At 44.8% G+C, this 142919-nt stretch overlaps 4 protein-coding genes across 16 annotated transcripts; all 4 read right to left on the reverse strand.

Moving 5' to 3' along the window:
- Nucleotides 1–2404: 2404 nt before the first annotated feature.
- On the reverse strand, nt 2405–29136 carry mctp2b (multiple C2 domains, transmembrane 2b). 8 transcript variants are annotated; one of them, XM_040160250.2, is made up of 23 exons: nt 28944–29136; nt 23606–24170; nt 21527–21577; nt 20637–20754; nt 18550–18692; nt 18407–18483; nt 17849–17963; nt 17680–17712; nt 16257–16427; nt 15120–15250; nt 14734–14920; nt 13044–13137; nt 12839–12941; nt 12590–12692; nt 12301–12402; nt 12121–12195; nt 10668–10787; nt 7969–8082; nt 6627–6668; nt 4690–4799; nt 4424–4533; nt 4004–4101; nt 2405–3222 (listed from the first exon to the last, which is right to left on the reverse strand). In XM_040160250.2, the coding sequence occupies exons 2-23, from the start codon at nt 24116–24118 to the stop codon at nt 3175–3177; spliced, it is 2658 nt and encodes an 885-aa protein (XP_040016184.2). In that variant the 5' UTR covers nt 24119–24170; nt 28944–29136; the 3' UTR covers nt 2405–3174. The 8 variants fall into 8 exon arrangements, with proteins under 8 accessions (XP_040016184.2, XP_077941021.1, XP_077941022.1 ...); XM_078084895.1 differs by lacking the exon at nt 28944–29136 and adding an exon at nt 28797–28887; XM_078084896.1 differs by lacking the exon at nt 28944–29136 and adding an exon at nt 27935–28801.
- Nucleotides 29137–30462: 1326 nt separating this feature from the next.
- Nucleotides 30463–59876, reverse strand: LOC120810682 (myocyte-specific enhancer factor 2A). Of its 5 annotated transcripts, none has more exons than XM_078084901.1 (12): nt 59515–59876; nt 56315–56431; nt 52720–52781; nt 48069–48248; nt 44623–44826; nt 39201–39335; nt 38633–38858; nt 38169–38222; nt 36537–36700; nt 33114–33234; nt 32860–32959; nt 30463–31995 (listed from the first exon to the last, which is right to left on the reverse strand). In XM_078084901.1, the coding sequence occupies exons 4-12, from the start codon at nt 48120–48122 to the stop codon at nt 31689–31691; spliced, it is 1365 nt and encodes a 454-aa protein (XP_077941027.1). In that variant the 5' UTR covers nt 48123–48248; nt 52720–52781; nt 56315–56431; nt 59515–59876; the 3' UTR covers nt 30463–31688. The 5 variants fall into 5 exon arrangements, with proteins under 5 accessions (XP_077941027.1, XP_040021391.2, XP_040021410.2 ...); XM_040165457.2 differs by having other exon boundaries at nt 59418–59542; XM_040165476.2 differs by lacking the exons at nt 56315–56431; nt 59515–59876 and adding an exon at nt 52899–53005.
- Nucleotides 59877–79093: 19217 nt separating this feature from the next.
- LOC120812034 (ATP-binding cassette sub-family C member 12) lies at nt 79094–104689 on the reverse strand. 2 transcript variants are annotated; one of them, XM_078084902.1, is made up of 31 exons: nt 104627–104689; nt 102504–102554; nt 102069–102262; nt 101796–101942; nt 101445–101592; nt 100976–101212; nt 100260–100433; nt 98747–98894; nt 90767–90915; nt 90572–90679; nt 90055–90261; nt 89908–89979; nt 88596–88720; nt 87736–87808; nt 87272–87475; nt 86799–86933; nt 86450–86543; nt 86114–86164; nt 85731–85823; nt 85526–85629; nt 84066–84251; nt 83401–83627; nt 83053–83190; nt 82294–82483; nt 82102–82191; nt 81779–81968; nt 81255–81414; nt 81098–81176; nt 80468–80581; nt 79587–79751; nt 79094–79515 (listed from the first exon to the last, which is right to left on the reverse strand). In XM_078084902.1, the coding sequence occupies exons 2-31, from the start codon at nt 102546–102548 to the stop codon at nt 79384–79386; spliced, it is 4179 nt and encodes a 1392-aa protein (XP_077941028.1). In that variant the 5' UTR covers nt 102549–102554; nt 104627–104689; the 3' UTR covers nt 79094–79383. The 2 variants fall into 2 exon arrangements, with proteins under 2 accessions (XP_077941028.1, XP_077941029.1); XM_078084903.1 differs by lacking the exon at nt 104627–104689 and adding an exon at nt 103608–103746.
- Nucleotides 104690–120935: 16246 nt separating this feature from the next.
- On the reverse strand, nt 120936–136291 carry LOC144385290 (ATP-binding cassette sub-family C member 12-like). The gene is made up of 28 exons (XM_078084904.1): nt 136154–136291; nt 135773–135920; nt 135224–135460; nt 134353–134526; nt 132864–133011; nt 132555–132703; nt 132335–132442; nt 131762–131968; nt 131615–131686; nt 130309–130433; nt 130106–130178; nt 129632–129835; nt 129166–129300; nt 128798–128891; nt 128462–128512; nt 128074–128166; nt 127869–127972; nt 125973–126158; nt 125283–125509; nt 124917–125054; nt 124157–124346; nt 123965–124054; nt 123642–123831; nt 123118–123277; nt 122961–123039; nt 122335–122448; nt 121460–121624; nt 120936–121388 (listed from the first exon to the last, which is right to left on the reverse strand). The coding sequence occupies exons 1-28, from the start codon at nt 136231–136233 to the stop codon at nt 121257–121259; spliced, it is 3873 nt and encodes a 1290-aa protein (XP_077941030.1). The 5' UTR covers nt 136234–136291; the 3' UTR covers nt 120936–121256.
- Nucleotides 136292–142919: the final 6628 nt, after the last annotated feature.

A 142919-nucleotide genomic window follows, 5' to 3' on the forward strand; every position in this document is an offset into this window, starting at 1 on the left:
ACAGATAAATATTCCCAGTTTTAAGCAATGTAGCAATTTAAGCAATTTACACAAAATAGCAGTGTGTTGGATTTAGTGACACCTAGTGGTGAGGTTGCAGATTGCGTCCGAGTGAATTACCCTCCACTGCCCCCCCCCCCTCCCCCTCAAAGCATGTCAGAGGGCTGAAGTGACATTCGGATAACGTAATGCTGACATGGAGTGAGTCTTCGTCCTGTTGTTCTGTGATACAATAAAAACATGGCGGTGCAACATGGCGGCCTACGTGAGGAGGGAGAAAAAATCGTTATAAATATTATATTAAATCTCTACCAATAAACCCTTTTAAGTCCTACAAACTGTTCCTTTAGGATATTGTCTATTTGTTCATCATGCTTTTCATGATTACGCCCTGCCACTGTGCAATTCATAATTATAGTGGGAAGATTGTTGATAAAAACGAGTAATTGTCAAGAGGGCTCTGGCAAAAAGTCAAACAAAACACAGATATTTCTCTCATAAAATCACTTTGCATCTGCTCTGTCAATCAGAGCTGAGGGCTGTTGGTTGCCTCGGGCTCTTCTGGATCAAGGGCTTTGATATTGGCCCCGCTCCGGGAAAACACAGTCGCCCCACGGCTTCTGGGCAGAGGCCCAGCGAGGACACTCTGTGCCGGTGATTTACCTGCACTCAGACTCCCTGAAGGCGACGGGGAGTGGTGGGCTGCATGTGAGGCTTTTCACACCAAGCTCATTACTGAGCGTAATGACTGGTTAACAGAGAAAATGGAAACCTATAATAAAATTGTTGATTACAGAGAAGCTGAAACAACTCCAGGACATTTAGTGTGTGTATGCGTTTACAGTTAATACAACAGGATAAAACAACATTTGGGAAATGTTCTCATGTGATTTTGAACTCCATAGTAGACTGAAAACCCCTAATTTCTGAAATCATTAGTAGGTTAACAGTTGCTAACGCGATATCACCAGCAATGAGGCAACGATACCACACCCTAAACACTTTCATGATGAGCGAAGACGCTTTGAAACGTCCCAGGACGAATAAACACATATGATTCTGTAACATTTTAGTGCCATCCATATATGTGATTTAATGCCATGGCTCTTATACCCTCATTTCACAACAATTACTCAGTATTGAAGACCGATGCAGATGCACCAGCAGTCAGAGTTAGAGGCTCTTAGAGACAGTGTGATGAAAGCGCTGCCTGCTGCTCTGCAGTTTGCTCACAAGTAGCGTTTTATGCTGGTAACACGATGTTGCCCATTAGACATCTTCATGACACACACACACACACACACACACACACACACACACACACACACATAGACCCAGCTGAGCATTCTCAGCGCGGATATTGAGTTATAACAAGTCTTTTGAGACCGATCAGCCGCTGTATTTGTGGCTCATCAGAATGCATGTGCCAGATCACGTTAGTCCCCACGTGTGAACCGTGATTTTACTTGGTAATTCTGAGGCGTCTCGCTGCCTATACATATTCATGTTGAGCCTATAGGTGTCAGATTGAGACGTCCTTCCTGTGTCCTTGACAGTGGGTTATTAATATTGAATACTTAAGTCAACATAACGAGATGAAGAGATGCACAGGTCATCTTCTACCACATTCCCCAAACTCTCTGTGTCCAACATACAGACAAATAATCCTTTATACGGTTTACACACCGTGCAGGGTGTTATCTGTATATGGCATTGACCAGTTATGAGACGTCTATTTCTCTGGAGGTAATTTCAAGAATTTCTCAAGCAATCCAGCGTTAATAGACATCCACTCCAAACGCAGAGATCAATCCTCCCATACTCTGCATTGCTTTCGGATAGCATTTGACACAACAGTTATGGGATTCTGCATTTTACTTCATGAGAGCAGTTTTCCTCTAATTTCACTCATTTCTCATTTAGGGGGCTGCTGACAGAGCCCACGCGCTGCGACTCTGAAGCCATAAATCCCAGGGTATTACTCTAAACGCCGACATCTTAACTATTCCTATTCTCCAATCCCTAAATTGGTATAGATGTTGTTGCTCGTGGCTGGTTTTAAAATCTTTCCTCCTGCTCCGGGGCGGCGTGTGCAGCCCGGTACCAGAGGTTCGCCCGGCTGTTGTGCTTGATAGGATGCTGGCTGCAGGCGTCTCGTCACTGCAGCTGAGAGCAGGTCGCCGGGGTCCTCCTGCTCGTGGCGACGCCCAAGGGCCATCAACACAGCGGGGAGCCCGGGTGCCGGTGAGGTCTCCCATAGCCTCGCTTCATGAAACTCTAATGAAGAGAGGGGGCTGCTAGACGCCCACAATCCTGCAGCACGGGGAGGAGCAACACAATGTGCACGGGGGATTCAAAGAGGCGCATTACAGAGCTGAGACATGGAGGCAGGCGGCGTAGGAAATTGTGGTTGTTTGTATTTATTGCCATTAGAAATGAGAGTGATTGTTATGAATAAATAAAGCAGTGTATAGATTAGGTCACATCCCACTTGCCAGCAAAGAATCAAATATAACAGCGAGATACAGACCCCACGCAGGATGAATGAAGATGAGAAAATTAATGTCGGCACCCATCTTTGTCCATAAGTAGGAAATATAGTGAGAAATAACAGGATGTGAGGCATACTATTGTCTACCAACAATAAGTGTTACCTCGTTTCATCATAACATTTAAAACTGCAAAGACATTGTACTTTAAAATGCGTTTTTTGTATGAAAACGCTGCATGAAATAATATAAACCCATAATAGAATTCATTTTCATCTTAGCAACAACTGCTATTTTCTTTTTGCAGGGAGAATAATATTATACAAATCAGTTAAAAATATACACCCAAATCTTCCATACATTCATTAAAATACAATCTGATATTTCAGCTGGCTTAAGAGGATGCAACCAGGAACTATAAAATAAAGCAGCTTCCCATTGTTTGGCTTGAAGAGTAAACTGTACAAACAACACAACATCCTCCATCCTTAGCAATAATATCACAAACTCCTCTTGCGTAATGTCTGTGCGGCCCTCGTCGTGGACGTCTTTGGATGAAAAGTCTTCAGGTGCTGGTTGATATGACCGATGCCGAGCTGTGCATCGCCAAAACAAATTGAGATTCAGAGCTGCCACGCAACGGGAGACGGGCGGGTTCTCTGCAAACTGTTTTTGAGTAGAAAGCCTACGAGAGTTTCTTCTTCCTGCTGCCTCTCACCTCACTGTAGTGAACCTGTAAGAAATAACAGGAAACAGTCATCACCAATGAGGCATTACTTTATGTTCAACTAGGAGTGCTTTTATCTAATAACTACTTCAAAACAACGTTTTCCCAGAGGAAGCGCATGGACACAGTGCTGCTGAGCAGGAAGACCACAGTCATCGCACAGACAGAATAACCGTGGTCCTCTGAGTAGCTGGAGAGCCACACTCACCAAACCCAGAGGCCCAAGGGCATCCGGGGAGGAGAGGGAGGAGGCAAATGGGGTCAAACAGCTTAGAGAGGGAGAGAGGGTGAGGAGGAGGAGGAGGAGGAGGAGAGACGACAACGGGTAAAGAGGGAAGAAACCGAGAGGAAATTAAAGAAAGAAGAGAGGAAACGCAAAGAAAAAGAAAATACAATCTTCAAAAAAAAGAGAAAAAATAGTCTAAAATATTCTAGAAAATCAGCTCGAACTTGTTTTGTGTATTTTTGGTGCTGTAGGAGCTGTAGGGTGCGGACGGATGGGTGTGGGGGTGGTGGGGGGGGTGAGTTCATACAGGAGACAGCAGCAGCGTCTCCTGTCCCGGCCTGGGAACAGCCTGCCCTGCCAGGCAGCTAAGCAGCAGACCTCCACCAGGGATGTATCGGGACCCAAACACAACAGAAATTATACGGGGCTACATAATTATAAAGATGGAGCTAATTATACAGACACGAGTGATGGATGCCTGGGAGTTGTTTAAGCAAAATGCAGAGCTAGCGGGCTCTGGGATTTGGGGCTTCCTGGGCCGGCGGATCCAGCGGGGCTTACCTTCTGCACATCTGAAGGCACCCTTGTCAGGAAATCAAACACCTCATTGTTGTCAATGCTGTACGGGTTCCGTAATTTCTTGGTGAATTTATTGATGCCTAAAACAGAAATTCACACCAACATATCATTAGCACAAGTCTCTTGTGGCTGCGCGCTTTGTTTCCACACAAACAAATACCTGCCGAGGAGACTCGTGCTGTCCAAGAAATGTGGCGCTGAGTGCTACGGCCTGTGCCCATATCTTTATTTCTTCTAATAATAATAATAATATCATCTTATCCAGTTAAGATTTAACACAATAAATGCTTACATTCAAACATAAACATAATAAAGAGATCATGGGATGATGCACTCAGGTCAAATGAAGACAAACACACGCATCCGTAAAAAAGCGGATGACGTAATAAAAATAAGACTCACCCCAGATTAAAACTATGTAGCGGACGGGGATGTAGTATGTGAGGATCGTTGCAATCCCAAAGATAAGGAAAGCCAGACTGGACAGGAATGGCACCGACCAGTTGAAAGTGCTGAGGAAGAAAGTTTGTCCCAATTTAATATACTAAAAGTACATGAAAGACAGCAAAGGGTCATCAAAAAATGAGATTTGGAACATTTGACAGATTTCAAACACTTTAAAGGCGTCCAGCTGAAATACAAATAACAACGGTGAGCTGTATTTATACTTTTTAATCCTCTCCCCAAAACAGGCCATCTGGTCCAGCAGGGTTTGAAGGGTGATGATTGTGTCTTGGACCATGTGGATTTTCTCCAACAAGCCTCTTCTCTCCGACTCCTGCATCAAAAAACAAAACCAAAGGGTCCAGAAAGCTCGGGAAGGTTTTTTAACTTGTCCCATCTCAGTATATAATGATGGGGAATATCATTGAGCAGAGAATAGATCATTTTCTGCTGCTAATTGTTAAAACTTCAACAAAAGTACACATTTAAAAAAATAAAAGAGTGGGCCTTTATGACTAATAAAGGCTTATGCTCGTAAAAAAAAAAAAACTGGTGACAGACTGTCAGACACTCGCTCATTTAATTACTCTTGAGTACTATCAGTACCAAATAACACAGATTAGGGAGGTAAAAAGTACAAACCACTTAAAAAAAATAAAGTTGTACTTCTGTACTTTTACATCAATGTAATTGTAAAACAAAGAACATTTGGTCTTAGCAACTTTCACAAACAGAACCAAAAATAAATAAACCCTTGTGAAATAAAAAGGTTAAAGTATTATTTACTGAATAAATGGAACTATTCTGCAGGAGATCAAATACGATTCTCATAAATATCTTCATTTTAATCGGTTTGTAGTCATTTTAAACAACAAAGCTTTATCTGGTCAGCGAAAGACATTCCCAAGGCCACAGATTGACACCAGACTTAAAAATAGTAATAATTATACTAATACAAAATGTCTGACAGTGAAAGACTTTTAAAATGCCGCTTAGGATAAGAGAGTCTGCTAAATGTCAATGGAACGGCAGATAGTTCAACAGAAAATGCACAAATGGCTTTTTCAAGTGAACGCTCTTCAGAAGGGGACTGGAATCGCCATCATGAAGGAGGCGAGTTGCCGTTCTCAGGCCAGTGCAGATCCCAGGAGGGACGAACGGCTTTAAAGTAAATGGAGGAGACCAGACTCTCCCGAGGTCTCTGGAGGGAGAGACAGACGATGAGACGGAGACGCGGCCTCGCGTCCACATCAAACGCAGGGAGGCTTTGGGGGGGTGAGAGGAGTGAAGGGAGGCGCTGGGGTCGGTGGGGGTGCCGGTTATCGAGGGATTGTTTACTGGCCAAAGCCATGGTCTTTGTCACTTATGTGATCTCTGTGATGAATGTCTTCGGGGGATTGCTGACCCGATGCCATCCAGACGTCGGAGAGGAGCATGGGAAAGGAGCCGGAGAGGGGGCCCAAACCTGGGATGTTCCACATGCACGGGGACTACCCGTCTCAAAAAACACACGTAAGACCATTTAGTTTCACCTCAGTCAAAAACCCATCAAACGTCCTCATTGCCCTCAACCGGTTGAGCCGTTTCAGGGTCACGTTCCCACTGAAACCAGTATGAGAACCACAGTGCATTAGGACGATGCAGGCCATTCCAAATGTCTACAATAAACTGCTGTCATTCTGAGGGAATATTTCATGTCCTAAAAGCATTGTCACACTTCAACGCCAACTTTTTTAAAATGAGCTTTGGAGCAGCATGTCTAAGTGGCGTCATTAGTTCCATATTGATGGTATTATATGGCGTGTTAAGCTCAGGGACTTCCCCAAATGCAGCAGAACCTTCCCCCCGCCCCTCTATTAGCATATGAATGTGTTGTGACATGTGGAAACGGGCGGTTGAGGGCTTCATTAAGCCCGAACGTCTTTTGGTAAGTTAAAAAAAGAAAATACAACTCGTGGCTGGCAGGAACCACAATGCTGCGGAGGATTTAGCGCAGAATAAAGAGCTTAGTAAGATGAAATCATAGATCATAGGCAGACACCTTTGTCAACATCTCCAAATAAAGAAAAAATATTTTCTATTCATTCATCGGCATATAGAAATGCAGATGCTTGGCCAAGAAATAAGAAAAAAAAATCAATCCAAAAGCCTTTATACATACCTTCTCATCGTCGTCATCTTCGTCGCCCGCATCCACGTTGTCCTGCGGCGAGAAGAAGTTGAGATTATCTACACTGTAAACACTCTCTCATTCTGACTGCATGCATCAACGCCAGCGTGCTCACGGGGTCGTCATCTGACTGCGGGGATCAGCGGCGACCTCGGGGTCGGCCCCCGAATAACATTCAGCAGTGCGGCTCAGCTGACCGAAGAGACGCGTTGGCAACTGGAGGACAGCTCGCGCCGCTGTACCAGAATTCTCTGAAGCGGCGGGAATCAATCTTTTAAAATTAGCGGCGGATCACGCGATTACTTGTGCGTGGAACAGAGTGATGAAGGCCACGAGGAATCATCCTCCGACTCTCGTCCGCTCTGCTGAGCTTTATCGTCGCCAAGCTCCATCTCTCTTTCACCTCGCGTGTTCCCATTATCGGACGTCCATGCACAATTATTTCAGCGTCTCATGAAGGATTTGGATGTTGTGGTAAATGGTTTATTATTCTGTTGAAAGGAATATACGCTAAAGGAACTTGAAATGTTTTTTTAGATCACTACATTGGGGTCAAAGAACTGGTGGTCGGCAATTTTCTGGCTTTTAATAGAATTCAGTAATTAATGGAAGGAAATAACAAGCGGATTAAACTGATGATGGAAATAATGATTATAGTTGTAGCCCTACATGGTTGTAAACCAGCACACATTTCACTGACTTCACGACACAATAAAGCACATTGTTGTCTGAACAGTGTGCTGTGTATGTAATTTGCTATAACCTATAGTCTGTGTCTAACCGTGTACAGTAAATACAGCTGCCACTCCACACTGGGACCAGATGCAACATCCTATTTTTTTCCCGGTGAAAAGGAGAGCGATCTCAATGGGGGTAAAAACCGAGGTGTGAATGGTGATCTTTCAAAGCAGAGTGCTTAAAACTGTGTCTTATTTGACCAGTCACAACGACACGAGGGCAACAGACCAATTATGGCGAGGAAGAAGAAGAAAAAGAAGGAGAAGAAGGAGTCAGGACATGAACTAGAAGCAGACTTTAACATAAAAAGGAAGGAAGCGGCATTGTTAGTGAGGGACGAACGAGGCAAATTAGCAGAGTCTATAATGATATTTTGCATTAGTCTATTCAGTCAGTTTTCTATGCGTATGCATTATATGTATTGGTTTATTATGTAGCAAGGCATGTTGCTATGGAAACAAACCAGCATTAATTAAGAGAACAAAATGCGCTGGAGGTAAAATAAAAGAAAAAGGAGCCTGAGCAGGAACCCGCAGGTCACTTTGCAAAACGAGAGGAAGATGGACGAGGCTGACGAAAGCGGCTCCCGACTCACCAAGTCCTGACTGACCCGACCGGTCTGGATCTGGAAGTAGTTCCACGAGATGAGCAGCACCAGGAAGAGGGGCAGCATGTAAAACTCCCAGTGCCACACCGTAACCAGGAACACCTGCAGGCGGAGGGGCACAGGGGTCAGATATTAGTGAGGTCGGACACACGGAGGGGGTGGGAGTATGAAACAGCCTGCTCTTTATCAAGTCCCATCCAAAGACACTTTCAATAGTTCCAGAGTCCCCCGCTAGCTAAAGGTTGATCCAATCTTCTATTGAATTAATTAGCGGTGGTCAAGATGATGAAGGCTACCCTGCCACTATCAAAGCCTCGCTTCCTACGTACATTTGCTCTTGTTTTGCATAAGCTGTGCAGGGGCCGCCACTTTGCTCAGCTGGACCGAGTCCCGCTGCACCCCCCGTATATGCATTGACATTAACCACATACGTCTAATTGATCTGCCTCTCTCATCTTGTGTACATTAAAGCCGACCACGCGATTGACTGCAGCCACGGGGGGGAGGGGGGTGTCTGTGTGCGGATATGACATTAGCATCCGTAATGGCACTTGTGATGGACATGACACCGGTGTGTGGCTCAGGTAAAATGGATGGCGGTGAAGGGAAAGTGGCGCGTGATGCTCCGTGGCACGGCTAAATGGAACGATACGATAATCCTGTCAGAGAGGCAGCACCGGCCAAAATGGCAGCGCTCCAGAAGGCGTGGGGAGGGGGTTTTGTAGGTTTTTATATGCTAATAAAAAGGAGTTAACATCTGCTAAAGACATTGCACTCCTCTGGAGGCACCGATTGACATAAAAAGACGGCGGATCGCAACCTTGTAACCTCCTCGCCACCGCCGCCAACATCAGCTTTAGCGTGTGAGAAGCCATGCATGCTCTTGTCTGTGTTATCACATGCCAAAACGGGGCCTGGGAGAGGAGATGAAACTAATTCCTCACTGAAAGGGTTCTGTTTTATTGGAAAGGACTTTGTGATGACTGGGAGCGCCGGGACAGAGGCAAAGCAAAGTCACGCTTTGGTTGAAATGTATACCCAGCCCATAAAGACTGCGATAAGTGCAGCCCATTTCAGCTTGAGAGGCATTAGAAAGTCTGCCACGGCAAAGAGAGATCTGGAAATACAATCCAGATCAGAGACGGGGGGGAAACAGGGAAAACAGGAAAAGAAAAAACCTGGTGCTACTGAACTGCAGGGTAACGCATTCTCAGAATGCAGCGGGATTTCCACGCTTGTGCTCAGGCAAGAGTTTGCACGGCACGGCCGTAATCCAAGAGCACAGAAATCACTGATATTATTCAGCACATTCATTGATTTAAAGTAGGCTTTGGTCAGCAGCTTCGGATTATAATGGATAATTATGGCTTTATGCTAAAAGTGAAGAGTCATAAAGTCAGTGAACCATAATGACTACCCAAACATCCTGAAATATATAGTGATTGTGATGACATCACATGTCTATGCATAACTAATGACACATTTCAAATTAAAAGCTGCAAAAAGGGAAAAGAGGCCTGCATGTTTCCAGGCCTCTCCGTGGGATAACCCCGCTCATCTAAAGCACACCGCACTGACTACAACGTGCCGCACCGACGCGCTTGACAATCGGCAGATGCTGCAGGTATCCTGTCATGTAGAGGGACGCTTTGCTTCAGCGCGCTCATGTGGAGATATTAAGCAGCCACTTATTTCTTCTCACCGAGGCTTGAAATGGCAGCGTGCGTTAGTGTGAAAACACGAGTACAGATGGTACTGTCTCTCAAACACTGAGATGCAGTGGGAGGACGTGTGTGCACATTGTGCGCCTGTTCATGCTTGTACGACTTGTACGCTAGTGGGTGTGTGCATGTGGGGGAGGGGGGGGAAACACATACTTACAATACAAAAAGGGGGGGATTTCTGTGCATTAACTAGTATTTCTAGGTGCAGTAGCTCTGCAGTAGCTGTACAGCAGCTCCCAAATGACAAAACTCAATGCGCGATGCAAAGCTCAAGTGTGGGTTCTGTTCAGAAAGCAGCAAATTGAGCAAACTGTACTATTAGCTGGCGTACAGTATCTCTTCACAAGTCTTTCCAAAACTTCAGTGCCATCTACAGGACGCAAGTCGCAAAAACAAAAAGAACTTTCCATGACCTTAATTTCCTGCATAGTTAATGGCCAACTCGCTGTGTGCCGTGTCAATCGAGCTACGATCTGTGAGAGAACGACGTCTGAAGATCGGCACCCACTCCACTTTACAGTTTGAAGACGAGAGGCTGAGAGGCTTCTCCTCGCCGTCCGTGAACACTTGTATTCAACAATGGCAGGACGGAGAATGAGCCTTATCTCTGAAGAGGCTTTTAATTGGACTTCTGTCCGCATAATGGTGCCTGAATCAAACCGCGCGCAGATTGGACGGGAGGGTTAATGAGTTGTCAGGGAAGTGGAACAAAAATAGACCATCTCGACTCCACCGGGACTCTACTCTCTCCAGCTGAGGCTTAACTCGGTATCCACTAGACACACAAACACCGAAAGCGTCCACTCCACCGCGGAGCCGGGGCCCAGCCTGCGTTTCTGCTGAGCCCATGCCGCATTGATTAATAATCTCGCTGGGAGGGTTCAAGCAGGGGATAGCCGAGCTGCAGCGCGCGGGGGGGGGGTTATGCAGATTGCGTGTCGATAAGCAGTTGAGGCACTTCACCAGGAAGGCTAGCAGGCTCCTCTGAACGCTCTCCCACTGGAAGCAGCTTTTGATGTACTGCAGAGTCGACACGATGGCCCTGTACAGCGCCTGAACGCGCAGCACGTTCCTGGCCAGCACCTGAAAGGAACACATCAGAAACGTGACACACGTATTGCAGCAGTTGGGTTTAAAGCGTGTACGGGAGTGCTTAAAGCAACGCTGTCGTCGCGCGTAGGGGGATTTTCTTTCATGGCGTTCATTCCTGCCAAACAGGAGAAGTCCAGTCAGCTTGTGTAATAGTCAAGTAGCCGGTGGTCAGGGGGGCAAAAAATGTCAGTAATCTGACCTGATTTAGCAAACCACGACTTTCAACATGAAAACAGAAGGGAACCCTTCACGTTTCGTTTCGGGTGCTCGCTGTGTAAGCCAATTTAGCGAGCAATGTATTGTCTGACAACAATGAGTCTTTGTGGGAAGTACAGACAGTCAGGCACCCTGTCTCGCACCCTGTCTTGCCCACTGTATATCAAACTAATGTAGCAGAACAGTGGAGACAAACTCAGTCACAGTTGGGGTCATTTAAAGCTTCATTCAACTAATTCAGGCAAATTGCAGGCGTCTGGTTTTCAGAGAGAGGAGAAGTTAAAACCCTCAACGTGGTCATTAAACTTCCTTTTTTTCAGTTCATAGAGCCAATTTATAAAAAACAAGGACCACAAAATGTCCTCTAGCGTTTTCTCTCTCATAGCGGCTTTTTTTTTTTTTTTAACTATCCAAGCATCACATGATTACTGTCAAAAGTGCAGTGACCTTTGACCCTCACTCACTTCACTGTTGGTTGCTTGTAACATTCAAGGCTGTGGAGTTTAAAGCTGAAAACACTAATTTAGCAGAGGAAACCTTCCGCTAATACTTTTGTTCAATAAATAATTCATTGTTTGTTCGGTAAAACAGTGAGTTTAGTTGAAACGTAGAACTTGTACGCCGCGGTGTTCAAATCAGTGGCGGCAGGCCAATAGAGGGCAAAGGGGGTCGCCCCACCCGGAGCGTCCCTCCTTGAGATAATATTCAAATTATAAAAAATGTCTGTTTTTGAAATATGAACTCTACCCAGTAATACTTCTTAAAATATGAAATTAGCGCGAATGACATGCCTTGCCTTCACGTCCCTGCTGCCTCACACACGGCCCGCCTCAATGTGTGCGCCAGATTGCCTGGAGAAGGCGGGTCTAAGAAGCACTTTAGCCAATTGATGATTTAGTAAAAAAATGTTTAGCCAATGTTAATTAGTATTGCGTTTTGATACCTTGACAGTTTTGCATTGAATGATTCTGGTCTGTTTGCTGAAGTTGATTTGATAGATCTACATAGAACATTTTTCACCAGTCGCCACCAGTTCAAATGTATTTTTTTGTCTGACTAGCAAAGCAATTATTCCCCAATGCAGTTTTACACAGACAATTGATCATACCTTTTTGGAAAATTTGGGATTATCCTCCATGAATCTTCTCTCCATTGGCTTGAAGGTCCTTATACCTGCTCTGACCTGAGAAAAAAGGAAAGAAATCGGGAGCAATGAGAAGCAGACAGAATGGGGGCCCATCTTTCATCTCACTCTCATGTCCTCATTGCAGGCAGAACTTTTACTCACAGGGTTAAAAATAACCTTCAGCTCCAGAGTGATGCTCCCCTTCGACAGCCCACCTAAGTCTTCTTTTTTCAGCGGGAAGGCGATCTGCTGTCCCCTGCGGATCTGCGGGACAGAGAGGGCGTCAGGTGCTGACCTCATCCATGAACCTGACCATCAGTCATGCTGCATTACATCTTAGCGAGTCTTCAAAGCGCTGGAGTGTTATCGCCCTCTTCACTTTAATTTAGACGCAGAGTGTAAATAGATTAGTCTGTTGTCCACGACGGACTCTTAGTGAGGCAGCGAGTACCGAGAGCAGGGGAATGGCAACTTTTCCCAGGAAGTCTGGCGCCTTGTCTCCATCCTCGTCAAAGACGGTCACCACCAGAACGTCATGAATGTCTTTGACAGGGCTGCAGACACAAACAGAGACACCAGATACTCCTCACAAACAAGCACACCTGATGGCCACAGTGTTGGTTTATTACAACGTTGTTATCACACTGAATACAACGTTGTATTAATGGGAACAAGAAAAAGGGGGGAGACTCAAACTGACAATGTGAAGACGGTTTTCCACTCTGGGTTGAGGCTCTTGTAGACTGTGTGGGTCTGCAGCCGGTCGTTCCCCAGCTCCAACACGCAGAAGGGATCGCTCTTGCCTGCGGAACACAACAACAACAAAAACACTTTCACACTTGGCTCCCTCCGTCGTGTTTAGTGTAACAAAAGAACAAAGAAACAAATCCAAATGTGTGACATACCGTTTAGATCAGCAGCCAGCAAATCCGCAGCCCTGATAACTTTGATTTGCAGGAAACCAACATCAGGGAGATTTTTCAGGGACCTTTTCAAACTCTATGGGGAACAGACAGGAGGCACGGGGGTTCGGATATATTAACACAACACAGAACACATCAGAGGCCTGCAAAATCCCAACAACAAATCCTAGGATACATGAGCCAGACCGTGTTTTCATTGAACTGCTGTAGTGAAGGAAAAATAGAAAATGTTCAAACCATCTCACAATGTCAGGGAACCCTTAAAAAAAGAAATCTGTGATACAAAACCAGGATCAAGAGATTTGCTTCAAAAACAGACAAAGCTTTTTGGCCTAGCTTTCCATTAGACTTAATATTCACAAATAGGTTGAATCACAAAATAAAGAAAGTATTTTAACAGTGTCTGTATCTGTATTAATTAGCCTCGTAATCATTAGAAAATAAATCCACAGCATTAACAAAATGCAGAGATTTCCCACATTGGTGCCAAAAAGACTGCGCACTTTGCTAATCTAAACTAAATAAATGAGCTGAAAGAAGTCACGGTGAATGCTGTGGGGCACCGATATGTTTTTGTGAAGCTGTGCCACCTCCGATTAGAAAGGCAGTCAACAAAAAGCGCTGCAGTGTCCATGCTAGATGATGTTTTTCAAACAAACAAAAGAGAAAACCGTTTTTTGGTCCATAGACCAGATACTTCACAAAGTGATTCAGGGCATTTTTTCATTCTGCAGGAGGGAGATTTGTATTCAGCGGCTGACCTGGAGATCTCAAGTCAGTATTTAACTTGAATACCCAAACAAAACATTATCTCAAAAAAGTCCTTGATCCTATTTGCCATGATTGATTACCAAGGACATTTATTTTCGACGTGCTTTTGGCATGAACTCAAACGGCGGCTGCAAGACAGGCATGATATAATATGAGATGTTAGTTATATCTGTTATTTTTTGGGAAGAATGATTAACGGTAAAAGGCATGATAAGATAACAGACTAAAACATAGAAAACACAGCTCTAGATAACCGCAGCAGCTGTAAGGGCAGATCGTGATGGGCTGGCTGTTCAGCACCAGGCAGGTTTGGACACACGTTCCCGTTGAACGAGAATCACTGGTGCTGCACATTGTGAGGTACAGTTTGCCAGAGGGCAAAAAGTTGGACATGTTTTCTTTGTGAATGTGTAATATACTTCATCAAGACAACACATCAGCACATTGCTGATGTCAAAACCTTCCGCCTGACATTGACATCTGTTGTTGCTGACTCTCAGCACATTGCCGGTCAGATACTGCCATCTCATGGCCTTTCAACACGGAAAGAACTGCAAGAATCCCAGTGGCAGTTTAGACATAAATGTTAAATCAAAGCACCAGACTATAGATAAATATATGTTTGGACTCAATATTTACATATGGGTTAACCATCACTTATCTCCCACTGCTCTGGGCTTTCCTTTGCTTTAGTTAAGCATCTTTGGACTCAACCGTAGTCTAAATAGAGCAAAGGACATTTTACTGATGACTACACACCATTTTGTGGAGGGATCACCTAAATCCAGCCAGGGGCCTAGAGTGAGGGGGCCATTTTCCCAGACGCACGGACACTTCAACTGGGACATGTGGGGCAACCACATCGTACAGATAAAATATATACACCAGTGCAGGTACTGACATAGTTGTCCAGCTGTTTCTGTTGTTCATGAGGTTCATCGAGCGGCGCCGCAGAGAGGTCCGCGATGGAGGCGCCGCTGCACGGGTTCAGTGTGATCAGGAGGACAAGGCGTCCTCTCCCCTGGTCCAGGGTCTGTGTGAACAGCGCCGTCTGGTTGAACGGTATCCCGGACAGGTCGACCTCACTTCTGTACACACAAACACACGCACGCAGACAGAGACGCATTCATGCAAATGTCAAAAAGGCACATGCATGGTGGACAGACATGGGGACACACATGCACATGTGCAGACAGCTCCGTACACAAGACAAGCACACTTAATCCTCACAGCACCACATTTACAGCGTTTATCTCAGAGGCCCCCGGGTTCCGAGGGCAGACTCACGTTTCCAAACACTCCTCGTTCCTTCGTCCTTCCTTGGACCAGAGCTCCACCTCCAGGTTTTCTGGTCTGTCCCCAAACTGGTTGAAGGTGAACCTCTCTCTCCACTGAGGGTTGGACACTTTGCAGTGATTCTGAATCATAAATTAGGTCAAAACATATAGAGACAGGAATATATATTAAACATTGAGAGTAGCCATTCAAATACAGACGAGAGTCAGAAAATGTTCATTCGCTATTTCCCCTGTTATATTACTCAAATGCATTTCGAACCTATTATTTAGAAATAAACAGTATGGCCAGATGTAGTGTACTGAATTATATTCAACAGATTGGTGTGTGAATGATTTGTTCCCAAGCACAGTCAGAAATCATTATGAGAACTTCCAATTGCACATGAAGGCATAAAAAGTAATTACTGTCATCCTGAACTTGCATAGAAGAAAAGAGAGGAGCGGTGCGGCTCATTAGCTGGTCGCTTTGATGTGTAATGCCTGATGTTGCAGAATAGCAGGGCAATCAGCAGTGACAGTAGCCAGAGCGCCAGACAGGGACCATCAATGCTAGACATCATCAAGCTGCCAGGATGAGGACTGATGAAAGCTTTTATGTCTCACACACACACACACACAAATTAATTTTTATCTTACTACACTGCTCTCTCTCATAGGTGATCTGTGACCGGTCACAGATTATACGGGCATTGAAAGCGTTTGGCCCTTTGAAAGGTTTATTCTACTGCTGTATTAATTATCGATCTGGACAGTTTGTGAATGCAAAATTAAATACATAGCATATACTGCATGAAATACATTGTAATACACAATTACAATATCAAGGCGAGTATACAACTAACTACTAACACATACATTTATTAAACATGTCGGGTTTCATTCATTTGAATTGTCACAACCACTTTGCATGACCAGATAAACGTGAATATACATTTGGTTAAGGAGATAGGGAAATAATTAGAAGGAGAAGGTTTAAAGGTTAAATAAAAAGAGGCGTCTAGGATTGGAGGAGAGGAGGGAGAGTCTAAGGAGAAGAAAGAGACTAGGGGGAGGGGAGGAGCGGAGAGGGTTTAAGTGCAACTCGAGAGGAGGAGGAGATGAAAAGCAGTAGTCCTGCTTCCAGTACCTTGCTTCTGTGCCTCAGCTCCCCGAGTCTGAAGCGTACGAAGAACTGACCCCCCTGAGTGTCCAGCGGCAGATCCTGACCCTCGACCAGAGTCACGGACACAACAGAAGTCCAAAGCTGACTCTTCCTCAGTGTCTCCAACTGGCGAAAGCCCAGAGAAGAGCCTCCTGGCTGGGATTTGAAGCCCAGGAAAAAGAGGGGGGGATTCAGATTTAAAATAGACAATTCCTATGTAACACCAGAATATATATTCACAAAACCATAAGTCTTCCTGTTTTCTTTTATGAGAAAGCATGCAACATCGTGCAGAGAGAGGAACAGCAGGACACAAAACACTAACCGCTGCAGTAAATAAAATAGTGATTCTACTTAAGACATTTTCACTTCTAAAACACAAAGCTTTTATCGTACAGCAACGCCGATCCGAATGGAGATACAGCTGAATGAAACAGCAGTATCTTTTTTTGTCCCGGGAAAAGACAAGTGAGTTGTCCCCTCAGTTCACTGAGGGATTAGGTAAATCCTGCAGTAGCTACAATGCAGAGCGGCGTCTTTCGTCCACATATCTCAGAATGTGGCTTCCTATTATAATTAGCCGAAAGCTTACATGAAGACGCGCCACTGCAGGGAGATATTTAACTCGGATTCAATTAATGCAGATCAAGCTGACAATGATGTTGCTCTGCCGAATGCACTCGTGTTTACTTGGTTGGCGACACATTTTGGAATAAGAGGCGTGGGCCAGCTGAGAATAATCAACGCTCCCAGAAACAGAATGCGATGCCGGATTGAGAGACTGCTGCGTGAAATAATAAACAAAAATAGCTGAGAAGGATTTAGAAAAAGTTATATTAAAAGGTGCATTTAGAAAAGAAAAAATGCAAGCGTTCACGTATATAATGTAATGTATAAAAAATACATAATATATACTTGAAAGTATCTACCTCAGTATGCAGCGTGTCAGTATCCGAATAGCTTTTAGATTTGACTGCACTAATTACTCCGCTGATAGTTGTTATTCTTTTAAAAAGGCAAATTAATTTCCTTTTAAAGTATTTGCGGCAGTAGTTGTTGTTGTGTAGAGCGGCTACTTTCAAGCACACGACAAATGTGATCTGTACTCAGTATTTTATATGCTAAATGTACAGCAGCTATCATCGATAGAATGACTCTCAGTGTTTAATCTTATTAATTACTAAAAATGTTTGTCAGATTTGTCTTTGTAAAATAGACATATACTTTCTTTAACAACAACATGGTCATTTGCTGCCCTCTGGTGCAAAGACACAAAAGGACCAACTACAGCTATAAAATGTTGGTATCTCTTTTACATCAGGCAAATATCTGCAGATTGCTGATCAAACCAACAACAAACAAACTGGATGTCACTTCCTGTGTGTCTCATGCGTTCCCTCCTTCATACCGGAGTACTTGGTTTTCTTTTTTGGGGCCACCGCTGCAGACAGGAGCATGCATGTTAGCAACAAAACAAAACAACATTGTGGTTAGTGTTACGCAGCAAGAGACCGTTAAAAAGCATACATGTGCAATAAATACAATGCATAGCAAGGGTCCTCTGGATTATGTATTACACTGCCTCTTTTGCTGTTGCCATCTCTGAGTGACAGCCTCATGTCCACCAGCACCTCCCCCATGTCCTCCTCCAGGCTGTTTGGGTCGTCCAAGCGCAAAGTCATCTCATTGTGCCTGAAAATAAGAGAAAATGTCATCTTAAATATACTTAGGGTAACCCAACATGTACACTTCAAATTTAAGTTCAACAGATCTATTTCAGAGAAGGATGATTTACAGGATAAAAAAAGCACAAAAACACATTTCTGAAAAAAAATATTTGCTTTTTGCTTATAAAATAAAGCTTAATAAATCTTGACAAAATAACACTGATCTGAATCTTATATTGAAATGGCCAACAATTGTCTGACTAAAATGAAGATCTTTCATGCTTCTTGACAACCGGCCGGTCGACATTACACTAAAGAATATTCATAAAAACAACTAAACACTGATACATTATCAGCAGATTTAATCCGAATCCTCAAGAACCCACTATCGGTTTACAAGCTACACGACGCGCCTTCCGACCGCCCCCAACACCGAGTTCACCACCGTGCCCTCACTGACACACTCACTTGTCAATCACCAGGTCGTGCAGTCTGACGATGGCGGTGCCCATGAAGTCATCGGTGGTCAGATCACGGTCGTACACCTGCGTCAAAGAGAGCGTTAATGCAGGGAGACCATACTCGTAACACAACCGGGGCCTTTTACTCACCTTGATGTACAGGTTCTGGTTCAGATCCTTCACAGGTAGCGTGAAGGTCTCATTCCACGCCGGGTTGAGGTTTTTGTAAACCACTTTGCTTTTGTAGAAGGTTTTCCCCTCCAGCTTGAATTTCACGTACGGGTCGCTGGTACCTGACCACAATTTATGAAATACAAAACCATGCAGCTCACGTTATTCACTGAACTGTCCTGCTGAAGCAGAAAACATTGACCAACTGACGACACTGCAGCTGTTAATTCAACTTCAACAATAATAACAACCATAATGCTCATAGATTTCATTAGCAGAATAAAATCAGACCCAAACAAAGCGAGAAAGCGTGACAGAATTTACTTTCTCCCTGTGTTCCAAAAGCAAGGTTTACTTTACGTTTTCACAAAAGGTCACACATACAGACGAAATGAGCCTGCTTCTAATTTCAAACTGAGGTTTCTCAACTAAGTAAATGTACAGGTTTCCAGTAAAAGGGAGGACCAGCCCACATAAAGAGTCATCTCTAATCCCTGTGTGAAGGATGTGGTTTCTTTCCTCTGCAGCCAATGGGACCACAGCTTCCTGACTCAACAGCCAATCATAAGTGGGCTTCCAGTGTGAAAAGTGACAGCAGCTAAAAACCTTTGTTTTGTGGCTTATGAATCCTGCATGATTCACCTGGGTGGCCACTGTACCGGGATTCATAAAGCAGCCATTTCTTCAAGAAAGTGTTTCTCTATTTTTTACATCTCACATTTGTTGAGGCCGTGTCCAATCAAATCATTTTCACTGTGAGGTGAGCGTTTACAATCTATTCTGCCAATCGACCAGCTGAGGGCAGCAGACCACCAAACACAGTTTATGGACCATCAGGAACCAGAAGAAGAGATTCTCTAAGAGATGAATGTAAAGAGAAAAAGACATCGCATAAGCTGTAAACCAGGACAGCAAAGCTGGCCGGGGTGAGTGGAGACCAGCTGCAAACAGCTGTCGGTGTGTGCTGCGCATGCACATTATATAATCTGTTCAGATAATAAAAGTGTTGTCAATTCACCGCTTTTAAAAGGAATACGGTCTTAACAATAATGTAGGGGAAACCAAATCCCCCTGCGCCTTGATCCCCCATCAATCATTTCCTGCATTATCTTTCCACACACAGCACGGTTTGGTGAATACAAAGCCACGCGAGGCAGGAAATATAATATCCAAATACATGCCTGCAGAGAAAGGCCTGTGAAATGAATGCAGGGCGCGGCTATGACAGGTTCTAATACGCCGCGTGGAATCCTGCCCAGGCTGTTATTGCAGCTTCACAGCGTTACCGACAACCGGCCGTCTCGGGTGTCGGTGACGCTGTGTATTTCTGGCCATCGTCAACAAGTCGAGGCCAAACACACAAACTGAGGACAATGCCAGCAAAAACACTGATAGCTTCACAGTTCAGAAAACCCCTGATGGGGACCGATGATCTTAAACGTCTGGTAGATTCAGGAAAACACACCGCAATGAGGAAAGAGGAGTATCTGAACACCTTTACAATGATGTCTTTGTTGTGTCAGATGTTATACAGGTCACACCAATTTGGATATGACAGGGAGTGCAAAGAGGGAGACATCCAAGCACCGGTTTTAAAATGAGTGTGAGACCGCAAAAGGGTAGAATCGATGAATAACAGCTGTGGCTCTTACTCACTGGGACAGAAAAGTGCATGATCACAGAGGTGACAAACTGTAAAAAGTAAATAAAATAAAACCACGGGTCACAATGAACAAGAATGTAAGAATTAGACCAATGTGAAAGAGTTCATTGACTCTTAGGGAAGTTAAATTGATACTTGCATCTATTTTCTAGAAGGTAAGGTGATCCATGAATGTGATTATTAATCCTATACTACACTTCTCATATTTGTGTTTCCTACCGTTTCATCTCGTATCGACGCTTCGTGGTTCAGCGATGTTGATTTAGGGATGTTTGAATACAGATTACGTGCATGAATACACAAAGAAGGTTCTGCTGTATGCATTCTTTGTAAAAGGATCCAGGGATGCCATTTGAGTGTGATGGTGTTAATGTCGGTGCGGTTGGTGAGATGAGGCTCTTACCACAGCGGTCCCTGATGACCAGGTTTCGTCCTTCCTTCAGGTTGATGGTGAGCAGGAAGGATCTGAGAGGGTCCCGTAGGCTCTCCGGCACGTTCAGGGACTCGTTCCCCATCTCAGACTACACACAAATCCATTCATTCTCATGAGTAGTTTCATTAAGACTAGCAGTACATCGGGTAAAACCTTGATTACTCAAAAAGTCCACCTGAGTTTCACTGCAAAGCATGCTCACATCTAACCCTCAATAGAAAAACAAAACCTACTCAACTTCAACAGTATCCCATCAAACAATTTGCAGAAGGTCGCTGGCTTTCAGTATTAGACAGCTTTTGACAGTTACCACACACACACACACACACACACACTCATTTTCATAGGTTTTGTCTTCATTCTTTGCGTTATTAAACTCTCATCTTCCCATGCAACAGTAAACTCACAGATAGCCGTCACTACAGCAGTGAAAGAGTTTTCCTTTTGTGCTCGTTCATGATAACAACAATGTCAAATCATCGGTTGTTCGCCACACAATCCGCTCTGGTAAAACTAAAGCTGTCCGGGGCTTTTATTCACAACATTGTGACAACTGTCGCTCTGTTTTCCTCCCATTTAAAAGATTTTGAAGTCAAAGTTAATGTTCCTCACATACCAGAATGCACCTTTTTAATACTTTGACACAAGTGTGTGTCTGCCGAAGCGCAACGTCACCTTCTGACCAACGGGAAACAAAACCTCTTCCCCAAAAACACGATTGCACCACCCGACAGAAAGTCTACGGCAGAGCCCTTTTAGCCCCAGAGATAAATCAGTAGAAGCCACTAAAGTCATTACAATCAAAATGACTTCACTTCAGCAACACAGAATCCCCGATCAAAGTGAAGAGATGCACTTACATTTTGGCTGTCCCCGTCTTTCAACCCATGATCGCTGATATGATCATCATACTGCGGAGACAAAGACAAACACGTTTCACCGATCGATCACGCGATGAATGACGAGTACGTGTGGTAAAAACTCCCGGCTGACGAAAGAGGAAAGTGTCCGTGTGATGATCACGTAAAAGCTTCAAGAACTGAACTCTGGCATTTCTACCATCGGCACAAATCCTCTGAATATTTAATAAAAGGTTTCTGTATCCTGGGGACTGGAAAGCATCTCCCCGGGGAACACCGTGATGAACCAAGAAGGGAACTGGCTTTTATGCAATGATGTTCAGTTTAAAGCTACTCCAACTCTGAGCCGGTGACTTCCTGTAAACCACGAGGAGCGGCCCTCAATTTATAATTAAATGAAGTAGTATTGAAAAAGAATGAATACGTTAAAGGATTTCCTTGTTACATGAACAGCAAATGTATTTGTTGCAACACCAATGCTTGTATTGAATTGTTAAAACACAATGTTAGCATTTCATGCCAACATGCAGATCTGGTGATGTTTACAATGATCAGCCCTCTAGTTGGTTGGTTTAGCATCATAAGCACCAAACACAATGTAAAGCTGGTGTTAATGAGAATATTTATTTAAAAAACAAAAAGAATCCATTGCGGTCAGCACAATGACGAGCCGAGGGGGTAATCAAAAGGGATTATAAAATAATAAAAGTGTACCCAAATTCCATAGGCTGTTAATGCAAATGTAAAGAATATATCACAACTAACGAAACATACGGTACAGGGATTTATTTAAAGAAGAATATACAATTTCTTATATTTTCATATTATTGTAGTTCATTGCATTTTTATCAATTTAATCTTTATTATTTTGTTTATCCACCTTAGAGGGTATTCTTGTTTCTTGTCTGCAATGTGTGCACATTTCAATACTTTTCAAATAAAGATTACACAAAGGGGTTACAATTCACAAGGGGAACGTGAACATCTCTATAATCGCGTGGCAGCATGTCATGTGTACTTAAAAGCTAACTGGATGTGATGCCGTGTCATCACAAGTCGAGTCAAAAGACAACGTTCACTATTTACTGTCACTGATCCGCAACACAAGACTGCAAGGGAATAAAACATCATTCCCTACATTCATCTATTGAAAACAAAGAATGAATGTAGTTCATTGAAAAGGCTCAGGTGTCATGTTAGAGCTAGTGACAGACATGCAGTTTGGGCTTTTAGCCCCACTTGGGCCAAAGAGTAACTGATCCATTCATGAGTTCAGTTACTGCTCACTCACCACACATGCTGCCTGATGTCCATGAGCAGGCAACGTGTCGTCTACAACCCATCCAGGTAGAGAGACAACACTTAATGCTAAAGCGCCTCAAATGCCGTTCAAAGACTTTTTTATTTCATCTCTCGTCTTAAACAAGGAAATATGCACATGTATATCTAAGAGAAAAAACTTGGGAAATGTTTCTGAGGCCATTTCAGAGCATCACCGTATGTTCATTCCTTCATCAACGAACGTCATTTAGTCTGCGATGATCAATGGTGGTGGATCACAACACCGTGAAACGTTGACCGTGGATGTTGTCACAAGGGATATTCCGGATACGGCCTCTTAGAAATGTCAGATTATATGCAATTTGTTCTTTCTCGGCCATTAATAGACTAAGACGTGATAAATGTGAGCAAATCCGTTTGGGGACAATGATGTGGGAATATGCACTGGTGACATGAAAACACACAGAGTTCTGCCAGTGCTGCTGGAGACTATTGATTTTGGAGGGACCTGGAACCTGATCATCTCTTTACCTGCCTCCTCCAAGTTAAACGTTGTGGGAGTCCAGTGTAAATACATCCAACACCCACCAAAGTACACAGAGCAGCCAGTACTTTATCCATGTACCTGCACGTCACAGTGCACGAATACTACACAGGCTTATCCTACGGTGTATTGCTCCCCGTTAATGATTCTACAAAAGTGAAAAGGTGAGAAAAAAAAAAAAGCTTTAACCTTAATTAGATGCTTCTGTGGGACTGAGCGGTTTTTTAACACTGATTCAAATGCAGAATCCGTACCTGTGCGCTGTCCTGGGACACCTCCTCAGAGGGGGGTCCTGGGCTGTACACGGTCATCATCTCCGGCAGGGCCAGCTCCTCGGGCTCCATGCCCCCGGCAGGTCTGTGGTGTGTCTCCAGCTTCTTCTCCTCCAGGCAGAGACTGCCGAATGACTCCTGGGAGGAAGCCCAGTCCGTGCAGTCTGCACGCACCTTCCTCCCGGCTCCTCCGAGAGCGGCTCGCATCACCAGGCCACTCCCACTCCCGCCCCCGGGGCTTCGAGCTGGCTTGAGGAGCGGCGTGGAGGGGCTGCTGGAGCTGGGAGAGGTGTACCGTTGGACCTGCGCGCCGGCGGGGACGTGAGCGTGCTGCTGCCTCACGTCACGCATGTCGGGAACGGAAGAGCTCATCCGGTGGTCCATGGTGGGTTCCAGATGAACCAGATGTTTGGTCGGGCTCGTCTTGCCTCGCCGGAGGTGTGGCAGCATCCTCTGGCGAAGCTGCTGCAGCTTGCCCGGCTTCTTGGGGTCCATGACGGGAAGGGAGGCTCGGTCGGCTTCTAAGACGTGGACATGACCGGCAGCTCTAATGCAAAACACAGAGAGTCACATGTACAGCGCCGTCTGATGTACACAGCCAGCAGCTGGCTGCCGGAGGCTGGCATGGAGACAGGAAACAGCTGGGCCTGCTCTGTCCAAAGGGTCACGGGCAGCTGCCCCTAAAGTTCATGAATAAACAAGTTGCATCTCGTTTACTGGACTATTTCGACTGGTCGCCTGTCTATGCAACAGGCCCGAAATACATCAAGGACCCAGAATGAAACCACTAGGTGTCATGTTTCCTCGTTTCATTCAACTCCGGTCATGAAAGGAAGCAGGAGCACTTTCCAAAACGTCACTATTCCTTCAAGTACTCTAAATGTTTGTGCGTCGTTCCTGAGACGTATGGTCATCACACAAGATGCCTCCAGAGTCACCATCACAAAGTGGTGACCTTTACACCAAAGCCCTAAGCCATCAGCAGACAACAGAACAAAGTCTGCTGTGTTGCTACCATCAGACTCAGAGATCTCTGCATATCAACAGCGGTGGGAATAAAAAAGGGTAGAAAAGAGGGAATTGCAAGAATGGAATTGCATGTAAACTGCAAAACAGTTATTGTTGTCAGAGTATTTTTCAAAGCAAACATTTTGACAATTAGGAAAAGCACAAGAGTTACTAATTATTCTGTAGCATTCAAGTGTTCAGGTAATTGCAGTAATAGAGAGCGGGCGAAATAATCATTTGCGCCGGTGCTGTTTCAACTGTGAATTGTTAAATGTCTTCGTTTAAAGGACACATGACTGCAAAACGCTTCCTGGCAAATGAGCAGCAGAGAACAGTGCAATGTTCGGTGAGGAGGGGGAAGCACGCTCCGGGTTGTAGAGAGGACGTTTTTCAACAGTGGGGATTCTCTTAGAGTCATAGGACAGACCATAATCAGGATTATATCAAGAACAGATATGCATGGACTACTTTCCCTTTGTAAAGCAAATAAAGTCCAATGATTGTCATCAGTTTGTTTTCACACGTGCAGCAGGTGCTTTACTAGGGTCCTCTAAGGTTACAGAGCAGGTTAAGAGATACATATATTGGAGGATATATTTGACTATATTACCTCTGAATTAGAGTGACGGAGGAAGTACTTCATAAAATGGAAAGTATTTTGTCCAAAAGCGGCATTAGATAACATAACAGTAGAAGAATAGCGGGACTGATCCACTACGACGTCCTTTAGAACTCTATTTTCTTGAGAGACGCCCAAACAGGCCGCAGCACGGAGCAGCCGCCCCATAAGCTTCATACTGGCCTCATTCTTTGTATCGTCATTAGCTGCAGCCACGTTATCAGCTGGAATTAGGAAGTGGAGGAAGGGGAAGGCGGCAGATCACCGAACGAGACATGAGCCACTGTTTACAAAACACGCAGATCATTGAAAGATGTGAGTAAGTGTAGCGTGTGTCCAAGAATGTTGCTAAAATTGCCACCTGATTTCAGACAGCGATAGCAAAGTACAGCATGATCAGCTGGGAGTCCAGGTCTCCACCCACGGGGAGTTAGAGGCGAGCCGTCCACCACGACCAAATCAGCAATATGAGGACTTTGACATCCAAAATCATAGTTTTCTAGCTATTCCAAAATACAGCGGTTAGACGGTATACAATCTATACCTTTGCCCAAATGTCCGGTCTCAATTGCGTACATTAAAAACGTATCTGCGTTGTGTCTTTTACAGGGTGAGAGACAGCAAGCAGAGGAAAAAGGATGATGGCCACTGAGAGCATCGGCCGAGAGGTACTTGCATCTATATGTCCACATGTGTTGGGACACAGTTACAACACGTCGAGGGTTGAGGAAACTCAAGCTGCAAAGCAACAGTGAAATGGAACGTCTTTTTTTTTGTATGTTTACATATATGCCGTTTTTGAGCAATATATAAATCTATTTTTTCATGACTCGTCATGAATTCAGGTTCATTTGTAAACTCGCTGGAGCTCGCAGGCGGCAGAGCGATCCATCAGTGGGAGGAAAGACATTTTCCAAAGATGGTTCCTTCTGATCCGCAACACCGGGGAAGGAGGTGCGTTCAAAGTCCTGTGACAATAAAAGTCTTGAATCGCAAGAGGCCATCGGTCAACGTCTTTATTGATACTACGGCAATAAAAGCAGCATCACTAAACAACAATGTTTTAGGGGAAAGTGGCTGCTCGCAGTGAAAAAAAAAAATGTTACAACGTAAACAAAAGACTGCGTGATTAGATCAGCCCACTTCCGCGGTGATTCAGAAAAGGAGCCCGGACGGGAGAACCTGTCCGTCACTGCAGTGTAAAAACAAAAAAACCCCGTCCGTCCGGGACAAACCAGTTAACTCTGTTGACCGTCATGCAGGTGAACAGTCTGCGTTCGTCCCCGTCGCTGCATCGTGTTCGTTACAATCAACTCGTGTTATACTAGAATCAACAGAAAAGAGGTCAAGGGAAGTATAACAGATATACTTACGACCCCAGAAATACCACGTTAAAGTCCAGAAGCGAAGCAAAGTGGAGAATTTGGAGCAACGGTTTTATTAAGTTCTTGTCCGCATCTTCATTACATATCAAGGGACGGAGACCGCGGCGCTTAATAACCCGTACGCTGCAGTAAAGACGCCCCCACATCAATAAATCTCCAACGTCCTTCACAGCCCGGTTATGAACTTTCACACCAGCTGGATGGATGAAAATGGCTTCAGTAACCGTGTGCACACTACTACTGTAGTTAGCTAGAAGATGATCAACGCCTCAAAGTGTGTACCGAGGGTGTGGTCCTAAAAAAAAAAGATTAGCAGTCCACTCCTGATGAAGCGGGGAGCCGGTGTGGGTGTATAACGGAGACGTAAACATCTGAGCGGGGCGTGATATTCATTTGAACTGCAAGTCAGGCCAGAGGGGGGGTCAGCCAGCCGTAACCCGGACCAAGCAAAGAGTCCCCAGCTTAGTCTTAGGCCTGCATTCCAATTTGTTAATGGAGATAACTGCTTCCATCAAAACCAGATTTAGATCATGGGATTTTTTACTTCCAGAGCAACACCCCCCCCCCCCCCCCCAACCTTCCCCTGTCCCAATCTGTGGACATGTGAAGGCTATGATGCAGAAAAGGCCGGCTGAGGTCGAGGTGACCAAACATCCGCCGTTCCTGCAGGCAACCTTGTCCAGAAAGCCCGTCTCACTGACCTCCATCGCACCACATGTCAGTCGTTTATCTGACTCTCTTGCATCAAGGAAAATACAGCCAGATGGAAAAAGGAGTTATGGAGAAATAACTAGATCCATCTCTTAGATCAGGCTGAACGAGCCACCAGAGGTGAAGGAGCTTAACAAACATGGCTTTGAACGGAACCAGATAGTGGATGAAACAACTTGTGAAGGAAAACACTGAATGACGACGACTTGTGCTCTGGAGAAGAGCGTGTTTTTTTTAAAAGTACGCACACAAACAGCATCTGCTGATTGCAGAAAGTGGCAGTAAGATGTGACTCAAAAGTAAGATACTTTTGTTAAACAAAGTTTAACAAAAGTATACAGTTCCAGTCAAAAGTTTACACACACTTGTCATTCAAATTCAATGAGAAAGTGTGTCCAACACTTTGACTGGTCCTGGATATTAATGCGTGCATCCTTTCAGAACACGGATTCCTGGGCTACTGGAACATAAACTGAAAGTACATCAATTGGGGATGTGACCACCTATTAAGAGTGTGAAATGGAGGAGTTTCTGCAGCTTATTACACACACGGGAGCAGGCTGACACATGCACCGACTGTCTACTTGCCACAGGAGGTCACCGACATCCGAGTGAAGAAAGACACCGATTTTCACTGCAGGGCTGATAAGCCATCGGAGGCTTGTAAAGTGATGCCGGGTTAATCAGTCCAAACACAAAGGCTCTTTGGCAGACCGGATTCTCAGACAGTTTTTTATCTGCATGTGTTGCCTTGAGATGACCTCCTGGTGAATTCTCATTCCGATGGGAAATTATAGATATTTGAAAAAATGATTTACTTCTCCCCTCAAATGGTTGGGACGAGTTGAGCAACTTCACAGCTTTGCCTCGACAGAACGTGACGAGTTATTTCCTGAAACAGCACGCCGTCTCCACACGTGACTGTGCACGGCTGACGAGAATAGAGAATAAAACTCGCTCTTCAAGGAACCATCCGGAGTTGCAGTGGATTCCAAACATGCGTTTGTCTCTTTAGTGGTTCCATGTGTTTGCGCGCTGCATAAACAAGACAGGGTGCACGAGATGCCGGAATTTCTGCTGGAACAGAAGCTTTGCAGAGGTTCACGTCTGCATCCTCACGCATTGAAAGTGGTCGAGTGTTGACGGAACCTGAAGAAGGCACAACAGCGTGCACGCAGGTGCCTTCAAAAATACACATAAATGACCATGCCGATCAGAAAAGATCAATAAGGTCGCAACTTAAATTTGGCGTGCAAAACATGAAATATATGATGTCATCAAACGTCTGCGTGTCCGCGGCCTGCGCAGTCTATTCAAGAGTAACTATTCAAACAGGTTTAGTTTGGTTGATATCAGCGCAAAATGGAAAAAATAACAAAGAAACAAACGTAAGCAGGAGAAACGCGATACTACCGCGAAGTTTTCAACAGTAGGAGCTGAGGCTCCTTACCTGTCCGCGGGGAGGAACGGCTTCCGGGCAGGAAGGAGGCTCACCTGGACGAGCCCCACGTCAAACAACCGCCCTACAGGTGAGACTCCACCCGGTACTTTCCGACTTCCCCCAAGAAAACAAAGGCAGTGCTGGTGGAAGTTGTACCTTTATTCCGCAGTTTGGCGCCTCTGACGTCTGTTTCTCATCCACCTCATGGCTGCTGGACGGCAGCCGCTCCTCCGAACATCAGCGCCGATCCGCCGCCCCGCCAGACTTCCGCCTCCCCGGGGAGGAGCGGCCACGGGCGGGGACTTTCAAAGTAAAACCACCGCCCACGAGAACAGAAACAAACAAGATGCGGCAACTATAAATATATGAGCGATACGAGCAGGCTTTAAATTATTGTAAGGATATTCAGCACATTATTAAAATCTATATTTAATTTATCCCTCCAGAAAGGTGGAAGTTGCCCATTGCATTGGTGGTCATGTCGCCTCTACGTCAAATAAAAGGTCAGATGCATTTACTTTTCTGTGAGGTTGCTTGGACCAAGATGTGTCCCCGTAAAGCTGAATCACAAGTCCATTAGTCCCATTGATATGTCGACAGTGAATAGAAAGAAATTAATCCTTGTTTTTATTTTAACTTATTTCCACCGCACTCATTTGTGGCTCACACAAACCTGGTCCTTTGGCTCTCATCATTCCCATTGACCTTGCTGGATTCAACCCTTCCACTTTTCCATTTCAGTGTAATAAGTGAATGACGCCTTGGCCTGCATGTTTTTTTCATTATCTCAACTAGTATAATCCAGTGGCTGTTGGCATCAAAGTGCGTGCTTTGCTGTGGAAATATCAAATAATATCTTGTCGGCATTGAATCCATCTTTGCTGCTTAGCGAGTTTCTTTTTTCTCAAAGACTAACCATTTATCTGTATACCCACTAATAGAGTGGATCATCATTATACAGTGAAATAAGCCATAATGCCACCAGGCCGAGGGGTTCTGCATCCTCCCCTTCTAACAGGAGTCACCTCTGGACGGTCACATATACGTAGGACGTGTATGTATTCCATTAAATGAAGAAATGCGTCCAAACTTTTGACTGGTACACATTGACATGCATGGACACACGTGGCTAGATGGGGGTGTGATTTACACAGATTATATCAGAGTATCAAACATCCTCATTGATCTACATAGTTCCTGTATTTCGGCAGCAGGACGTTGTAGCCTAACAAGCATGACAAACAAATCTAGTATACTAATGCAAACTCTTGCTTACTGTGTCTAAACGGCCAAGGTGACACTTAAAGGCTGGTACCACCAAAGGCCCCATTGCTTATGAAATGACATTACCTTTCTCTCTGTAATAGTTTATAAAGCCGAGAAAACGCTCTGCTCTCTTTGACTCTTTCACTTTAAGCTGTGGTTAGTTGCAGCGTTTGCACTCCTCACCACATGCGCTGCATCATACTTACCCACGTTCCATTTCCTCACAAACTGTTAGGTCACACAACTGCTCAGTAAATTCCCATCTCAAAGAACCCTTAGGTCATTTTATTTCTCCAACCTAACCCTTTGCTCTTCTACATTGGTCTTTATATTTATTATAAAAAACATGCATCGAAGGCAAAAAAGGATAATCGCATCACAACCCTGTAAATACTCATATGGACTTCTGTTCAAATGCTTTTTAGTTTAGTTTAATATATTCATTGCACCTTTACATACAGTACACATTAGAGGAATTGCGTTCACGTACAAACGTACATTACATAAGTGCAACTTTTCACTCGCGTGTTTCACTGTCGTGAAAGCGACATGAGATTCCTCTTGTAATTACGTAATAAAGCAGATTTCTCCTCATCCCATGAGCTCATGGATCCCCTTTTAACTTCATCAATTGTCCCAAATTCAGACCTGCAGTGGCTGTAAGACAAAAATCTGGCAGTTTTACCACTTTTTATTGCTACCTTTTTTTTTATAGTAAAACAATATCTGAAGACCTACATTTGTTTTTGACCGTTACAAAATATTTTCTAGAGTGCAAGTCCCTTTCGTTTATTTCACAATAGAGGTGAAACATCAAGAAACACTTGAAAAGAAAAGAAAGGACCAATAACTTGTTGGAATCAACATAAATATACCTTTGTAAAATCTGTTGGAGGTGTCATATTTGAACCAGGCCGATGCAACAGGCAGACCAACAATATATAGTTACACCAAAAGTGATATATATTAAAGAGAGTATGTACAAAACAATAACAACATATTTGGATAGCACATACAGAACAAGCATCCGTGGCGTTCCGTTGATCTGAATCTGAATTATTGTCTTATTTTGTGCACAATATAAAAACACAAACAAACAAGCACAGCATACTGCTTTGGCTGATATAAATATATGGTTCTATAAAGAGAAGGTGGTGATGGCGAGGGAGTATTGCTTTCACGTTAGACTTGTTCAATGTTTCAAACCCTGAGAAGATCAGAAATAAATCGGGTGACACCCGGTGGGAGACATCCAGAAGCCCTTCACTACATTACCATCACTGACAACACTAATCTCACCTTTCTTCATTGTTCTGTTTGCAGCACTGCATTCCACTGGATGGTCACAACAAAATGACAGATTGTACTGCAAGTGGAACCACAATAAAAGTCTGTGATGGTTTATGTCAGAAAAGGACGTCATGTTATGTGTTCAGTAAGATTTTTCTGAAAGATGGGGTGAGATGATTTGGACGGATTCAGAATTTTTAAGCAGATTTTTGCTCAAACCTTCTGAAAAAAAAGCCAAAAAAAAGAGAACTAAATAGAAATAACAGAACACATCAATCCACACACATCAATTTTGCATTAACAGCGCCCGTCCTGTGTTTTCCCCGGCCATGTGTCGGCATGCGTCTACGACACCCAGCTGTCCATCCGCATTCGTTTGACCGTCGGACTCTCACTGCCCTCCGACCGACTCATGGGGAGCGTGAGGAAGTCCAGCCGCTGCTGCTCCTCCCGGTCGCTGCCGCCCTCGTGGGAGCTGCAGGAGGAGCTGACGCTGTCTGCGGGAGACCTTCCCATCTCCGCTCTGGTGGACGAGAGGGGATGGGGAGGGGCGTGAGCGTGGGTCATGTACCCCGACCCTTGGCTGAGGTGGTCGCGGGGCGGTGAGATCGGCTCGGCTTTGATGTGGAGGTGGTGGTTGGTGCTTCCAGACCTTTAGAGAAGGAGGAACAGAGGGAGAGGATGCTTGTAGGCGGTGAACGGGGGGGTGATGGTGCCACCTGCTGGTCCAACTAACAGGCCCGTTATCTGGTTGGCTAGTATGCACACTTCTCCAGTGGTGGAATATTTTCTACAGTACACATTTGAGGTACTTGTACTTATTTTCTGTATTTCTATTTCACAATTTAAGCTTCACTACTATCAAAATAAATGTTTATTAGATAAGAGGCGCTTTGGTTAAGAAAATATTTCCCAAATAAAACATCAGTCACGTCCAAAGCCGCTTGTCTTTCATACGGGGTCGCGGTCGGGTTGAAGTCAATCGCGCAGAGACACGGGGAGAACATGCAGACTCCACACAGAGACGGACCGAGGACCTTCTTGCTGCAGGGGGCTACGCTAACCGCCGCACCACCGTGCGTGTATGAAGCATGTGAATAAGATATTATTGTATTTAATAAATTCAACAACCGAATTGTCAGTGAATCAATATATTAGACTGTGCTCAAACTTATACCTGCATAACTACTGCCACATTAATGCATTCAAAAAGATTTGCTTTTTAAAATTTGTTATAGAGCTTCTTTACAGTGTCACATTGCTACTTTAATTTAAGTCATGGATCTGAATACATACTCCACCACTGAACTTGTCAGCGTAAAGTAGCCAATCACTTGTCCTGCATAACAAAAAGTCTGAACCCTCACATCTCCGTTGTCTCATGTACTTTATCCGTTTTGTGCCCTTTATGTCTCAAGCAATTTTGCTTTTGTGGCAATAGACAGGGTTGACCTGTGAATCCGTAAACACGTTATCCGTAATGAGGGGAGAAAGGCTGACCGTGTCTGGTACTTACCCCAGTGAGCCCAGCTGGTGCTGCCAGGCTGTCATGGAGCCCATAGAGTGACCTGCAGGGGAGCCGAAGCCCGGCGGCTCCGCACTGCTCAACGCGTAATCTATGAGGCGACATGTGAGCACAAAGGGGTTGAGAATAGCTCTTCAAACCTTTCCATTAAATGTGTGAATAATACATGAAGTAAAACAGTAACACTGCAATGTCTTGGGGACAATGTGTAAGCAGCACACATTCCAATAATCATCATCGGGCACCGTTGTTGTAGGCGGAGCTGATGCCGCAGTACACCAGACTCTGGTGAGGCAGGCTGGGTGTGTTGACGGAGACCACCGGGGTGGACAGAGACTGACTGGACGGACTCTGCCTCTGGCTACCCTGGAAATACAAAAGAACACACACACACAGAAAGGCTATTCGTTGGAGTCTCTGTTGTGTGTTTCCAGTCTGTGTTTAGATCCCCGCTGTGTTGTACAGCGATGGCATGCAGCAGAACCAGTTGTGCGATGCCCCACTTCAACCACAAGGTGTCAGCAGAACGTGACTTTTCAAGGGAGTCTTTCTAAAGCAAGGGAGAAGCACTTCACCTTCAAATAAAAACGAAATATCGCTTCGGTGACAACGAAATGTCACCGTGCCGTGGGCATGATCTAAAATGTGCTTTCACTCTGTGTTCAACTGCAACATCAAATTATTCTGGAAGTATTTATTTGATTAATTTCCCAGAATGCCCCCCCAACTGGTGTCCCGGGACCTGCTGGTCACAGTCTCAAGCTCTTGTGAACAGGCAGACCGCTGCATCCTGTGCGCCAATTTGCTTGATTGAGTGTTAGAAATTATTAGAAAACCCCCCCCACCAAATACCAGCGGGCAATTCATCCTTAATCAGTCAGTCTCAAATTAAACTCCAACCCATTTTGGTTTGGCATACTTCATGCTGGTATGGCTGCTCTTTAACTTGACACATGTCTAACGCTCATTGGAAGTTTTGTGTTCCGTTCCAGCCCGATAATGTCAGCAATGACATCACCCAGTATGAGGTCATTCGTTGCTGCGCACACGCCTACACGCACAGATAGTGGGTTAACTAACTGAAACATACTGAAAACAAACACGCCTGAAAAAAAAAAAAAGTAAACCCAATAGGACTGCCTGGCACTTTACATCTGCTTGCTTCACATCTGTGGTATGCGACCACTGTGAGTGACAGACAGAGTAGCATAGAATCCAAGTTTGAGCCTTATACTGTTAGATAGTTGAAAAGAGTTGTTCTATCCTGTTTGTGCAAACATAGAAACAGTTCACACTTACATGCACACACATCACGGAGGAGGAAGTCAAAGGCGGTTTCAAAACCATCAAACAGATGAGTTGCTATCTGACCACAACTCGACATCTTCGACAGAACTGAATGAAAAGCAGAAACAATCAAGTGTGATCATCTGAGCAGCTACCGCCTCTTCTGTCGGTTTGAACCTTGTGGAAATATTAGCATGTTGTTGTTTACGGTACCGTTGCATTTTCCAACTGCACGCCACGTGTCAACACTTAAAAAGCTGGTATTTAACAGAGTTGCACAAGACTGCTACCCGATGCTGAAAACCGAATGGCTATTCATTATTTGTCATCCAGTGAGTCAGTCATCATCTCAGAGAGAGGTTGCGATACTATGATGCGTAACAAATATGTAATCATATTTTGACTTAATTCTGTAGGGACGGTGTTAATACTTTGCATGGAAGGGTGTGTATTCATTTATAACCATCACCTAAAATTAAGTCATATCCATGCAAAAAACGGTGTTAAAGTCCTTTTTTATATACCAACAAGAGGAGAAATAACAACGTCTGTCCTTTTATTGAAGGATCACTGCAAAATGTAGAAACCGTACGGTTACAATAGTAAAAAGAAGAAAAAAAGGAAATTCTTCTTTTCCATTGTTTGCTAATCGTTACATCATGCTTGAGCACAGTGTGGGAGGGAAGGGCAACAGTAAGGGAGTTAAGGGCAAATCAATAACTTCAATAGCTCAGCTCAGCTGCTGAATGCACAGGCTGCTTCTACACTGCGGGGCAGGGAGTCACTTCCCACGCCAGTTTTAGGGGTCTATTAGTGACACAAAGAAGAGAGTACCAGCATATTATTTCTACATTTGAGTTTGTCTGGTCCTGTTTCTTTACCTGGCTTGAGCCTCTACAGAAACTCTGCCCTCTCTTAAAATGGATGAGCTGGCAGTCTGCTTGAAATATCATCGTCGATTACTGTAAATGACAACAATCCAACATGTATCACTTTACCCTAAAAATGTTCTTTCGGATGGAAACAATTCAATCTGGCAAAAGAACGAGGGGAGCTGTCAGTCTGCACGAACAGTCAGCGGTGCCCCGTTGTGTGTAAAGAAATAAAAACACACACACACAAAACGAACAAACTGATTCTTGTGGATCTTTCTGCAAACAGGCTACAGAGATCAAGGCACCGCCAGAATATGAAAACGAGACGTGCCAGAGATTTTCTCCGTTAGTGGTGGTAAAGCGCTGTAAAGTGTAGCAATTCACCCATAAAAAAGGAGAAGAACACTGAAAGCCGATATAAAGAATACACCCAAAATAAGGCGGATTCATTAAGTATTAACAGGCGGCAACCTGCAGGTCTGAGAAGTGGAGCCAACGCTTAAGGGCCTTGAAGTTGACGTCTAGTGGCCATCAGGGGGCGTCAAAAAGAATTCTGATTGGAGTCTATTTACTACCTCAGTAAAAACTCTATATAATGGTAATTTAGCAAATGATGGTTACAACTAATAGTTGATAAGCCAGGGTAAGCTTTAGGGCGGGTCTACCTTATGATTGACAGGTCACTATCACCACGTTGTTCATGTCTGGGAGTTGTCTGTGTTTTTGTCTTAGAACATTTACCCTTCGAACGGTGTTTTTTCAGTTGGTGAAGGATGATTGTAACATTCTGACAAATGTCTTATTTAGCTTTAATTGTACTTAGCTCCGACCACTCATGTCAACTGTGGCTGTAAAAGATAAAAAGATGCCGGCAGCCAAAACGTAGAACAGTCCACAAACCAGTGGGTGGCGTCATGGTCAGAAGTTCTTTCATAAAGTCTTTGGGTATGAAACACATCCAATATGATCGTACATAATGATGCACCCAACGAGGAAAACAGCTGACATTGAAAGGAAATGTAGCTCGTGAGAAGACTTCCTGGTTGTAGCATTGTTTTTTATCCAAAAAGCAATTATTTGACAATACTGATGCGTGGAACTAGTCTTTTTTGAGAAAACAGTGGCTTCCTCTGCACACAAAACAATATTCTGGTCCAGATGGTGTCCAAATAATAAAAAGTTGCAGAGCAACTCTAACATCTATTAAGCCCTTTCTTGTTCATCCAAAAACTGGTTCCTGATAAAACTGTGTTTATTCTACCAAATATGTTGACTTATTTCCGCGATTGGCTGCCCTCTAGTGGCCACCCATCAAATGATGCAGCTTTACGTGCGATTGTAACAACAACAACAACCCTAAATATTAGTTTACTTTTTAGTTTACAAAGTTTACAGAGTTTTGAAAAAATATTGACCATCACTCCCATTAGGACTTAAGTGTTAAGATCTTGAACACACACACACACACACACACACACACACACACACACACACACACACACTTACCAATGATTGCATCAGCCCTTTGGACTGAGGGATGACCACTCGGAGGTCTGTCTTGTGGCTGGCGGGGACCAGGTTGTTCCCCAGATGTGGAAGAGGAGAAGGAGATTTGGGCGAGATGAGTTTCACCAAGCTGCCTCCACCAGGCGAGCCCACGAAACCGTTCACTGAACACAGAAACATAGAAATACAAGGAGGTTTAATGATGGTGAGGAAATACCGACAAGTCGACAGACTGATTGAGGGGAAGATATGAGCTCCTCTATATGTATCAGGAGCCTCCGTGCACCTACATTTAGAAATATTTGGAGCTTCAGAATGTACGTTAAAACCCAGAAGGAGCCTACAGTCTCAAGTGTTAGATCCATTATCTCACCCTGTCCACTACCAGGCTGAGTGGAGAATGAAGAAAGTACAGCTATATATTATACAGGAGATAATGATGAATCATTTATATTTTCTGGCTTCTGACATTACATAATGGCAGCGTTCCTTTGAGACATGCTGTACTGGGAGGGACACCACAAAGATGACAGGCCGGGTAGTCTGCAAGGAGGTTTGTGGCGATGGTTCAATTTCCAACAGAAAAGATAAATACATCTGACGTAAACCAGTAACAAATGACACAGGAGCCTTGGGACTTGCAAAATAACAAAGAGGCCTCCGCTGGGATTCAAGCTGAAAGCGTCGCCACAGGACGGCCTCTGGATTTCTTGCTCAAGTGTTTGGTTTATTATGATGCATTCACCGGTCATCTGAGCTGCAGATGGCAAAGAGTGAGTGTGACTCTTTGCTTCTTCGGAGGATACATATACAGATGGTCTTCTCTATTTGATAACATGGAGAGGTCCTGATAAAAGAAAGTGAGATAAGCCATCTCTTCTTTTCTTATAAGACAAGAAGACCGCAGTGGCTTTTTGTGATCATTCCAACTCTAATTATATTTCCTCAAAGGCCAGTTTAACCACTCCAATGGCAATCTAGTTTTTTTTAATTAGTACTATTAGTACTAAATGCTCCTTTTTATGTCTTTGGTTTGATTTACAGGTTTTGTCATGATTCTCTTCTGCAAGATGATCACAGATAGACAGTCTTTAAAGTTTACAGCACTAATATAATAAAAGAGTACACTGTAAAACAATATAATGTAATACTTTGAATAGGAAACATTTCTATCATTGTCAGGCAAGATTATTTATGGTCAAAGAAAACAGGGTACTACAACCGTATACTGGCAGCCACAAAGAGATGGAGAGAGAGAGAGAGAGAGAGAGAGAGAGAGAGGTCATAGCAGGTAAACCCCCCATCAGGGAAGCTGCTGAGTACAGAGCGTGTGACGAGAGGAGATCCTACACGACAGCGTTCTGAGACAAAACAACAGTGAGAAGGTTAAAGGTCAGATTGACCAAGTCAGCTGCTGTGCCCATAGAGCCATTGTGACAGATTTCTTAACCACTGTAGAAGGTGTGTCACTGTTCGGATCTGCCTCTGACCTTTTCTCTGAATAACTGTGTAACGATTAGAACCTCCTTGGTCCACAATAAGTCAAACTAAATCTTCTGATGGTGATGAAGCGGTTCGGGGGTAAAGTTCTTGTGTCACGGTGGCTTTGCAGGACTCCTGTGAAATACGTACCAACTGGTCCAGACCCGTTCTGCTGAGCCATATCAGAACTGCTCTGCAGGCCACCTGAGGATAAACACACACAGAAACACACGCTGGCTGTTATTTGACATCTTTGTGCTCTCGAACCACTGATGAGTATCCCAAGTAACTGGTTTTGCTGGCTGTCAGAATGAGTTTGCTGGTCTTTGCTTTCTCCCAATAATCATCATCTGTTGTCTTTTATATCGTTGCACATGAACTAAATTAGCCAAATAAGCTGGAGGGAACAATATTCACATAAAAGACCCTTCAGGACAGAGATGTTGTAATAGCTTTCCCTAGTCGTTACTACTGCAGCCTCAACTCCCCGCCGTGGTTTTGGGTCACAGTTGTTGCTCCTCCTATGATCCTCGCTCCCCTCCAGACCAAAAATGGACACACACACACACTCTCACACACACACACACACACACAACACACACTCACACACGCACCTGTGTTCCCAGTGCTGGGAGGTCTGTGTGGGGGGTTCATGTTTCTCTGGAGGTGTGTGTGAGGCGAGGAGAGGATTCCACTGTCGGCCAGAGCTGCTGTGGCTGCAGCTAAAGCATGGGAGGTCTCTCCTCCTCCTCCTCCTCTTCCTCCTCCTCCTCCTCCTCCTCCCCCGGGGCTGTACGACATGCTGCCATGCATGAAGTTCTGCTGTGGAGGGCCCGGGGTCTGGAATGGAAGTGCCGGATAGAGACATGTCATCATGAGCTCGATCAACACAGAGGCACAGTTTAAATTAGCCAGAATCTATTTATATGTCTGTGTTAGTTTGAACAGGTATCTACGTGATCAACTACTGACCGACATAAATGTAACGTTTTATGATAGAAACTAAAATAACAGGGAGAAGAATCCCAATCGTAACCAACAGGCATTCAGATCCAGTGGGGAAGATGGCGACGGGTTAAAGTCCCTTAACAGACGTCCAGCATTAATAATCAAAAGGCTCTGCGTCTGCAGAGGTGCTTAGTGGCATACTGGGTGTACGCAATAAACTACGGCGTGACTCACTATTTTATGGCTCTTCATCATGTTGTCGAACTCTTCATTGATCTTCTTGTATTTCTCCTCGGTGTGCGGCGTGAGGACGTAGGAGGCGTCGGCATCGGGGCTATCGCAGCCTCTGTGCTCCTTCTTGTTCAGGGCCTGCGGGTGAAATGTACACGTAGTGATTAAACGCGACGGTGAAGTAGTTGCGATGTCACAAACATCGATAGCGGTTTGGCACAGCTCACAGTGGCCTATAGTTGACATTCATTATAAAACCACATTTTCCCCAGAGAGCGGTGAGCTTACTACTGAGAGCAGAGAGCACTTCAGAAATCACCATAAACCAGATTGTTAATGTGATTCACATGTCCATGAAATCTTTATAAATTCCTCATGATGGAAAGGAATTAGAATGTACCTTAGACCCACAGCTTTTAAACACAAAGGACCAGTGTTTTTCCACATAAAGTCTCTCTTAAAATATAATTCCTGTCCTGGGTTTGTGGTCGATGCAAGAGGGGGCATTTATACAAACAATATGGTGGTTGAAGATTGCAAACTGTTATTATTATTATTATTTGTTTTTACAAAAAAATATGTTTTTTTACTAATCCAAAAATGTCTAAATCCGATGTCCAATTGGTTCCGACATTGAGGAAACATTTTGCATGTACAGTAGCTGAGCAGCTGCATCGGTGCTTTATCCAAATAGCATCTATATGCTTGACTATCACACCCATAAGGAGCACATGTTCTTCCTGTGGACACAACATCATCAATGTTAACAGCAGCCTTTTCAGACAGAATGACTGCAGTGAGCAGATCTTCTTTACAGCAAAACTGAATCAACTTTGGGCTTGTTTGGGTGTTTATATTTGTGTAGGGCGGATAGACAGGGAATAAAAGGCAAAAACGTTGGGTGTTAATGTGCCCCTGATCACCAGAGAGGAAAAGCCCTCAGATCCGGTTCATCAGCACAAACAAATCTGTACAGGATCAAATTACTGTCCACGCCGCCACACCGCCGCAGTCCTGGTGATGACTAGAATCAGCGCCTCGCCTCGTCGTCTGCCTCATCACTTCATCCAAGCAGCATATTCATTCTTAACAACATTCCAATTTAAATCGTTTTTAGGGCAGAGCCGAGCTGGTTGCTATGGAAATGCAGGGAAGCCAGATAGAACGCACACCAACAAATGACACACTTATATTTTCATCACGGGCTACACGTCCATTTCACTATTTGGCTCCTTACTTACGTTGTTGGTACGTTGCAACGTTAAAAGGCTTGGACATTGTGATGGCAAAGTTAAGGGCAAAAAATGTGAAATAACCCCCGACCCCCCCCCCCCCCCCCCCCAATAACACGGTGGTGATTGAAATTGTGAAACGCATCTCATTACAAGAAAGATCTGCTATTCCCATTGAAGACTAAATCAAGCCGTTCAGGTGGTTTAGAAAGATTAGGCTTCGACAACTGGTTTAGAACACGGGCGAGTTGATGGATGTAAATTTAAAGCACCTGGAATTCGGTACAAGAGGCCATCAAATCATACTGACATCACTTCTCTCGTATCCGGCATCCTCATTACATTAGACGTCACAGCGTGGAAAGGACAGACGGACGCGGCAGCGGGCCGACCGCGACATGTCCGGCGCATTCCCAGACACCGGGGGTGCATCGGAGCTTTAGAGCGCACGCTTGCGAGTCTATTTTAAAACTACATTTAAACAACAGGTGATCACGTAGAGAAGTCACACGCTCAATTCTACGGCTGGATATCAGTCCACACCCCCGTAAACATGAAGGTGGCCGGTTTAAATGGGGACACGCACACGGTGTTTGTTCAGCTTGTTCAAACGCTCCCTGAAGCTGCAGCGAGGAGCGAGTTCCTGGTCGCTGCGCTGGAATTATTTGCTGCTGCGCAAAACAACAGTACCAAAGGAAACAACATGAATTCTGGAAATCACAAACAGTTCTACACACTGTATTTTGAAAAAGGAAATCAGAGCTTAAATCAAAGTTTATTACAGGTAAGTTCCGTGACAGATTACCTGTATTCTAAATACACGTCACACAATAGTCAAATGTGTATCTGTCGTGTGAAAATAAGCGGTAACCAATCACTTTGCAACAGGAAAACATGCGGCAGCGATCGCCATCTGGCTGATTGCAATCACAAACCCTGCAAGAATACTGTAAACAATACAGTAAGTCAGCACAGCTGAGGTATTCAACGCCTAATGACTCACATTCCTGATGTGTGGCGAAATTAGCCAGTTTATGACAGGGACATCTTTGGTTTGCTCAGCATCAGGGCTTCATGAACATCCTCCAAGCGTGAACTCCGCTCGACCTTTCAACCAAAAGGGAGGGGAGAGGACGGCTGTTAGCGGTCATGTGACCACTCCTGTGTCTATAAATGTCTCACACAGTTCTCAGGCAGCTTAAACGTTTGCCTTTGAACAGCAGTTGTCTCTTTAGAGAAGTGACAGCGGGACGGCGAGAGGGGCCGCAGAGCACTCCCGGGGGGGGGGAGGGTGCGTCGGTCCCAGCGGGCCATACGCGGCCCGAACCACTGCGTCATGTCTGGGCACCGGCGGCTATCTCTGAGTGTCTGCTAGAGGATCTGAGGGGCGCTCGGCTCCTTATCATCTCCGATGTCAGAGGGGGCTTTAGGGGCTCTGCGCCGGCATGTGGACCATCGGCCACCACGAGGCACCAGCTGAGATGTTGAGAATCTTAACATGTGAGGGTGATGTCTTGTTGCTGTTGGGGCCGCATCAAAGATAAAATACCCCCCCGCCCCCCTACCACACACACACACACACACACACACACACACACCATTTCCCTGGAGAGAGTCTTTTCCAGTCAGGCGATTGTCCTGTGGGCTAAAAACAGAAAAGGCCAGGTTGTGTTTGAGATGCCATTCAACACATCTTCGGCAGATAGTCTTCCCCGCTTCCAAACTCCACGTCCAAGCAGTCTTTGCAGATTGTTTTTTTTTTTATTTAAATGAAGGATCCTATCATATTTGGCTTGTACAAGAGCCGCTGTGTGCCAGAGTCAGGCTTCAGTGTTCATAGTTTTCTCTTTCTGTTATGGTTCTCATTTATCTCGGGGCTCCGCGGGCCGAGATGACTGCACTGCATACCTTGGCCGGCTGCTCTGTTGTTCCTGAAACTCTGCTGCCACGCAGACCCGTCTTATTATTATGACAAAAGTAATCCCTCAGTGGGGTTGGCTGACCAGTTCTTTCAGCTGGCAGACCATCAGCGTTCAAAACCATTTTAAAAATAAGTTGTCCTGGCATCTGCTTTCGTTTGAGGGTGGCACTATTCCTCGGTATCGCCTCCTCTGTTTTGTTAATTAAATCGTTAAATACGAATACTCGTGAGCCCCAGAAAGAAAAAATAATACACAATCGTCGAGTTAAATCATCAGAACAAAATCAAAGGTGTCGTGGGTTTTCTGCACAAACAGTTGGGATTAAGAAGGTGACTTTATGTGAAGTGACGCGTTTCTCTGGTCAGTGACGAAGCCGGACAGCTGCGTTAAGAGGCGGCTCGCTGTCGTAGACTCTCAGACGTCAGTCAGCCGGTGCCGTGGGAAAGGTCCAACCCACGAGGTGACAGAACGCGCTGGAAACTGCCTGTGTGTGCGACTGCAGTACTAGTGGGCTGTTTGCGTGGCTGCAGCAGAGAGATAGTCATCAGCAAACATCGCGTCCGATCCAACAACGACAATGATTCCAAAGAAGCTTTCTGCCGCTCCTCCAGGACATGAGGGCGGCTTATTACTTGACACATAGTCAAATTTCAGTCTTGAATGTCGCAAATGGGCCGACCGATATGCAAAAGAGCGAGCTCTCACTTTCCAGACTTTGTTTTAACCAGCCTGTCCGTATGTTGTATGTGTAGAGAAAAAAAACAAAAAAAACAAATGAGGCTTAAAGCAGGCAAATCCAGCCGGGTTATTGACCTACAGAGCCGACACAGGTGTCTGCTTGTGGTCTATTAAAGCAGGAGGACACACACCACTATGCCATTTACAATCATTATGGGCGATTTATTTTAATGGTCCATGTTACCAACCTCTACAAATCAGTACATTTAGGAGGGTGAATTCAGTATTTAACGGTCGTTGTCTGACTGTTTCGCATGCGTGCTCCTGTTCATCATGAACTCCTTTTCTCAGTAATACAGCAGTCGTATTCCCCTGAGAAACAACGTTAGATCTAAACGTGAGAGGACGAGAATGTAGAAAGAAGTTGGTAGAACATGCCGGCATCCTTCAAAAATAAACCTGAACACTGAAGGGGGAAGAGGCCTTTTTAAAATAAACAGTTTGGGAAGTTTAGATTTTTTTTTACATCTGACAGTTTGTGTTTTATGTGTCTGTGTGTAAAAGCAGCGTATGAAGGCTCTCAGCAAGGCAAACACGCATTGGAAGCTCAGGTAAACGCCACAATCTGAGTCACGATGGTCGGCCATTATTAATGGCGGCTGCAAAGAGTAAGTCTGTGAGAAAAAAAGGGAAGGGACCACAATGCAACCAAACGGCTAGATGGTATCGCTGAAAGCATCGATGTCTGGCGCGTGTTAATGCAACAACAAACAGCCTCACAAATGATTTGAATAACCCAAAGTTGGAGGACCAACCTAGTGTTTAACCCAAGTCTTGCAAATTCATGACGTTATGTCCATTCTGGGCTTGATTCTGGCATAAACCATGATGAGGATTTATTTGGTCAATATTGACCATTTTAAATTGACACAACACAAAGCAGCTTCTAGTACGATTTTTTCCCTTTTACAAGCTTGCTAAATCTAGTCAAACAACTAAAGAGAATAATATTTATATTTGTTGTAGTATTATGCGGGTGTTTTAATCCCTCGTGTATTGGCATGCACGTTGAGTTGAACAAGTTCCCCGTTTATGTGCTGACTCAAAGAAAAAAGATAACATTTTATATATCTTTCAAAATGTGTTTGAAATTTGAAAAATAGTCACACAGCACTGAAGGTGCTGCTTAACGTTACCGAGTCCTCTGCGGTTGCACTTTTGAGATAAGCATCCTTCTACCAATCGTTAATGGATAAACCTGAAAAGCAAAAGGTCTACGGCCTCCTAACGATCCCCATGGCATCAGTGCGCTCTTCAAATGAGAGGAACTATTAAACATCATGTATTTTCTTGCATTTTTCAAGAGTTAAGGAAAGATAGCTTGTCGATTGCAATGTAAATTAGCTCTCAGCCAGTATGCACCCAGTGCAAAAGCATAGCAGGTCTCATTAGACCACCGACCAAAAGAGGAAAAAGAAAGTTCACATTTTCTCTCCAGCACAGACGTGGTAGCATATTGTGTCAGATCAAAGCTTTCCCAACAACCACAAGTGATGCAGAAGACCACTCGACCTGCAGTTAGGGGCCACTCACCTCCACAATGTCAGAGTTGGTCCTGCTCTCGTGGGGTTCGTTGTACTCGGTGTATTTCAGCAGCACTTTGTCCATGTCGGTGCTGGCATACTGGAACAGCTTGTTGGAGCTGTTGAAGATGATGAGGGCGATTTCACAGTCGCACAGAACGCTCAACTCGTACGCCTTCTTCATCAGACCAAACTTCCTCTTCATGAAAGTCACCTAGAAAGACGGAAACCAAGGATTTGTTTTGTTTTCTTCAAATACATTTCAGTTTTATACAACTTAGTCCAAAAAAGAAATAGTTCACATCCAAGGAGAGCAACATAGATGAGGGGAAAAAAACTAGAAAAAGTGATTGCTTTTTAAAAGTCTTCTGAAGCCAGAATCCGGCTATGGGGATATGCTCATCTGCATATTCTTCCCATCTTATTCTCTTCATTTTATTTGATCTAAAGCAAATTCTGTACTGTCCTTGACCCAAGAAGACACCCTTATTTTAACATTGATGACATAATGGTTGAAGACACAATAACAATTGTAAATGGAGGTAGAAGCTAGCGGGTCCTTTCAGGTACTCATTGACTTTTGAAATTTGCATGACAGGCTTTTTATATCATATATATTTTATAAATAAAAGAAAATACATTTCATTTAATAAATTAAATCAAAGGCCTTTGGCTGCTGCGGTTTTTACCCAGAACCACTGACCATGAGCCAATAAATACAGAGGAAACACAAGTTACCGACACGAAATCAACTGACCCTGTGACACACAGCCAGTTGCTGACTGAACCTTGAAGGAGGAGGGAGGACGCGGAAGAATGCCACTAATCTAGTTGGTGGAAACCAACTGAGTAACGTTCCCCCTCTATCAATGATTACGATCAGCATTGATCATAATTATATTTGTTGAAGGTCCACATACAGTCAGTAAATTATATAGTCAATATTTCTATTTAGTGTGCAGTATTGTATCGCATTGTGACATCTAAAATGATACAAACCACACTGGCACCGAAACAAACTAAAGAACAAACAAAAGACTAAATGAAAGTGAAATAAATGAAAGTGTTCAGGTTCACAGATGTATTTTTCCTGTGTGCAGTCATCTGTGTATGTGTTCCTTCCATCATGGCCTCTGCGATGCTGACTCATTTCGTCACGTATGTAGCAGCAGCTGCCTTCACACCTTCTCACGCCACCGTCAAGACGCCCAGTGATGCAGTGAGCGATCACTGTGTTGGTCCTCTCTACTTTTGGCTGCATGGTGGTTACTCAGGCATTTGCTCAAAGCTCAGGTGGGTGAACTGGAGCTTAATATGAAAATTGAACATGAAATATAAACACCAATTAAGGGTGTTGCGTCCCCCACGTAACAAAGGGCTACAATTCCTTCCCTGAAAACTATTTTGTGAAAATGTTCCTCCCACATGAAGGCAGAGAACAGGAAGTTTGGTTTAAGGAAAATACTCTTTTTGTTCTACTTTTTCAAAAGGTTTATGTTATGCTGAAATTATTCTACAATCATTACCCATAACGTGAGGTGATGTTATGGGTTATATATTGTATCACAAGGCCATTCACTGTGGGCTTCACTGGAAGTCAGACCGCTGACAAACACAGAAAGGAAACTGTTGGGAGAAAGGTTTGGAACCTGCTGCTGTATTATGTGCTGCCATGTAATTGTTGATGACCTTGCGATATTCTTTAATGCTATTTGAGCGATGCAAATTCCCAGAGGGATAATAAAGGGTTTATTCATTCATTACAGCGTTCTTCACTTCAGGAACGCTACCATTATATGCATGATAGCACTGTGGCTTTTTATACTTCACAGCACTGAAAGCCACATTGAAAGAGAAATGTGCTGTTTTCAAGTGATTTAGTCTCTTACACTGGCCATAAAACTAGATTTTCTGAAAACATTCCCCAATGGAGGTGACATAATGTCCCATTTTGTGTCCAGTGCGGTTTAATTTGTTTTCAAAAAGTGTCCTTGGAGCTCCTTCAACATCACAAGTTCTAGTTATGGGGCAAGGACTGCATCCGATTGCCAGAAAAAGTTCATGTTCAACCGAGCTGAACATTTGCTTGAATGCCAGAAGCAATTGGAACAGTAGTAGTAGTCACAGAATAAATGCTGCATCTCATTAAAGTAACTAGATTAGAGGATAGTGGTAAAATGTACGTCACAGTTCTCACTATAATTTCAAGGGGAGTAACTGTAAGAGAGTCTCTTTTATATATTTTATACAATTAATTTGCGTTGATAGAACATGTTTTAAATGATGTTCATTATTTCCTGAGCATGACTTGCAAATATATTTCTGTGAAAAGAGATAACAGAGCCGCCTTGTTCCTCTTTCAGAATACACGTATGACTGTTACATCGCTGACACATCTTTCTACTGTCGTGATAATATATTCTGCATGGTGTATAGTAGTCTAGCAGTGTGAAAGCGGATAGGAAAGAGGAAAACCAGCTGAACAAACTTGATGCGCTTAAAAGATAAAACAAGAACACCAGCCAACTTCCCAAAATAGCGTGCAAGGAGCTAAATATACAGCAGGCTCCGTCGATGCACACGACAGCCAAAGCAGTGTCGATCTAAAAAGGCTCGTGCCAAGACAACCAAAGATCAAATATAAACATCGTCCCAGATATTTATTTTTCAGCCACATCCCTATTCCCAGAGCGCCAGCCTTGCCTCCTAGACAGGCTGGTATTTGTTGTGCTGTTGGGCTGATCTATATATATATATATATATATATAGAGAGCAGACAGACAGAGAGGGATTCCAGTGGGCAGCAGTGTGGCCGCGCGGGGCGACGCTGAGCAGAGAAGGCCGCTGTGTGTCCCAAACGCTGACCCACCCTGCTAATGACAGGGTGCCGTGCAGACCCAGCTAACCCCAAATTACCGTCCTCGCCACCAGCTGTGACCGCTGCACTCTCCAAAGGAAAACGGCTTTGGTGGATCTTTAGGCGTCCACAGAAGGCTCCTTGAGGGATCCCTTTTACAAAGTGTTCATGAACCTTTCAATACTCCATATGATATTTTGCCTCTCCAACCCACTTTTATCAAGTCGACCACCACTTTGCTTATTGCTCTCTTAAGAGCATTAATATAGGAACAAACGGAACAAATGTAAAGCCACTATGGAGAATAAGTCCCCCTCTCTCTGTGTGCTGTAATTGAATCTACTCTTTGAGATTTTAACAAAGCACTTAAGCGGCTGGGAGTCTGCTGGCAGGCTCCCGGTTGTCTCTGCACGGCTCATACAGGAGTTCCCACTGATATCAACACACAAGCCGAGCGCACGCCCTTCTGTTGCCCTGCAGGTCAACACCGTTGGCACCGTCAGCGCTGCTATAGTCATTGGCACCGTTATGTTGGGCTTTGAAGGAGTATACAACTAAGATGGGATGAGCCGGGGGGACAGGAAGAAGAAAACACTGACCTGTCGGTTCCTCTCATCTACGATGCGGGTGATCTGGATCTTCTTCCTCCCCATTGCCAAAATGACTTCCTCTAACAGCTGAAGAAGAATATCAGTGGGCTCCAGGAAACGGGGAATCCCTAACACATAGTTCCACTGTCAACTCTGCTACGGTTACTGGTATCAGTTTGGCATGGCTCGCTGAAAAAGAGTGAGATGGAGACAGCGTCAGTAAACAGTGGCACAATAAACGATATTCAGCGAATACATTTAAATTCTAGCAGAAATCAGATGGTCATAAAAGCAGGAATTTTCAGTGAAACAGGTCGGAGATTTGTTACTGTTTGCCGGAGACATTTTTTTACGCTGGTCAAACGTGCAACCGGCATGAACGCGGCTTTCTGTGCCAGCGTGGCCAGACCTTTAGATCTGCCTCATTTCACCGGACAGCCGGGCGCCGAGCTTCACTGATCAACCAGCAGGACTGGAATTCCAGCAACAAAGACTTGATCTCTTCGAGGTTTCCCACCCACAAATGGCACGAGCCAGCCACAGGCAATGCTTCCAGCGAAGGAGCGTCATTACCTCTCATTCCTTCAGAGTCCTTTCCAAAGTGCCTTTTGGGCCTCACGAGTCTTTCGCTTTGGAATTTAATCTCGGGAACATTTGATTTACATTAAACACACCAGGGCGGACTGAAAAGCACGCTGTCAGAGGAAAAACCACCAGAGTTAAATCTACTGCATCTACTTCATCACACACACACACACACACACACACACACCTTGTCTAGCGGGCTGAAAACCTCCACAGCAACACTCAGTCTCGTGCGCCAGCACCAGCGCTCAGTGCGGCAGCCTGGAGTGAACTCGTCTCTCGTCTGGTGCTGCCTCCTCCTGAAGGACGGCCCACCTGCCCCGCCGTGTCCCTCTTCTCCTCAGCCCTCGGCGTTTCTGAGCCCTGCCTTACCCCACAGCTCCTCAGCGCTTTCATAATCTCATCTGATCTGGGAGGAGGCAGAGAGTGAGGCGAAGCCGGGCTTTATCCTAACCCTCGCTGGATTACTGCAGCATGTGGATGCCGGAGCAGGAGCCACCAAAGCCCCCGCTGCCAGCACACAGGGTCGCATTTGTCATGCGCCGGTGGAAATTTAGTGGTGATTATTTGCTGATTGAAACGATCTCTATGTTAGATAAAAGAAATAATCAAAATGAGTGCCAGTCGCAGAAAACACTCATAAAGCAGATGAATGTAGTTTTAGATTTGTTCAATAAATGAAATGGGAGAGTAAATCCCATGTTGATTTGGAGTGCGTTTAGTCATTTTACAGGACTGAGGTCTCCATTGTTTAAAAGATTTCGATTGAAAATACAGCCACCCAAATATTCCAATTTATGTCCTTGAATATAATATAAATTGGTTTGCAAGAAGCTGCACGTTATCCTCTCAAACCCTTTGAGTTCGCCGCCATGCCAGATCGCAGCGGACCCTGCGGGGTCAGATCAGGGCACACAAAATCTGGATGATTTGAGGGCAAGATACAAGTATTTTGAAAAGAGATGGGCGGTTGTGGGTGAGTGGGGGAGCACGGTCGTCCTCCAATCAGAGGGTTGTGGGTTCGATCCCAGGCTCGGCTAACCCGCATGTCGTTGTGTCCTTGGGCAAGACACTTAACCCAACATTGCTCCTGTAGCTGCGACTACAGTGTGTGGATGTTAGTTACTGATGGGCAGGTGTCACTGTGTGTGGTTCTCCTGTCATCAGTGTATGAATGGGTGTGAATGGGTGAATGATGTCATGTAGTGTTAAAGCGCTTTGAGTGGTCAGAAGACTAGAAAAGCGCTGTACAAGTACAGGCCATTTACCATTTACCATTTAGATAAAAAATAAACGCTTTGCACCACTCTCATTAGCTGCTTTTTCCATGAGAAAAAAAGAGCAGCGGATATTCTTGGCTGCTGGTTCGGTTGAACTCATTTGTTGTCTTGCTAAGTTTGAGAAAGCCAAATCCTTGTAGTGATGTAAAATAACTCTACAGTGAGTTCTAGGAACTTCCTTGAAAAGCAGAAGGGTTTTCTCGCACCTTCGTGCGATGCTAATAGGGGTTTTATTTATGCCGAGTCTGAAAAGCTGAAACCGTGTGACTGACACTAGGCTGCTAGTGCAGCTAATGCCGGAAACTAATTTAAGGGCTACCACTGCTTACGCTTCCACTTAATGAGTTTAGACTTTTTTTCTTCGTACAGATGACACTAAGCCTTTAGATGTGGAAATCTACCAGTGAAGATATCCAGCGGCCACATGCTGTCCTGTGACTGCTTTATCATGCATAATGTTGGTGAGAAATGGAACCTTGAACACAAACAACATGCATTAAAAAATAAAATACAGATTAACCAAATTTCTCTCTTTGACGATACATCTGCGAGTCGGGTTTGCGAGTGTTGTGGAACGATGGAGCCACGTTTACACCTCACATCCTAGGCAAGTTGTCCACATCAACGCGGATGTAATATGTTACTATGGCAGAAACTACCTGGTTGCTCTACAGATCAATAGAGGCCCCAGGATGAACCAACGGGCTGCAGCCACCAGCTCCCACACCAACACATTCAAGGCTGAGCAACGTGTTGTAATTACATCTAAAAGAAACGTTTTGAGGAGATGTTGATGGCGATGATACGGGACTAAATCCTCTTGAGTAGCTTTATTATTTTGAAATGTCAACCTCAGCTATTTTCAAGCATCTTCCTTTAAGAAAGTGTAGCACTTGGAATACAAATATTATCTTTCCCAATTCAACACTGAACTCATGACTGCATGAATCTCTGTGATGACACTGGATTTAATTATATATTATTGGTGGGTTCCCACCTTCTTAAATATAAGCTATTTCACGATTATTATTCTAGATATTTGGTATTCAGGTAAATCATTTTCCTAATTTCCTGAAAGGCCTGAAAAATGATCAAACATCAATGAAACCAGCTCTTTCTAATCTGTATTTGGCTCTGACCTTTTCATCGCCTTTCTTTAACTTCAAAAAATACCCCCCGCCTCTCTGGACGTAGTCTTAACAAGAAGTGCTAAGCCCCCAAAGCGAACCTCACAGCCAAATACGCTTCTCTTCATCTCACCCATGAAATCCAATTCCTGCGGATCTTTGGAAGCGTGACCGCGCTTTGTGAGGGTGTGAAACACACTTTTCTAAGGTTGGATTGCACAGGATTTCATATCCGTTATGCCTATAAAATAGCAATATGGCACTCATTGTTGTTTATGGAGCTGGGTTCAGTCCAGCAATTTTTATTGTACATTGTGCAACTACATAATGAGCAGAAAATAAACATGTTTACTTCTCAGTTGGGTAAAAACGGTCGTCCTAGTGGTTTGAATATTGGTCACGTAATTTACTACTACTCAACATCCTCGTAAGGTACTGAAAGCACTACATTTGCTTAGTTGATGAGATCCATACACTCATATTTAGCGCTAAGGCCGAAGACAGGGTTAAACTGCTAGCGCAACTCCGACTGGAGTATTGATCATCTAATCCAACTCTCACCTAGGAAGCCAATGCGGTGCGTTTGCCAAGATTTTAATCTCACAATAAGTGAATACTTGGGTTTTTTTCCCCCATAACTGTACGTTAGAGTACACTTTCTACTCATTGGTTTCACATTTGTTTGTCCTCTACGTCAAATACATACACTTGCACATATTCGATTTCAAAAAGACTACGTTTTTAAATAAAGATATATTTAAACTGATATATTGACAACTGCAAGTAATGCCTGTAGGTTTTATGTCACCTCCATCCGTCATGGTTCAGGCTACATCCGTGTCATCATTTGTGAGAAATGTCCATGACAAGCATATGAATTCTTGAATAATGGCAGTTCTGAGGAATTAAAAACACCGACCAAAGAATATCAAGACTTTAAAGTGTTAACTTTAAAGCTCAGGGATTTGCTATTCAGTAAATAGTTTGTGTTTGCATACCGGAACACACACACACACACACACTCTAACATTTAATCTTTCAGCATCCAGTGGGCCCTCTTGAAAACCAGGCAGGGCCCCTCTGTCCAGATGACACCAATACACTCCAATAAACGGGCTCATCAATAAGTAATTTAAATCTAATATCTAAAAAGAAAACACTTCTAACATTATGAGCATTAATTAACAACCCCTCCTCCTCCGTTGACTCCGTCTCATGTAAAGAATAAACACAGTCAGAGCTGGTGAAGGTTAAATCACGCTGAGCCTGAGCAGCGCCAGGTTGTTTCGGTACAAAGTGGCACGGAGTAATTGGCTACCCTTTCATCCCTCCTCCTCATAATGACCACGGGTTCATCTCTAATTGCGTTGACCCCACCATGACCTCTGCTCCAGTCCCTCCGACAGGGAATCAATGAGGCGTCACGCTGCTGCTACCCAGCACGCTCCACTAGATAAACCCCGGTACTAAAAGAACCACTGTTTCCAATATGTGCGTCATCAACATCCTTCTCGCTGGGTTGATCGTTGAAGCTGGCCTTATTGTCACCGCGGAAACGGCCATGGCGAGATTCACGGCCATCGGCCGGGAGGACGAGAGAGTTTTCTGTTTCATCACAGCCGAAGTGTTAAGGACCGGTGACACTGATTACATTCCTTATTCACGTACCTTCCCTGCAGCTCTGCTCGTCTCTTTTTTTCTCAATCTCGTCCTTCTTCTTCCTCTCGCATCTTATTTGCATCATTTCCATCGGAAGGGAGAGAGAGAGAGAGAGAGAGAGAGAGAGTTATCACTTGCTCAAGGCATAACCAGGCGGACTGATAGAAGATTCTTCTCCCCCGCAAGACCTGGAAAGTCTTTGAAGTTGGAGTGGAGTTTTCTGGAAGTTCTTCGGGGAGCGTACCCATGGTAAACAGGCGGGCGATGCTGTGGCTCCCCGAGGGAGGTGGAGTGAGATCAGGCTTGTTTACCGTCTGAAGTGTTTAATACTTCCCTGTTTAGAGTAGCACTCGGTGAGCCGACCCTCCCCACACACCCAGTTGTGAATATTACTTTTCTTTGATGAAAGGAAAGCGAATGACAATTTATGTAAAAACATAATGGGAGTTACAGCTACTTAAAAGAAGCAGCGAAGAAATTAGCATTTTTCAAATGCAAATGATGCTCCGGCACAGTACACAATCCTCTAAAAAGCGGAAGTTAAAGCCCACGTCGCTACCAGCGACGGCAAGCTGCAAATGAGTCTCCTTGTAACAATGTGCAATGACAAAACCAGAGGTTGAGTAAAGTCACCCATAAAAACGTTCCGTTTTCCCCTTTTCTGTGGCGAGACAGGAGCAAAGAATCCGAGTGCTGCCGTTCTCCTGCTGCCAGGCTCGGCGGGAGCACTGTGATTAATTCATCACCCGCAGTCAGGCGGGCTGGCCTCTGGAACCGTGCGGCCAGAGTATCGATGGCGCCCTGCAGGTCACTGAGCTAATGAGTTTTTTGCCCGAAATGTATTAATTAAACTCATCCTCCTCGAGCAGCGCATTTAATGGCAGGCTGAAGGCCACGGAGATTAGGCGACTTAAAGTGTCATCTGCCAGGCCACCCGACTCCCCAAGTCAGTGAGCAAACTAAGAGGCTGATTTAAGTGCGAGGCACTACGAGATGTGAGTGGAGTGTGTGTGTGTGTGTATATATTTAATGCAAGGCACGATGGGGAGAAAAAGAAACTCAAATAAATGTGTGAATTTCACACTCAACAAGCCCGTAGCTTCTGGGCTGCAGTTATCCTGCGTGCTGTGTTCACAATCTCCCAGCCTTGTAAAAAGTCCAAGACAGCAGTGGGCTCATTTAATTACTGGCCCGCTGTGATGTCATTTCATTATTGTGTTGCTTTTATGACAGTGGTAGTGGGATAAGATTTTCCTGTCTCAACAAAGAGACGCTGATGTCATGCCTGCAACGCAGATGGAAAGACAAGCTGCCCTGTAAAAAATTACTCTCTGTTCCTTTCGTAAAAACACTAATTGGTCTTCAGACGAACTTCCAACACTGTGTGTTTTAATATTGTGTGCATGTCCAGTTTTGTGCCCTGCCGTTGAAATGCTGCCTGCAAAGCTATCAGCCGTGTTACTGAGGTGAATGGTGTGACGCTGTCATTTCAAGACTGCATAAAGCATGTAACAGGATAATATTTAGAACATCATAACAGGGCTCAGCAGAACCAAACTGAAATACTAAAATAAATATATATATTTTTTAAATTATATATATTTTTTAAAGTTTGAGAACATTCATCTTCAGAACAAAATATGTTTTCAATGCAATGCTAAAGAGGGTACACTCAAATATCAAGCTAGAGAGTAAAGCACTCTCCATTCATACGATACAGTCGGACAAATACATGCATACATTCTGTAAATCGCCTCTGCTGCAGAAGAGTTGCACACTGAAAAGTATCTCTAGCCTTTGATCTACTAAATTATATTATAATGAATTCTTTAACATTTTCGTTTTTTTCCTGCTCTCATTGAAATTCTGTGCTTTCAGCAAAGTAATATCATCCTTTTAATGTTGTGAAGCGACGGAAAGTAGATCTGAGGCCTCTATCCTGAGGGTCCTTTAAGCAAAATCCAATCCCCGCCCCTAAATATGCACACGCACGCACACACGGGCACACACTGGATAAACCGTGGACTTTTTTTTCCAAATGGGTTATGAACAGGACAAGTAAAGGTCAGTTAAAGCTCTTATTCAAGTCATTCCTCATACATTGGTCCTGTATCAATCGCACATCAGCGCCGTATCCGCAGGATCAAGAAATGTCGCTCGCAAGGGATTTCACAAATGCGTAGAATTTGTTAGCAGATGGTGTAGCGGACTTTACTGAGGAGGAATTAGGGAGTCGTGTGCATTTACTCACATTTATTTCTCTTTCACCGAATTGCTGGCATGAGAGGAGATATTACATGTGGGATCTGCCGGGTCACCTGGGATTAAAGTGTTTAATTGCTGAAAGCCATGCGTGAGGTCACACTGGGTGCTTCTGTGGGAAATTAACATCCGCATGAACAGCCAGGCCACAGCGAGGCCAGCTGACTTCACCATGTTGTTAAAGACGTGACAGGAATTCCTACTGACCTTCAGTTATCACCCCGATACTCACATGTTCAATAAACCAGCGGCAGTGAAGAGATTAAGTCAATTAGCCGACCACTATCAAAGCATAATAGTAACAGTAACGCTTTTTTTCTAAAAGACAGGGAGTCTTAAAGTAACAAAACTAGTGAATGAAAGATGCATTACCACATCCACATGATGTCAAAACTAAGAAAAATAAAGCTGAGACTGTATTTAATCAGAGTTACGTTCTGGATATTTGGGAGTGCCCTATTTAAAAGTTAAAAGTGAACAACGGGGTCTGCTGTAACCTCGTCCTCAACTCGGCTGGCAGTGAGAGCGCCTCGGTGCACAAGCAGCTTCAAGGAAGTGTTGGCACCATTAAGAACAGAGTCCGGACTCTCAGCAGACCCAAGCGCCTCTCTGGTCTGGAGCCTGTACGTGCAAATCAACACCGAGTTTAATTAAAGTCGAGCCACGCTCCCATCGACCGGACATTTGTGTTTGACTTGGCAGGGGGCAGGGGAAACCTATTTACTGTGAGCAACAAAGGCCGTTTTATAAGACTGCAGGAAAGTAGATGGCAAAGCTAATATTTGGAAATTGTTCTATTTGATTTCTGTGTTTATTGAGTGTAATTTCTGAGCTCCTCTGCAGCGCTTTTAGCATCAAACGTGCGTGCGTGTGTGTGTGTGTGTGTGTGGCCAAGGCGGTCAAACGGCAGGCAGCCAGATGTTTGGCTGGTTTGGAAGGAGCAGCTCAGGCCTGATTACCCGGCGTCCCACGGTTCTCAACTCCGACAGATTAGGAGCTCTTCCAGAAAACACAGCCAGAGGAGAGAACGTCAGCAGATGCCTTCGCTAGAAAGGTATTGCTCAACACGAAAAACATGATGGAAATTTCAATTCCCTGCAAAGATACACATAAAATAACTTTTATATTTCCCTTGACCCCTCAACACTGTCTGCAGGTCATTTGAATCAGGAGAAGCATTTAATAACATTGAAAATGAAATCAGTTATAGAGAAAAAGATACGGCCCAAGTATTACCAGAAATCAGTTTTGGCATTGGGTGACAGACAGTTGGGTTGGGTTTTTGTAAGCTGCTGGAATAAATTTCCTAGAGGAATGCATGATTGTATTGAATATATATTACCTGAAAGTGTTACTATGTGTCCTGACTGTAGGAGGGACTCTTCTTCAGCTTCAAACTCTGAGGACGGGTACAAGAGACAAAGTCACAGACAGCAGCTCCTCCTTTGGCTCTGAGATTCTGGAAGGACAAATAAGGACATCCAAAGCATTAGTTACCAAAACGATTTCTTTCCACTATCAAGTACAATAGAAAACATTGTGAAATTGTATTTCTATTTGTGAGAAGTTGGCTTTTTAAGTGACAAAAGAAGGAAAGTGATGACCAATACACATTCAGACGGTTTGTCTGAAGGAAGGATGAAGCCATATTTCAGGGTGTGATGAAAACAACAATGTTTTTTCCCCAAACAGATGTTTTGATGTCTCTATAACCACGTCAAACAGCAGGGGGATATTCCAACGCGTGATTTCATTAAAAAACTCGAAACATAAAGTGCAGCGGGCAGAACTAATGAGCCTCTGCTGTTCTCTAATCACATCAGCCTGGATGTTAGCATCAGCCCAGACAGGTTCCAAGCACCCGACAACACGCCTCCGCTCACGGAGGAGTCATCGGAACCTCTGGCCCTCTCGGCCGCGCGTGACGCTGCGTGTCATCGACTCGGCCAGGCCTCGCCACGGCGAATCAAAGCGGATAAGAAATGCATTAGCCCGCATTTGCTCGTGCCCCGCTAAAGCAGGCCATGTAATTGACTAGAAAAAACAAAAGTCCGTCAGTTGGTCACGGAGGACTCGAAATAGCCCCCTCGGTCACACACACACACACACACAGTGGAGCTTCTATTTCTCCAGCGTGTGGGGCAAAAAAGAGAAGTCTTCCCTTCAGAAGTGTTGCTATTTCTGTTTACCACATGGCCCCAAATATTATATCATTAGGGAAACTAGGAGTGAAAGGAAATAGCAAGCAGGGGACGCGTGGATTCCACAGAGCCGCACATCGGGAACCCCACTGCCAGGGTGGGCGAGCGGTCGTGCCGCTTATTGACACAACATCCACATGTCCATTCATGTAAAGGCGAAACGAAAGTGAGAGTGTGCTGACAGTAAGGCGTTTTACATGATTTAATTCCTGGTATGTATGTTCGTGCATGGCTGACATCACTAGTTGCACATCCAGCAACTTCTTTACTGCCTTTTCTTGCTGACTGCTGCAATTACACTGGATGTGTAATGGAGGTCTTCAGATATTTTTACTTCTGAAATATCCATATACAAGTATCAATACAATATTTAGCATTTAAAATGCTAAATTATTTCAGATACTAACATGTAAACTTTGCAGTTCACTATTTAGGTGAATGCCACTTGTAATAAACTCAATAAACGTATGTGTGACCACTAAATAAGAGTTACAGCTCTTTATTCTGTGAGTAACAGCAGCAACATCTCACTTTTCCTTCAGCATCCATCGATGGGTTCAGAGGTCAATTCGTAGAGCTTTACGCTTCCATTATTTTATTCTGTGATGTCAGCAATTCTTCATTTTGTTCAGTTTAATTCTCCTTTAACTGTAAACTCTTATCCAGCCTATGTGGCTGCTATAGTACAAAACCAATAGAGGTGAGGCTGAAAGAAATATAAACATTTCAAAAGTCTTAATCAGACGGCATGTATTCATTATGCACAATCGTAATAAATGCGGAGGAACATTCTGCATATAGAGTAGTTATGATTTTAAAGATTTTACTGCGCCTCTGAAAAGCTCCTAATTTCATCAATGATATGGGACTTGGCTCCATGCAAAGTCAATTTTCCAAACTATACAACACAATATATTCTGGGTTTTACAACAGGGTTACTAAATGATGTGGACAGCTATAAAATGAACTCCATATTCATATATACCAAAAGCTTCAGTTAGGAAAAGACACAGATGCATGCGCACTAACACAACTGGGATAATGCATTTCATGGCACCGCAACTAAATGAAAGTATATCCGCTCCAGACGAGACGGGGACTGAGTGGACATGTGAGCGTCCTTCCCTCCCGTATGCTCCCTGTGGTCTCAGCAGTGTGACGGAGGGACAGTGTAACCGTGACCTGATTACCTGTCCCCTGAAGCCTGTAATCACTAAAGCCAGCAGACAGGCGCTGTCAGTCCGCTGACAGGGAGGATAATTGAAGGTGATGCTACATGCTGCTGGACCTGCTAATGAAATATGAAAACAAAAAGGGAGAGCAGAACGTGGTGCGTCTATTCCCTCTATGCCTACACGTTGGACTTTTTAAATATCGCTCTATGCAGAGTGTTGATCCGAGGGTTAGAGGCTCTTACACCATGCAAAAGAGCCTAGTCGTTCAGTTTTTCCTTATCCTCGTAATCAACAGAGGAAAGGGGTTGTTGTTTAGCAGAGATGGAATGATTGTTTCTCCTAGTTCCAGTTACAGCATTAACCATTGACAAATATTTAACTTGCGTCAGGGAAGTCACCTGTTATCCAGGTACAAGCTGAAACCACGTCCCAATCCCCCTCCCAGCATGTTCTTAACCACTATTTGATAGAGACTTTTGAGGATCAACTTTTGGAGAACTCCTCCAGGTCCAGCCGGGTCATGAGAGCGAGCCGGACCGACTTCCTCTCACTGCCTTTGGATACACGTCCAGAGGTGCACATGTGGGCGCCCGGAGTGATCCATGCATTGACTGAACAACGATGATAACAGTTCTCTCAAAACGGAAAGGAGACATAAAACAACACGCACACCGTCCTGCGGAAGCACACTGCTGGTCTGCCTGTCGGTGACGGCCACGCAGACATCTACAGACATCTCACCCCTTCAGCCGAACTTAAGACCACCGAAGCAGCGTGAGGCGCGTGCTGTATGCGCAGACCAGCGAGCCTTCAGGCGCGTATCTCTGGTGCTGTTCGACAACACGAACCAGATGTGGTCGCGAGGGGAGAGGAAGAAACGAGCTAAGCGGCCGCGAACGGCTCGCGGGGACGCGCGTGGTTCGCTCGGTGAAGTTCTGTGGAGCCGCCTTCACTCTGCGACGCGGCCGCGCGCGAAGAGCACACGCGCGTTTAGTTGTGTACGTCGGGGCCGAGGTGGTTTAGGAAGCGCCGCTGTGTCGTGAGGGGTAAGAGAGGACGGGTGACTTACCGCTGCGTGTCTTTCTGGAGGAACTCTTCCTTTGAGCCAACGCGCGCACACACACACACACACACACACAGCGTATTTGGGAAACTGAAATACTCACAACGCGAGCGCGAGATGTAGCTCCTCCCACCAGAGTCACGCACTCCCGCCACACACACGATTTCTCACGCCCCCATCCCCAAAAAATCGGGCCGCGTTGGTTACCCCCCGGTCGGCTGTAGCGTCCACCCCGAAAAAATGTCACTCCAATATTTCTTGAAAAGTTGAGAGCCCTGTCAGTGATGGTGTGAAGTATTTGACATTTTGCCACTATGTAGAAAAGTCAAGCTGTTGATTGAAATGGAAATTTGGAACGGAAAAAGAAACAAAGAAAAAAACAAAGATGGGAAAAAGATGGATTATCCGTCCAGCTGTGGATTTCTTCCCAATAGCAAGGAAGAGGCTTTTGAGAACTCCTTGTGTAAAATAAAGCCAGGCTTTTCAAGTACTTATTAAGGAGTACATGGCTTTCATATGTGTATAGAGAGGACTTGTCACAAAAAAAGACAAGAGGCCTGACAAAACAACATTCCAAAGCAACAATTTCTTCTTTGCAAAATTGATTTGGTGTTTTAAACATACTAAAGTAGTAAATCCATGTTAGGCCATCAGATGGAAGAGGAAAAAGCAAACTCTGGTGCCCTCATGAGCCCCTTGTGTTGGATGACAGCTGAATGCTCAGTTTAAAACATCAGGCAAATCACTGATGACCAGATTAGTCACATAAGTAGATTTCACAACCAACCAACAGATTTTTTGGCATTTTTCAAAGTCAAAAAAATCACATTTCTGGAAAAAAAACAATCACGTTGTGAAATTCTGTATGTTTTTTTGTTCAATGTGAGTTTTAATTTGTGTTTGACTCTGTCTCCCCCCACAGGCTGAAGAGTGAAGGCCGTCCGTCCTCAAAATGCCCATTGCTCACCAGAAAGAGGCTGCAGTGTTTTGATCCTGAAATACTAGTTACAGAGGACACGTCTAGACATCTGGCATCAATGCTTGCAAACATTAACCGTACATTGATTTTGTTTCTTTGACAGTTGATGCTGGTGGGTACGCAGATCAATCTAGCAGACTGGACCAGAAACACCCTTTACAAAATCATCCCAGCATGAGCGACTTGAAATGAAATCATTAAAACTGAAGATGTTACCTTGAGTTTACTTTTTGTATATTTGATTTAACATTTATGTTGGTTATATTTGTCCGATTCAAAGACAGAAGGCAACATTCGTCTTATTATGCATTTTGTAAAGTATAGCATCCCTTTATATCTTGATAGGTAAATAGTATTTATCTCTATATGTAACTGATCCCCATTATTTTTTCATGAGTGGAAGGTGTGGAGTTTGGAGGAAGAAGGAGGGATTGAAAAGCCACCATCGAAACACAATAACCGCAGATGAAGGGAATGTCATGCGTCATCATCATCCACAGATTGGATTATGATGAAACTTTCTTTATGAACAGATCCGCAAGAAATTCACTTACTTCTCAAAACTGCAGCGAGGAGTGAGACGAACATAGAGCCTGGTCTTTGCCTCAGAATATCTGGCTGATCAAACTCTGCCACCTGTCAGAACAATAACTTAGTTAGTCTAGGTTTATCAGAACACAAGCTTTATCTTTCTGTGTTCCTGTTACCTCGCCATTTTCCATGACCAGAATACGATCTGCATGTATCACTGTGTTGATACGATGAGCGATTGTGAGCACGGTGCAGTCCTTGAAGGCTTCACTGATGGTGCTCTGGATCAAGGAGTCAGTCTTTGCATCGATGGATGCTGTTGCCTCATCCAAAATAATGATCTTTTGGACAGGAGAACAGGGTTGGTTGTGGTGGCTAAATGATGTGAATGACATCAATAGCACAAGCAGTTACTTTGGTTATTTTTACACCTTAGTTGGAAGCAGGGGAAGGACCCCAACGCAAGCAAGGATGAAAATGCAACGATTTCAATGAATTGGGCATCACAGTCAGTCTTATACAGCATGGGGTCTAGCCGCCGGCGACACAAAGACTAGACTATGCGCACATCTTAAGTGTCTTATTTGTGGCTCCCTCAGACAGGGATCCTCGCTTCAACCGGACAGGCCTGCCTGCCTGCCTGCCTGCCTGCTAGTGATGGCAAAGTGAAGCTTTCCGAACCAGTGAAGCTTTCCAGCCAATTGTATCGGAAAAAGGTTCATTCAATGCATCGCAAACTCTACGATGACCTCTGCTGTTGAAAACTTGTAGTGCAAGAGAACCACTGAGTGCCACTGAGTGCCACTGAGTGCCATTGCGTGCCAGTGGCACAAGGAGGATCTCGGCCCTGCTGATATTTTGGCCCAGTCTCTGTGGGTTGAACATGATTATGAAAAGTTGAACCAATAAATCATCTAATAAATACATGGATTGCTATATGAATAAAACTTGTTTTTCAGGTTTGACTTGTGTCCTTGTTTGTGTGTCCTTGTTTGTGTATTTCAATTCTCTGTACATTGGAAAGAAGTGGAACAAACACTTATCTATGTCTTTCTGCACCTTTGTGCATGTATGTTTGTGATCATACTAGCAGAAGAATTAATGGAATATATATATATGTCTTATATGTAAGCAATATCATTTAAAATACCAGAAAGTGCTTCCTACTGCATGTGCAGTTCATGGCAGTCATAGGGACTTATGTGAATTGTTTGAATCTGGAATGTGGGAAGTGATTGTGCTTTTGGACAGGTTTGTTATGACATGATATTGAGGTGCTTGTGGACACATGAGATGGGGCATGAAATTATTATTGATTTTTATTGATGAACACAATTTTCTCCAGAGTATTGGGGTTGAGTCGGTTTCTTTTTGTAGAAACTATTTCCCCAGCTTTAGAAAAAACGCGCTCACACGGCACGGATGAGGCAGGAATGCACAAAAGATTACGTGACAACACAAATAGATGTGGGTACACATGTTTGTGTTTGACCCAATATTTTAGCGGGTCTTCACTTCGTGGAATGTTTGGCTCTACCAAATATCTGGTGGTCTCCACAGTGGCATCGGCTGACACACTTTTCACCATCCTCTTCTCAAATACTTGTGTATCTAAAAGATCCCACAGTCCTGAAATGGTATAGGAATGCATTAAGATGTATATTATACATATAAACAATATATTGACAGTAGGTTGTTACCTGAGGAATCAGACGCTGAAGGTGCATCCTCTGAAGTTGATGGTGTTTCATCATGTGAGGGTGCAGGAGATTGTTGTCTTATCACAGTGGCTGTTTCAGCAATACGTTTTTTAATGGCATTTTCCTGGTTTGTGGGGTTGCAAAACCCCATCGTTTTGAAACGAGGATCCAGGAGCGTGGCCAGAGGATGCTGTCCTGCCAATTCATAATTCCCAAGTTTCTCGTGCATTAGGCCTAGTAATTGCTCTCCCAAAATTCATCCGTCAGCTGCCTTTGTTTTGCTGCAATTGTGTGCCGCAACATCTTGACCATGGGTATTATTTTTGAACCAGGCACATGCTTCTCTGCAGAAAGCTCGACTGTTGCTTCTTTGAGCGGGGCCAAAAGTGCAATGCACTGACCAATACTGGTGTACTGGTTTGAGGTAAGTGGTGAAATATCTGTTTGCAGATAGGCCAAGGCTGCACCCACTGTCTCTCTCTGCTCATACAGCCTTTGCAACATGTCCAGGGTGCGTTTCCACCTCTTGAATGAGTTTTGCACATGGAGCACCCATTTGCTTCTGAAGACAGAGAAGGCGCTCTCTAGCCACAGTGCTGGTTCTGTAGTGTGTGGCAATATCCCTCGCCTTAGTGCGGACCTCCTCCAGACCAGGTGTTAATTTCACTGATTTCTTTACAACTAAATTCAATACGTGTGCAATGCAGTGGCTGTGCCTGATCTCCATCATGGTACTACACAAGGTCATGTTAGAGGCCCCATCTGTTGTTAGGCACATAACTTTGGATTTCGGGATTCCCCATTCCTCCATTATGGACCCTTTCACAGAGGCAATATTTGAAGCCGTGTGCCTCTTCCCAAACTTGGCAACTGCCAGCAAAACAGTAGCCAACCTGTCCCCTTCATCCACAAAATGGCAAGTGAAGGCCAAGTACGAGTCCATGTGGATGGATGTCCACATATCAGAGGTCAAAGCCACAGCAGTAGCCTTCTGGACCTTTTCTTTGGCCTTCTGCTTCTCCTCGTGATACTTGGCCTCCACCATAGATTTCAAGGTCTGCCTTGAAGGAAGGACATAGGTGGGGTCCAAAAGAGACACCAAGGCCCTAAAGCCTTGATCTTCCACAACCTAAACAGCAAAACAAATGTTACTATGTGTTTTACACAAATACCTCAATATATGTGGCAAATAAATATCATACCTTGAAGGGCTGCGAATCCTTGACAATCATGTTCACCGGTGCCTCGTCAATCTTGGCCTTCCTATCACCTACAATACAACAGGCCATGGATAGTTTTAATGAGTAAATGCTGGAATAAAATGAATGTATAAACATATATTATATATTTATAACATTAAGATTATATGTAGAAGGGACCTACTGAATTAGAGGAATTGTACCCACCATGGATGCTTGCTGCAGCTTGACCAGCCTCATGCTTGGCACGAAAGTGCCTCAGCATGGATGAGGTGTTATTGTTATAAGCCAATTGCTGATGGCAAACCAAACATTGGACCTGACAACAGAATTTACAAAAGCATGTTTTTCACGAATAAAATAAAGGCACATGTATAGTTCAACTACAAAACCCAAATAAAAATAAACATCCATAATTACACAATACAAATGACAGACTTTGCCTGCCTATTACAAACCTTGTTAGAGGAAATCAAAGTGCTCCCACATCTCAGAGCGACCTCTCTTTGCCACAGGTTCCATTGTAAATTTGCGCTTTGCTACTAATACTACTACAACAACACTGACTTTGACTGTATCAAACAAACTAGCCCCGACCCTGCGGTCACGTGACTGTGCGCCGGACCGAAGCTTCGGACGTCACTGATGACGTCACTGAGCCAGAGCGAAGCTTCGGACGTCACTGATCATGTGATCAGCAGCGAACGAACCGAGCACCGATACAATTGCTTCGCCCTGCACTGGTTCATATTTCGACACAAGCTTCGAAGCAGGAGGGTGGGAGGTAACAACACTACTGCCTGCCTGCCTGCCTGTTTGTCCCTGGTTCGTGTGTGTGTTTTTGCCCGTTGGCCTTTTACTTTTTGACTATTAAAGTCTTTTTCGTTAAAGTCTGCGTTTGAGTCGTGCCTTCCTACCCAACCCTGACAAAATTTCCATCCCTTGCTTGTAAATTAACAATGTCATGAATAAACAGTTAAACCTGTCAATTTTCAATAATAGACTAAACGGACTGCGCATAAAACAGGTGAGGACTGGGATACAGTTTGGCAGGTAGTGGTTCCGTCACCAATGCAACAGCACGTACTGTCACTGGCTCATAATCCTACATGGTCCAGACATTTAGGGGTAACTAAAACATACAACTTCCTCCGACATTTCTTCTGGCCAATGTGTGCCAACTTACAGGGAAAGTGAACAAACCTGTTCCTCGTGTGCCACTTCACCCGATTCCGGTGATTGGAGAACCGTTTGAGCGGGTGATTATTGACTGTGTGGGTCCATTACCAAAAACTCGAACCGGTAACCAGTTTCTGCTTACCATTATATGCAGCGCCACTCGGTATCCGGAGGCAATTCCTCTCCGGACAATTACAGCAAAGACCATTATTAAGAGTTTGATTAAGTTCTTTTCCACCTTTGGTCTCCCCCGAGTGATCTAGACGGATCAAGGCACTAATTTCATATCCAAACTGTTTTCTTCGGCATTAAAAACATTGTCCATCTCACACCAGGTCTCAAGCGCCTACCACCCAGAGAGTCAGGGGGCTCTTGAACGCTGGCACCAGACACTGAAAACCATGCTGAGGAAGTATTGTATGGAAACAGGTGCTGATTGGGATGAGGGGGTGCCCTCTGTTTTGTTTGCTGTTAGGGAAACTGTACAGGAATCATTGGGGTTCAGCCCTGTTCTAAATTAACCCAGATCGTCCATGAATCGAATCGGCAACCATGAATCGCGATTTGAATCGAATCGTTGTTAAAATTACTTTTTGTAAAAACTTTTCAACGGTGGTAGCGCCCCTAACTACATTTGTCAGTCTAAAAAGTATCTTTTAAATGGTCCGCAGCTCAGCTTTCGAGTCAGCAAAAGCACTGCTTTGTAGTGCTCCTGTGCTAACAGCTCCTAACTTTGACCAGCCTTTCAAACTGGAGGTGGACGCCAGTATGGTGGGATCTGGGGCGGTCCTCTTACAGGAAGATGAGGAAAGAGTAGATCGGCCAATTCGGGTTTTTTCCAGGAAGTTCTATCCGTGCCAGTCACGGTACTCTACTATTGAACAAGAAACTCTTGCTTTATGGTTGGCCTGAAATGGTAAATGGACTGTACTTGTATAGCGCTGTGGTGGCGGGCGTGGTTTGGCTCGGCTGCAGAGAGGACAGAGAAGGGAGTGGTTCGGGGAACGGTGCCGGGGGAGGCATAATCAGCCTCAGCTGATACTAATCAGTGTGTGTTTGTTCTGAGTCTGGCAGAGAAGCTGGAGCCGTACGCGTGTTCAATAAGAGTGTGAAATAAAGTCGGAGGTTCCGTTCGAGCGGATCGGTATGGACCTCATCGGACCGTTTCACCGGAGCGCACGCGGATATCGCTATGTGTTGGTCCTCATGGATTACGCAACGCGATATTCAGAGGCAGTGCCATTGCGCAGTATCTCTGCAAAGAGCATCGCGCAGGCTCTGCTTCAGGTCATCTCCCGAGTTGGAATCCCGAAAGAGATTCTGACTGACCAGGGCACCTTGTTCATGTCGCGCACACTGAGAGAACTTTACGGATTGCTGGGTGTTAAGTCTATTCGTACTAGCGTGTATCACCCGCAGACGGATGGGCTGGTGGAGCGTATGAATAAGACTTTGAAGTCCATAATCCGTAAATTTATTAGCGAAGATGAATGTAATTGGGACCACTGGCTTGACCCTCTGTTGTTCGCAGTGCGGGAGGTCCCCCTGGCCTCTACGGGATTTTCTCCCTTTGAACTTTTGTTTGGCAGGACGCCGCGAGGGGTGCTGGACCTGAATAAAGAAAGATTGGAGGAAGGTCCCAAGCCCCTGCAAGAATGAGATTCAGTACGTCCTGGACCTGCGAGCAAAACTCCACACACTGGGCCGGATGTCACGAGAGAATTTGCAGCAGGCCCAGGGGCGACAACAACTGCTGTACGACAGAGGGGCCAGGCTGCAATGATTCACACCGGGAGAACTTGTGTTACTTCCTTCTTCCAACTCTAAACTCCTAGCCAAGTGGCAAGGGCCCTTTGAGGTCTAAAAAGTATCTTTTAAATGGTCCGCAGCTCGGCTTTCGAGTCAGCAAAAGCACTGCTTTGTAGTGCTCCTGTGCTAACAGCTCCTAACTTTGACCAGCCTTTCAAACTGGAGGTGGACGCCAGTATGGTGGGATCTGGGGCGGCCCTCTTACAGGAAGATGAGGAAAGAGTAGATCGGCCAATTCGGGTTTTTTCCAGGAAGTTCTATCCGTGCCAGTCACGGTACTCTACTATTGAACAAGAAACTCTTGCTTTATGGTTGGCCTGAAATGGTAAATGGACTGTACTTGTATAGCGCTGTGGTGGCGGGCGTGGTTTGGCTCGGCTGCAGAGAGGACAGAGAAGGGAGTGGTTCGGGGAACGGTGCCGGGGGAGGCATAATCAGCCTCAGCTGATACTAATCAGTGTGTGTTTGTTCTGAGTCTGGCGGAGAAGCTGGAGCCGTACGCGTGTTCAATAAGAGTGTGAAATAAAGTCGGAGGTTCCGTTCGAGCGGATCGGTATGGACCTCATCGGACCGTTTCACCGGAGCGCACGCGGATATCGCTATGTGTTGGTCCTCATGGATTACGCAACGCGATATTCAGAGGCAGTGCCATTGCGCAGTATCTCTGCAAAGAGCATCGCGCAGGCTCTGCTTCAGGTCATCTCCCGAGTTGGAATCCCGAAAGAGATTCTGACTGACCAGGGCACCTTGTTCATGTCGCGCACACTGAGAGAACTTTACGGATTGCTGGGTGTTAAGTCTATTCGTACTAGCGTGTATCACCCGCAGACGGATGGGCTGGTGGAGCGTATGAATAAGACTTTGAAGTCCATAATCCGTAAATTTATTAGCGAAGATGAATGTAATTGGGACCACTGGCTTGACCCTCTGTTGTTCGCAGTGCGGGAGGTCCCCCTGGCCTCTACGGGATTTTCTCCCTTTGAACTTTTGTTTGGCAGGACGCCGCGAGGGGTGCTGGACCTGAATAAAGAAAGATTGGAGGAAGGTCCCAAGCCCCTGCAAGAATGAGATTCAGTACGTCCTGGACCTGCGAGCAAAACTCCACACACTGGGCCGGATGTCACGAGAGAATTTGCGGCAGGCCCAGGGGCGACAACAACTGCTGTACGACAGAGGGGCCAGGCTGCAATGATTCACACCGGGAGAACTTGTGTTACTTCCTTCTTCCAACTCTAAACTCCTAGCCAAGTGGCAAGGGCCCTTTGAGGTCACACGGCAGGTGGGGGACGTCGACTACGAGGTGGTGCGGTCTGACAGGGGCGGGGGTGCACAAATATACCACCTGAACCTCCTAAAAGCCTGGAGGGGGGTGGAGTCCGTCTCTCTGGTCTCTACGGTATCGGAAAGGGAGGAGAGGGAGAGCCAGAGCGTGGACGTTGCCAGGTTGCAGGAGCGTTTTGCTAATGTGTTCTCTCCCTTGCCGGACCGACCTCATAGTGCAGTATTGAGACGCCCCCGGGCGTGACGGTGAGGTTACGACCCTACAGGTTGCCCGTACACAAGAAAGAAGTGGTTCGGAGGGAATTGGCCAGTATGTTGGAGTTGGGGGTAATGGAAGAGTCAAACAGTGCCTGGTGCAGCCCCATCGTCCTTGTGGCTAAGAAGGATGGATCTGTATGGTTCTGCGTGGACTATCGCAGGGTGAATGACGTGTCACGGTTCGATGCCTACCCAATGCCCCGGGTCGACGAACTCCTGCACCGGCTAGGCACTGCACGTTTCTTCACAACACTGGATTTGGGGGACGTGCGCAATTGGACGGGTGGAGGTACGGTATGTGGGGTACCACTTGGGGGGCGGGCAGGTGCGCCCTCAGGTGGACAAGACGGCAGCTATCGCGGCCGGCCCGCGGCCCAAGACAAAAAAAGAGGTGAGGCGGTTCTTGGGGCTGGCGGAGTATTTCAGGCGGTTCATCCCCGGCTTCGCGGACCTCACCAGCCCTTTGACCGACCTCACCCGGAAAGGTGCGTCAGATCCGGTCCAGTGGTCGGAGCAGTGCCAGCAGGCGTTTGAGAAGGTAAAGCAGGCTCTCTGTGTGGAACCACTCCTTCATACTCCTAACTTCTCTCTCCCCTTGATTCTGCAGACCGACGAGTCAAACAGGGGGCTGGGGGCCGTTTTGTCCCAGGAGGTGGGGGAGGGGGGTGGACCGCCCGTTGTGTACATCAGCAGGAAGCTGTCAGAGAGGTGTGTGTGTCTTTCTGTTTGTTTGTTTGTTTTCCAGGTAGGATTGGGACACGGAGCTCCAACCCCTAGTCAGTCGTTAAAAAGCCTAGTTTCGGACCAGTTCTTGCTCGCTGCTAATGCTGTTACTTGGTCTTTGGTTTGTACCCTGTGTGGGGATATTTAGATATGTATACTTTGTGTTAAATAACCTAACTTGTGTTCCTTTTGGAACTTGTAGCAGCAGCAGGGAGCAATTGTTTGTTTGTATCTTTTTGACTAATTATTTGTTTCCTCTTTTGTTCACAGGGAGTGGGGAGCAGATTTAGAACTACCCCGGGGTATACATCACCCGTAGGTTTACTTTTGTCTAGAAACACCAGTTTAGACCTGGGCGGACCACCACCTGTACATTTGGTTAGGGCGCCTTGACCGTGTGCCAGGAAGAGATTGTATTTTCTATTGGGGGTTGGTACAGGTTAGGGGTGAGGACCTTTTTGTTTAGTAGTAACACCACTTGAGGACAGGGGGGGAGGTGGGGGGGGGGTGGAGGGAGCGGGAGGTGGAGAGGGAAACCCCTTGGATCCTCTCCTGAAGACCTTAATGGCTCGGCCTAGGCAGCAGAACCGTCTTGGAAAGGTCATTGGTTAATTAAGGCATGTCATCCAGAAAAAGACCTGTGTAAGGCCATAAGAAGAAAGTGGGACTTGGAAGGGGAGAGGCCTCGCAGCAGAAAATCATCCAGAGGCACTAAAACTTCTTCATTGGTACCGAGGGAGAGACAAGCAACAGTAGTAACACGCTTAAGGACAGGGGGGGGGGGTGGAGAGGGAGAGACTTTGTTTCCTCCCCTGAAGGGGAAGGCTCGGCCTATGCTGCGGAAGAAATTCTGGATGCAGTTTAGCTTCTTCGTTGGTACCGAGGGAGGGGGACAAACCGACGCAACAGTAGTAACACCGCTTAAGAAGAGGGGGGGAGTGGAGGGAGCGGGAGGTGGAGAGGGAGAGACCTGGTTTTCTCTCCTGATGCTGCGGAAGAAATTCTGGATGCAGTTTCCCTTAGTTTGTGGCATCACGTTATCTTTGATAACGGAGACAATGCCATCTACACCTGCAACCGTTGTTAGACAAGACAGATCATCTCCTTTGTCAATACCCTTGCACAGATTAGTGGACATTTGTGTGATAACCAAGTCCTGGTCCCTGACACTGGTGTAGTAATTATTCATCCGATTCTCACAGTACTTCATATGTGTATCGGTGGGATTGGGATACTTTCCGTGGACCTGCTCAACAATTGTCTTAATGAAAAGTTTTGGTCTTTTCTGCGCCTTGTCGTCGTGTGCACGTTCTCCAGGAGTTTTTGGAGCAACGCTGCTCTGGTGTTCGACAACTGGTGACGGTGTCGTCCTGTTCTCTAAAAAGTGATCACTTATCATTTGAGCGAGTGGTTCAACCTGAGTTTCCTGCCACCAGTCCATCGTCTCAATGAATTTCGACGCCATGTCAAGTATTTCATGGTACAGGTCTGAATATACACTGATCTCTGGTAGTGATCCAGAAGAGGTTAGAGAGTCTGTCATGTGTCTGAAGAGGAACATGCTCAGCGCCCCTGTCTTTCTTTGCCTTTTACTTGACTCCTGATTTACAACCTCTGCTTCGTCAATTTCAACCAGCTTGGAGAGGATGTCTTCAATGTCTCCCATCAATAAGGCGCTGGGTTTTACCACTATGTCTGTCTTTTCTTTTGTCTCCACCTGATATATTATGCGAATCAACCATCTTTCAAACAATGTTGTCATTAAATACGATTTTATTTTACTTTCTCGTGCTGTCATGTCTTTCTCTTTCAATTCCTGCTGTGTTTCAAGAACTCCCAGAGGAACACTGTTTCCAAAGCAGCCGTTACGTCGCATTTGCTGAAAGTCAGACCTTGAGTATCCATATGAGAAAAGATCCATGGCCTCATTCACCTCCCTGTCAATGGTTTCTATTTCAATCTTTCTCTCCCTTCTTACTAGAAATGTGAATATCTGCCTTACCGTTGTTGTAAAACGTTGTCTCATTGTTTTGGCAAAATTAACCATTTTGTTGCGTCTTGTAGGGGGAGTGATGTGTGAGGAGAGGCAACAATTGGCCGTGCCGTTAATCCCTTCAGTGTTCATTTTTGAGTTTTCGCAGTTAACTTGGAACGACTCGGAAACCTTCGCCCACTGTGTCACTTCTAAGGTCAGGCAGATATGATTTCAACTTCTGGGGAATCAAAGATTGAAAATTCTAAACGTCATCAGTGACCTACTTGAAAGCAGCAACGGTTGCTGGGCGACTGTTGCTAGGTGACGGCTGCGTGAACTACTGACGCTGTACGTCCTGTCTGAGAAAGGAGAAATAACTTGACGTTACGTTACATTTTTATATGAAGGTAAATTATAAGTTTATCATGGTGAGTGAAGCTTAGACTAAGCAGTATAACCAGTAACCAGTTTCGATAATAATTGTTTCGAGCGAGAGCTCATTAGATCCACGTTGTCACTGTGGGTTCATTTTTGGAATCCTGTTTAAGCATTCCAACTATTGTTCTTTATTCTTTTCTTCCTCTTTTTCTATTTTGCCTCTTCTCCTTCAGATTTTCACCTATTAAAACCGTTCAAATAATAAAATATTCAGCTCCTGCTATGACTTTTCAGCTTTCTATTTCTTACGCTCCGTTCACACCAAAAGCGAAGCGAATTTTCGCCACGCTTCACTCGCGCGAGTTTACTCGCCCGACTAGTGGTTATTTCGCTTCATTCGCTTGTTTCCGTAAAGACAGTTATGGTTTCCGTTATCCACCATGGCAATAAATAACCGCTATTTCTGCTCTTTATTTGTTGTGTTAATTACACAAACGTCGGAACCGCAAACGGTGTTGTGTTCGGCACGTCATCCGTCGCCACACACAGCTTGAATTTCACCGACTCCTCCAGGAAGTGTGTCTGGATGACTGCGGCTTCCAGCGCCGCTTCACTATGGTCATGTGGATTGAGCAAAGAAAAGACGAATATCATGTCATTTGAACTGATTTCATCTTTGCTTTTCTCAAAATCTATACAGTAATATTTCATGAAAATGAGCATAGAGGAGGTCAACGTGAACTAGGATCAAGTGAAAGCAGAGCGTTACCAATTTTGGATCTGGTTTAAAGACCGTTCAAAGATGGGGATACCACACTCCATAGGAACGATTGGTGCCTTTTTGGCTGTACAAGACATTTTAGCGCAATGCCCGGAATAGAGGTGCATTTTATTTTGAAATGCGGTCCACATGACCGCAGTGCCGCTTCAGGCGGACCAGCAGCCAGTTTAATGACCTATTGTGTCGGATCGGTTAGACACAAACTAACTTACAGGCTTTCAGTCGCAGCTGTGTGTGTATGGAGCCACAATTGTGAACCTGAAAGTTTAAGTTTTATTGTTGAACATTGAAAAATACAACAAATGAACAAAACTTTTGACCTGGATTTGGCTCCATACTACGTTGTTTAGAGATACTGACTGTTGAGAGCTAGCTAGAATGATAGTAGCCCTGTGGAACCTCCTTGTCTTATCTGGCTCCTATACATTATACTTTTCCTTTTGTAAATAAATCAATCAACTCATTATGTTATCTGCTGTTATGTTAGTGTAGGCGGGTGAAATTGAGTGACACCGGACACAACACTATATTTAGGGGTCTTAATTTCTCGACTACTCTTTTGTTAGAGCGCACTGTTAAAAGAATTTGGAGGTGTTCAATTTTATGAGTACAAATGAATTTCAGATTCATTTGTCTATTGTATGCATGGACTAACTCAGCTAGGTGTTCCGGCCAACGCCTCTTCTTCTCTGGGGGAAGAGTATGCAAGAGATCATGGAGTGTTCTATTGTATCTCTCACATTGTGCATGTCCCTGTGGATGATGAGGTGTGGTGCGAGTTTTCTTTACACCATACAGTTTACATAGTTCTGCAACTACTTTACTCTCAAAGTTTTTCGACCCTGGTCCGAATGTAGTCTCTCGGGCACGCCGTACTTCCTGAACCACTCCTGAAGGAGGATCTTGGCAGTAGTGTTTGCTTTCTGATCACGAGTAGGGAAAGCTTGGGTGAACGTGGTGAACATATGTCACAACCAAAACGCTCTCTCTGCCATCTGAAGCAGGCTCTAAGACAGTGAAATCCACAGCAACCACTACCAGAGGTCGTGTGGCCAAAAATGACTTCATAGGAGCATGTATCTTAGGTTGTGGCATTTTGGTGAGGACACATCTCTGACATTTTTTGACCCAGTGTTCGACATCATCATACATTCCCACCCAGAAACACCTCTGTCTCAGAAGATTTTGTGTTCGTTCTATTCCTATTCCGACCCATCTGATCATGTACACTCTCTAGGACTGGTTCTCTCAAACAGTTGGGTAACAGGAGCTGATGTGACATTCACCCACATGGACATCATCAATCACACGGTAGAGTAAACCATCCATCTCCTTGATCCGGTGGCACTGCCTCAATAAGGACATGACAGGCTTGGTTAACCTTGTCCTCTCCTTACAGGTGGGTTTCTGCTTCTTTTCCCAGAACTGCCTAAATGCACTGAGTGTGGGATCTGTTATTTGATATTGGCAAAGCTCTTCCTTAGAGTACCCAGGCAAAGTCGGGGTGTTACCCTGCCAGTCATTCCCACCATCCACGGCCTCTAAGGCACATACTTGTCGCACCTCTGTCTGAGTCATTTTCAACACACTCCACGAGAGACATGATGCCTAACCTTGTCCTAGGTTTTAACCATACATCCTCCAGACATGGTATGTTTAACCCCATAGCCTCCATATCCAGTTCAACATAACCCATGTAGGGAATAGGCAAAGAGTTCGCTGCAGTCAACTTGAGCCACTTAGCGGCAGGGAACACATCCTCCTCTTTCCCTAGTAGGTGTTGTCTGAAGAAAGATTCAGAAATAGTGCTAACCTGACTCCCTGTATCCTACAGGCACTTAACTGGAACGCCACAAATCTGAACCGCAACTTCCCGACACTCACCCACCGCGCGCTCAAGAAACCGCTCACGGTTAATAGTCTTCGAGCCTGTAGTCTCACCTCTGATTGCACGGCTCTTGGCATCCGAGGTGGCTAGTTTTCCTGAGTAGATGCATTGGTAGTGGTGGAATGGCTTTCTGGTTTATGGCGTATACACTCTCTCGCAATGTGTCCTTCCCCATTACATTTGAAGCAAATGGGCTTCCCATCTTCTGTAAACTGGGGCCTTAGTCTGGGCTTCCCACCATGGTCTTGTTTGTACTTCTCCTTGAGAGCGAGGCCCTCTTTCAATGCAATATTCAGCTCGCCTATAGCTCTGCTCTGTTCTGAGACGACCTTAACGATGTCTTCTAGAGTGGCATTCTTCTCTGGTAAATTACTAGATCGCTGGCCCTCCTCCCTGATACTGTCACACACTACCGGCCCGCTCTTAGCAACCTTGGTGTTGCAGGGCTTGTCTTCAAGGGACCAGGCAATGGCCTCTTCACGTACCTCTAACGGAGATGACTGGGGCTTCTCCCTAACCATTTTACGTAACTCTCTTCTAAGAGAGGAATCTTGCACGCCCTCAATGAATTGGTCTCTGACGGCTATCTTTGCATTAGACACAGCATCGGGCCGCTGTTTCCGGGCTAAGCGAAGGATTTGGGAGAGTGCATGCGAGTACTCTTGAAAATCCTCCCCCTCCCTTTGTTGCCGACCAAAAAAGGTGTGTAATAGTTGAGCTACGCTGCATTTCTCTGCGTAAGCCTCTCGTAGCAAAGTGAACAACTCACTGGGCTCTTTCAATTCTCCATCCGTGCAGAGTCTGACCTCCTCTAATGCAGACCCTCTTAAAAGAGATAGAATGAAATCAACCCCGTCTTCAGGACTCTGGCCTTCATTACACGTCTACCTCCTCGATAAACTCATCAACAGAGCGACCATCTTTGGCGGCATCGCCACTAAAGCCTGGTTTATGCTTCTGCGTTTTCAGAGCGACGCAGACGCAAGCCCCCCTTGCGTGTCCCTTGCGTCACTTTTCACACCTCCTTGCGTCCTTGCGTGTGTCGAGCCATTTTTCTAGGCTTGCGTCAAAAGCGACGCAAGCAACGCAAGCCTCCCGCAGAGCACCAGGCTGCGATTGGTCCGTTAACTACATCCTTTACGGAGTCTCACATTTCCGCTTACATAGCACGATACCGCCATTATTAAAACGAAGAATGTTTACGAGAGAACGGATCAGATTTAAGAACTTTTGTCGGAAGAAATGCGTAAATATGACCGCTTATACACGCCGTCATTGGCGGGTTGTAGAAGCGGGTTGGATTCATGGAGGGAGATCGCCGCAAACGCCGGTTTGCCGGTCGAGAGGTGCACAAAGTTGTGGAGGAAAATACGGGACAAATGTGTCCGCGATGAAAAGCAGCAGTGGCGATGCACGGGGCAATAAAGTCTATGATAAATAAATAAACAAATAAATAAATAAATAGACGTGACTCTCTAGGTCTCTGACGGCTATCTTTGCATTGGACACAGCATCGGGCCGCTGTTTCAGGGCTAAGCGAAGGATTTGGGAGAGTGCATGCAACTACTCTTGAAAGTACTGGACTTCATTTATCATGATTCTGGGGGAACCCTATGGTCCTTCTTGCCTATAGGGCCACCAGGGGGTCTAGAAACGCCTCTGATCAGAGTGGGTAGATAACGTTTTTCAATTGGCTCAGGCAGGCAAAATCTGCATTGCGCTTTGGTACGGTAAGTACCGATATGGCACCGGTTCTTACCCACCCATACTCACACACTGTCCCCCAGACTGTCTCACCCCTAGTTTGTGCAGTCTTGCGATGCAGAGAACATCTGGAAAGCCGCTGCAGGTCGTGCTCTTGGTAAAGTTGGTTTATTTTGCGCCTAATAAACTTGGATGTTCCATGTTTCACTGCTTCGATTGAACAAATGTCTGATCATGAATAATAGATATATACTGATTGGCCCATACACATTCATACACACAACTCTTATTTGGTCGTATCAATTAAACCCTGTGGGCTTCTTATCTACTTTATCTGAAAGTTGAGATTATTTTCACCAGCAAGATCTCATTGGACGATGAATTCCTCGAAGCCTCTTGCCAGCAGGCACATTTAAACAACCATTATCTGATTAGTGACTGATTAGTGAGCACTTAAAATGAGCCGATACTTTTTCTCAACACTTCACTTCAACAACTTGTCTGCGATACTCTGCCAGGCTTGTAGCCCTCGCAGGGGGGCGGTGTCAGTTTTTGCCACAATTGATTAAATTCATTTCATTTTCTACAGCACAAAATCGCAAATTTGCCTCAGAGGGCTTTACAGTCTGTACCCATGTGACATCTTCAGTCCAGAAACCCTCACATCAGCACAGGTGAAAAGCTCCCCAAACAATGAAAAAGCATTCGATGGGGAGAATTAAAAGGCAGGAACCTTTAGACCGGAGGATCCCCCCCACCGGGGCGGACAGACTGCGATGAATGTACAGAAGCGAACAACAACAAAGATGTACAATACGTTCAATTCATCAAACAGAAATTATGCAAATACACATATTATCTACTTATATGCGTTCATCTCTGGTTTCGGTGATGGACTCTTATCTTATTATCCGGATGACTGACATCTGGTTCAAATTACATTACATTACATGTCATTTAGCGGACGCTTTTATCCAAAGCGACGTACAATAAGTGCATTCAACCATAGGGTACAAACTCAGGAGAACAAGAAACAAGAAAGTGCAATTTCCTCAAATAAGCCAATTTACAATTTGCTATAGATGAGTCATGTTACAAGTACAATTTAAGTGCTACAATTTGTTAGTCTTTAGTCGAGGTAGAGTCTGAAGAGGTGTGTCTTTAGTTTGCGGCGGAAGATGTGAAGGCTCTCTGCGGTCCTGGTGTCTTCTGAGAGCTTTGACGACAGTTGACAGTTGTTTGCATTGATTCGGTAGACTGCAGTGTCTCCCCCAGGTTCACTACGTCATGAAGGGGGGGTCTGACTTTTCACGTGGTGGGGGGCTCACCCCTGTTTATAATGATGGGAAACACTGAACTGGCAGCGGTCGGTTATCAAAATAACCAGCATGTTCAGGCTTCATGAGCAAATATAGAATCCCTTTGTCACACATCACTTTATTTAAAACGCTGCACTACTTGCAAGTCGCTGAGTTGTGCCAGACTCTCAATAAAGTTAGAAAAAACATTTAGGACAAATCTGCGTGAGAAAGAGGAGGGTCCATGTCGCTAAATACCAACTTTCCAAAGACCGCTTTTCCCACCCGGTGTCGCTCCGATCTGCCGGTGCATCGCGGAGAAAACCGGGTGTCTGGATGCTAAATGTTTATACTTCTCATCCAAACACAATCACATTCACTGTCCGGATAAGATGGGGTTTTGTGTTTGTGTGTTTTTGAACTACGACAAGCCGGAAGTAACGAGGCTGTTTTTAAAATGTAAGGAGTAGAAAGTACAGATATTTGCGTGAAAATGTAAGGAGAAGAAGTAAAAAGTCGTCTGAAAAATAAATACTAGAGATTTCTACTTTCTACTACTTAAGTACAGTAACGAAGTATTTGTACTTCGTTACTTGACACCTCTGCGTTCCACCATTTCGGCGCAAGGACAGCAAAGAGTCGTGATCTAGTCGAGTGTTTTGCTCTCAGTGAGGGAGGAACAAGTAGTTTTGCAGATGCAGAGCGGAGAGTGCGGGTTGGGATGTCGGGTTTGACCATGTCCTGGATGTAAGCTGGACCCGATCCATTCACAGCATGGTACGTGAGCATTAATGTTTTGAACTGGATGCGGGCAGCCACCGGTAGCTAGTGAAGAGAGCGGAGGAGTGGAGTAGTGTGAGAGAATTTCGGAAGGTTGAAGACCAGTCTAGCTGCTGCATTCTGAATGAGCTGCAGAGGTTGAATGGCAGTGGCAGGGAGACCAGCCAGGAGGGAGTTGCAGTAGTCCAGGCGGGAGATGACAAGAGCCTGAATCAGTACCTGCGCTGCCTTCTGAGTGAGGAGGGGACGTATTCTCCTGATGTTGTAGAGCGTGTATCTACAGGATCGCGTTGTCGCGGTGATGTTGGGAGTCAGGGAGAGTTGGCTGTCCAGTGTGACGCCAAGGTTCTTAGCGGTCAAAGTTGGCGTTAGCACGCAGTTTCCAAAGTTGACTGTCAGGTCCTGGGTAAGCGAATCTTTTCCGGGAAAGAAGTAGTTCAGTCTTGTCGGGGTTGATTTTCAGATGTCGGCGGACATCCACTGAGAGAGGTCAGTTAGACAGGCAGAGATCCGAGCCGCCACCTGGGTGTCCGAGTGAGGGAAGGAGAGAATTAGTTGGGTGTCATCGGCATAGCTGTGGTAAGAGAAGCCATGCGAGCGAATGACAGCGCCAAGAGAGTTGGTGTAAAGCGAGAACAGGAGGGGACCCAGCACGGAACCCTGAGGAACTCCAGTAGTAAGAGGACAAGGTTCCGACACAGATCCTCGCCAGGGTACCCGGTAGGTGCGGCCGTCGAGGTAGGACAAGAGAAGGGAGAGAGCAGAGCCTGTGACACCAAGTTCCTGAAGGGAGGAAATAAGGATCTGGTGGTTGACCGTGTCAAATGCAGCAGAGAGGTCCAGATAGATGAGGACAGAGGAGAGAGAGGCGTCTCTAGCAGTGTGGAGTTGCTCTGAGACAGCAAGGAGAGCAGTCTCTGTGGAGTGGCGAATTGACGACAGTTTGAGCGCAGATCGGCCTTTGAGGAACTTGGCTAATGGGACATTTGATCAACTTAGTTGAACCATGTACGAGGAATAGGGCCTCGATCTCTAAGCAAATTCACTGACTTTGAAAAACTAGAGCATTAGCAACAGCCACCTATATTCAATCTATGTATCCCAATGGTTTACCCCAAGAGGATAGTGGATGTCAGGTCAGTTTGTCTAGGAAAAAAAAAAACGAAAAACAAAATGCTAAGCAAGCAGCCATGTATAAGCAATGACACAAAAACACTGGTGGACAGAAAACATTTTAATTATCCATTTCCATGTTGTTGTTCATACATTAGTTAAAACTCACCATGAAAAATACCTTGTCTATTAGTACAGCAGATTGAAAAATTCCCCACTTTGACAGAAAATAAATAAATAAATGTATTATGCAATATATTTTAAGTATACATTGAAATCGCTCAAAAAAATTTGTTTCAGCAGACTAAAGATGGATACATCTCATAAAACGTGCCTTCTCGGTCATACCGGATAACACCGACAGGACTGATTAAGATTTGTTCGTATAGTTGAACATCATTTAGTTATTTGTAGTGGTGCCACAGGGTCTCTTTGGTGTAGGTGTTCAGTGGGGGACGCAGCGAGGAGCGAGGCAAACATAGAGCCTGGTCTTTGCCTCAGAACATCTGGCTGGTCAAACTCTGCCACCTGTCAGAAGAATAACTTAGTTAATCTAGGTTTAGTAGAACACAAGCTTTATCTTTCTGTGTTCCTGTTACCTCGCCATTTTCCATGACCAGAATACGATCTGCATGTATCACTGTGTTGATACGATGAGCGATTGTGAGCACGGTGCAGTCCTTGAAGGCTTCACTGATGGTGCTCTGGATCAAGGAGTCCGTCTCTGCATCGATGGATGCTGTTGCCTCATCCAAAATAATGATCTTTTGGACAGGGGAACAGGGTTGGTTGTGGTGGCTAACTGATGGGAATGACATCAATAGCACAAGCAGTTACTTTGGTTATTTTTTTACACCGGAGTTTCAAAGTTGGAAGCAGGGGAAGGACCCCAACGCAAGCAAGGATGAAAATGCAACGATTTCAATGAATTGGGCATCACAGTCAGTCTTATACAGCATGGGGTCTAGCCTCTGGCGACAAAGACTAATGCGCACATCTTAAGTGTCTTATTTGTGGCTCCCTCAGACAGGAATCCTCGCTTCAACCGGTAGTATTTCTGGTCTACCACATCGTCCCAACAGAGGGGAAAAAGCTCAAATTCAAATTCCCTTATTTACCATCTGTTTAAAATATATATGTTAATACTTCTGAATGGCAAAACCACCACTAAGCATTCTATTCATGATCTGTCATTTCCCTCAATAACCTTTTATCAATTATAGCATAAAGTCATAGAGTTGGTCTCTCTGAAAGTCAGTCAGATAAGGCTGATGGGTTATAGGCAGGACACAAACCATACCTCTTTAACAAACTGCATTCGGATGGCAACAGGCTAGAGGGGAACACAAACTCCACCAGAAAATTCTGCAGCTTTTAAAGCCTACTGGCAGCTGATTGGTATGTGAAAACATGACACGTGGCAGTAGTAATCCTGGGGCTGTTCAGTGGCAGTAAAATAGGAGCAGATTCATGTACAAACCTTGGAGTTGCGAAGTAGTGCTCTAGCCATACATAGGAGTTGTCTCTCTCCTACAGAGAAGTTCTCTCCATTCTCCGTTACTGTTGCATGGAGATTCCCTTCCAGCGTGGAGATCTGAGGAAACCAAACAATACTGAAAACCCTTTAATAGCCCAAATGATTGTAAAAAAAAGTGAAACACCAACTACTACCATTTATACAATAATCAAATGTAGCATTGTGTTAAATTCATCGGGTGTATTTCTCACTACTCTTACACACCAACATAAAGCTCCTAATACTTAGCTTTCAAGAGATGTGATGCTGTATTTTCACAGCGTGACATTGCTAGCTTCTGCTCATTTTACTTAAGAATGGAATAATTATCCCACCAATGCTGTGCTTCATCATTTATTTTTAAATAAAAAAAGGACAACCATCTGGTTAGATAAATGAGATGCACATCCCAATCAGTTGCGATTGTGCTTAGGGATTACTGGTCAGATGAAAAAGGTCTTGGGAGAAATATCTAGAAGACTAGAACTAAAACTTGTAAACCAGGAAGAAACTCTTGGTTGATGATACTTTGAATAACTGACCACACACGGAAACTGTTGATATACTTTGCGTCATATTTTTCAGTGAACATACAGAGTTCTTCATGTAGGTCTTGTCCAGCGCTATCCAGATGGCCTCATCATTGAAGTTGTTGAAGGGGTCCAAGTTGTACCTGCAGGAATTGAAGCCCCCGCGGTGAGAGCAGTGTGTAGCCGAGTGAAAACCTATTGCTGGGGTTAGCTTAGGATACCTTACTGTGCCAATAAATAGCACAGGATCCTGGGGGATGATCGACAACTTGCTGCGCAGATCCTCCAGACCAATGGTTGTTATATCAATGCCATCAATCAGAATGGTTCCTGCTGCCGGCTCCACCAGCCGGAAAAGAGCCACACCTAGAGAGGACTTCCCTACAGAGAGGAAGAAACCAGTAGTCACCCTGAAGGTTTATCGAGGCAGTGTCCCCCTCAGCCTCTTAAAGCCATGTCTTCACTGTATGATGTCAACACTGTAATCCAAGTAATTCAGTCACATTCAAATCCAAAGAGGTTGTCGAATCACAGGGCTGTAACATTTGCATTTTAGAGATACGGTTATATTCATGCAAGATTCAAGGCTGACAATCAAGGTAACCAAGTGATCGTTCCCTCAAATTTAAATCAACAATTGTAATACATCTGTGTAATCTTGACCTTTTTCTAATTTTCACGAATCACAACCTGCATGGAAAACAAAGTTATGAGTCTAAACTCCAGGAATCAGTCAGGGTCTTACCAGAGCCTGTCCTTCCCACAATGCCCAGCTTCTCCCCAGCCTGGATGACGAAATCTAGTCCTTTCAGGACAATGGGTGCACTTTCTCGGTACCTCATCTCATAGCCCCTGAAGGTGATGGTTCCGCTCGTCGGCCAATCTGCTGGGACTTGGGCCTCTTGGATACGCCTTGGGCCCTCAGACTTACAACCCTGTACACAATAAACAACACCTACATTGAAGGATGGGAAAGGAGGCGTGTCATCAACTTCAAAGAGAAGGTTTCGCTTTAGTGTGATGGACACTTTCAAGAAGACAAGGAAGGATGATTGGTGAGTATCTGACCGTGATGTATTCCTGCAGCCGCTCCACCGAGTTGAATCTGGCCTCCACCTCCGTTGCTTGCCTCACTGTATACTGAAGCAGGCCTGTCAGCTGGACCACACGGCAATGTATTTAGCACGTATTTTGCAGATAATTCCAATGTCTTTACAAAAGATGCACCACAGGTGCCTTCATTTTATTTTCCAAAGTTACCTGCATGGTGTATGACAAAGCCAAGCCTTTCAAAGACGGACTGATGCTCTCATTACTGCTTAACACGACAAACAGAGCCACCGTCAAGGTCATGCATGCAGATATGGAGTCCAGGGAGAAGGAGAGCCAACGTGTTGCACAGTGAAACATTACATGGTAGTTGGAGTTTATGTCAATCAGTGCCATGAACCTGCAACGTGATAAACGGGTTTGTGAACAAACATAACGCACCGCTTCACCCCAATGATCCAAAACCAGCATTTAAGACTCAAACTGGGTTGGAGACATTAATTTCAAATGTAAAACTGCTGCCACAAGCGAGTGATGACAACCTTTTTTCTGATGTACTTTACACTTGACGGGTGTAGTACTCTGTACTAACGGGAATTCAAGGTCAAATGTGGTGCAATTTGGTCTGGTGGGGACCCCATTACAAACAAATTTGTTCCAGGCCGTACACTTGGGGAAACATTGCTGTCGTTTAATAGATTAGATATAGATTTTTTTACAATTTACTAAAAGCAAACTGACCTCAAAGTAACTTAACCAGGTTATAACAAAAGTTATAATGCATTATAAAAATATTTTAATGCAATATAAATATGAAATTGTAATACAATTTTTAAAAATGTGCATTAAAGATACATTTTCTGCCATTTTAAAGTAGTGTTAACATTGTCCCCCTGACAATACTGTAAACAGGAGGCACGCAATTGATTGAAAGTTCAAGGGTCATGATGAGGAACGTCGCTGACTTACCGTTTTATGCGACTGTCTCTTATGTTGTAGGCGTGGATGGTGCTGAGGCCCTCCAGGGTGGAGGTGAAGAGAGAGATGTAGGGAGAACGACTGATGTTCTCCATCCTCTTCATCTTACGGATGCTCCTCTGGGAGAAGCTGTAGATGAATCACAACATACACGTTTAATATAGTTTAAAAAAAACTGCAAGAAAAATGCACCTGCTTTGAAGACTTGCGACAACGGAAAACTGAATCTACGTGATCGTAACGCCCCCCCCAAAAAAATACACTTGCGTGCAATCAGCAGGTGCAGCAAAAGTATCCATAGAATCAATAGTATCATGTTTAAAATTGGTGTAGACTCACAAGAGAATGAGACCGAACAATGCTCCAATGACAACCACGGCCACCAGCATCGGGGGGAAGACTCCAGAGATGGTGATAAGACTGAACAGCACCGTGAGAGAATACTGTAAGAAAGGATCCATGTAGAGGGCAAGCGACGAGTCCACCTCCTCTTGATCTTTGGCGAAGCGATCGATAATGCGGCCTGTTGGTGTCGTGTCAAAGAAACTCATGGGACTGGCAAAAATCTGAGAAAGAATAGACCATATACATTATTATAGTCATTAGGCCATTTGAAGGGGATGAGGGGAGATGGCATTTCACTTGTACAAAACATGACAAAAATGCATGCACGTTGTTAACTTGTCATCCATCCTCTCCATCCCATAGCAGAGACAGGACAGGTCCACAGGGGTTGAATGCGTCCCATTAGTTTATCTGACGGTTTGTGCTTGTCAGAGCATGAACCCGTGGCTCCGGCCACAGCGACGAAAGATATTAGCATCCTAACTCTTGAGTTGATAATCTTGTGCAGATGGATTTATAATAGTTACTTTCCTCTCAGCCACTCCTTTGTCTGCATTACCTGGTCCTGGTGTTTTTTTTGACCTATTATTTCCTGCTCTATGTTGTTTCTCACCTAAGTGACCCTTTTCTGAAAGGTAGGGTCAGCCAGTCAGCAGTACCTTCTTGAACATGGTGTCGTGGAGTTTACAGGACGCGTTCAGGGTCACCCAAGTGTAGGAGAAGCCTTTGATGATGGCAAGTCCCACCACGATGGCCAACATCACGCCATAAATAATTTGGTAGAATTTCAGGTCTGGGTTTTCTGAGACGTCACCTTGGTATGAGGAGGAGGTCTTATTGGATGACTAAAAGAAAATATGTGTTAGTAGAGATAATTTGCAGGGTTCATACATATTTTGACACATGGATTTCCATGACCAAAGATTGTGAGAAAATGTATTTAAACTAACAAGAATTGCAAGGCATACATTGTTTCCTCTACCATTCAATCAGGCCCCAAGAAGTCTGATTTTAATGTTTACAATTATCGACTGGATGAGTATCGATTGGGATTTTCTTGATACTAGTGCCTAAACCAACACCTTTTCTCTTTTTATTAACAATATACGAACTTTTAACAGTTCATATGTTCAGTCTACAATAGCCGGAAGTGTATGTATTACTTTATTGGAATTTGGGGAATATTAATAATTTAATTTATGCTTGTGCAGGAACCAAAGATATGGAACCTACTGAAAGCATTTATGTTGAATTGACGCTCCTTGGGTGTCTCGATGTATTGACGTCATGGTTGCAGCAGGTGCAACACCGCTGCATGAGCCATATCGTTTTTCTACCGTGTCACTGAATTTATTAATTGCATATCAAGTTGACGCTTTGCTGCATAAAAAGACACAACTGAAAGAGTCAAACGATGCAAATGATGCAAACGGTCATTTGCGTAAGAAAGTGAAGTCACGTCTCTGCAGCTCAATGACAAACATTGTCACAAACTAGAAACGCCGCTACACCCTCAGTTTACGACTTTGAACTGCCGACAGCAGACGGCCAGCGCGCATCGGAAAATGTGTCGTGTACGGAGCCGGCACCAAAGAGACGTGCTGCTCGGCGTGTAGCTTCTCTAGCTGTCACCCTCCGATGTCCGCTTCCTTTAGCACTGCTTGTTAGGGCCGCGCTCCATGTTTGAAATATCTAATGTCCACATTACTACATTCTGCTCATCCCGGGTCTTTGTCCAACTCATGACATGCACTTTTACATCTGTAGCAAACCACGTAAATCTACACTTCCCTGCACAGTGGAGGACTGAGCTACCGAACTTTTCAGTTAAGGTGCATTCACACAACCACAGTGAGATTTATTTGCGCTTCGAGTGAGTCCTGCTCATAGTTTGAGCGTCTCCCTTTTATAGCCATATGAATTATTTCAAACATATCTTTAATGTACCACGTGAACATATAGATACACATTTCCATGACTTTTCCAGGCCTGGAAATGACCATTCGAACCCTGATAGCAACTAACCACCACAGACAGGGGAACACAGGTTTGAATAAACTGGGGAGGTGGAGGCGATAAGACACAGGATGTCAACCAGACAAACGGATTTAGTTCTTACCCCGTCACCCTTCTCCAGCCAAAAGCTCAGCCACCAGTTGGTCAAGGCCGTGGATCCAATCATCAGGACGATGCTCAGGAGAGTGAGGAGAGATGCTATGTAGCCTGCAGCAGCACAGTCACATAAGACATCATGTTGTTCATGTGTGAATTGGTATTGGATAAAATCACACCAATGCATAGGTCTGTGTTGGACACGGTCACACCTCCTGCTGCCTTGCAGTATTGCCGGTAGATTCTCCAGGAGACTGCACCTTCTGTGACAACCTCCTGACTGACCAGCTGATCACCGACCGGAGCTTAAGAGAAAATTATTGAATTAAGGGAGAATGTGGACATATTCCATCCTGGATCCATTTATAATGTTGCACCCATTTGTTAGCTCACGAATGGGGAGGAAAATATAGGACAGATCTTGAGAGAAAAGATGTTAAACATTGCAGCCAGTACTTCTGGTCACTAAATTGACGCATCCTTTGTCCCTTGCGTTGCCAGATTGAAATACATCGGACATAGTTCAGATGTAATCTCTGAAAGTGGCTGAACATACGACACAAGAGTCATTATTTTAAAAGTTTTGCAGACCCACCTCCTGGTCCAGTTGTCAGTGTGTCATCATTTTCGCCCACAGTATCAAATGCTGAAAGAACAACGATGTAGGGATGGGAGATCAATAAAAATGATAGAAGAAATTCCTGTCATTTCTATGCTGGAGACCAGACACGGCCAAACCAAATAACAGTATGCTGGGACAGTCGGGATTGTGGATTTATTGCCACGTCTTTTATGGTGTTCGAAAACTTTTACAAGTTCAATGTTCTTTCTAACTTTTATGAATAATAAACCATGAAGTGATGTCTAGAATGATCCCATAAGATCTATTTTAGATCATATGGGATCAAACACGTTTTCCTGAGTTCCATACCGTGGTTCACTAATCCACTGTTGGTCTGGTCAGTTGGCTCTATGTCCATCCCCCGGGCAGCGTCCTGGGGAGACACTTCCGCCTCAATGGGAGTCTGAAGACATTTATGTATTTATTTATCTATTTAAACAAAAGCTGAAATTACTGCAGTCTTGACAAGGTGACGACTCACTTTCAACCTAAAGCAGAGGATCAACAATTCATTTTTAACAGTACGTTTCTGCCTCTTCTAAACGTTTAACACATTTCAGAAGCTGTAAAAAACAAAACAGGGGGAAGGCTTTTTGCAGCTAGTAAAACTTGAATCTAAGACATCCCACTACAGAGGTTTGAACGTTTTGCTTTTTACCTCAGACTCTCCCATCTGGTAGTTGCTGATGAGCTGAGCATAGTGGTTATCAGCTCTCATCAGGTCCTGGTGGTTCCCAGCCTCCTGCACCACACCATTGTTCACCAGCATAATGTTGTCACAGAACTCCAGGTACTGAGACACACAAATGAGGACAACCACGTCAATAAATGCTCTCAGCATAGTTCTCAGACCATAGTTCTACTCAGCGCAGTCTAAACAATACGTGTCTACATATTTGAGGTTCTTATTCTGCGGTTTACAATAACGTCTACAATTCACGCTTGAAAAAACAAAAACTGCATTAACTCACTGGTATTTGATTCAATGTTACTTTGGGCTTTACCACACCTGAAAGTCATTTTGTTCGGTTTTAAACAAGTATGCAAATATCATTGAGAAATGCAACTCTAAAACTGAGCTATTTAGGATTCACAATCTACTAGACTAGTAACTAGTGAATGACAGTCTACCTGGAGCTGGTGTGTTACCAGTATGATGGATTTTCCCTGAAGCTCCTGCTTAATGCATTTGTCAAAGATGTGTTTCCCCACGTGAGCATCGACAGCAGAGAGCGGATCATCAAGGATGAAGATGTCCCCATTAGAATAGACCGCTCTGGCCAGGCTGATTCTCTGCTTCTGCCCCCCTGACAAATTCAGCCCCCGTTCTCCGATCTGCCAACAGAGCAGCAGAACGCGGATGAGACCACCGACAACATGAGACAAAGCATTTGCTTTTCCCTTTCAGTAAGTTACAATAATACTAGGTCCAGCTACAAAAACATCAGCTAGAGACGTGAACACAACGTTCGTGACAATGTTGCACAGTAGATTACGTTTTTTGTATCACTGGACAATTTTATTTTCAGTTTCATGAATTGAAACTGAAATTCAGTCTGGGGAATGTAGAGTAGCCTACAGCAGAAAGCCCCTACCTCAGTCTGATCACCATGAGGGAGGATATCCAGATCAGCTCTGAGGGCGCAAGCATCCAAGACTCTGTTGTATCTGCAGAGTCAGAAACAGAGTTAAGAGATGGCAAGAGACAGTCAGTGTATTCAAAGGGGACATTTTGAAGAGGAAATATTACAATTTTAAATCTTATGTAAAAAAACAGCTTCTGGAAAACATCTACTTTACATTCCTCAATATGCCTTCTTAATTAATATATGCCCGCACATTTGATCTGTATAGAGGAAGCAAGGTTTCAAAATATTCTTAGTGAGTATTAGTCTGCAATAAAAGATAAGCAGCACTGAAGCAAATTCACAAACTTGATCCCACTTAGAGGTACATATAGTTTTGCAATCAGCTAGTTTTGCCATAATAATTAAACTAAAGGGAAATGTTTACGCGTTTGTTTTTCGTCAGTGAAGTCTGCTGCGTGTTGCGTTTCCCTGCAGTACGTGCTCCATTCAAGATAGTGACTACAGCACAACTATGGTCATAAATGCGAGCTGAAGGACGGCACGCAGCTAAATACTTGGCACAAGTCAGCAGAGTGAGCAGTTTCCTGAAGATGATCGGTCTGATAACAGATGACCTCCAGCGTGACTACCTTGCAAGATAAGTGCTGACAGAGATAAGAGGAGCTCTCATCATTCTTTTATGGCCGACATTAGATAACCTCTCAAGGAAAGACCCTTCAAGCATTGTTGAAATCTGTGTAACTGCAACAACGAGGAACACTGGTAAAACATTAACATCAAACTCGTTCAGTTTAAAGAGCCCTTTTGTTTCAATATTCAAAAAGGTCTGTTTACTTATAAGGTACGTGGGTTAAGTGATTATATACTTTGATTGATCAAGCGGTTCCCCCATTATGACGTTTTCTTGAACAGTCCCGTGAAATATCCAGGCCTGCTGGGAAACGTAGGCAAAAGTCCCATCAGCTGTGACGGAGCCCTGCAGAAGGTGCATCTAAAACATAGAAACGAGAAAAACCACCATGAGGAAAGCTGCATGATACATGGCATCTGTAAGATCTGGGGGCTATTGCACAAAACCAGGATACGGGATTAAGCCGGGATATTCAAGTTATCCTGCATGAATTTAGCTTCGACTTGGTTGCAGGAAAGCAGGTTGACTTAAACCCAGCCAAGTAACCATGGCGATTTATTCTTTGCAGCTAGCCTGCTCCAGGGAAGGCTAACAGCCAGGCTAAGATTAATCAGCTGCCGATCTGATCCGAAATAAACATGTAACAGTTGACGGCGATATATAAAGTCCCATTCACTGGTGTTTCTTCCTGCATCATGATGCCCATTTCTGAACAATGTTTTGGATGAAGCACTGATAGACATATGCTTTCAGACGTGAGAGGGTGTTTAGTCACAGATCAGTGACAGCGACTGTCTATGGCACAGTGCTTTTTTTGTGGGTTACAAATTGCAGGGAACATGAATTTTAGATTACTAAAAAGTTGATCAAATATGTGAGCAGGCATCTTTCAAGTAATTTCTACAAACAATTTGCAAACTTACCAACCGGCAAAATGTTTATATCTTAGCTTGACTTGTTTCCGGGATCTTTGTCATGTTTGTTCTGTATGAACATTAATTGTAGAAAGGTATTTGGAACTAGACACAGCTTAGAGATTTGGGAATATGGTTGTAAAACAGTCTCCTAGTACATAGATTTCTAAATCCTTACTCATTCCGTCGGTCCACGATTGTCTGCCAGGCTTTTTCTGTTTAACAGCTGCCGTATTTGCTTTTTTTGCATATTATATGCTCCACCAACATGTTTCCATAATGAGTTACTGCTCAGCGGATGAAAAATATGCTCCACGCGTCTTCTCCATTTCTGCATCAGTAAATCTGTGATCGACCCCGTGGTCTATTTAAGAAAACTGAACGCACACTTATCCCAGCTATGTAAACCTGGATTGACTTAGCTCCCCCTTCTCATCCCGGCTCAACATGCAACACTAAGTCAAGCTGCGCTTTCAGCTTCCTGGATTTCTTTCTTCTACTTTTGTGCAATAGCACCCTGGTTTAACCAATAGGTTAATAAGGAGCAATTTTTTGTGCAACCATTATAACAACTGATAAAAATGTCATACATTGTCAAAACAATTGTAAAAGAATAAAGACATGAGGACCAACCTGTTCCAAAATGCTGGAAATCAGTGACGTCTTTCCACTGCCCACGTTACCACAGATGCCAAGCAGCTTGCCCTTCAAGAGATAAGAACTTTAGGGTTTAACCTGATCTACATTGCTTCATTGATCCCCACCAGAGGTAAAACACACCTTGGGCAGTGTGAAGGTAATGTTTCTTAAGGTTGGCAGAGTATCGGTCCTCCCATTCTGGAACGTCTCCCCATTATCTGTGATGGTTGGGGAGTCTGGCAGGTCGGCTCCTTTCCAGGAAAATGTAGCATTTTCCATCACAATGGCTGAGTCACTGCCAGTCCGATGGATCAGGTAGGGCTCCGGATTCTGGATCCGTATTAACTTCTGAAATATATAAATTGATAAGCAATAAGCTCTTGTGTTTCACAAAAAAGACTTTAAGGGGGAATTGTTTAAAACAACAAAACAAAACTAGCAATCAGGTTGTAGTGATTTCCAAAAACGGACAAGCAATTGGGAACCTAACAAGTATCAAAGATCATTTCGCACCACAGGTTGTCATTGTTAAGGCTGCAGATTAAGAGCTTTGGTGGGGAGGCCATATTTACAGATCATAATGGATCACCATTAGAAGGCACCAGCTGAAGTTCTAAAGGTTGGGTGAGAACAGCCGGGCAAAAACAGTGGAGTTTACCCTCAGCCGTTTTATTGCGACATAAGCGTCGGCCAGATTCTTCACAGAAATAGGTATAATAGCCAAGCAGAACCTCAAGGAGTTGAAGATGGCGATGGTGGTAAAGGCCTGTTAATGAAAAAAGAATGATGGTCAAGCTGTAGAACCCTGTTGTTGTTTTTCAGTACACCTCACGCATTGCACTGCACTACTCACATCAGCTGGGTTGAGCTTCAAGCGCAACGAAGTGTGCAAGATGAAGGTGAGAACGGTCGCGATGATGGGGACGATGTTTGTGAGGCTGATATTGCCATTTTGGATGTGAAGGATCGTCCACAGTTTTTTCACCTCCTTTTTCCGGAAGCCTATGTAAAAGGTGGAACCAACCAGGAAAAAGTTACATTTAATATGTGATTTAATTTGAATTTAGAACAATTATTTCACATAACCATACTTCAAATAGAGACACCTGTCCTACTCACCGGTGAGTTTCTTCTACTGAGAGGGGCATATTAACCAGACCACAAAATACCAATGCCCCGTGTCGACACACACTTAACCTACTGTCGGTAACGACACTAACAACATATATGCTTGAATGCGATAAACTCCAGATCAAGCTTAACACTCTAAACACACTAAATAAATGCAAAAAACATACAATTAAATTGTTTGTAAACCCATAACCAAAATGTCATTGCATATGATAAACATATTCCACAGTTGAAGTTCACCGTTTTCACATGCAGTTCAAAATGGTCGAGCCACGGTCCTCCACGTGTATTGAACTGTTCCCAAAAACATTACCGTCCCGGACACGTTGCTGCTCGTTGACGACGTGGAGTCATGTGTGGCAGGGTATTACTCACAAACCACCGTCGGTCAGTGGCGGGGGAGAGGGGGGGGGGGGAAGAGGGCAGGTGAGCTGCGGGCACGCCGAGGACTGTAGTGGCGAGACGGCGGACTGTCCTTGTTCGCTGGCGACGAACTAACGTAACCGAACTTTACGAGCTAGCGAGGACATTAGCCCCAGGTTACAACGAGCTACACTTTTTCACGTCTAACGGATGATCTTCAGAGCTGGAGGCGTAGACTCCTCCTTCCTCCACTTGGCCGCTCCGACCGTCACTCCTCCGCGACACGAACACCAACACCAACAACCTAAACCTAAACTTGCAATCGACTAACTTCTTCTTAATCGCAGGTGCGCACCCCGGGCGCCGCCATCCTCTTCTCCGTCGTTCCTCGTCTTCTCCTTGTCCCGCCCCCTCCACTCTCTCCATTCGCCAGCGCACCAACTTTTCAGTCACTGATTGGCTGGACCTGTGGTCAAGTTCTGTGGTGCTATTGGGTGTGGAACTTAGGATTGATGTCCCAAAGTAATTGCAAGGGCTGCATATAAATAAATATGTCCACACTCTGGGTGTACCCCTACATTCCCGCCTTTCAAACCCTGCCACATCATAGACTTTCCCACAAATTGGGCTCCCTTAGAAGTCCAAAGAGCCCATGCTCTCTTTTTCATCATTTTTTTACCCATCAATAACAGAGGTAGACATGTACCTTACAGCATACAAACTCAACTTCAATATCACACACATTACATGAAATCAATACACACAAACAAAATGGAACACTCATTTGGGTACAAAATCTTTAAACCTGCTAGGGAGCTGACCTCTGGTGCTTCTGTGGGGCCTGACAGGCCTCTGACTAGCCTCACTGTCATCCCCAGATCTGTCTGCCTCATCTGACTGTGCGCCCCCATGCGTGCCTCCCTCCCCAGTGCTTGGAATCCCACCATGTTCGCTCTGCATACTCCCAACTTCCTCCCCATCAGTGTCAGCGGTGTCGTCTTGAGAGCTATGGTGGGGATATGTATTGCAAGCGTGTCGTGCATGGGGATAGCTACGGGGAATACACACTATGTCATAGGCATCCGAGTCTGAATCGTGGTATGTGGGTCTACGCTCTCGTGTGGGGTTGGCCGTTATAAGGGCCTCAAAGACGCAGGGTTTCATTTGATCCCTATGTACCACCTTGGTAGGGCCACCAGCCTCAGGCTTGACAGTATACACAGGCATGTCTGGATGGTTCTGTGCGATGACAAGATAGGGGTCTGGTTCCCACTTATCCTGGATTTTCTTCCTGCCACGTGGTTTATGGTTCCTCAGCAGAATTCTGTCTCCAGGACGGATAAGTGCGCCACGTGCCCGCCGATCATACAGCCTTTTGCGTCGCTTGGAGGCATCTTGCGTCGCTGCCCTTGCTGCATCCGCCGCCACGCGAAGTCTCTGATGATGATTTAGCACCCAGTCATCCAGATTCTCTGCCCCACTGTCGTCGAAATCCATTCCCCCAAGGATATCTCTGGGCAGTCGTGCATCTCTTCCAAAAAGCAAATAGAACGGAGAGTAACCTGTAGATGAATGAATGTGGCTATTGTATGCCATCACCAATTCCGGCAAGTGCTCTTTCCAGTTCCTCTTCTTGTTAGCTGGGAGAGACCGCAGCATGTCGTGCATAGTGCGATTGAATCTTTCGCACTGGCCGTTTCCCTGCGGGTGGTAGGGCGTTGTTCTGCTTTTGGCAATGCCATATACATGACATAACTCTTTTATCACGCCGGCCTCAAAATTGCGACCTTGGTCGCTGTGCAGTCGGGCGGGACACCCATAGCAGGCAAACCAGTGTTTGACTAAAGCGGCGGCTGTGGTCCGAGCCGACTGGTCTTTGGTGGGCACGGCCACAGTAAATCGCGTGAACATATCCGTGAGGACCAGGACGTTTTCATATCCACCAGTAGATGGCTCTAGCAAGGTATAGTCCATGGCCAGGACCTCTAGCGGGACCGTAACATTGCTGCAAACCATTGAGGCCTGCTTCTTCGGGAATACATCTTTGGCTAGAATGCACCTTTTGCACTTCTGCACCCATACCTGGACGTCCTTGGACATTGAAGCCCAATAGTACCCCCTCTTCAACTTGGCCAAAGTGCCCTTCACACTAAAGTGACCACCATGGTCGTGGTGAGATTCATAAATGGGGTGCTGTAGCGGCTTGGGCACCATCAGCTGACAGATGTTCACCCCGTCACGTGGGTCTTGCAAGTCTCTGACCAGAACCCCCTGTTGGATTCTCAAACGTTCCCACTGTCCACACACTTTCCGCTGTGACAGGCTCATGTCTCGCGACTGTTTCTTGTTAGGCCTCATACCCATCTTCACAGCCTCCACTATGGGTCCCAGATCCTGGTCCTTCATTTGGAGTTCTCGAACCTCGTCCCAACTATAACCACAAACTCTGGTTCCTGGGGTGGCCTGCACAACCTGGACCTGTCCTGCTTCCTTAGACTGGTCTTTACGTGCAGGCCACAAGCTGGCTCTCACTTCATCTTCCCTGATCACCAGGAAGTCTTTACCAGTGTCTTCGGTCTCTGGTTCGATAGTCACAGGTAGGCGGGATAGCACATCAGCATTCTGGTTAGACTTCCCTGGCTTATAGTGGACCTCGAAGTTGAATTCCGCTAACTGGGCCACCCACCTTTGTTCAACGGCCCCGAGGTTAGCGGTCTCCAAATGCCGGAGCGGGTTATGGTCTGTGACCACTGTGAATTTTGCATACATTAGCAAGTCACGGAATTTCTCTGTGACGGCCCTCTGTGTAATTTAAATGCGCTGTAATTTTTATCATTCCGCTCTGAGCCCCGTAGGCCCCGACTTGCGTATGCGATCACACGCTCAACGCCATCCTGACGTTGGCTTAGCACGGCTCCAAGCCCCTGGCGACTTCCATCGGTTGTTACTATAAACGGAATCCGGTAGTCGGGGTAAGCAAGCACGGGGGGAGCCATCAAGCAAGCTCTAAGCTTATCAAAAGCTATTTGACATACTTCACTCCATGAAAAAGACTGGTGCTGCGCTCCCCTGTCCCCTTTTTTAAAGGTGCCCATCAGGACGTGTAAGGGCCTAGCCACCTGTGCAAACTGAGGGACGAAGCGGCGGTAATAGGACATGAACCCTACCACCTGTCTCACATCTCTAGCAGACCTGGGAGTGGGCCAATTCTCCAGGACGGTGACCTTCTCCATGTCCACTTGGACCCCTGCTGCGGACACAACGTGCCCAAGGAACTTAACCTCTTGCCTAAGGAGGAAACACTTCTTCGGATTCAACTTGAGGCCATGGTCCCGAAGACGACTAAACACTAAATCCAACCTCTCCAGGTGGCTGGAGAAGTCCTTGGAAAATACCAACACATCGTCCAAGTAGACGAGCAGAACATCGAATGCTAAATCACCCAGGACTGATTCCATGAGGCGTTGGAAGCTTGCTGGGGCATTGCACAGCCCAAATGGCATACGTGTTCACTGGAACAGTCCGAACGGCGTCGTCACTGCCGTCTTCTCCTGGTCTTTCTCCTCAACAGCTACCTGGAAATACCCTGCGGTAAGATCTAGCGAAGAAAATAAGCGTGCCTGGCCCAAAGCATCCAGAGATTCTTCCACCCTAGGGAGTGGATATGCATCTCTATGGGTCACACTATTTAACTTCCTATAGTCACAGCAGAACCGGACCGTCCCGTCCTTTTTCATAACGATGACTGCTGGTGAAGCCCATGGGCTGCAACTCTCTTTCAAGATGCCTTGAGCTACAAGGTCTTGCACATGGCGCTTAACCTCTTGGAACACATGAGGTGGAATTCTGCGGTGTCGTTGTTTAATGGGATGGGCGTCACCCGTTGGGACTCTGTGTTCTACTGTGGTAGTGTACCCATAATCTCCATCCCCTTGGGAGAACACGTCACGATGTTTCTGGAGAAGCTGGTTCAGTTCGCGAATTTCAGAGGGGGAGAGCCCTTGTACGTTAGCCTGGACGGGAACAGCCAGGGGTCCAGGGCGTCCTCTCCCGCAAGCAACCGCACCCTCTAAGGCTTGGACATAAACTTCTCCGTTGGTTTCTTCAAACGTCAGAATGTCCTTGGGGAGTACCTTCTGTGGCTTACTCAACGCTGCTACTCTTGACCGGGGGGGAAGCCTCACAGGTTTGTCTCGTGTGTTGAGCAGCCTAACTGACACTTTTCCGTCTACTGCATGAGTCAGCACGTTGGCAACTAACAGTCCATGAGGCATGGTACCGGTTGGCGAACCCTCAACTAGTACCTGACAGTGCATTTTTGGAGGGATCCTGCAGCGACCCTCAATGACCATCTCGCTGCGTGGAGGCACCATAACTGCTTGGCGGCCGAACACTTTGACATACCCCATCTGACCCCTAGGGCCCACATATTGCTCTTCCTTTGCCATTTTTACAAAGACACGGCGTAGGCTCCCCGCCGACTGCTTGTGTCGATTCATCGTCTGAACCCCTTGCATTTCATTGAACAGGCTGCGCAGATCGGCAAGGACATTCATCCCCAGTATTCCTGGCACTTCGCCAGGCCCCTTTCCACTGGTTGCATCGTCCCGCAGCACGAACACGCATTTTTCAGTCAGCCTCTTTCCGAAACATTCAACATCAGTGCAGAGGCACCCGAGGACAGGGATGTCCAGCCCATTTGCAGCTGTTAGCTTCACCCATTTGGCTGGAGATAGCACCTTCCCCGAGAAGTGCTTCTTGAAATGGCCTTCAGACATTGTGGTGACCTCAGAGCCAGTGTCCAATAGACAGCATGTTTTCACACCATCTATAATTACATCGATTGTGAAACAGTTGCCAAAGGCCCCCATGGGTGTAGCCCTGTGCTCGGTCACAGGTACGGATGTTGGCGTGATGGGGCCTACTGTAGCAGTACTGATGGTTCCTTCTGCCTGACCGGCATGGTCCCCACTGGTCACATCAGACACGGAAGCATTTGCCTGACGCTGCCTTCCTTGGCCTTTTCTACACTCTCGACTTATGTGTCCAGGTTCCCCACAGTTGTAGCAAATCAATTGCCCAGTGTCATCTCTCTGAGGTAATCTTTGCTGCCTACCCGTGGCGGTGTTTCGCATTTCAGGCCCCCGTACCACTCTGTAAAGCTCCTCTTGTCTTGCAGCTAATTTCTGAATGGATTCATGTAACGCCTGTAAAGTCAAGGCTGGAGGCGTTTCTTCTGTAACTACACTGCTAACGGCACCACGAGTGTGGCTTTTGTCCCGAGTGGATTGAGAGGTCTCCTCTTCCTCTGACCAATCAATGGCAGCCTGCATCAGCAACTTAAACATTTGTGTTGGCTGCTCTTTTGCCTGTCTTTTCATTTCCCTTCTTAGGTTATCATCTCTGAGACCTAGCACAAACTGTTCTTTTAGCATGGCGTCAGGGTCAGAGATGCACTTGGAATCACGACGCTTTAAATGGCAAAGTTTCTCCTGAAGATCGTATCCATATGTCCGTATCCTCTCACCTGCCATTTGTTTCCTATCATAAAATTCCCTTAGCCTGATGCCCACTGGGGCTTTGTCTCCATAAACCTCTCTCAGAATCTGGAGAACATTAACAATGTCAGTTGCATCATCTTCAACCATCAGTTTCAATGTTGCTTTTGCCTCCCCCTTTAAATGTTGCTTGACTAGTTCGACTTTGTCTTGGTCTGGGATTTTGCATACTACAAAGTACGATTCAAGTGCTGCAATCCATTCTTCAATGAACATTTCACCTTGACTTTGAGAGCCACTGAAGTCTGGGCATTTTCTGTCCCTTTGTATGAATACTGTGGTTGGGGTTTTCTGCTCTATGACCTGCTTTGCCATTGCCAGCGCCTCCCTCTGGTCACTTCTAGCCTCCTGCAGTAGGACCATCTGTTCCCTCATGTGTATTGACTGCTCTGCAAATTTCTTTTGCAGCTCTTCAAATTGCTCCTTCAACACATCCATGACTACTTGCCTGAGGACTGAGACCCTACTTTGGAGTGGCACTGGATAATGACTAAACAGGGCTGGGACTAACAGTGAGGGTTGTAACTAGGTAGGTATCCTGTTCGTGGACGCCAATATGTAACAGGTGGAACCAACCAGGAAAAAGTTACATTTAATATGTGATTTAATTTGAATTTAGAACAATTATTTCACATAACCATACTTCAAATAGAGACACCTGTCCTACTCACCGGTGAGTTTCTTCTACTGAGAGGGGCATATTAACCAGACCACAAAATACCAATGCCCCGTGCCGACACACACTTAACCTACTGTCGGTAACGACACTAACAACATATATGCTTGAATGCGATAAACTCCAGATCAAGCTTAACACTCTAAACACACTAAATAAATGCAAAAAACATACAATTAAATTGTTTGTAAACCCATAACCAAAATGTCATTGCATATGATAAACATATCCCACAGTTGAAGTTCACCGTTTTCACATGCAGTTCAAAATGGTCGAGCCACGGTCCTCCACGTGTATTGAACTGTTCCCAAAAACATTACCGTCCCGGACACGTTGCTGCTCGTTGACGACGTGGAGTCATGTGTGGCAGGGTATTACTCACAAACCACCGTCGGTCAGTGGCGGGGGAGAGGGGGGGGGGAAGAGGGCAGGTGAGCTGAGGGCACGCCGAGGACTGTAGTGGCGAGACGGCGGACTGTCCTTGTTCGCTGGCGACGAACTAACGTAACCAAACTTTACGAGCTAGCGAGGACATTAGCCTCAGGTTACAACGAGCTACACTTTTTCACGTCTAACGGATGATCTTCAGAGCTGGAGGCGTAGACTCCTCCTTCCTCCACTTGGCCGCTCCGACCGTCACTCCTCCGCGACACGAACACCAACACCAACAACCTAAACCTAAACTTGCAATCGACTAACTTCTTCTTAATCGCAGGTGCGCACCCCGGGCGCCGCCATCCTCTTCTCCGTCGTTCCTCGTCTTCTCCTTGTCCCGCCCCCTCCACTCTCTCCATTCGCCAGCGCACCAACTTTTCAGTCACTGATTGGCTGGACCTGTGGTCAAGTTCTGTGGTGCTATTGGGTGTGGAACTTAGGATTGATGTCCCAAAGTAATTGCAAGGGCTGCATATAAATAAATATGTCCACACTCTGGGTGTACCCCTACACCTAGAAGCAAGACAGCATCACGTGTTCGGGGAAGTGTGGCACACAACACTACATTCCTGTTTTGACAACAAGCTCCGCTGTTAAATTGCTGTAAAAAGGTAATGGTGATATTCAAAACAACACTTAACATGTTGGACAAAGTTTTCCGACTCCATACCTGCAACCTTCTCTTCAAAGGACTCTTCCCAGGCGTACATCTTGATGAGTTTGATGCTTCTAAGAATCTCAGACATTGTCTGAACACGGTGGTCTCTTATCGATGCCATTTTCTTCCTGACTTTGTTTGTGAGCCGGCCAATGAACCCCTGAAAACAGTATAAACTTTGTCAACTGACAAACGAGCTGAAAAACCACAACTACAGATACCTCAGCGCTGTCCATGTCTATAGCAGAATTATTTCGAAATAGGGCTGCAACTAACAAGCAAGTAAAAAAAATGCATTAAAAAGCTTTAAATTCCAACCCTTTATTCTAAAACAGAACTGCAAATTCACATTGCAAAAATACAGGTTGTGATTTCTAAAAAGAAAAATACAAATCTAAACAGGATTTGTTTAAACGCAAGAACTTGTTCTCTATACTACCCAGACGCACACTCAAACACACCCCCATGTTCACTTGAAGCTTATTCATTAAATGATTACCATCATTGCAAGTTAAGTAAATGTATACACCCCATCTAAGTACAGGTAAAAAACAACCAAGTGCTATGAGATGAATTTAAAATTCCATTTGTAAATAAATGCATTACAGGCTTCCTAGTTAGCCGCACTGGTTTAATGGATGACCGTGTCTCCCTTTACAGGCATAACATCAACTACTGTAAAACCCACAGTATGTGCGCAAGCACACTAGACTACCGTATATGACAACATTAAAAAGTACAACACACACACACAAATTATATATAATCAACAACTGATACGGGACAAAGTGAAAAATACAAAACAGATTGAAAAATGAATGGTCCAAAAGAGCCAAGTAAATAAAAACGTGTCTTAGTCTTGCTAACTGCTGTTATTAGCGAGCTAACGCTAGCTTGATCGACTGGATGACGAGTAAAGCGAAGCAGCGCTACTGGAGGCTCCTTACGTTCCTCACTTCTAAACGGGACAACGTGGAGTTCCCGTGCCATGTTACGTCGACTTTACATATTTTGCCATTGACACACTTTCTGGGCTTTCACGTGTCCCCCATTGAGCGTGACCGTCACTCATTTCGGTCTTGAGTAACGCACTCCCGCCACACATACAGTTTCTCACGCTAAAAAAATAAATAAATCGGTTCCTCTTCAACCCGTCGGCCGTAGCGTCCCCACCTCCCTCCATGCTCGCACACCTTGGACGACTAGTTGAACAGACTCTACGTCAACTCGACACCGAGCCGAAGCGTTTTTTTCTCCTCGCATGACGTAATAATCGCGCAATTATCGATAATGAAATTCTTTGCAAATGCTTTTAATAAAGACATTTTATCGATTTCTTGCAGACATATTTTGAAATAACCAAAGTTGCCTTGGCCTAGACAAGAGATAGTTGTGTGTATAACTTTGGGTTATTGCAGAGTATTGTGTCTCCTTGCCATGTGGCTCAAGTACATGTTAAACCAGTTATCTCCCACTGCAAGTGACAATGCTTGTAATTGATAACCGTGCCGTTTAACATACAAACCTGTAACGGGATGAGGATCGCGTAGATGAAGACTCCAGCCAGTGCGGTGTAGTAAAGAACGTAGCAGGAATAGATGGCGCACATAACAAAGAGCACGGGGGTGGCCAGCAGGAAGCTCCCCAACACTACGGCCTCAAATAATTTGTGGCCGTCAGTGGACAAAAGACTAATCACCTGAATGAGAGACATTAGCAAAAGCCTGCGTTACTGGTGCACGTTGCTCCAATGGTGGTAGTAACACATATACACAAGATGTTTACAGCCAAGAAGGTCTTTCATTGTAAATCGGGATGAAAGACAAACTCATGCAACAAACCAGAACAAAACGTCACGTGGGGCCATTCCAGGGGACGGACAGTTGAGTCAAGTTAGTTCAGCTGGTTTAATCTTGTTGGAAGACAAAGTTATCAGCTGCTGGTTTCCTCATTACCATTTCCCAACTGTTGTATTCGTTTCACGTTTGAATTAGTTAAGTTATAGTCAGATTGTGCCAAGTTAATCTCATGCATTTGTCAAAATTCAAATGAATCCAATTTCCGAATTGTGTCGCCGCAGTACAGCCAAAAGTCAAATTTCTTTTAAAACACATGCCAATTATGTCGAGCTATTGGGCCAAGTTTATATTTCTTGCCAATTCCAACTCAAATGAGGTATATTTGACACACATCTCCCAAACGACGGGTCATGTGATTATGGTGTATGAGATCGCGCCCTACCTCTCCCTTTAAAATGCCGCTGTTCCCCCGCAGAGAGATGACTTTCTGAAAGGCCAACAGAGAGTAGGCTCCCTTCAGTCGGGCTGCAGTGCGCAGGTTCACCGCCCACAACAAGGAGATCAGGAAGGCTTTGGAGAACTCTGAGGCGAACAGGGCGAAGGACAGACCCACGCCGTATAATACCGTGGACTTCTCTGGGTCCTCCGTATATTTGAGGATCTCATGAACCACAACAGCCTGAGAGGACAGAGCAGTTTGTATCACACAAAAATAGCTTTCAACATTAAACAACTTTGATTAGTCAAAACTTTAGTGAGGTCATCAAAGCAGCCTTCACGTGTATTTGAATAGGAGTATTTCAGTGTTAAAAAAAATACTTCATACACATTTAGACTGAATGCAATGGTAGAAAACGGCTCCTCCAATAGAGGAAGCACTGGTAATGATATACAGCTTCAGATGTTATTACCGGGCCCAGAAACATTGCTGCCATGGCAAGGATGCCAATAAAGACGGACAGAATCAGCCGGGTTCTTTGAAATCGAAGCATAACTCTCATCACAGAGGCCCTCTCCAGGCCCACCCTTGACACTTCTTCCCTCCAGAGTCTGTTGAGTCTGTGCACAACACATCAGCCATATTACATTAGTACGCCAGTAAACCAGGAACTACACACTCACAGGTTGACTCATTAATCATTCCCCAACATTTTAAGGTAAGAATTTCGGCATATATTTGCTACGAATCTGAATTTACTGTCCTGTATTTATTGCATTAAATGAATACAGAAATGTTGGGTGTGGCCATGAGTGTGTTAGACCTTTCTCCGCTGGGGTCAGAAGCATCAAAAGTAGACAGTTTGAGAGAGCTTGGGTCCAGCCTATTCTTGAACAAGGCCCACATCGTGGGGGTCAGCCAAGAAAAGGTTGCAAAGGACAGGAGACCTGCTCTATCCAGGGGGTGGGGCCTAGACATGGAGACAGCACCCAATACAGATTGTTAGTCTGTAAAATCTGTCACCCAAGAGTTATTCATTTAGTGACATACAAAAGAATCAAAAAGAGGACAAACAATGTCATCAAACTACACTGACTGAGACGATGAGCAGCGGATGGGTATGAGGGTCCGAAGGCTCTGGCTGCATTTATTTAACCAGGTCGACCGGGATGTTTCTCTGTTGTCCAACTCGATTTGTTCTGGACTGGTGGCCGCAGCTCCTGGACTGGTGGCCGCCGCTCCTGGACTGGTGGCCGCCGCTCCTGGACTTCTTTGGAAAACATCTTCTGACTGTAAAGTGATAAAACCAGACAGTGAAAGTATCGGACATAAAGACAAAGTGGGACGGAGTAAGATTGAGGAGGCGACAGGAGGAGAGCCTTTTGTTAATGTTCTAGCAAAAGGGGGCCTAACGATTGCATCAAAAACACAGGAAGCATGAGACACAATGGAAGAGGAAAAGATCCCAGGCCGTAAAAGCCACATGAAAGGCCACGATGGGTCTGGTAGGCGCTGTTTGTTATTAACTTACAAAAGAGACTCTTTGACTGTTGTTCCACACCACGTCTTGTCTCATTTTCTCCTGTAGCAAGAGAAGCAAACATGCAGCATCACAATATTACTCGCCAACAAGACCTTTGAGGAAAGAATACTGCTGGAAGCCTGATACGCAAATGTTTTTAACAGCATCAACATGGGAGGGTGCAACCTTTTCCTATAGTGCAATGGACAATACTACAATAGACTTCTTCCTGCTCTAGAATACTCCCACTGTAATGGAAGGGTTCAAATTGTGATGATCATTTCCCCACTGGGATTAATAATGAATACCTTGTTTTCTTTCTAGTTTAGTTTGAAGCGCACAAACTAAATCTCCCACAATGCACTCCAATTTGGTGACCCGCAAACTCACTTCTCGCGATTCCCGCCGCAGGGATGCGGTGTTTAAACTTCACTTTCACGGTCGGCTGAGCGCGGATTAAAACATTTGCATCCCAAAATATCCAAAAAGCGAACAGTTGAAGGAAGGAGTCAAAGGAAGCCGATTTAATGAAAGATGAAAAGGCAAAAATATGTTCGTAGAAACCGGTGTGCATTTTGTGTTATAGAACGTTTTGGTGGTGAAGGAGTACAATTTATGTCGGCATGTTGACACCAAACATTGGAGCTTAATATGCTAAATTTATAATAAAAAAAAACACAAAATTGTCAAAGGAGTAAAAAGACTACAAACGTTATAGGAAATGTTGCTGTAGCAGAAACAGAAGCAGCAATTAAAAACTAAATTAATGTCAGCTGTATTGTGGCGGAATAACAAAATGTCCCTTAATTACCGTACAGAAGTTAGTTCATTTAAAGTAGCGAACCTCATGGTTCTTTAAACAAATCGTTCTTGTCATGCAGAGGAAACCCGCTGCCTGCACGTTGTGCTAAACGAGCAGCTCGGCAGGGGCGCAAACTGACGTCATTTAGCGCGCAGAGGTCCGACCCGATCACAGCATTCAAGCGCAAACCTCCACGCGCGCGCGTCCTATCGGGTTGAGGACAACGTCCCACCTGCCTGTCCGCCGATCAACGCGCCGTGACACCTTTTTACAATCCCGTCTCAGCCAACACCGACAGCGCGCCACCTCACCTTCAGGTGGAGTCAACGCAGCTCCACGTGCAGCCCTTGTGCTGCGCCCTGGCGTTATGCTATGACGTCACGCCGCCGGTGTTACGTCAGAACAGTTGTTTTTCAATAATTAATCCAAACGAGATGAAGCACACACGACGCGTCACCAACGAGGCGGATTGATTGAAACCCTAAAGCCAGAAGAAACAAACAGGTAGGATGCCATTCAATACATTTTTAAATATAGATAACTGTGTGTAATATGGTATCTCAGGGTGAGGAGCGATTTGCAAGGTGTAATCATGACGTCACCTTATCAAGTTCTCCCAAAACTTTATCTATATAGCTGTGGGATAACCACTGTTGTTATTTTGCTTCAATGGCATATCCTAATATGTATGTGTAGCAATATTATTGTTTTCTTATTGTTAAAGAAAATTATATATTTAATTGTAGTTTAAGAGAAAACTGTTGATACTTCAAATAGTCTCACACATGAATTACAGAAACCCTTTGTGCCTCTCCAGTCACGCTGTGTCAAGTTTCTACAGCTGAATTAAACAAGGTTTTAGGAATTTGCAGAATGTGTCCATCTGACCATTACAAAAAGTCACACACCAATGGAGAATATTTTGTGATCAGTGTGTGTTATTTATTATTGGTAGACCTAAAACCACCAATTGTTCATCAGAAAACACCGAAATTTGTCCTCTGCTACTAAACCAACAGTCTATACAAGCAAGTATTTATGAAGAGGAGCTTTTACAACCTAAAGCATGAAAGATGATTCAAACTTTAAAAGTCATCGGACTCAGACATGACTGGACCAATCAAGCTTTTGTGACGCAGGATTCTGAACCTTTAGTGCTTGCAAATAAGCCAAACTTAAAAAAGGCTCAAAAACATCAGGTGCTATCTTAAGTTACTCAACCAAAACCGAAACCAAACTAAACCAAACTAAAAAACTGCGACAAACTTATCAACTAAAATACTTTGATCTAGGTTGAGCGAAACCGTACAGAAGCAAAATGAGACTCTACCTCTGTGTGGAGGACGAGGATGACCCGTCGCACGTTGTTGGTACGGACTCAGAAGCTCACGCTGGAGCAGCATTTTACTCTGCATTGCATAAGACCCTGTGACGGGGATCAAAGGTCTGCATGGTCAGAGGTGAATATCCTCCTCCCACCTCACAGGGAACAAGTGGTCCAACATCTACGCTCAGTTAAAGTCAAGCAGATTAGACTTAATGACATAATGGGCTTTGCTTTCTAACTTTTATTCTTAACTATGAAGCTGAAATGCGAACAGCTGGGTTGTGTGTGGATTACCTAATAGTTTCTAGTTAAAAACTGCCCTCAGCTGAAGAGTCCTTAACCGACAGATCAGGTATGACATGAATGGGTCTGAAGATAAAGCGTCATAAAGTCTGGAGTCCCTGTCTGGAGAACTGGAGACTCCAACCAAAATAGTTTGCCTTGAGAAGGTCTCATAACTATTTGTTAATTAAACATATAATAGATGAATGAAGGCTGTGGAACCTGATAGTTCCTGATTGTGTCCACCTGTTTGCCCTCATGTGTCTTATAGTCTGCGTCTCCCTTTGTCTTGTGCCGAAGTGTTTCAATCTTTCGTTCACTCAAGAATGGCCTTGAGGTTTTTTTCGTAGCGTTTTTGGTTTTCCTCCCGAGGGAGTGATTTTGAGTGTTTAGGTCACGTTTATAGGTATTCCTCTGTGAAGAGTGATTTTCTGTTTATAGATCATTTCTTTCTGATTTTGATAATACGTTTTATAGATGATATAGGATTTTTCATAGCTGCTTATTTCATCACCCAGTGTGAGAGATCCTAATAAAGACGGCCTAACGCGTTCACCCTTCTGCCCCTGAGTCCTCTTTAAAGTCCAGGTCTGACATGTCGCGTACGAGCACCTCCTGGAGGACTGAAACACTCCGCCAGCCTTTGTGCAGTGGGTTGCAGTCATGAATAAATGAGAAGTGTGTTTAAAGAGACACTCAAACGTCAAAGTCAATTTGCTACACGTTGAGGCAATGTATGTGGCCCTAAAGGGGGTTTTAAAATGTATTTTATTTTACAGTTATCCTTCAGATAAAGAATCTGTGAGCAATGTGGCCCAGGTACCCGCGAGCAAATAGAACAAGGACGTCAACATTCATACTGAGCACTATAATTTAAGATGTCCATCCCTGCTAGATATGTTTTGGCTTTTTCATATCCATCCCTAGCGAGAGCCCGAACTCTAGGAAAGTACCAAATTGCGGAAATTCCCCTTCTTATAAATCCCAATTACAACACAATTTACTGCAAATATTTGGCCTTTATGCTTAGTTCAAATTTGCACCAATAGTGCGCTGACACTGGTCCTACAGCTCAATGAAATACGAACATTACAATATTCATACTATAAAACAAGAGTCAAGTGGAATAAAACGAGTGAGAGATGAAGAGTCTGATAATTATCTTTTGATTTGGTGGGCTCATTAAGAACTGTCTAAGTGTACATTGATATACTCACACCGGGTGGCACAAGGTGAGACTGTAGGTTTGGCATTGCCCTCGAGGGTGTCTATTCGAAAGACTCTGTCTCACAAGGAGTAGCCCGCCGGAATGTGGAGACAAGCCCCAAGGTCACGCAGCTCTGTTTTTGTAGCAGGTGGACGGAGCGATGACGGCAAGTGGCGGTGGGGTGGAAAATGCCTTTTTTAACCAATACGACTACGACCGTAAAAAGGGAAAATGAATAAACCTGATGGATCCCTTTGTTTGGGGTTCCTGAGCAGAAGGATTGACAGTAGTGGTCTGTGAATGCTCGGGAACTCTCAATTGAAACATTGGTCTTTTATTAAAACCACTTTATTATAACTCAACATATCCTGAAGTGCTTCGTCCCATAAGACTTTTACAAAAGTGAGTTGATCTCATGAATACTCATAGTTACGCCGTCTTACTCATAGGTTGTGTCTCAATACATATTATATTCTTTTATTCTCTTTAATTTCTTGTCTTTTGGGTGGAGGGCTCGACTTTTAAGGTTCAATCCAACAGGGATTCGATTGGTTAAACTGTCAAATCTGGGCGGCGGGGTGGCGGGGGGGTTAAATGCTGATTTTGATTGGTCCTCCGTAGACGTGACTCGTGCAGCTGACCGCTAGCTCAATTGCAAATCCAGCTGTGGCAAAGGCTTGATCCTCCGTACTGTATCGCTGCTGGTACACAGGTGGTACTGGCGGCCCTTCGTTGGTTGGGATCGCACTGCACCACAGCGATGTGAATGAAGGTAAGTGTTTTAACGTTGTAAAAGAAGGTTGTATTTACTAAATTGTGTTAGTTTTAACTGGAACACCTTCTGTATCGTGACCTGACTGGCTGCCTTCACCATGGTCAAAAGCTTAGAAGAGCTGCTAAACAGGGAAATACAAATAATGGTACAGATGGTCACAACCTCTAGATCAGAAAAGATCAAATTTAGAGTAACGGAAAAGCAGGCAGTATACCTGAGAGTAAATATGAAGGACCAGGAGGGATTCACCACAGAGGTTGTATGTTATCTTTACTTGCTTGGATACATTATTGCAGAGTGTACGTTGATTTCTACTCTGACTGGCAGGTTTTTGTTCCCACTCTCCACTGGTTTGATATCTCAGTGACTCGCTGCAGGAGGAGAGAAGCGTTAAATAAGGTGGGAATGACAATCTAGTGTCCCACTGTAATGTTAAGGAATAAGTACGTTTTATAGCTGTGGATAATTACCAGGATCACGTGTATGTGACAAATAAAGACTCAATAGTCAACTGTGTCATTCTCAGATTGGGTGTTGTCATTGTTTCAGTAAAACAACCAAATTCAACTTTAATTTAAACCTATTCATTTCAGAGGGAAGAAACATGCAGGAAATTGTAAAACCCTCCTTTCTTTTCTGGCCGTAGTGCCACACTAAGGCAACCAACGTAGTGCAGACGCTCCTTTCCCAAGCAACATTATGAGGCTTCTTCTGGGGGGATCCAGAGGCATTTTCAAGTCAGGTGATATATCACCTCCAGCATTTTCATAAAGGTAAATAAACGCACCAATTATCCACAATACAAAAACACACACACAGCTGTGTGTTCTGAATCCAAACTGTAAAAATCAAATCTACAGTATATGTTTGGAAAAGGGACGTTGAGTTTATGACTCTATGACTGTTCATCAGAGTGACGGCCTGCAAGGAAGGAATTGATCTGGAGTCTGGCTGTTTTGGCGTGCAGTGTTCTGTGGCGCCTCCCACAGGGGAGAAGCAGAAACAGGTTGAGACCTGAGGGGTCGCGAGTGGCGCTTCCTGCCCACTTCCTGGCTGGGGGTGTAGTCATGAAGAGAGGGCAGGCGGGCACCAATGACTTTCTCTGCAGTCGTGAACAGGGCTGTTTACTCTGCATCTCTGTTGTTTGGTGGTCGGTCCAAATGCAGCAATGCATGTGCAGAGCACGCACTGGATTAATACAGGGCTGGTTTCTATCAGGGGCGGCACGGTGGCGTGGTGGTTAGCACTGTTGCCTCACAGCAAGAAGGTCCTGGGTTCGATTCCACCCAGTGGCCTTTCTGTGTGGAGTCTGCATGTTCTCCCCGTGTCTGCGTGGGTTCTCTCCGGGTTCTCCGGCTTCCTCCCACAGTCCAAAGACATGCTCTGGGGATCAGGTTAATTGGTGACTCTAAAATTGCCCGTAGCTGTGTGAATGTGAGTGTGAATGGTTGTGTGTCTCTGTGTTGCCCTGCGATTGGCTGGCGACCAATCCAGGGTGTACCCTGTCTATCGCCCGAAGTTGGCTGGGATGGACTCCAGCCCCCCCGCGACCCTGTGTGCAGGATAAGCGGTTTGACAATGGATGGATGGATGGATGGTTTCTATCAGCAATATGGACAGAGAAGGTCAGAGGGGCAGAGTACATACTCTTAATACCGTACCTACTTCTGATGCATCTGCGTCAGCAGTCACGGTACTCTTATATAATTGTTATGAATCATAATGTTCATTGAAGCACATCGAGGATGTCTGTTGCTGACTACCGCTGACTGAGAGGCACAATGCCGGTTGGATTTGCTGGCGGCCTTCTACCGTCACACCCGGTGATGACTGGGGTCCCGCATCACTCTGCAGCTAGCGTACGAGTCTGAGCCGCGGCGCCGTCGTCATGCTGGTCTAAGACGGTCAGCAGGGGTTAGTGGTACATCTCTATTCAGACAGCACTGCCTTGTGGTGTCAGTCTGGCGAAGAGGTGATGTCATTGTGTCTCAGTCACATCATGACAGCATTTGTATTTGATGGGCATTCCTCTCAACGATGGAAGTTTTACGACTGTTTTGTATTGGAAAAACAATTATTCTGAAACAAACTGCCCTAAGAAATATCACTTTGAGTCACTTCCACTGTGTCTGATCCAGATTTAATAACAAGTCAGAATGACACTTACAAATTCAGAGACGCCAGCCATGCCACATAATATATTCTGAGCATTTTAAAAAGGTAGTAATAGTTATAATTATGTGAAAATAGAGCCAAGCATGTGTAATTACATGTGCGTTTCTTTATGCACAAACACGTGTTTTATATTAACACCATTTCAGGTTTTGCCTTAAAATACAAAAAAACAGTATCCTCTTCAGGAAAAAAGGCTCAATCTAGATCATGTTCAACATTCTTCTTTCCGCACAGTGCTCTCATGTCTGCCCGTTCTGTACCGTGTAACATGACACCGTGAGCACGGTAATGCCATTATGGCATATGCCCAGCAGGTGGCAGCATTGCCTAAATTCATTAAGATACACGAGCCTTAATTAAAATAAATAATGCAACTTTCTCCAATGTTGGTTGTACTTGTCAATCTACTATACTAGCTGCATAGTTGGTCTATAAAACCCTGAGAACAATTTAAAAAATTCAAACAGATGCAAATATATAAGCTTATAAATCTTGGAAGTCTACATTTGGCCGTGCTCTCGAAACTAACCTGTTAAAACCTGAGCTGCTTCATTATGCTTTTTTCCCAATGTGTTTCACTGCAATCCTGTTGTCCAAAAAGTCAAAAAGACTGATATGCTTCACTTCTAAAGGCTGGATTCTACCAGAGAAGTTAACCTAGTTTATACTAGTTTGGTACAGAGGATGTTGCAAGTTTTCCGGTTTTATTGGCAAAACAAAGTTGATCTGGCAAATGCTGGTACGCTGACATGCTCACTACGGAAACTAATTTAGTCAACCACACGGCCCATCTTGCCTTCATGAGCAAACACCTAGCAATAGAAATCCAGTCCATGCTTGTGTCTCTCTTCCAAGGAATTATCCTGGTGGTCTGAGTCACATTTAGAGCCGGACCTCCTCAGGAGCCCAGGGCTCTGATGAGAGGTGAAGACGAGGGGCCCGGCGCTGATTGTCGGAGCCTCTGCAGCCTGAGGAGGCCGGTCCGGGGAGACGCGGCCGTGGAGGTCCGCAGTGAGAGTGCCTCTCATCTGTTGGTTCTCCCTGGTTGCTGCCTGCCACAACACTTCCAAGTCTTCCTCCACCTCCCTGGAGGAGCGGAGAGAGGAGGGGGAAACGAGGAGGTCAGTTAGTGAAGTGCGAGCTGATAGGGTGACATTTCAAGTCACAAAGGAAAAGGAAAATAATACTAATGTGTAACTGAACCCAAATGAAGAGTGCTCTGAGGTTTAACAACAGCTGAACTGCATCTCTGATCCATTACTGCGCCTGCAGGACTGTCTGGTCCTCGCTGCTCATCCAAAAACTCTGTGCTCCCGGGAACGCTGTCTCTCTCCCAATTATTTCCTAAGTAGTGCCTGAAGCTTTGTGTTTTCTAAGTGAGAGAGAGCAAGGCTCACATCGGCAACAGGCATCATAGAGCACTATCATGGTTCTCGTTGCTTTGGTTATATTTCGCAGTGGTGTTCAGGCGTATTGAAGGCCCTCCACCTGCAAACGCAGGATGCTGCAGTGACAGCAGCTTGCTGTCGAGCAGTTCAAACACCAGCTTCAGGAGTCGGAAGGAGATGCTCTTCTTTTATCTAAGTCTATCCGTTTGTTGCTGTCAGGGATATAACATCAACAAATTGTGACCAGATTACGATGAAATGTGCTGAATGAACCACACTTGGCTCAACTAAATCACTTGATTTAGCTGATAATCTTCACTGATCACTTGAGCTTTTGAAACCTAAACAGCTATTAGGATTGTATTGACCCTCATGCCTTTCTCACCACACAAAAACAGATATACTAAGTACAGTTAGAATACATAGATTAAAACATCAAGCACTGGTTTTACATTCAAACCTTGGTCAGGACCTTTAAGCTGATTCAGATCAACTGGCACGATGCAGGGAAGTGTTTCTATATACAGAAGCAATCTTTGGGGGTCTGCGAGGGCGTTTCACTGCATTCACATCATATGGGAATAAGTGTCTGAGTGGTGCAATTGTTAAAGGCTGTAACTTGGAAGCGGCACACATTCAAGTCAACTGATGTTTTTTTTCCCATCAGCTTCCTTGTACTACGCAGGATGAGGTTATATCCGCATAATCAGCACCGCGAGAGCCGTGATGACATTTAAGTCTGTCTCATCGTGGTTATAAAGTGAGCATAATGTCTCAAAATGTGGTCTGCCTGTGGCGAGGGGAAAAAAAGCTCTGTTCTCTTCCCATTAACGTGTGTTTGAGCCTTTGTTAAGAGGACCCTTTTTTAATACGATTACACAACTTGATCCAAAGTTGAAATAAAGTTACTGTACCCAATAGAAAGTTTGTTTAAGTGCTAACAATGGCCTTCCAAAAAGAAACACTTCACTTGACTCAATCATCTTTTGGTTTCATGACAGTTGTTGTACCTCTTTTGTCCGTTACTCTATGAGGGATAACAGAGAAGAACAATAAGAGCCCGGTAATCACCTGCGTGAGCTCTTACTGCCGTAATGGCAGACGGATTAAAGCTCTTCCGTCACATGACGTTGGCACGCGTGGACTCGGTCATGCGCGTGTCACAGCGGAGGCAACGTCAGCACAACTGTACAACTCAAACATTGCACACAACTATTAAGACTTCAGAGCGTCGTCTTCAAAGAAACCTGCGGATTAAACTGTGTGCAGACCGCTGGTTTGGACAGCATGACATGCTGCACCTCCAAATGTGATTCATTTCACGCTGCTCTGAGTAATCTCGTTGAGCGGCTGGTCTGCTCACAGCACAGGATCTCCCTCACACGGCCCGCTAAGAACACCGCTAACGGCAGCATTGCAGGGCATTGGCTGGAGCCTTTTCTTCCATTGTAATCATTCTGGGGAACTTTTCATCCTGCCGCCACCATCAAATTGACCAATGTTGGTCCGTGAGCAACACCGAAACAGTATTTCAGAACAATCAGTAGGACATATTTTGGCGGGCTACATCTGATCCAAACTCATCTGATCCAAACTCATCTGATCCAAACTCATCTGATCCAAACTCATCTGATCCAAAATGTTCAGTACAAACAGGCTTTGGGACGGCTGCTTGTAAGTAAGGACTGTTCCTGAATTCTCAAGGCTCCTGGTCACCGAGCCTCAGCTGCAGCTTGTGTTTGGTGCTAATTAGAAAATGTCCAATGTGGAGACACTAAGATTGTAAACGTGCCAAATTTATATCAAATTTTTCTGGATAAACACCATGAGATGTATTTGGGTGGTCCGGTCGACGGGGGTTGCGCGCCGTCATTTTCGAGCGGGCGCTGCTTGTTGGAGGAACGCTGTTGTCGGTCCCCCGGGTCCCTTTTCACGCTCATCAAAGTGAAGATTACCTGATGATGTTTCCAGTGGCGGCGGATGAACAGTTTTCTAGGACAATCCAATCAATTTCAGCAAGCACCCCAGAATGATTAAACGCACAATTAAAAAAACAAAGAAAAAAATTAATGTTTGAAAAACATTACTATTATTATAATATTAAAACCATTTGATATTATTATATTCCAACTTTTCTTTGTCACCCTAATATACGTTATATATCACATATTAATATTCAGTGCAATATATATTACATAATAATATTCGCTATCATACACATATACACTAAGTATCGGACTAAGTATCTCTTTCTTTAAACCAAGCTAGTCTGCTAAATTTGTTGTTGATTCTAGTGTCTTAAGTTAATTTGATTGCTGATTTGCTTTAGTTTTTGTCGTCTCACGGCCAGTTCTTTGTTTGAAGTTATCTTGGTTGCTAGTTTGCTTAAGCTCTTTCAGTCTTTTAGTGCCAGTTTGTGTTCTAGATTATACTATTAAGTTAACTGCCAGTGTGCCCTCCTAACTCTGCTAGGTTTTGACCTGATCTAAGTCTGTTTTTGCCTTGTTTTCTGAAGCAAATAAGACTTGTATCCTTAAACTCTCATTTTGTCAAAACACCACATGGTGATTGTTCACTGATTGGGGTGTCAAGCTATTGGTGCTTTGCATTTTGAGGAGTTTCTGTCAAGGCCAATCTCCTAAACGACGGGGGAGCCGCCAGCGCAGCCGCAGCCGACTTCCACTAACGAGGGAGTATTTAACTAGAAATCGTGGGAAGCGTTAGCTTATCCTCTCAGCACGAAGACGAGCAGAACAAAGACCAGGGAGTCTTTCGTGGAGTCTTCGGGGCGGCTGAATGCGGCGCCTTCTGCTATTCTTAATAATGTGTTTGACCCCTTTACCCGTGCCTGTTCGAATCTCTTCCCGCAGATACTACAGGCCTCTGGCTAGATCTGCTCTCTATCGTAACCTCTCCTCTCTCTCCCATCCCACCCGCTCCACACATGTCCAGCACCTCGTCACAGGAGGTCTCTGGAACTGCCAGTCAGCGACTCGCAAGGCTGACTTCATCTCCGGCTTTGCTATCCAGCAGTCACTCGACTTCCTCGCTCTCACCGAGACCTGGATCACACCTGAGAACACATCCACCCCAGCCGCTCTCTCCTCCGCCTTCTCCTTCAGCCACACTCCCAGGCCCACTGGTAGGGGTGGTGGCACAGGTCTACTAATTTCACCCAAATGGAGCTTTTCTCTCTACCCTCTACCACCATCCACCCCATTGTCCTTTGAATTCCATGCTGTAACAATCACTCACCCGGTACAATTAACCATCATTGTCCTCTACCGTCCGCCAGGCTCCTTAGGTCATTTCTTGGAAGAACTGGACATTCTCCGTCTAATTTCCCCGAAAATGGACCTCCGCTCATCCTCCTGGGTGACTTCAACATCCAGACAGAGAAGTCATCTGACCTCTTACACCTACTTTCTTCCTTCGCTCTGTCACTCACTCCCTCTCCTCCTACTCACAAAGCCGGCAATCACCTTGACTACATCTTTACTAGAAACTGCTCTACCACTAACCTCTCTGTAACTCCACTTCATGTTTCTGATCACTTCTTCATCTCTTACTCCCTTCCACTCTCTATAACTAACAAACCTCCCTCATTGACTAACTCTATACCGGCTCGTCGCAATATTCGCTCCCTCTCTCCCTCCTCGCTGGCATCCTCTGTTCTATCAGCTCTCCCTTCAACTGATTCCTTCTCACTCTTGCATCCGAACGCTGCACGTTGGAAAGGAGATGGCGTAAATATAAACGACCTGACGACCTGCTTGAATTTCAATCTCTCCTCTCCTCGTTTTCTGCTTCTATCTCTGCTGCCAAAAGCTCTTTCTACCAATCCAAAATTGAATCCTCATTCTCTAACCCCAAAAAACTCTTCTCGATCTTCTCCAATCTCCTCGAACCCCCTACCCCTCCTCCCCCCTCCACCCTTCTTCCGGGAGACTTTGTCAATTACTTCACCAAGAAAATAGCTGACATACGCTCCTCCTTCTCAAACCCACCTCCTACTTCTCGCGTCCCACCGACCTCGCCTCTTTCGCCCTCACTTTCCTCTTTCACCGCCCTCTCTCCTAACCAAATTCTTACCCTAGTAACCTCTGCCCGTCCGACCACCTGCCCTCTTGACCCCATTCCATCACATCTTCTACAATCTATCTCACCTGACCTTCTTCCGTTCCTCACCTGTCTCATCAACAACGCTCTGTTATCTGGCTGTTTTCCCAATTCTCTGAAGGAGGCAAGAGTCAACCCTCTCCTGAAGAAACCCACCCTCAACCCATCTGAAGAAAACAACTACAGACCGGTCTCTCTTCTTCCCTTTTTGTCCAAAACCCTTGAACGTGCTATCTTTAATCAACTCCCCTCTTATCTCCACTGTAACAACCTCCTTGACCCCCACCAGTCAGGTTTCAAGGCAGGCCACTCCACAGAGACTGCTCTCCTTGCTGTCTCAGAGCAACTCCACACTGCTAGAGCCGCCTCTCTCTCCTCTGTCCTCATCCTTCTGGACCTCTCTGCTGCATTTGACACGGTCAACCACCAGATCCTTATTTTCTCCCTTCAGGAACTTGGTGTCACAGGCTCTGCTCTCTCCCTTCTCTCGTCCTACCTTGACGGCCGCACCTACGGGGTAACCTGGCGAGGTTTTGTGTCGGAACCTTGTCCTCTTTCTACTGGAGTTCCTCAGGGTTCCGTGCTGGGTCCCCTCCTGTTCTCGCTTTACACTAACTCTCTTGGCGCTGTCATTCGCTCGCATGGCTTCTCTTACCACAGCTATGCCGATGACACCCAACTAATTCTCTCCTTCCCTCACTCGGACACCCAGGTGGATCTCTGCCTGTCTAACTGACATCACCCAGTGGATGTCCGCCCACCATCTGAAAATCAACCCCGACAAGACTGAACTACTTCTCTTTCCCGGAAAAGATTTGCTTACCCAGGACCTGACAGTCAACTTTGGGAACTCCGTACTAACGGCCACTTTGACCGCTAAGAACCTCGGCGTCACACTTGACAGCCAACTCTCCCTGACTCCCAACATCACCGCGACAACGCGATCCTGTAGATACACGCTCTACAACATCAGGAGAATACGTCCCCTTCTCACTCAGAAGGCAGCGCAGGTACTGATTCAGGCTCTTGTCATCTCCCGCCTGGACTACTGCAACTCGGCTGGTCTTCCTGCCACCGCCATTCGACCTCTGCAGCTCATTCAGAATGCAGCAGCTCGACTGATCTTCAACCTTCCGAAATTCTCCCACACTACTCCACTCCTCCGCTCTCTTCACTGGCTACCGGTGGCCGCCCACATCCAATTCAAAACATTGGTGCTCACGTACCATGCTGTGAATGGATCGGGTCCAGCTTACATCCAGGACATGGTCAAACCCTACATCCCAACCCGCACTCTCCGCTCTGCATCTGCAAAACTACTCGTCCCTCCCTCACTGAGAGCAAAACACTCGACTAGATCTCGACTCTTCGCTGTCCTTGCGCCGAAATGGTGGAACGAGCTCTCTGAAGACACCAGAACCGCAGAGAGCCTTCACATCTTCCGCCGCAAACTAAAGACACACCTCTTCAGACTCTACCTCGACTAAAGACTAACAAATTGTAGCACTTAAATTGTACTTGTAACGTCACTCATCTATAGCAAATTGTAAATTGGCTTTTTTGAGGAAATTACACTTTCTTGTTTCTTGTTCTCCTGAGTTTGTACCCTATGATTGAATGCACTTATTGTACGTCGCTTTGGATAAAAGCGTCCGCTAAATGACATGTAATGTAATATATATCCGCGCTCTTTACGTCCTCCTGAATGTGATCCTTTATAACAGCATGCAGTCCAGCAGCTCGTCTTGGAGGCCTTCAATCACACTGGCTGTGTTCCTTTGCTCATCCAGCACCCCGTCTGTGGAGGCAACAACACCCAGCAATCCCCTAAAGACGCCACGGCGTTCCAATGACCATTCTCGTCATGCCCACAAAATCGAGCATGAGCGGGTCCAGCTAGCCGATCCTTCCTGGTCTAGCAGCCTCTAGAAGCTTCTCTGCTATCCAATTTGCCAAACGGCTTCATAGACCCGCCCCTTGTGGGCCATTTCTCCGTGGCCCTAGCGCTGCTGAGACATGCCGACAGGCAAGGAGGACGTGCAGGAAAAGCATATATTGCCGCGGCTATAATATTTTACAAACATTACTCGGCATGTTCCTTACTTAAAAAAACTAAAAAATGTTTATATTATTATTATTATTATTGGGGGATTTTGTGGCTCCAGAACGGGTGCTCAAAGGGGGAATGGGGGGGTCAAGCCCCACGGCCGTCTATTGACCAGCCACCCCAGAATTTCACAGAGTGACGTACCAAAAACACTTTCTGGAGTAAAGACCCCCACAGACTCCATCTTCTGCTAATTACCTCCAGCCCAAACAGCAGTGCACATATGTGTTACCCATGGCAACCACAAGCTGCTCAGACAAAATACAAAGAATAAACTTTCCTCTTATAGTAGGTGGAAAATAAAATAGGTGCGTGTGTATGTGTGTTTTTGGTGGGAAGGTTGTGACCAGTTGGTCCCACAGCTGCATTCTCACCCACAGGCTCAGCAGCAGCTCTTCTACCCCAATAAGTCTCCATTACGATTATTGTTTCAGTAAGCTGCAGCCATTTTAGGATTTGGTCAATTGCTCTTCAAGAGATCTTCCCCCTCTAGACCCTCGCCCCAGCCAGACACTAACATTATTAAATGTTATCAGAGCAGCAGGGTTTCTAAGTCTGGATGGGAGTCGCACTGGCATGAGACAATCCGTCCTTAAATAACAATTCAAGAAAGTCTTTGTCCTTCTGTTCCCTAACTGAAAAGTAGTGCGTTCCTTCGCGAATACATTCATGACCTAATAGCCCGACAACCAGTTTTACCAATGGCTGAGTGAAAGTCAATGTCACCGGCTTTTCTAAATTGAATACTCTGAGATCCATAACTCAGGAGAGTTTCAATTTGCCGTCTGGCATGTTTTGGGTAATTCAATGTGTTCTGCATTTGTTGGATCTCCTTATGCTATATTCAAATACCGCTTCTGTTGAAGGAAGAAAAAACTGTGAATTAATTTCACGATACATATTTATATATACATCGTAAAAATATAAGCAACGTGGGTTATTTCAGTCAAATTGAGAAACGGTTCCTTTGGTCCTCTCTGCTGCATCGAAGAGACACAAAATCCCTCCTGAACTGATAAGAAACCAAGGGATAATGAACACTACTTAAATGTGTTTATCTGCATCCACGGGCTTTTGCATTAATGATGCATGAGGTTCAAAGCTTGTGTGCCATTAACGTAAAAAGTCAGTGAAAACAGGATAATAAAGACTGCAGCAGCCACAAGCACCAACAGGCTTCTACGGATGAAGACTGAGTGTATCACTAAGCTTCAACAACAATATCTAAGTAACAACGAGTTGACCCTACATTTAATACTCCAGGCCTGCACCCTGGAAACGAATGACACAAAAAACATTATCTCTCCACATTATCTCGCCTCTCTCTCTCTGCAGTGATGCGGTATGATCCCATCCTAGCAGAAACTGCTGCTACAGCACAGGAAGAATACAAAACGGTGCTCCGCAGAGGAGAGAGGCAGCGTTTGCTTGTGTGGAGGTGAGACGTGTGACATCAACGGAGTGGACCCTGACGTCCTAGCTGAGATTGTTTCAGGAGCAACAGACGACCAGTGAAGTTTGTCATGGCCGTCACACTGTAGCAGTAAAAATATTGTTGAACAATGTCAATTCAGCAGATGGCATTTGTAGTTTTCTTCATATACCCCTTTGACTTTGCCTGTCATCTCAGTTATTTTGGTTATTACAGCGGAACAAGATGTAATCAAATGATTGACGTACGTTACATGTCCCCATGTTTTGTTCTGCCCCTTTAACTGTGTGAGTGGCGGAAGAGTGCCCCTTTTCTCCATTCACAGGTGTGCGGTGCTGGTTGGCGGTTGGCGAGGAGGCGTGGCCACTGAAGACCTGGAGCCTAATCAGCTAACGAGCTGGTGGCCTATATAAAACAGCCTGGTTGCTGCAGAAGGAGAAGGAGAAGGAAGGAAAAGGAGAGCGAAGGCTTGTGTTTTTGTATGGCCTGGCAATGACGTTTTGTTAAATCCTGTCGGGTGAGATCCCGTTGTGTGCTACCTGAGTTCTGGAGAAGGGGTAGGTATATCTGCCCATGGGTGTACATTTTCATCACGTAGGAAAACCTTTGTTCGACACACTATGTTAGCTGGGTGGGTGTCACTTTGGCCATAGAGAGGTAAGCTGGTTAGGGACTGTGTTAGGCAGGGAGAGGCGTGTCATCTTCACTGCATGTTTAATTTAATCTTCACTGCATGTTATCTAACTCCCCTGTCATTACAGATCCTCCCACATCAGCTCCTTACCCTTATTCGGTTCTCCACTCACTATTTAAGCCCGTCACATTCGTTTGCTCCCTGCCAGATTGTCTCGTGTGTTTTACTGAGTTTTCCAGCATTTTCCAAGTTACCCCGATTTACCTCTGTTTTGACCCTGCCTGCCTTTGGACCCCAGATTCTCTGCCTGCTCCTTTTCGGATTAGTTTGCCACCCTGGTTCTGACCTCTGCCTGTTCTCGTCTACGGATTCCCTGCCTGCCCCTCTCGAACTTGTTTGCCCTCTGACAGATCTCCCGGTTTTGACCTTGTCTGCCCCATTGATTAAAACCTATTAGTTCCTCCCATCTTGGTCTGAGTCGTGCTTTTGGGTCCCGTCGTGCACCGGTACCAGTAGCCGTGACAAATATGGCCTCCCCACCAAATCTCATAATCTGCAGCCTTAACATTAATGACAACCTGTGGTGCGAACTGATCTTTAATACTTCTGTTATGAAATCACTACAACTTGATTGCCAGTTTTTAACTTTAAAAAAAGAAAAAGCCCCCTTAAATTCTTTTTTATAAAACACAAGAGCTTATTGCTTATCAATGACTATATTTCAAAAGTTAATGCGAATCCAGAGCCCTACCTGATCCATCGCAACGGCAGTGACTGAAATGCTACATTTTCATGGAAGCAAGCAGACTTGCCAGACTGCCATAATGGGAGGACCGATACTCTGCCAACCTCGAGAAACATTACCTTCACACTGCCCAAGGTGTGTTTTACCTCTTTACAGTTTTCTGACTCCATACCTGCGATCTTCTCTTCAAAGGACTCTTCCCATGCTACATCTTAATGACTTTGATGCTGTTATGGATCTCATTCTCGTCCGAACACGGTCGTCTGTTATCAATACCTTTCTCGTCCTGAATTTGTTAATGAGCCTGCCAATGAAAATCTGAACGTTTGTGTCAATTTAAAACAAGCTACAAAAGAGCAACTACAGATACCTCAGCGCTGTCCATGTCTATAGCTGAATTACTTTTAAATAATCCAAGTTGCCTAGACCAGGGGGCTTTTCGCTATCTTTCTTCTTCCTGTCTTTTCATTTTTAATTTGGCGCTACCTTTCTCTGTAGTCTGCACTATATATAAAGGCTAGATGTCTTGTCTGCGTTGCCGGCCATGTTGGTACAGGCAGCTCGCTCACCCATAACAATGTTTGGGTAGTGATACATGTACTTTTTAAATAACCATAACTTGGTCAATTTTTAACTGATTTTTAAACGTAAACTTTATAAATGTCAGATGTAGTTATGACACTGCCTACATACTATGAATAATTGTATGTTCTAAAATAGGTACAAGATCAAGAAATGCTGCATGTTGAAACCCCCACCCTGTACAGACATGCATTTATGATGCATATTCATGAATCATAATCATCGGTTTTCATACAAAAATATTAAACATTGATATGTGTGCGGTGACATAACTACATCTGACGTTGAAAATTGAGCAGCTATTATTTTTATAGCCTTTGGTCCGGGTCCGGATGGGACGGCTACGGAGTCCGGATCCGGATTGCGGTCTGCCAGTTAGTGACCTCTGGCCTACAAAATAAATGTATGTTTGTGTATAACTTTGGATTAGTCTTACGTCGCGCTGTTCGGCCAAGTTTATATTTCAGACATGAGGTATATTTGACACATTATCTCCGCGCTACTTTCTACAATTCATCCAGAGAAGAAGATCTCCCAAACGACGGGTCATGTGATTACGGTGTATGAGATCGCGCCCTACCTCTCCCTTTAAAATGCCGCTGTTCCCCCGCAGAGAGATGACTTTCTGAAAGGCCAACAGAGAGTAGGCTCCCTTCAGTCGGGCTGCAGTGCGCAGGTTCACCGCCCACAACAAGGAGATCAGGAAGGCTTTGGAGAACTCTGAGGCGAACAGGGCGAAGGACAGACCCACGCCGTATAATACCGTGGACTTCTCTGGGTCCTCGGCTTTAGTGAGGTCATCAAAACAGCCTTCACATTTATTTTAATGGGAGTATTTCAGTGTTAAAATAAATGAAAAAAAACTTGTGGATAGAAAACGTTTTAATTATCCATTTCCATGTTGTGGCGGCGGCCACCTTGTTCATGCATTAGATAAAAACCAACCCGCCATGAAAAATACCTTGCATATTAGTACAGCAGATTGAAAAATTCCCCACTTTGACAGAAAATAAATAAATGTATTATGCAATATATTTTAAGTATACATTGAAATCCACTCAGAAAACCCCCAAAACAACCATTTGTTTCAGCAGACTAAAGATGGATACATCTCATAAAACGTGCCTTCTCGGTCATACCGGATAACACCGACAGGACTGATTAAGATTTGGTCGTATAGTTGAACATCATTTAGTTATTTGTAGTGGTGCCACAGGGTCTCTTTGGTGTAGGTGTTCAGTGGGGGACGCAGCGAGGAGCGAGGCAAACATAGAGCCTGGTCTTTGCCTCAGAACATCTGGCTGGTCAAACTCTGCCACCTGTCAGAAGAATAACTTAGTTAATCTAGGTTTAGTAGAACACAAGCTTTATCTTTCTGTGTTCCTGTTACCTCGCCATTTTCCATGACCAGAATACGATCTGCATGTATCACTGTGTTGATACGATGAGCGATTGTGAGCACGGTGCAGTCCTTGAAGGCTTCACTGATGGTGCTCTGGATCAAGGAGTCAGTCTCTGCATCGATGGATGCTGTTGCCTCATCCAAAATAATGATCTTTTGGACAGGAGAACAGGGTTGGTTGTGGTGGCTAACTGATGGGAATGACATCAATAGCACAAGCAGTTACTTTGGTTATTTTTACACCTTAGTTTCAAAGTTGGAAGCAGGGGAAGGACCCCAACGCAAGCAAGGATGAAAATGCAACGATTTCAATGAATTGGGCATCACAGTCAGTCTTATACAGCATGGGGTCTAGCCGCTGGCGACACAAAGCCTGGACTATTAAGTGTCTTATTTGTGGCTCCCTCAGACAGGGATCCTCGCTTCAACCGGTAGTATTTCTGGTCTACCACATCGTCCCAACAGACCCAGAGGGGAAAAAGATCAAATTCCCTTATTTACCATCTGGTTAAAATATATATGTTAATACTTCTGAATGGCAAAACCACCACTAAGCATTCTATTCATGATCTGTCATTTCCCTCAATAACCTTTTATCAATTATAGCATAAAGTCATAGAGTTGGTCTCTCTGAAAGTCAGTCAGATAAGGCTGATGGGTTATAGGCAGGACACAAACCATACCTCTTTAACAAACTGCATTCGGATGGTAACAGGCTAGAGGGGAACACAAACTCCACCAGAAAATTCTGCAGCTTTTAAAGCCTACTGGCAGCTGATTGGTATGTGAAAACATGACACGTGGCAGTAGTAATCCTGGGGCTGTTTAGTGGCAGTAAAATAGGAGCAGATTCATGTACAAACCTTGGAGTTGCGAAGTAGTGCTCTAGCCATACATAGGAGTTGTCTCTCTCCTACAGAGAAGTTCTCTCCATTCTCTGTTACTGTTGCATTGAGATTCCCTTCCAGCCTGGAGATCTGAGGAAACCAAACAATACTGAAAACACTTTAATAGCCCAAATGATTGTGAAAGAAAGTGAAACACCAACTACTACCATTTATACAATAATCGAATGTAGCATTGTGTTAAATTCATCGGGTGCATTTCTCACTACTCTTACACACCAACATAAAGCTCCTAATATTAGCTTTCAAGAGATGTGATGCTGTATTTTCACAGCGTGACATTACTAGCTTCTGCTCATTTTACTTAAGAATGGAATAATTATCCCACCAATGCTGTGCTTCATCATTTATTTTTAAATAAAAAAGGACAACCATCTGGTCAGATAAATGAGATGCACATCCCAATCAGTTGTGATTGTGCTTAGGGATTACTGGTCAGATGAAAAAGGTCTTGGGAGAAATATCTAGAAGACTAGAACTAAAACTTGTAAACCAGGATGAAACTCTTGGTTGATGATACTTTGAATAACTGACCGCACACGGAAAATGGATATACTTTGCGTCATATTTTTCAGTGAACATACAGAGTTCTTCATGTAGGTCTTGTCCAGCGCTATCCAGATGGCCTCATCATTGAAGTTGTTGAAGGGGTCCAAGTTGTACCTGCAGGAATTGAAGCCCCCGCGGTGAGAGCAGTGTGTAGCCGAGTGAAAACCTATTGCTGGAGTTAGCTTAGGATACCTTACTGTGCCAATAAATAGCACAGGATCCTGGGGGATGATCGACAACTTGCTGCGCAGATCCTCCAGACCAATGGTTGTTATATCAATGCCATCAATCAGAATGGTTCCTGCTGCCGGCTCCACCAGCCGGAAAAGAGCCACACCTAGAGAGGACTTCCCTACAGAGAGGAAGAAACCAGTAGTCACCCTGAAGGTTTATCGAGGCAGTGTCCCCCTCAGCCTCTTAAAGCCATGTCTTGACTGTATGATGTTAACACTGTAATCCAAGTAATTCAGTCACATTCAAATCCAAAGAGGTTGTCGAATCACAGGGCTGTAACATTTGCACTGTAGAGATACAATTATATTAATGCAAGATTCAAGGCTGACAATCAAGGTAACCAAGTGATCGTTCCCTCAAATTTAAATCAACAATTGTAATACATCTGTGTAATCTAGACCTTTTTCTAATTTTCACGAATCACAACCTGCATGGAAAACAAAGTTATGAGTCTAAACTCCAGGAATCAGTCAGGGTCTTACCAGAGCCTGTCCTTCCCACAATGCCCAGCTTCTCCCCAGCCTGGATGACGAAATCTAGTCCTTTCAGGACAATGGGTGCACTTTCTCGGTACCTCATCTCATAGCCCCTGAAGGTGATGGTTCCGCTCGTCGGCCAATCTGCTGGGACTTGGGCCTCTTGGATACGCCTTGGGCCCTCAGACTTACAACCCTGTACACAATAAACAACACCTACATTGAAGGATGGGAAAGGAGGCGTGTCATCAACTTCAAAGAGAAGGTTTCGCTTTAGTGTGATGGACACTTTCAAGAAGACAAGGAAGGATGATTGGTGAGTATCTGACCGTGATGTATTCCTGCAGCCGCTCCACCGAGTTGAATCTGGCCTCCACCTCCGTTGCTTGCCTCACTGTATAGTGAAGCAGGCCTGTCAGCTGGACCACACGGCAATGTATTTAGCACGTATTTTACAGATAATTCCAATGTCTTTACAAAAGATGCACCACAGGTGCCTTCATTTTATTTTCCAAAGTTACCTGTATGGTGTATGACAAAGCCAAGCCTTTGAAAGACGGACTGATGGTCTCATTACTGATTAACACAACAATCAGGGCCACCGTCAAGGTCATGCATGCAGATATGGAGTCCAGGGAGAAGGAGAGCCAACGTGTTGCACAGTGAAACATTACATGGTAGTTGGAGTTTATGTCAATCAGTGCCATGAACCTGCAACGTGATAAACAGGTTTGTGAACAAACATAATGCACCGCTTCACCCCAATGATCCAAAACCAGCATTTAAGACTCAAACTGGGTTGGAGACATTGATTTCAAATGTAAAACTGCTGCCACAAGCGAGTGATGACAACCTTTTTTCTGATGTACTTTACACTTGACGGGTGTAGTACTCGGTACTAACGGGAATTCAAGGTCAAATGTGGTGCAATTTGGTCTGGTGGGGACCCCATTACAAACAAATTTGTTCCAGGCCGTACACTTGGGGAAACATTGCTGTCGTTTAAAAGATTAGATATAGATTTTTTTTACAATTTACTAAAAGCAAACTGACCTCAAAGTAACTTAACCAGGTTATAACAAAAGTTATAATGCATTATAAAAATATTTTAATGCAATATAAATATGAAATTGTAATAACATTTTTAAAAATGTGCATTAAAGATACATTTTCTGCCATTTTAAAGTAGTGTTAACATTGTCCCCCTGACAATACTGTAAACAGGAGGCACGCAATTGATTGAAAGTTCAAGGGTCATGATGAGGAACGTCGCTGACTTACCGTTTTATGCGACTGTCTCTTATGTTGTAGGCGTGGATGGTGCTGAGGCCCTCCAGGGTGGAGGTGAAGAGAGCGATGTAGGGAGAACGACTGATGTCCTCCATCCTCTTCATCTTACGGATGCTCCTCTGGGAGAAACTGTAGATGAATCACAACCTACATGTTTAATATAGTTTTAAAAAACTGCAAGGAAAAAAAAAAAAAGAATTTAATGCACCTGCTTTGAAGACAACGTCAACGGAAAACTGAATCTACGTGATCGTAACGCCCCCCCCTAAAAAAAAATACACTTGCGTGCAATCAGCAGGTGCCGCAAAAGTATCCATAGAATCAATAGTATCATGTTTAAAATTGGTGTAGACTCACAAGAGAATGAGACCGAACAATGCTCCAATGACAACCACGGCCACCAGCATCGGGGGGAAGACTCCAGAGATGGTGGCAAAAGTGAACACCACCATGAAAGAATACTGTAAGAAAGGATCCATGTAGAGGGCAAGCGCCGAGTCCACCTCCTCTTGATCTTTGGCGAAGCGATCGATAATGCGGCCTGTTGGTGTCGTGTCAAAGAAACTCATGGGACTGGCAAAAATCTGAGAAAGAACAATAGACCATATATACATTATTATAGTCAGTAGGCCATTTGAAGGGGATGAGGGGAGATGGCATTTCACTAGTACAAAACATGACAAAAAATATTAGCATCCTAACTCGAGTTGATCTTATGAGTTAAAGAAGTAGATGCATTTCTCTCAGCCACTCCTTTGTCTGCATTACCTGGTCCGGGTGTTTATTTTGACCGGTCATTTCTTACTCTATGTTGTTTCTGACCTAAGTGACCCTTTTCTGAAAGGTAGAGACAGTTTCTCCTTATCTCCTGCATTTGAGTTTGGTCTTTCACGGTTGTTCCAACAGTCGTAACAGTAAACTATATGGGAAAATCTTAACAGATTTCTTTTCAGCGATCATGTATTTCATCAGGTAAAATGTTATGTTTGGTGGTATGTAGATGGCTGGGGGGGGGGGGGGGGGGGGGGGTCAGCCAGTCAGCAGTACCTTCTTGAACATGGTGTCGTGGAGTTTACAGGACGCGTTCAGGGTCACCCAAGTGTAGGAGAAGCCTTTGATGATGGCAAGTCCCACCACGATGGCCAACATCACGCCATAAATAATTTGGTAGAATTTCAGGTTTGGGTTTTCTGAGACGTCGCCTTGGTATGAGGAGGAGGTCTTATTGGATGACTAAAAGAAAATATGTTAGATATAATTTGCAGGGTTCATACATATTTTGACACATGGATTTCCATGACCAAAGATTGTGAAATCTCAGTTTAAATACATTTTCTCACTTAATGTATAAACTAACAAGAATTCCAAGGCATAAAGTGTTTCCTCTGGCATTCAATCAGGCCCCAAGAAGTCTGTTTTTAAGGTTTACAATTATCAACTGGATGAGTATCAATCAGGATTTTCCTGATCCCAGTGCCTAAACAAACACTTTTTATTAACAGTTCATACGCTCAGTATCCAACAGACGTAAGTGTATGAATTACTTCATTGGAAATTATATTTATGCTTGTGCAGGAACCAAAGATATGTACGGCTGTCACGATGAATTTGTTGTGTGATTATTTTCAAACCATTTTATGCCACTGATCATTACAATATAGTAACATAGTAATAAAAGTACGCTATTTTAAAGTACAAAGAACGTTTTATTTGTCAGAATAGTTAGATATTAGAAACGTAACGTGAAATATCCTAATTAAAACAAAATAAGTGCAAGGGACACCGCATCGGGCGGTGCGATGAGTCTGGTTCGAGAAAATGTGTCCAGCGCGCTGCGCAGCAGGGACGATTTAACGCGGGGCTTCGACCACCAACGCACTCCGCGGCTGCAGGGAGAGACGGGGCGCCCCAGCCCGCTAACAACCGGCCGGCCGGAACGCAGGGCGGCGGTCCGGGAACGGCGTTCCTCCCGCCCAAAGGAGGCACACGAGCAGTCCGGAGGAACCGACAGTAGTTCAAGTTGAAGACTGGCAAATTGTTGTTGTTTTGGGTGATATTATAGCTTCGTTGGGTTCACTGCTTCTCTTCACGTGTCTGTGTGCGCGCTGCCTAAGCCCCGCCCCCTTTCCACAAGGAAGTGACAGGCTTCAACTTAAATGTTGGTGACGTTTATTTATATGCAAAATTAATATCGCTGCATCAAACATTAAAGCATGCGATTTCAGATAGTGTGAGATGTGTTATTTTATTGCATATTCCGACAGCCCTAAAGATATGTAACAAATTGACCGCATTTCTGTTGAATTGACGCTACTTGTGGGTCTCGATCTATTGACGTCATGATTGCAGCAGATGCAACACCTGCAATGACTTACGGTCATTTGCGCAAGTCACGTCTCTGCAGCTCAATGACAAACATTGTCACAAACAAGAAACGCCGCTACACCCTCAGTTTACGACTTTGAACTGCCGGCAGCAGACGGCCAGCGCGCATCGGAAAATGTGTCGTGTACGGAGCCGGCACCAAAGAGACGTGCTGCTCGGCGTGTAGCTTCTCTAGCTGTCACCCTCCGATGTCCGCTTCCTTTAGCACTGCTTGTTAGGGCCGCGCTCCATGTTTGAAATATCTAATGTCCACATTACTACATTCTGCTCGTCCCGGGTCTTTGTCCAACTCATGACATGCACTTTTACATCTGTAGCAAACCACGTAAATCTGCACCTTAACTGAAAAGTTCGGTAGCTCAGGAATCATCCAATGTGCAGGGAAGTCACACAACCACAGTGCGATTTATTTGCGCGCCGAGTGAGAGTCCTGCTCATATTTTGAACCCTGATAGCAACTAACCACCACAGACCGGGGAACACAGGGTTTGAATAAACTGGGGAGGTGGAGGCGATAAGACACAGGATGTCAACCAAACAAACAGATTTAGTTCTTACCCCGTCACCCTTCTTCAGCCAAAAGCTCAGCCACCAGTTGGTCAAGGCCGTGGATCCAATCATCAGGCCGATGCTCAGGAGAGTGAGGAGAGATGCTATGTAGCCTGCAGCAGCACAGTCACATAAGACATCATGTTGTTCATGTGTGAATTGGTATTGGATAAAATCACACCAATGCATAGGTCTGTGTTGGACACGGTCACACCTCCTGCTGCCTTGCAGTATTGCCGGTAGATTCTCCAGGAGACTGCACCTTCTGTGACAACCTCCTGACTGACCAGCTGATCACCGACCGGAGCTTAAGAGAAGAGATGATTATTGAATTAAGGGAGAATGTGGACATATTCCATCCTGGATCCATTTATAATGTTGCACCCATTTGTTAGCTCACGAATGGGGAGGAAAATATAGGACAGATCTTGGGAGAGAAGATGTTAAACATTGCAGCCAGTACTTCTGGTCACTAAATTGACGCATCCTTTGTCCCTTGCGTTGCCAGATTGAAATACATCGGACATAGTTCAGATGTAATCTCTGAAAGTGGCTGAACATACGACACAAGAGTCATGATTTTAAAAGTTTTGCAGACCCACCTCCTGGTCCAGTTGTCAGTGTGTCATCATTTTCGCCCACAGTATTAAATGCTGAAAGAACAACGATGTAGGGATGGGAGATCAATAAAAATGATAGAAGAAATTCCTGTCATTTCTATGCTGGAGACCAGACACGGCCAAACCAAATAACAGTATGCTGGGGCAGTCGGGATTGTGGATTTATTGCCACGTCTTTTATGGTGTTCGAAAACTTTTACAAGTTCAATGTTCTTTCTAACTTTTATGAATTATAAACCATGAAGTGATGTCTAGAATGATCCCATAAGATCTATTTTAGATCATATGGGATCAAACACGTTTTCCTGAGTTCCATACCGTGGTTCACTAATCCACTGTTGGCCTGGTCCGTTGGCTCTATGTCCATCCCCCGGGCAGCGTCCTGGGGAGACACTTCCGCCTCAATGGGAGTCTGAAGACATTTATGTATTTATTTATTTATTTAAACAAAAGCTGAAATGACTGCAGTCTTGACAAGGTGACGACTCACTTTCAACCTAAAGCAGAGGATCAACAATTCATTTTTAACAGTACGTTTCTGCCTCTTCTAAACGTTTAACACATTTAGTTTACAGCTTATTTTTGATCAGAGCTGTAAAAAACAAACAGGGGGAAGGCTTTTTGCAGCTAGTAAAACTTGAATCTAAGACATCCCACTACAGAGGTTTGAACGTTTTGCTTTTTACCTCAGACTCTCCCATCTGGTAGTTGCTGATGAGCTGAGCATAGTGGTTATCAGCTCTCATCAGGTCCTGGTGGTTCCCAGCCTCCTGCACCACACCATTGTTCACCAGCATAATGTTGTCACAGAACTCCAGGTACTGAGACACACAAATGAGGACAACCACGTCAATAAATGCTCTCAGCATAGTTCTCAGACCATAGTTCTACTCAGCGCAGTCTAAACAATACGTGTCTACATATTTGAGGTTCTTATTCTGCGGTTTACAATAACGTCTACAATTCACGCTTGAAAAAACAAACTGCATTAACTCACTGGTATTTGATTCAATGTTACTTTGGGCTTTACCACACCTGAAAGTCATTTGGTTTTAAACAAGTATGCAAATATCATTGAGAAATGCAACTCTAAAACTGAGCTATTTAGGATTCACGATCTACTAGACTAGTAACTAGAGAATGACAGTCTACCTGGAGCTGGTGTGTTACCAGTATGATGGATTTTCCCTGAAGCTCCTGCTTAATGCATTTGTCAAAGATGTGTTTCCCCACGTGAGCATCGACAGCAGAGAGCGGATCATCAAGGATGAAGATGTCCCCATTAGAATAGACCGCTCTGGCCAGGCTGATTCTCTGCTTCTGCCCCCCTGACAAATTCAGCCCCCGTTCTCCGATCTGCCAACAGAGCAGCAGAACGCGGATGAGACCACCGACAACATGAGACAAAGCATTTGCTTTTCCCTTTCAGTAAGTTACAATAATACTAGGTCCAGCTACAAAAACATCAGCTAGAGACGTGAACACAACGTTTGTTTACATCCGCGACAATGTTGCACAGTAGATTACGTTTTTTGTATCACTGGACAATTTTAATTTCAGTTTCATGAATTGAAACTGAAATTAAGTCTGGGGAATGTAGAGTAGCCTACAGCAGAAAGCCCCTACCTCAGTCTGATCACCATGAGGGAGGATATCCAGATCAGCTCTGAGGGCGCAAGCATCCAAGACTCTGTTGTATCTGCAGAGTCAGAAACAGAGTTAAGAGATGGCAAGAGACAGTCAGTGCGTTCAGTTTAAAGAGCCCTTTTGTTTCAATATTCAAAACGGTCCGTTTACTTATAAGGTACGTGGGTAAAGTGATTATATACTTTGATTGATCAAGCGGTTCCCCCATTATGACGTTTTCTTGAACAGTCCCGTGAAATATCCAGGCCTGCTGGGAAACGTAGGCAAAAGTCCCATCAGCTGTGACGGAGCCCTGCAGAAGGTGCATCTAAAACATAGAAACGAGAAAAACCACCATGAGGAAAGCTGCATGATACATGGCATCTGTAAGATCTGGGGGCTATTGCACAAAACCAGGATACGGGATTAAGCCGGGATATTCAAGTTATCCTGCATGAATTTAGCTTCGACTTGGTTGCAGGAAAGCAGGTTGACTTAAACCCAGCCAAGTAACCATGGCAATTTATTCTTTGCAGCTAGCCTGCTCCAGGGAAGGCTAACAGCCAGGCTAAGATTAATCAGCTGCCGATCTGATCCGAAATAAACATGTAGCAGTTGACGGCGATATATAAAGTCCCATTCACTGGTGTTTCTTCCTGCATCATGATGCCCATTTCTGAACAATGTTTTGGATGAAGCACTGATAGACATATGCTTTCAGACGTGAGAGGGTGTTTAGTCACAGATCAGTGCCAGTGACAGCGACTGTCTATGGAAGTGCTTTTTTTGTGGGTTACATGAATTTTAGATTACTAAAAAGTTGATCAAATATGTGAGCAGGCATCTTTCAAGTAATTTCTACAAACCATTTGCAAACTTACCAGCCGGCAAAATGTTTATATCTTAGCTTGACTTGTTGCCAAGATCTTTTTTGTCATGTTTGTTCTGTATGAACATTAATTGTAGAAAGGTATTTGGAACTAGACACAGCTTAGAGATTTGGGAATATGGTAAAACAGTCTCCTAGTACATAGATTTCTAAATCCTTACTCATTCCGTCGGTCCACGATTGTCTGCCAGGCTTTTTCTGTTTAACAGCTGCCGTATTTGCTTTTTTTGCATATTATATGCTCCACCAACATGTTTCCATAATGAGTTACTGCTCAGCGGATGAAAAATATGCTCCACGCGTCTTCTCCATTTCTGCATCAGTAAATCTGTGATCGACCCCGTGGTCTATTTAAGAAAACTGAACGCACACTTATCCCAGCTATGTAAACCTGGATTGACTTAGCTCCCCCTTCTCATCCCGGCTCAACATGCAACACTAAGTCAAGCTGCGCTTTCAGTTATCCTGGATTTTTTTCTTCTACTTTTGTGCAATAGCACCCTGGTTTAACCAATAGGTTAATAAGGAGCAATTTTTTGTGCAACCATTATAACAACTGATAAAAATGTCATACATTGTCAAAACAATTGTAAAAGAATAAAGACATAATGAGGACCAACCTGTTCCAAAATGCTGGAAATCAGTGACGTCTTTCCACTGCCCACGTTACCACAGATGCCAAGCAGCTTGCCCTTCAAGAGATAAGAACTTTAGGGTTTAACCTGATCTACATTGCTTCATTGATCCCCACCAGAGGTAAAACACACCTTGGGCAGTGTGAAGGTAATGTTTCTCAAGGTTGGCAGAGTATCGGTCCTCCCATTCTGGGACGTCTCCCCATTATCTGTGATGGTTGGGGAGTCTGGCAGGTCGGCTCCTTTCCAGGAAAATGTAGCATTTTCCATCACAATGGCTGAGTCACTGCCAGTCCGATGGATCAGGTAGGGCTCCGGATTCTGGATCCGTATTAACTTCTGAAATATATAAATTGATAAGCAATAAGCTCTTGTGTTTTATAAAAAAGACTTTAAGGGGGAATTGTTTTTTGTTAAAGCTAAAAACTGGCAATCAAGTTGTAGTGATTTCCAAAAACGGAAAAACAAGTGGGAACCTAACAAAAGTATTAAAGATCGTTTCGCACCACAGGTTGTCATTGTTAAGGCTGCAGATTAAGAGCTTTGGTGGGGAGGCCATATTTACAGATCATAATGTATCACCATTAGAAGGCACGAGCTGGAAGTTCTAAAGGTTGGGTGACATCACTGCAAAATTACATGATGTTAGATCGTAGTGACGTCACGGGCAGAACAGCGGAGCCGGACAAAAACAGTGGAGTTTACCCTCAGCCGGCTCATTGAGACATAAGCATCGGCCAGACTCTTCACAGAAATAGGTATAACAGCCAAGCAGAACCTCAAGGAGTTGAAGATGGCGATGGTGGTAAAGGCCTGTTAATGAAAAAAGAATGACTGTCAAACTGTAGAACCCTGTCGTTGTTTTTCAGTACACCTCACGCAGTGGGCATGATGGCAAGGTGTGCTGCACTGCTGCACTACTCACATCAGCTGTGTTGAGCTTCAAGCGCAACGAAGTGTGCAATATGAAGGTGAGAACGGTCGCGATGACGGGGGCGATGTTTGTGAGGCTGGTATTGCCATTTTGGATGTAAAGGACAGTCCGCAGTTTTTTCACCTCCTTTTTCCGGAAGCCTAGAAGCAAGACAGCATCACGTGTTCGGGGAGGTGTGGCACACAACACTACATTCCTGTTTTGACAACAAGCTCCGCTGTTAAATTGCTGTAAAAAGGTAATGGTGATATTCAAAACAAGACTTAACATGTTGAACAACCAAGTTTTCCGACTCCATACCTGCAACCTTCTCTTCAAAGGACTCTTCCCAGGCGTACATCTTGATGAGTTTGATGCTTCTAAGAATCTCAGACATTGTCTGAACACGGTGGTCTCTTATCGATGCCATTTTCTTCCTGACTTTGTTTGTGAGCCGGCCAATGAACCCCTGAAAACAGTATAAACTTTGTCAACTGACAAACGAGCTGAAAAACCACAACTACAGGTACCTCAGCGCTGTCCATGTCTATAGCAGAATTATTACGAAATAACCAAAGTTGCCTTGGCCTAGACAATAGATAGTTGTGTGTATAACTTTGGATTATTGCAGAGAACCGTATCTCCTTGCCATGTGGCTCAAGCAGGGCTGTAGTGGAGGGTAAACGCATGTAAACGCCGTTTACGCACCTCTAGAATTTTGGAAAAGCGTTTACGCACCTCAAAGTTCCCTGCGCCTTGTATTCTTCCGTTGGAATAATCCGAAATAAACTTGGTGTAATTTTAAAACAGCTAAGACTTCGTTTCCTATTGTTGAACATATAAACGCCGTAGTCTGAATTAGTCCGCTGTATTACGTTCTGTGAGCATCCAATCAGTGCCTTGCGGCTGCAGCAGCGACCAATCAGGATCCAGGAGGTGTGTAAACACGTACACGTTTGATCAGCCCAGTGGTCCCCAACCTTTTTACCTCACGGACCGGTTTCATGTCAGACAATATTTCGCAGACCGGTCGAGAAGGTCCGACGGGGGGGTAGTAGTCGCGCACTCTGTGTTCGTCGGTCGTGCACGGTAAAAGAAAATCGCCTGGTGACGCGTAGATTAGAAAATAAATCAGTTCTCAATGTGAAAAAAACATGTTGTATAGGCTATTTATGATGACATAGGTAGTACATGAGTGTTCCTTTAACTTATGTTGTCAGTGTAATTGACAGGCTGCTTAACTGGTTAACTCTTAAATTCAACATATTTTTTCAGGCAGTGAGAGGACAGGCAATGCTGCAGAGAGCACAGGGGGAGGAGAAACACCAGGTCCAATAGAGAGAGGAGAAGCACAGAGGAGCCATGAACCCCAGAACGCGTGTTCTGGGGTTCATGGCTCCTCTGTGCAAGGCAGGACCTGACGTGGAGGACAAGGAGGCCCTCTGGGCACTACTGTACAAAGGAGACTCCATATGTAGATAGTTCTTAATCTGCAATTGTGTTGTGTTGACATACTTTTCTTTACTGTTTTCTTAAATTTAATAAACTACTAACACATGTATTCATTGTCATTGATTGTATATGACTTTTACTGATAACATAATGCAATATAGCCAGGACAGCCTTACAGAGTCGCAACGCTTTGTGTTGCGTTGCTTCGCGTCGAGGTCTGTATGATCACAAAATTCAGAGTTTACCCACCTCTAATTTTACCACTACAGCACTGGGCTCAAGTACATGTTAAACCAGTTATCTCCCACTGCAAGTGACAATGCTTGTAATTGATAACCGTGCCGTTTAACATACAAACCTGTAACGGGATGAGGATCGCGTAGATGAAGACTCCAGCCAGTGCGGTGTAGTGAAGAACGTAGCAGGAATAGATGGCGCACATAACAAAGAGCACGGGAGTGGCCAGCAGGAAGGTCCCCAACACTACGGCCTCAAATAATTTGTGGCCGTCAGTGGACAAAAGACTAATCACCTGAATGAGAGACATTAGCAAAAGCCTGCGTTACTGGTGCACGTTGCTCCAATGGTGGTAGTAACACAATTACACAAGATGTTTACAGCCAAGAAGGTCTTTCATTGTAAATCGGGATGAAAGACAAACTCATGCAACAAACCAGAACAAAACGTCACGTGGGGCCATTCCAGGGGACGGACAGTTGAGTCAAGTTAGTTCAGCTGGTTTAATCTTGTTGGAAGACAAAGTTATCAGCTGCTGGTTTCCTCATTACCATTTCCCAACTGTTGTATTCGTTTCACGTTTGAATGAGTTAATTTATAGTCAGATTGTGCCATGTTAATCTCATGCATTTGAATAAAACCAGCGGTGTATGTGGCAGGTACTCTGATCAACAAGGGGGAGTTGACAAAGAGGAATTTCAACATTTCCAAGTGGAGCAAAACAAAGTGGGCCAATAGATTTGCTGTGTCAAAATTCAAATGAATCCAATTTCCGAATTGTGTCGCCGCAGTACAGCAAAAGGTCTAATTTCTTTTAAAACACATGCCGATTATGTCGAGCTATTGGGCCAAGTTTATATTTCTTGCCAATTCCAACTCAAATGAGGTATATTTGACACATTATCTCCGCGCTACTTTCTACAATTCATCCAGAGTAGAAGATCTCCCAAACGACGGGTCATGTGATTACGGTGTATGAGATCGCGCCCTACCTCTCCCTTTAAAATGCCGCTGTTCCCCCGCAGAGAGATGACTTTCTGAAAGGCCAACAGAGAGTAGGCTCCCTTCAGTCGGGCTGCAGTGCGCAGGTTCACCGCCCACAACAAGGAGATCAGGAAGGCTTTGGAGAACTCTGAGGCGAACAGGGCGAAGGACAGACCCACGCCGTATAATACCGTGGACTTCTCTGGGTCCTCCGTATATTTGAGGATCTTATGAACCACAACAGCCTGAGAGGACAGAGCAGTTTGTATCACACAAAAATAACTTTCAACATTAAACAACTTTGATTAGTCAAAACTTTAGTGAGGTCACCAAAACAGCCTTCACTTGCATCATGAGAACATTTACTTTAAGTAAACTAAGCTGAGTATACCTGCATATTTAAACTAAGTAAAGCCTTGTATGCATTTATTTTAATAGTGGAGATTTCAGTGTTAAAAAAAATACTTCATACACATTTAGACTGAATGCAATGGTAGAAAACGGCTCCTCCAATAGAGGAAGCACTGGTAATGATATACAGCTTCAGATGTTATTACCGGGCCCAGAAACATTGCTGCCATGGCAAGGATGCCAATAAAGACGGACAGAATCAGCCGGGTTCTTTGAAATCGAAGGATAACTCTCATCACAGAGGCCCTCTCCAGGCCCACCCTTGACACTTCTTCCCTCCAGAGTCTGTTGAGTCTGTGCACAACACATCAGCCATATTACATTAGTACGCCAGTAAACCAGGAACTACACACTCACAGGTTGACTCATTAATCATTTCCTAATATTTTCATGAATCCATTTTAAGGTAAGAATTTTAGCATAGACTGGTTATCCGTTTATAAACAAATGTCTATGAATATATTGTCTTGTATTTATTGCATTAAATGAATACAGAAATGTTGGGTGTGGCCATGAGTGTGTTAGACCTTTCTCCGCTGGGGTCAGAAGCATCAAAAGTAGACAGTTTGAGAGAGCTTGGGTCCAGCCTATTGAACAAGGCCCACATCGTGGGGGTCAGCCAAGAAAAGGTTGCAAAGGACAGGAGACCTGCTCTATCCAGGGGGTGGGGCCTAGACATGGAGACAGCACCCAATACGTATCGTTAGTCTGTAAAATCTGTCACCCAAGAGTTATTCATTGAGTGACATACAAAAGAATCAAAAAGAGGACAAACAATGTCATCAAACTACACTGACTGAGATGATGAGCAGCGGATGGGTATGAGGGTCCGAAGGCTCTGGCTGCATTTATTTAACCAGGTCGACCGGGATGTTTCTCTGTTGTCCAACTCGATTTGTTCTGGACTGGTGGCCGCAGCTCCTGGACTGGTGGCCGCCGCTCCTGGACTGGTGGCCGCCGCTCCTGGACTTCTTTGGAAAACATCTTCTGACTGTAAAGTGATAAAACCAGACAGTGAATGTATCGGACATAAAGACAAAGTGGGACGGAGTAAGATTGAGGAGGCGACAGGAGGAGAGCCTTTTGTTAATGTTCTAGCAAAAGGGGGCCTAACGATTGCATCAAAAACACAGGAAGCATGAGACACAATGGAAGAGGAAAAGATCCCAGGCCGTAAAAGCCACATGAAAGGCCACGATGGGTCTGGTAGAAGCGGTTTGTTATTAACTTACAAAAGAGACTCTTTGACTGTTGTTCCACACCACGTCTTGTCTCATTTTCTCCTGTAGCAAGAGAAGCAAACATGCAGCATCACAATATTACTCGCCAACAAGACCTTTGAGGAAAGAATACTGCTGGAAGCCTGATACGCAAATGTTTTTAACAGCATCAACATGGGAGGGTGCAACCTTTTCCTATAGTGCAATGGACAATACTACAATAGACTTCTACCTGCTCTAGTATACTCCCACTGTAATGGAAGGGTTCAAATTGTGATGATCATTTCCCCACTGGGATTAATAATGAATACCTTGTTTTCTTTCTAGTTTAGTTTGAAGCGCACAAACTAAATCTCCCACAATGCACTCCAATTTGGTGACCCGCAAACTCACTTCTCGCGATTCCCGCCGCAGGGATGCGGTGTTTAAACTTCACTTTCACGGTCGGCTGAGCGCGGATTAAAACATTTGCATCCCAAAATATCCAAAAAGCGAACAGTTGACGTCGAAGGAAGACGATTTAATGAAAGATGAAAAGGCAAAAATATGTTCGTAGAAACCGGTGTGCATTTTGTGTTATAGAACGTTTTGGTGGTGAAGGAGTACAATTTATGTCGGCATGTTGACACCAAACATTGGAGCTTAATATGCTAAATTTATAATAAAAAACAAAAAAAAAACGTCAAAGGAGTAAAAAGACTACAAACGTTATAGGAAATGTTGCTGTAGCAGAAACAGAAGCAGCAATGAAAACTAAATTAATGTCAGCTGTATTGTGGCGGAATAACAAAATGTCCCTTAATTACCGTACAGAAGTTAGTTCATTTAAAGTAGCGAACCTCATGGTTCTTTAAACAAATCGTTCTTGTCATGCAGAGGAAACCCGCTGCCTGCACGTTGTGCTAAACGAGCAGCTCGGCAGGGGCGCAAACTGACGTCATTTAGCGCGCAGAGGTCCGACCCGATCACAGCATTCAAGCGCAAACCTCCACGCGCGCGCGTCCTATCGGGTTGAGGACAACGTCCCACCTGCCTGTCCGCCGATCAACGCGCCGTGACACCTTTTTACAATCCCGTCTCAGCCAACACCGACAGCGCGCCACCTCACCTTCAGGTGGAGTCAACGCAGCTCCACGTGCAGCCCTTGTGCTGCGCCCTGGCGTTATGCGATGACGTCACGCCGCCGGTGTTACGTCAGAACAGTTGTTTTTCAATAATTAATCCAAACGAGATGAAGCACACACGACGCGTCACCAACGAGGCGGATTGATTGAAACCCTAAAGCCAGAAGAAACAAACAGGTAGGATGCCATTCAATACATTTTTAAATATAGATAACTGTGTGTAATATGGTATCTCAGGGTGAGGAGCGATTTGCAAGGTGTAATCATGACGTCACCTTATCAACTTCTCCCAAAACTTTATCTATATAGCTGTGGGATAACCACTGTTGTTATTTTGGTTCAATGGCATATCCTAATATGTATGTGTAGCAATATTATTGTTTTCTTATTGTTAAAGAAAATAATATATTTAATTGTAGTTTAAGAGAAAACTGTTGATACTTGTGTTTCAATGTTTCATGCATTCAAATACATATTTCTGCATGAAACATTGTTAGTTTGAGACGATTTGAAGTATGTACTCTCCTAATAAAAAATATGTGTATACATATAAAATTATGTCATACATTTTTACATGCATGATATAACAAGGGAATATGAAAAAACAATGTGAATGAATTACAGAAACCCTTTGTGCCTCTCCAGTCACGCTGCGTCAAGTTTCTACAGTGAATTAAACAAGGTTTTAGGAATTTGCAGAATGTGTCCATCTGACCATTATAAAAAGTCACACACCAATGGAGAATATTTTGTAATCAGTGTGTGTTATTTATTATTGGTAGACCTAAAACCACCAATTGTTCATCAGAAAACACAGAGTTTTGTCTGCTACTAAACCACCAGTCCATACAAGCAAGTATTTATGAAGAGGAGCTTTTACAACCTAAAGCATGAAAGATGATTCAAACTTTAAAAGTCATCGGACTCAGACATGACTGGACCAATCAAGCTTTTGTGACGCAGGATTCTGAACCTTTAGTGCTTGCAAATAAGCCAAACTTAAAAAAGGCTCAATAACATCAGGTGCTATCTTTGGTTACTTGGTTTTGGTTGAGTAACTTAACTAAAAAACTGCGACAAACTTATTAACTAAAATACTTTGATCTAGGTTGAGCAAAACCGTAAAGAAGAAAAATGAGACTCTACAGTGCATCCGGAAAGTATTCACAGCGCTTGACTTTTTCCACATCTTTGTTATGTTACTGCCTTATTCCAAAATGGATTAAATTCATTATTTTCCTCAACATTGTACACACAACTCATGACAAATTGAAAACTGTTTTTTGCAAATCTGTTAAAAATAAAGAACGCAAACATAACATGTACATAAGTATTCACAGCCTTTGCTCAATAATTTGTTGAAGCACCTTTGGCAGCAATTACAGCCTCAAGTCTTCTTGGGTATGATTCCACAAGCCTGGCACACCGGTTTCTGGGAAGTTTCTCCTATTCTTCTTTGCAGAACCTTTCAAGTTCCATCAGGTTGGATGGGGAGCGTCGGTGCACAGCCATTTTCAGATCTCTCCAGAGATGTTCAATCGGGTTCAGGTCAGGGCTCTGGCTGGGCCACTCAAGGACATTCACAGAGTTGTGCCGAAGCCACTCCTTTGTTATCTTGGCTGTGTGCTTCGGGTCGTTGTCCTGTTGGAAGATGAACCGTCGCCCCAGTCTGAGGTCCAGAGCGCTTTGGAGCATGTTTTCATCGAGGATGTCTCTGTACATTGCTGCATTCATCTTTCCCTCAATCCTGACTAGTCTCCCAGTTCCTCCCGCTGAAAAACATCCCCACAGCATGATGCTGCCACCACCATGCTTCACTGTAGGGATGGTATTGGCCAGGTGATGAGCAGTGCCTGGTTTCCTCCAGACATGACGCTTGACATTCAGGCCAAAGAGTTCAAGCTTTGTTTCATCAGACCAGAGAATGAGTTAAGTTTGTTTCTCATGGTCTGAGAGCCCTGAGCGGTGCTTTTTTGCAAACTCCAGGCAGGCTGTCTGAAATCAACTTCTGCAATTCAGGAGACATCAACAACTGCGATAGTATTCCACTTTCAATTCCAGAGTGATGGTATACACCACCTGAGACAGATCACAAAACTCAAAATCGCTCCATTAGGAGGAAAACACAAAAAGGTACAAACAGGTTCGAGGAACTGAATCCATAAACAGAAATTCTAGAACTGGGAAAAGCAAGACCAAACCAGGCAGGCAGCGGAACACCGAGTCTAAGGCGACGGGCTCAGGTTGGAGAAGGGTCGGTGAAGGAACTGTAGGGGTGATGTGGTTTGGGGGGAGTGAATGTTGGGTAAGCAGACAGAGTCTCAGTCAGAAGACCCGAACGGCAAGAAGTGGAGTGAGAAAATGATGCAAGGCAGGTTGGATATAACACCAGTAGTTTATTTCCTTTTTGTAAGCTTGATATTTATCCTGTGTGCTGCATAAAAAACAAACAAAGAAACAATACAATTAAATTAAATTAAATAACGGAGTGGTCAAACAACAAACAATCCTACATGGCTCCTGGCACATGTTTGAGAACAAAGGAATTGGTCAACATAGCACATAAAAAAGGCATACAAATTAAACAATCAAATTGATAAATTGAATTGACCACTCACATTAACTTGAATACGCACACTTCAGGATACGCTAGAGTACTGGCAGGGAGTGGAAAAAGGTGAAGTGCCAGGGGAGCAGACTATTTATAGTCTCCGCCCCCTTAGCCAGCAGGTGAAGCTTGATTGAGTCCAGCAGATTCACCAGTCATTCATAAAAAAATTAACAGAAAAAAAGCCCAGGTTCCAGGGAGTCTTTTCAGTCAGTACACTCCGGCACCAGGGAAAGGGAGACGCAGACTATAAGACACATGAGGAAATGTGAAACAGGTGGACACAATCAGAAGAGACTATTCGACTGGTGACACATGAGGGGCAAGTGACCTGAAACAAGAGAGCGGTTAATCTTTCAAAATAAGACAGGAAATGACAAGACAAGGCACGGAGACAAGAAAACCCCAACTAGATCTCACCGCGGTGTGACAGTACCCCCCCTTTTAGGGCCGACTCCTGTCGGCCCAGGTCATTCAGGGTGGTCCCTATGATAATCCCTTATGAGGCTAGGGTCTACAATGAAACAAGACGGAACCCACTGTCTCTCCTCCGGCCCGTATCCTTCCCAGTCCACCAGGTATTGTCTGCCTCGACCCCGATTGCGTACTGCCAACAGCTGCTTGACTTTGTAGACCGGGCCGCCGTCTATCACTACTGGTGGCGGCGGCGAAGACAGCCGGTACAATCGGGCTCTCCTTCTTGACTTGGCTCACCTGGAAGGTAGGGTGGACTCTGAGGGATCGAGGCAGACTAAGGTGAACTGCCGCCGGGCCAATGGCCTCTGTGACGGGGTACGGACCCACGAACCGTGGAGCCAGTTTACTGGAAGGAAACTGACAGCCACACCCTATGACGCGGCTGGTAGGAGGGGGCGGGTTGTCTCTTGCGGTCCGCGGCCTTCTTCACTCGATCCCCTTGGCGAATTAACACCTGCCGGACTGCTGCCCAGATGCTGCGACAGCAACGGATCATGGCATGGGCCGAGGACAGACACATCTGGCTCGTTGTCCGTGAACACGGGGGGTAGGTAACCAAAAACACATTCAAAAGGTGTGAAACCTGTGGCTGAGGAAGGCAGTGAATTGTGGGCATACTCGACCCAGACCAGGTACTTGCTCCATGTTGCGGGATTCTGGGCCACCAGGCACCGGAGGCCGGTTTCCAGCTGCTGGTTGAGGCGTTCGGTCTGGCCGTTAGCCTCCGGGTGGTAGCCTGAGGTCAGGCTAGCCTTCGCTCCGATGAGCCGACAAAACTCCCCCTGAACCGGGAGACAAATTGGGGCCAGCGGTCAGATACTGTCCTTAGGAAAGCCGTGGACCCTAAAAACCTGGTTCATCATAACCTCTGCCGTTTCCTTGGCTGAAGGTAGTTTTGGCAAGGGAATGAATCTGGCCATTTTAGAAAACCTATCCACAACTGTGAGAACCATGGTGTTCCCTCTGGAGACCGGGAGCCCCGTGACGAAGTCCATGGAGATGCCTGACCACGGTCTGGAGGGAATAGTTAGAGGCTGTAGGATGCCCATGCGTGGCCTGGAGGATGTCTTATTTTGGGCGCAGACTGAACATGCCTCAACGTACTCCCAGGCCTCCCGCTCCATGGCTGGCCACCAGAATCTCCGGGCGATTATGAACATCGTTTGCCGAACTCCCAGATGGCAGGAAAGCAGTGAGGTGTGGGCCCCGTGGATCACCTGCGGGCGCAACGCAACAGAGACAAACAGACCTGTTCGCAGGGCACCCACTAGGTGGTAGAACCTCACCGTTAGCCTGCTTTACCTCATCTATCTGTCAAGTCACCGCTCCAACCACACAGATTGGTGGAAGGATAGTCTCGGGCTCTTTGGCAACAGGCTCGGGGTCGAAGAGACGGGACGTCAGGTTTGACGTTGCGGGACCCCGGCCTGTAGGAAAGGGGAAAGGAAACCGGTTTAAAAAAAAAAAAAGAGCCCTGGCGAGAATTGAGAATTTAGTCTTTTTTGATGTATTCAAGGATCCGTCCAGACAATGAATGGATGGTTAGCCCCCTCAAGCCAGTGTCTCCACTCCTTCCGTCCACCGGAACGGCACCTTTGAGGAGGTAAAAGTATGGAGAGGAACAACTATTGCGCTAAAGCCTCTGATGAACAATCTGTAAAAGTTAGCAAAGCCGAAGAATTGCTGAACCCTTTTACGGCTATCAGGTGTGGGCCACTCTGCCACAGCGCAAATTTTTTGCCGGATCCATCTGCACCCTTCCAGAGGCTACTATGAAGCCCAGGAAGGAGATGGTTTTGGCGTGAAACACACTCCTTTCGGCCTTAACGTAGAGCTTGTTCGCCAACAGTCTCTCAAGCACTTT

Source organism: Gasterosteus aculeatus, chromosome 12, assembly GCF_964276395.1.
Source record: "Gasterosteus aculeatus chromosome 12, fGasAcu3.hap1.1, whole genome shotgun sequence".
Lineage (NCBI taxonomy): Eukaryota > Metazoa > Chordata > Actinopteri > Perciformes > Gasterosteidae > Gasterosteus > Gasterosteus aculeatus.

Excerpts from the sequence above, each read along its gene's own strand:
- mctp2b (XM_040160233.2), bottom strand. The coding sequence starts at position 26,781 with ATGTGGGGGCGTCTTTACTGCAGCGTACGGGTTATTAAGCGCCGCGGT. Across the intron at positions 16,428-17,679 it reads AAAGAAAACCAAGTACTCCG|CCAGGAGGCTCTTCTCTGGG; the intron begins GTATGAAGGAGG and ends TTCAAATCCCAG. Across the intron at positions 15,251-16,256 it reads AGCTGAGGCACAGAAGCAAG|AATCACTGCAAAGTGTCCAA; the intron begins GTACTGGAAGCA and ends TTTATGATTCAG.
- LOC120812034 (XM_078084902.1), bottom strand. The coding sequence starts at position 102,548 with ATGAGACAAGACGTGGTGTGGAACAACAGTCAAAGAGTCTCTTTT. Across the intron at positions 86,934-87,271 it reads TGGTAACACACCAGCTCCAG|TACCTGGAGTTCTGTGACAA; the intron begins GTAGACTGTCAT and ends TGTGTGTCTCAG. Across the intron at positions 86,165-86,449 it reads CAGTGGATTAGTGAACCACG|CATTTGATACTGTGGGCGAA; the intron begins GTATGGAACTCA and ends TTGTTCTTTCAG.
- LOC144385290 (XM_078084904.1), bottom strand. The coding sequence starts at position 136,233 with ATGTGGGCCTTGTTCAATAGGCTGGACCCAAGCTCTCTCAAACTGTCT. Across the intron at positions 128,892-129,165 it reads ACCAGATGGGAGAGTCTGAG|ACTCCCATTGAGGCGGAAGT; the intron begins GTAAAAAGCAAA and ends AAATGTCTTCAG. Across the intron at positions 127,973-128,073 it reads ATACTGCAAGGCAGCAGGAG|GCTACATAGCATCTCTCCTC; the intron begins GTGTGACCGTGT and ends GTGCTGCTGCAG.
- LOC120810682 (XM_078084901.1), bottom strand. The coding sequence starts at position 48,122 with ATGGGGAGGAAGAAGATCCAGATCACCCGCATCGTAGATGAGAGGAAC. Across the intron at positions 38,859-39,200 it reads TGATGAAGAGCCATAAAATA|ACCCCGGGCCCTCCACAGCA; the intron begins GTGAGTCACGCC and ends CTTCCATTCCAG. Across the intron at positions 33,235-36,536 it reads AAGGGCTGATGCAATCATTG|GGTAGCCAGAGGCAGAGTCC; the intron begins GTAAGTGTGTGT and ends TTGTATTTCCAG.